Source organism: Sciurus vulgaris (genome assembly GCF_902686455.1).
Source record: "Sciurus vulgaris genome assembly, chromosome: 11".
Taxonomy (NCBI): Eukaryota; Metazoa; Chordata; class Mammalia; order Rodentia; family Sciuridae; genus Sciurus; species Sciurus vulgaris.
The window spans coordinates 282,830-404,725 of NC_136472.1; the positions used below are offsets into that span (position 1 = coordinate 282,830).

The 121,896-nt window shown below is 58.4% G+C and overlaps 5 protein-coding genes and 1 pseudogene across 11 annotated transcripts; 4 read left to right on the forward strand and 2 right to left on the reverse strand.

Annotated features, from left to right (window-relative positions):
- Positions 1-34,434: 34,434 nt before the first annotated feature.
- Positions 34,435-45,697, forward strand: B4GALNT4 (beta-1,4-N-acetyl-galactosaminyltransferase 4; the record flags this gene model as incomplete). 3 transcript variants are annotated; one of them, XM_079105341.1, is made up of 20 exons in its annotated part: positions 34,435-34,850; positions 37,466-37,569; positions 37,842-37,937; positions 38,005-38,100; positions 38,187-38,277; positions 38,348-38,448; positions 38,566-38,633; positions 38,821-38,899; positions 39,936-40,002; positions 40,491-40,625; positions 40,701-40,810; positions 40,892-40,992; positions 41,077-41,177; positions 41,254-42,148; positions 43,635-43,918; positions 44,072-44,225; positions 44,341-44,413; positions 44,512-44,665; positions 44,940-45,066; positions 45,295-45,697. In XM_079105341.1, exons 1-20 carry the CDS (start codon positions 34,700-34,702, stop codon positions 45,464-45,466), a joined length of 3,159 nt encoding a protein of 1,052 aa, XP_078961467.1. In that variant the 5' UTR covers positions 34,435-34,699. The 3 variants fall into 3 exon arrangements, with proteins under 3 accessions (XP_078961467.1, XP_078961468.1, XP_078961469.1); XM_079105342.1 differs by lacking the exon at positions 45,295-45,697 and having other exon boundaries at positions 40,488-40,625; positions 44,940-45,070; XM_079105343.1 differs by lacking the exons at positions 34,435-34,850; positions 37,466-37,569; positions 37,842-37,937 and having other exon boundaries at positions 38,042-38,100; positions 38,187-38,448; positions 40,488-40,625.
- A 4,089-nt stretch (positions 45,698-49,786) lies between these two features.
- Positions 49,787-59,290, forward strand: PKP3 (plakophilin 3). The gene is made up of 14 exons (XM_079104623.1): positions 49,787-50,349; positions 51,765-51,960; positions 54,091-54,170; positions 54,281-54,903; positions 54,995-55,118; positions 56,001-56,205; positions 56,516-56,690; positions 57,114-57,231; positions 57,299-57,469; positions 57,551-57,736; positions 58,036-58,189; positions 58,349-58,541; positions 58,623-58,710; positions 58,932-59,290. The coding sequence occupies exons 1-14, from the start codon at positions 50,269-50,271 to the stop codon at positions 58,965-58,967; spliced, it is 2,430 nt and encodes an 809-aa protein (XP_078960749.1). The 5' UTR covers positions 49,787-50,268; the 3' UTR covers positions 58,968-59,290.
- A 666-nt stretch (positions 59,291-59,956) lies between these two features.
- On the reverse strand, positions 59,957-65,846 carry SIGIRR (single Ig and TIR domain containing). 2 transcript variants are annotated; one of them, XM_079104643.1, is made up of 10 exons: positions 64,996-65,846; positions 63,583-63,729; positions 62,613-62,811; positions 62,012-62,145; positions 61,782-61,922; positions 61,287-61,430; positions 61,079-61,181; positions 60,859-61,009; positions 60,518-60,704; positions 59,957-60,252 (listed from the first exon to the last, which is right to left on the reverse strand). In XM_079104643.1, exons 2-10 carry the CDS (start codon positions 63,587-63,589, stop codon positions 60,089-60,091), a joined length of 1,230 nt encoding a protein of 409 aa, XP_078960769.1. In that variant the 5' UTR covers positions 63,590-63,729; positions 64,996-65,846; the 3' UTR covers positions 59,957-60,088. The 2 variants fall into 2 exon arrangements, with proteins under 2 accessions (XP_078960769.1, XP_078960770.1); XM_079104644.1 differs by lacking the exons at positions 63,583-63,729; positions 64,996-65,846 and adding an exon at positions 63,376-63,545.
- A 2,363-nt stretch (positions 65,847-68,209) lies between these two features.
- ANO9 (anoctamin 9) lies at positions 68,210-83,145 on the reverse strand. 2 transcript variants are annotated; one of them, XM_079102896.1, is made up of 24 exons: positions 82,995-83,145; positions 77,920-77,994; positions 77,709-77,819; positions 77,413-77,558; positions 76,326-76,372; positions 76,180-76,238; positions 76,033-76,106; positions 75,812-75,946; positions 75,552-75,648; positions 75,349-75,409; positions 75,175-75,257; positions 73,654-73,758; positions 73,421-73,579; positions 73,273-73,309; positions 73,027-73,138; positions 71,414-71,471; positions 71,228-71,325; positions 70,994-71,133; positions 70,779-70,931; positions 69,991-70,138; positions 69,286-69,387; positions 69,118-69,211; positions 68,903-69,015; positions 68,210-68,812 (listed from the first exon to the last, which is right to left on the reverse strand). In XM_079102896.1, exons 1-24 carry the CDS (start codon positions 82,998-83,000, stop codon positions 68,785-68,787), a joined length of 2,241 nt encoding a protein of 746 aa, XP_078959022.1. In that variant the 5' UTR covers positions 83,001-83,145; the 3' UTR covers positions 68,210-68,784. The 2 variants fall into 2 exon arrangements, with proteins under 2 accessions (XP_078959022.1, XP_078959023.1); XM_079102897.1 differs by lacking the exons at positions 77,413-77,558; positions 77,709-77,819; positions 77,920-77,994; positions 82,995-83,145 and adding an exon at positions 76,457-76,593.
- A 1,755-nt stretch (positions 83,146-84,900) lies between these two features.
- Positions 84,901-86,379, forward strand: LOC306638735 (transforming protein RhoA-like; annotated as a pseudogene). The gene has a single exon. The product of its transcript is annotated as a transforming protein RhoA-like (transcript).
- A 9,936-nt stretch (positions 86,380-96,315) lies between these two features.
- PTDSS2 (phosphatidylserine synthase 2) lies at positions 96,316-119,778 on the forward strand. 2 transcript variants are annotated; one of them, XM_079104640.1, is made up of 12 exons: positions 96,316-96,548; positions 101,495-101,596; positions 109,872-109,954; positions 112,870-112,937; positions 116,568-116,702; positions 116,878-116,928; positions 117,389-117,502; positions 117,687-117,805; positions 118,332-118,446; positions 118,517-118,662; positions 118,757-118,942; positions 119,255-119,778. In XM_079104640.1, the coding sequence occupies exons 1-12, from the start codon at positions 96,433-96,435 to the stop codon at positions 119,439-119,441; spliced, it is 1,422 nt and encodes a 473-aa protein (XP_078960766.1). In that variant the 5' UTR covers positions 96,316-96,432; the 3' UTR covers positions 119,442-119,778. The 2 variants fall into 2 exon arrangements, with proteins under 2 accessions (XP_078960766.1, XP_078960767.1); XM_079104641.1 differs by lacking the exon at positions 109,872-109,954 and having other exon boundaries at positions 96,531-96,548.
- The last annotated feature ends 2,118 nt before the right edge of the window (positions 119,779-121,896 follow it).

The following is a 121,896-nucleotide window of genomic DNA, read 5'->3' on the forward strand; positions in this document are numbered from 1 at the left end:
AACAGCATGTGGACTGTTCACTTGAACAGACAGCAGCTCAGCTGTGGGTGCTGCACCTCGAGAGGTGTGAGCTCCCTGGGGGGTGCAAGGGCGGTCATTTTTCATTAAAAGCAAGCTCTGCCATCCACATAGACCAAACAGGCTTGTGTCTTCCACAATGCCAGAATTTATTAAGTGACGATCAATTCACAGGTCACACCACTTTCTTGGGTGGCAGGCAGCTCACTGAACACTCCTGGCTCACCTGGTAAGCACAGGCAATCACAGGTTCTTTTATTCCAGTCTTGATGTCTCAAATTTGTAATGCTCATGTCACATGTCAAATTCACACAGACATATAAGTAAGTCACAGAAGACTAAGACAGTCACAGGGTTTCAGGATGCTGAGCCACAAGCACAGGCAGAGATGAACATGAGCACAGTCACTACAGTGATCAGGTAGGAATTTTAACTACACAGTTCCAGACTTGTCAAAGCAGATGATCCAGCTGAAGGCAGTATCAGTGTCACAGTCTCAGCTTGAGAGGTCAGCTTGGAATGGACCACGTATGGTAATAGAGGACAGAATCCAGGTTTGTCACTGTGGCAATTTTCCTAGGTGAGACTTGTGATGAGTGACCAAGGACACAGTCAGGGAACCACTATGTACAGTATCAGGAGCTTCGCTTTTACAGAGCTCAGATAAGGGTGTAGGTCTGGTGAACTTCCTGTGCTTCTTTGTCTGCTTTTCCTAAAATGATTCAGGAGGCCCACAAGTCCAAATATTCCTTAATCTGGTTTCATGGGTTGGAATGTATAAGTTACATTTTAATTGGTGCTTTGTGATTGTGCTGGGCACATGGTGATATCCTGTTTGTGAAAACAGGATATGTAGTCATTCTACCTTGGCATTTGTACTCAAACAAAGCCGCTAATGGGAAATTATTGCTTAAAAAAATGGGGTAACTCAGAGTACACAGCCTCAGAACTGCTGTTCTATACCATGGAGTCAGTAGGGCAGGCACAGCCGGAGAGCTGCTGTTCTGCACACCATGGAGTCACTAGGGCAGGCACAGCCTGAGAGCTGCTGTTCTGCACAGCATGGAGTCACTCAGGGCAGCCACAGCCTGAGAGCTGCTGTTCTACACACCATGGAGTCACTAGCGCAGGATCAGCCTGAGAGCTACTGTTCTACACCATGGAGTCCCCAGGGCAGGCACAGCCTGAGAGCTGCTGCTCTGCATACCGTGGAGTCACTCAGGGCAGGCTCAGCCTGAGAGCTGCTGTTCTATACACCATGGAGTCACTAGTGCAGGATCAGCCTGAGAGCTACTGTTCTACACCATGGAGTCACTAGGGCAGGAACAGCCTGAGAACTGCTGATCTGTACACCATGGAGTCACTAGGGCAGGCACAGCCTGAGAGCTGCTATTCTACACCATGGAGTCACTAGGGCAGGCACAGCCTGAGAGCTGCTGTTCTACACACCATGGAGTCACTAGGGCAGGAACAGCCTGAGAGCTGCTGCTCTGCACACCATGGAGTCACTAGGGCAGGCACAGCCTGAGAGCTGCTGTGCTACACACCATGGAGTCACTAGGGCAGGCACAGCCTGAGAGCTGCTGTTCTACACCATGGAGTCACTAGGGCAGGCACAGCCTGAGAGCTGCTGTTCTACACCATGGAGTCACTCAGGGCAGGCACAGCCTGAGAGCAGCTGTTCTACACACCATGGAGTCACTAGGGCAGGCACAGCCTGAGAGCTACTGTTCTACACACCATGGAGTCACTCAGGGCAGGCACAGCCTGAGAGCTGCTGTTCTACACACCATGGAGTCACTAGGGCAGGAACAGCCTGAGAGCTTCTGTGCTACACACCATGGAGTCACTAGGGCAGGAACAGCCTGAGAGCTTCTGTGCTACACACCATGGAGTCACTAGGGCAGGAACAGCCTGAGAGCTACTGTTCTACATCATGGAGTCACTAGGGCATGCACAGCCTGAGAACTGCTGATCTGTACACCATGGAGTCACTAGGGCAGGCACAGCCTGAGAGCTGCTGCTCTTCTACACCATGGAGTCACTAGGGCAGGCTCAGCCTGAGAGCTGCTGTTCTACACCATGGAGTCACTCAGGGCAGGCTCAGCCTGAGAGCTGCTGTTCTATACACCATGGAGTCACTAGGGCAGGAATAGCCTGAGAGCTGCTGTTCTATACCATGGAGTCACTAGGGCAGGCACAGCCTGAGAGCTGCTGTTCTACACCATGGAGTCACTAGGGCAGGCACAGCCTGAGAGCAGCTGTTCTACACACCATGGAGTCACTAGGGCAGGAACAGCCTGAGAGCTGCTGCTGTTCTACACCATGGAGTCCCCAGGGCAGGCACAGCCTGAGAGCTGCTGTTCTAAACCATGGAGTCACTCAGGGCAGGCACAGCCTGAGAGCTGCTGTTCTATACACCATGGAGTCACTAGGGCAGGCACAGCCTGAGAGCTGCTGTTCTACACACCATGGAGTCACTAGGGCAGGCACAGCCTGAGAGCTGCTGTTCTACACCATGGAGTCACTAGGGCAGGAACAGCCTGAGAGCTACTGTTCTACACACCATGGAGTCACTAGGGCAGGCACAGCCTGAGAGCTGCTGTTCTACACACCATGGAGTCACTAGGGCAGGCCCAGCCTGAGAGCTTCTGTGCTACACACCATGGAGTCACTAGGGCAGGCACAGCCTGAGAGCTGCTGTGCTACACACCATGGAGTCACTAGGGCAGGCTCAGCCTGAGAGCTGCTGTTCTACACCATGGAGTTACTAGGGCAGGACTCAACCTCTCCTCATTAATCCCTTCAACAGGAGTCCTGAGGAATCTAGTCTCACTTCAATTCCTGCTGTTTGTGGGATCTCTTCTTTCTCTGGAACTCTTTCTTTGACACTTCAGTTTCTCTCTGACTTTCGTTTAAGAGTTAGTCATTTCTTTTGTTTGGTCGACCTTTCCATTGCCTTTCTCTCGTGTCTTGCTCTTGGGTGGAATCTGTCCGCCTTGGTTGGGGAACCTGGCTGGGCAGTCTTCCTTACATCTCGTGACTCCCTGGCACTGGTGTCCTGGCCTCCAGGTCCTGGGCTGCCTCTGCCCGTCTCAGCTCTTGTCCACTTGTCCTCCTTCTTCCTCCTCGTCCCTCCCAGGGCAGTTCTTGATTGGTCAGCGATGCTGCAACTTCCCCTGGGTCAAGCGCCCCTGGTTGGTGCTGGTCCCCCTGGCTGACGGCAGCCAGCATCTTCAGGGCGCTTACTTCTCACCTGGCCCTGCTCTAAGTGCTTTCCCGTAATACCATATTTAGCCCTTGGAACAACCCTCAGGATTGGCTATCCTCCCCACTTTACAGAAGAGGAAAGGAGACACAGAGAGGTCACTTAAGTTGCCCAGCATTGTACAGCTGAAGGACAGCAGGCCTGGGTCTGCACCAGATCTACTGACCAGGGTTCACACTCTGAGCCACCCCACTGCCTTGCTTACTCCACCTGAGTGTACTTTCTTTCAAGGAGCCTAACGTTGACTTTTCCCCTAACCTTTCATTTTGAAACAATTGGAAACCTGTAGACTGGTCTCAGGAATGTAGAGAAAGTCTCTGTTCCTCCCTCCTGCGGTTTCCCTGATTGACAGCACACCTGCAGCACAGTTAGCAAAGCCAGAAAATCAAGCCAGCCAGTTGTTCCAAGTGAGCTCCTTCAGTGGGTCACTCCCAGACGGTTTTCCCTGCTGCTCTTCCTCCCCTACCCCACAAGAACCAGAATTCGGTTAAGGCAGTCCTCCCTTCTCCAGTTACGTTCAACCAAGTATCAGTGTGGGCTCAGGGATACTTCGCCTGGCTCCTAGCCTACGGCATCCTCTGATGCTGGTGAAGTCACAGCTCTGGCTCCTTAGGTTGGCTCCTGTTTTCTTTCAAACTCCATCTTCATGTATAGTTTGCTTCTTAAATTTTATTTTATTGTGGTGTCGGGATTGAAGCCCAGCCCCTGTGCATGCCCCAACGCCCAGCCCCTTGCTGTAACCGACAGGTCACGACTGTGCCAGCCTGGGCAGGGTGTGCTGTCTCAATACCTGTGTGCCTTGTGCAACAACCAGGTCCGGCCGCCCGCAGAGGCCTCACCTCACACACTGCTTCTTTGGGGGAACATCACGACCTGGCTGGAGATGTGGAAATGGCACCTCTGCTGCCAGGGTCCCCAGTGACCTCTGCTTTCCAGCAGCTCCTCTTCCTGCTGCCTCAGGAAGCTCCAGGCTCATCTCGGGCATTTTCTGCCTTGGTCCCAGTACCAGCAATTTCCCCACGGAGCCTGGAGGCCCTGGGCATGCAGGAACCCCTTGGGGCTGGGGTACCGCAGCCCCCTGGCCTTGTCCACAGAGCTGGGAAATGCTCTGTGCACACCAACCAGGCAAACACGCCTTGACAGGAAACCCTGAGCTCACAGGGACGCCTTGGCTCTCCACCCTGTGGCTTTCAGTGACGTCCCCTCTCCTAACTGCCACTGTGTCCTCTAAGAGGGAGGGACCCGACTCTTGTTGTCCCAGGAGATTCTCTTGCCTGTCAGTTCTCGCATACAGATAGGACAGTTTCGGGGCTCCCTGGCTATCCCAATGACATGTCCCCAGCCCCCTCAGAGCTCGCCACTGCCCACGGTGTGCTGAGCTCTTCTCTCCCTGCCCTTCCACCCTCCTCACTCACCTGCGGGGCAGTCGGACCCATCCACAGGTGCTACTCCCTTTGGGTGCCCTCCTCCTGGCAGGTTCAGTTGGCGTGTGTTTTCAGCACAGGAAGCATGACCTGGATTCCAACATTGCGTTCTTCTAGAACATTCTTCTAGAGAGGTCCACCCCGCTGCGCCGCATGCTCCCTCTCCCTCCCTCCTGGTCCGCCACAGGGCAACCCATCTTTACAGTCTCCAGACCATTCTTCCCACTTTCGTCTTGCACAAATGAGCAGATGCTGTGAGTCTCCTTACAGCTCCACTTCCGTGAAAGGAGCACACAGACAGTCTCTGAAGTCGGGTTCGGGAGCCTCCTTCTCCCCTTTCTTCCCTGCCAAGGGTCGCGGTGTGGGGTGTGCGTTGTGAAGCCACAGCTCCCCACGTGCAGACTCTGCCATCACAGAGTCGCGCCGACGGCTGTGCGCGTGAGTGCTCTCCAGTCACTCCCTGAGGCGGAGCGCCGGGTGCTCCACTGAACTGCACCCCCAGTGTCGGCACAAAAAGACCTGCCGGCCGCAAACTTCAAGGTCCGCTCAGCTTTCATTAATGAACTGGTGAAGGGACGGGCGCTGTGCCTCTGGCGGACCCACTCTCCTGGAGGAAATCGAGGCACTGGACAAAGGAGTCTGGGCTTAGGCAGGCCATACTGAGAGCTGACCTCATCAGTGACCGTGTCCGTTTGGGCGCTCAGGAAATTGGGCTTTTGGTTTTTAACTGGGCAGAGTGGAGGGCCTGGGGTCTGGGGCCTGCATCTGGGGAGGATTTACCTTGGGAGAGATCAATGCTCAAGTCTCTCCCCAGAGACCATCATCCTAGGTTCGAAGGTCGCCTTCTCCCGGGTCTCTCTGGGCGCTGAGAAGGAACGTGCTGGGAAAGGATCGATGTTACCCACTGTGGCTTTCTTTTCCACTCGCTGTTCACAGACCTCACTATTTTGGGCTTCCATTTTTCACATCCCACAATGGATCCGTTGGGGTTGTTGTCTTTTTTTTTTTAGACAAGGTCTCACTGACCGGCTCGGGCCGGCCTCCACCTTGGAACCCTGTGGTGAGCAATTCATAGACTGTTGCTCTGAACCATGTGAACCCTGGACAGTGAGACCCGCTTCTGGCATCGCACAGGGCGAGGGGCCAGGGGAGCACCCCCGTGTGCACACGACTCCGGTGACAGGAAGGTTCTGGCTGGTCCTGGAACTCCCTAGTTCAAAAGCCCTGATGGCAAATCCCAGCTGCCTGTCGCTGGAAGAGACAGGCATGACTGCTCAGCCCCACCACATGGTTCTAGCCTCATCGTATTCACCTCAAGGAGCTTTTCACACCGAGACCCTTTAGTGCCCACACCTAGGAAGTGACCGTGTGGTTTCATCCCTCTGTGAGACGGCCTCCCTCAGAGCCGGGGCATCCCAGCAGGCCCTGCTCCTCACTTTTTCCATGTCTTTGTCTTTATTTCTTAAATTTCTCTTACCTTTAGTATTTCTAATCCGACGCACCACCCTGGTTCTGGGAGACCGAGCAGCCATCACGCGGTCGTGATAGGATCTCCCTGCCTCAGGCTCCGGAGCTTCTGTTCTTGGTACGGTTTGATCTTGAGGAGCAGACTCCTGGGGTCAACTTGGGTCTGCATTTCTGTGATGGCAGAGACCTGGACGCTCTCCGCACAGCCGAGAGCATCTCTGTTCTGCAGACTGTCAATGGCAATCAGAGGAGAGTAGGGCATTCCCAACACAGAACTGTTGGCACTGCTCTATTCCTGTGACAGGGACTCGGAGGCTGCTTTTGCTGAGGCACTGGCTCTCCACTGGCCTGGAGGTGCCCTGAGGATCTGTTCTCATGCCTGTTCATGTTTTCTTCATTTTTTTCTATGCAACTTCTGGCCCTTTGTCCCTTGGTTTTTAAGATTTGATAATTTGTAATAATTGAAACCAAAGTGGTGGACTGGGGGTGTTACTCAGTGGTAGAGCATGTTCCTAGCATGTACAAGGTCCTGGGTTCAATCTCCAGCACTGTGAGTTAGAGAAAGTCCAATGGTCCATTTTCAGAATATAGTATTTAGCCTTAATTGAGATGTAAGATCCAATTGTAGCCATTTTTAACTACAGCCCTTCCCTTTGCCCATCCCAATTTTAAAATTAACTAATCATGCCAGGTGCAGTGGGGCAGGCCTGTAATCCCAGCAGCTCAGGAGGCTAAAGCAGGAAGATCTCGAGTTCAAAGCCAGCCTCAGCAAAAGTGAGGCACTAAGCCACTCAGTGAGACCCTGTCTCTACATAAATTACCAAAGAGGGCTGGGGATGTGATGTGGCTTGGTGGCCAAGTACCCCTGAGTTCTATCCCTGGTACCTGATCCCCGCCCCCTGTAGACTGTAACCACGCTCCTCCGGTCAGGGTAAGAGGGAGGACTGCATTAGAGATGAAAGCAGGTGGTGCCTGCCCAGGTGCACTTGCTGCCAGGCGTGGCAGCCCCTCCAGGCAGAAGTGAAGTTCACCTGCTTCTGAGCACATGTTGGATTTCTGTGCATCTGGGATTTCTAACACTTTTGGTGCCTGATATGGGGTTCCAAACATTGCCTAGAGATCCTGGATTCTCCTTCCTTAGAGGAGAAGCATCCCGCTGCCTTGTTGCAATGTCCTTGGAGTGTATGTGGGTTGGGGGACTGAGATCCCTGGGGCCAACAACAGACCAGCAATGCAAGGAAGGACTCAAGCAAGCATCATCACAGAGATCACTCCGTGCACTGACCAAGTAGGGAGACCTATTCTTGGGCTCAAGAGACCAGTACTTCCTCGGTGGTCAGGCATCCTGGAAGTTCCCTCAGTGTGACTGAGACTCTCTTCAGAAACACAAGACCACACCCAGGAAAGCAGGATGGGGGCCCAGGGCTACAGGAAACCTCCAGCAAGGTGGGGTCGAGTATGCAGGGGGTATAATCACAGGACCTAAAAAATGGGGAATAAAAATCCTAGGCCTAGGGACAGGGAACAGTGATGGAAAGACACCCAGTGGACAAGACTTCCTTCCCCTTCAAGAAACAGGCAGTGGTGAGGGAGTAAACCCACCCCCATGGGGGACGAGAGGCCCCCGACCTTGATTCCAGTGCCCACCATGGCTATGGAGTCTGCCCTAATGCTCCAGCTCAACGGCACTTTTCACGCCTGGGTCATACTGGGAAAACCTGTCAGGTTCTACATTAATTTCTAAAGGGTAGTAATGGGCCCCAATTAAGGTTTTTTCCAAATGTAAAGGCCGCTGCCAACCTTAACCATCCCAGTCAACTCCTTTGTCCCAGAGAGGCAGGGAAATGGAAGTGGGGTGGGCCCAGTGGAAGTCACAGAACAACTCACACCTAGACTCGAAGGGCACAGTCAACAAGGAAAGCATGGGCAAAGCCAAGAGGCCTGGCACCCTCCCGCTGCCCGCTCAACGCGGATTCCAACCACTTGCCCCAGTGCTTTTTAAATATTTGTTCAGCATGGACTCTGATCAATGCCTTTACCCAGAAACTTGCAGGGATTTAATATCTGGTGAAGAGCTACCAGATCTTTGTTTCCTGTCAGTCAGGCGCTCAGGTTTTTTGTTTTGTTCTGTTTCGTTGTACCAAACCCAGGGATGCTGAGCCACATCCCCAGCCCTTTTTTTTTCAACTATTTTGAGACAAGGTCTCATTAAGTTGGTAGGGCCTTGCTGAGTTGCTGCATCTGGCTTCACACTTGCAATCCTCCTGCCTCAGGCTCCTGAGGCACTGGGAAGACGGTTGTGCACCACCACAACCTGCTCCATCAGTTTTATGCGTACTTCTGCACAACTGTGTACTGTACGTCCGGTCTGTGTACATGCTGTCTACATCATGTACATGGTATCGCATTGGCTTTAGATAAGTGAGCACTCATAAATTTAATAGATCCAAATGCCTTTCAGTTCATGTGACTTAAATAAAACTTTAACACAAAGGGTTGATCTAAACTGGTAAGAGAGGAGATCCAAGACGGCAGAGGAGAGGGCCTTGTTCCTGGCTGCTCTGTGGAGTGAAACCAAGAAGCAGACAGGCAGCTTCTCCACAGGAGGATGAACAAAAACAGGGGGGTGGGACTTTACTGGAACCTAAGACTGGACATTCAAAGCAGACCAGGGACACAGGAGGTTGGATATAATAAGTAAGGAAAAATCCCCAGCCGCGCAGCTGCTGCCACAGCTGGGCCGGAAGCTCCAGCCAGAGGGGTCGCTCCAGGAGCACAGTGGAAGGTTAAGGGAATTAAAGGAACCCACATTTTTGGGAGGCCCAAGGCATGTCTAGGTGCAGTGTTTAGAGGCCAAGGACATCGCCCAAAACCTGAAGGACATGCCGCACGTGATCTGTGTGTGGGGAAAGAAGCCGGCATCTCTCCAGGTGGCGTGTGAAGGAAACATTTTGAGGCTGCGGCATAGGGGCCAGCAACAGAGGAAGCCAATTCCTGGCAAACCTGTGTTTGGCCCGAAATATGGTCTTGATAAACACAAACTTTATGACAGAGAGAGCGCTTAAGTGACCAGGGGAAAATCAAATGTGGGGAGAGGTTTACACAGGGGCCAAGTGGTCACAGAAACTTGCCCAGCCCTGCATGGCCCACTCCAGTCCAACTGCTTTTAGAGACAAATCCGGTCAGGAACTCAGAAGGGCAGGGATGGGAAAGATTGGAGACTGAACCCAAGACCAGGAGATATGGGGTCTGCCAGTGATGTAAGGGACCAAGAATTGGATCCCCACCACAGGAGTGGAACCCAGGGCAGATCCCTGGGGTACAGTCTTCAGCGTGGACCAGCAAGTGCTGGGTGCCAGAGATTCGCTGAATTAAAATCTCCAGACCAATAGGATGGGAGAGTGTGAAAAGGAAAAGACAGACCCATTTTAAAATAGCGGCAGTGGCCGAGCCCCAAGGGTCATATTCCAAGCGTAAAGTGGACCACTGTTATACACTTACATTATGGGTTTCTTTTTTTTCTTTTTTCTTTCTTGTTTTCTTTTTTTTTTTTTTTGGGGGGGGGGGGGGGGGGGGGTACCGGGGATTGGACTTGGGGTGCTTAACCATTGAGCTACATCCCCAGCCCTTTTTATTTTTATTTTCCCACATTTATGTTTATTAAACACTAACAAACAAAAAAACCTGTACAAAAAATATCCAAAGTCATGAGCAATCATGAGACTCATTGTGACCTTGGCCCCTCGTCCTCTTCCTTGGCTCCTTGTCCTCTTGTCACCTAGGCCACCGTCCTCTTCCTTGGCCCCAGCCTCTTCCTGCAGCAGCTTCTCTTTCCTTAGACCCCACCTTAGGTTCAACATCACAAGTGGTGTGTCCAGAGGTAAGCGGTCTGATCGAATGAAGTACGAACGTTAGTTCCCACATAGTCAACGTCTCCAGCTGTACAAGGTCTCTGTTCTTTAAAGCGTGTATTCATGCTGACATCTACACCTGTAATTGTTCTATGGGCCTAGCTTCCGATCTTCAATTCAATGGTTACAGTTTTGTGACTCAATTTCATCAAAACTGTCATGAGCTTCATCCCAGCAGCACCCGTTACCCTTTTGGTCCGATAGCACACAATACCAGACATCAAAGACCACCAACTAAGAGTTATGAATGGCAGAAACACCTACTCCAGCAGCTCCGGCCATCCCTTTCTATTTTTTATTTTGAGACAGGAGCATGCTAAGTTGCTGAGGCAGACTTTGAACTTGCAATCCTCCTGCCTCAGCCTCCCAAATCGCTGAGACTACAGGCACATTATGGGTGTCTTAAAACCCTTTGTTTTCTCTAATCCAAAAATACATCGTGTAAGTGAAGAGTTCTCTGTAAGCTTTAATCAAAAGGAGGACATTTTCATAAATGAGCAGACTTACAGTGACTCTAAGATTCATAGATTTCTCAGAAATCTAGTCTTAAAATACATCATGCAGGCAATTTCCATGAAGAGTATGTGGGTAAACCCAGTCAGCTCCAGGAAAGCTCAAGGCCCAGGCAGCACCATGGGAAGGACTCCACAGAACGTGCCTAGGAAGGCGCCCAGGGCGGCTGGCCACCTCCGCCTCCAGCCTCGTGGTGAGGATCAAAGCAGCGTGACCTTGGCTGTGAGGCAGAAGAATGTGCTCTGGAACCAGAGGAAGAAAACCCCATGCAGGGGCGAGCACCCTACCCCACGCACTGCCCTGCCTGTGGGCGCCTAGGAGTCTGAGTGGCAGCATGTGCAAGACCGCTGCCCAGTCCTGCCCGCGCTGTCTTTGGAATCAGTAAGCAGTGTGCTCCAGCGCTTGCAGCCCTGGGGTTGAACAGAGTGAGTTTACTGTGACTGTAAGATCTTAGATTTCTCAGAAATTTGGGAGTAACCAGCCTGGAGGAAAAACAGGTCTGGGGATTAAGTCTGATCATGGCTGCAGAGCCAGCCCTGGAGAATCCAGGAAGTCATGAGTCACAGCTTGCTGGGCGCTGTCACGAGGAGCAAGAAGCGGCGGAGGATGCCTTGCTTTTCCATGTTTGGAATGCTTCCCCTCCCAGTCCTCCTCGGAACTGACTTATGACTGCGCTCTGCTTCTTCAGGTTCAGCACTGAGGGAAAGGCTTCTTACACTGAAACTTCTTCCAGGCATACTGAGTATTGGGAAGGGGCTTATGTTGAAATTCAGGCGTTCTGAATTGCTGCTACCAGAGCGTACCATGCAGAGTTAATTTAATGAATGGGCTCTTTTGTGCTACCCCACACACTAGCAGACTGGGGGCGGCAGTTTGTGTGGGAGAAAGCTTGTGGAAGAATGTCCACTCTGAGGGCCCCATGTGAGCTGGCCTGTAGGCCTCTGCTTAGCACCAGGCCTAACTGTTAAGAGAACAAGAGGCTGGGCCTGGAGTGGGGAGCAGCATGCTCTCTCTCCTGCAGAAGACAGGGGGCTCTGTGTGGCAGTGTGAGGAGGCACAGACCTCTCCACACCCTTGGTCCCTCAGAGGCTCTTTGTTGGGTGTAGAACCCAATTAACTTTGGTCTTGTTTAACAAGAGAAGCGTAAAAGTTGTATTAAATGTGCAGGTACGTGGGGCTTTCACAGGAGAGGGAACTTTGAAGAGATGACCCAAGCACAAGGCTTGGACACTTTAGACAGACGACAAGAAGTATGTAAAGGAAAGGAGAGGCTGGTAAATTCTGGGAATGCTGCCAAGTGCCAAGTGTGGGATGCAGAAGCTAGCAAAATATTCGGGTACTCCCGAGTTTCACTCCGGTCCTCTGCAGCCCAGTCGCCCATCTCAAGAGAATGTTTATGGCATGCTGCCAGTAGGGAAATGGCCCTTTCTAAGGTTAGAGTCCTCAGAAGACTTCTGCCCAAATAACCAACAAACCAATTCCACTTTGTTTGTATTGGGCATTTAACCCAAGGGCACTCACCACTGAGCCACATCCCAGCCCTTTTTATGTTGAGACAGTGTATCACTAAATTGCTGAGGGCCTAAGTTGCTGAGGCTGGCCTCGAATGTGCAAACCTCCCACTTCAGCCTCCCTGGTGGCTGGGACTACAGGCTGGTGTCACCAGGCAGCTATCTCCTAAAATCTTGCTTGTGTGTGCCTCCCTAACTCTTTCAAGGGTGACAGACACTGCTACTCACAAGCTAAGAAGTGATCCTGCCAGTCCCCTGGGTCAGAGGCAAGGAACAGTAGTAGCCCAGAGTGCTGCCTCCTGAGCCCCAGTTCCTGCAAGGGTCTGCCCTGCAGATGCCTGCCCTCACGTGGGAGTCCTGGGCAGAGACTTCCGCCCGCATGGCCACTGCCCTGAAGGAATCCTCAAGTTTCTCCCTAAAATGCCGGGAACCGCTGAGCTGAGAAGCGTCTGCAGGAAACGACTCGCTCGTGCAAGGCCACACTGAACCGGACTGGGACCGCAAGCCGGCGCAGGGTCCGAGCAAGGGCCCCACCGACGTTTTCCCTCCCCTTGCGGAGCGCCTCGCTCTCAGTCTCACGCAAGGTCACGCTCTGCTCAGGACACAGACCCGCCACGCTCTGGATGGGTGACTACGCTTCTCTGCGCGGGCACTTTTATCTAGGGGTGTCTACCCCAGCTCAAAGCGACCTGGGGTCGATCCCCACCCACAAAGGGGCTGGCCGGCCCTCCCCCGCTCCGCCCACCCGCGGCTCCCGCCGCTCGGCCCCCTGCGAACCCGCCTCCCCCGGCCTCCCCCGGCCTCCCCCACCCGCCTCCACAGGCGTCACTTCGGGGAAGCGGGTCCCGGGAGGGTGGAGGCGTGGGAGAGAAAGGCTGCCAGGGTGCCCGACCCCCGCGGCACCGCCCAGCCCTGCCCGGCCGCTGCCACCCTCCGCCCCGCCGGCCCGCCCCCCACTCAGCCCCTCCTGCCCGCGCGCCTGCGTAGCCCCCGCCCTGCTGTCCCCCGTGCGCGGTCGGATCCCCGCCACCCCTTGCTCGGGCTGGGGACACCCGGCACTCAGGGCTCCCCGGGACCCTCCAAATACTGCGCGGCCCCCGAGGTCGCCCGCCAGACGCGGGCCCTGATCCCGGGCCGCCCTGCGCCGGCCCGCGGCGCCACCTAGCGACCCTCGGGCAAAATGCGACCACGGGGCGGAAGAGGTCCCGCCGCCAGCGCTGCCGGAGTGGGCCGCGCAGGACCCGGGGCCACCCACCTCACCACTGTGTGCTCTGGAATTTCTGTACATCTGTGGTCGGACCGAAGCCCGAGTGCAGACGCGCTTTAGCTGGAAGAGCTGGGCCTGTGTCAAGCTGCCATTGTTCACCCAGCGCCCAGGCGGAGGAGGGGTCTAGCCCGCTGGCCTAGCGTCTCGTAGCGGGGTGCAGAGAGCTGGGGGTCACACGGCAGTTTGGACAGCTGTCCCTGAGTCCACCCACCCAAGAGTTGAGGATACGAGGGGAGAAGAAAGGCAAGCCCCACCCTGGTGGAGGGATAGAGCAGCGGGGGAAACCAACCCTAGACTAATGAGTGGCCAGGGTGGTTTCCCAGTTGTGAGGACCAGGACAAAGGACGCCTGTGCTGCGTGGGAGGGGAGGGAAGAGGGGCCTGCTAACCTTCAAGGAGATGTTGGGTGAGAGCCACAAAGGAGGCCCCAAGGGGAGACCCAGGAGAGCATTCAGGCTAGAGGAGACAGCAGTGCAAAGTCCCTGGGACAGGGAGGGTCTGGGGGTCCTCTAGTGGAGGGGCCACCACAGGGAAGCGGTTGAAGAGAACAACTGGACAGGGGCCATGGTGACTAAGTGGCGTGGCCAGAATATGCTGGCCTGGCAGTAGATGTATCTGATTGCCTTCCCCTGCAGAGGGCCACCCGTCTAGAAACACCTGCAACTTCCTAGAGGGTGCCTGATGTCTACCTTTTACTAGAGAGCACCTGATATGTACTTCCACTACTCTACAGGAGATGGCCAGACTCAGACCACAGCACCAGGACCCTGCCCGAGGCCCAGAGTAGACACAAAGGGCCCAGATGGCAGTCATGCACACAGTGGGTTGCATCAGTGATGAGGATGTCACTGCAGATGACTCTTGGCTTCCTTTCTGAAGGGCCTGGGTGGCATTAACTCAAACATGGCAGGAGGTACCCTGGCTCTGCCAGGGGAGGCCCAGAATGTCTGCTGTCCATCTGGATGCCCAGCACCTGGCACACTGCCAACCTGGGGCTGTGCTGTCCCACCAAACTGATGGATGGGGTCCTGACCCATGTCCTGCTAGAGAGCCTGGAGCCAGGAGCCTGCCCCCTGGGACAACCCCATTGTCCTGGGACCCAACAGCAGACGTCAGTAATCACAGGTGATGTGACCAGCATATAGCCCCTAACCCCAATGAGAGCAGTAGGAGGCCCAGCTGTGCCACAAGCAAGCACAGGAAGGAGCTCAGCTGCAAAGGTGTGGCCTTCAGCTTTCCCAGCCCCTCAATTAGCATTCGCAGCCTAGACCACAAAAGCAGTTTAGCCCAAGGGCTCTTGGGCATCCCACAAAAAATACATCCCAAGAAAGTGGAAAACACTTTGAACTCAATGAAAACGAAAACCCTTCTTGACAAGATTCATGGGGTACAGTGAAACCGGAGCAGACAGGAAGATTTACAGCACCGGAAGCACTGGTGCCAAAAGCAAGACCTACAATCCATCACCTGGATCTCCACACAGGACACCAGGGAAGCCAGACCTTCACCCAGGATCACAGGGATGCCAGACCTTCATCCGGGACCCGAGGACAGCAGGACCTCCTCCACCCAGGACCCCAGGGCAGCAGGACCTCAACCCAGGACAACAGGGCAGCAGGACCTCCACCCAGGACCCCAGGACAGCAGGACCTCCTCCACCCAGGACCCCAGGGCAGCAGGACCTCCACCCAGGACCCCAGGACAGCAGGACCTCGTCCACCCAAGACCCAGGGCAGCAGGACCTCCACCCAGGACCCCAGGGCAGCTGGACCTCCACCAAGGACCCCAGGGCAGCACGACCTCCACCCAGGACCCCAGGAAGCGGGACCTTCACCCAGGACCCCAGAGCAGCAGGACCTCCTCCACTCAAGAACCCAGGGCAGCGGGACCTCCACCCAGGACCCCAGGACAGCAGGACCTCCTCCACCCACAAACCCAGGACAGCAGGACCTCCTCCACCCAGGACCCCAGGGCAGCAGGACCTCCTCCACCCAGGACCCCAGGGCAGCAGGACCTCCACCCAGGAGCCCAGGCCAGCTGGACCTCCACCAAGGACCCCAGGGCAGCACGACCTCCACCCAGGACGCCAGGGCAGCACGACCTCCACCCAGGACCCCAGGAAGCGGGACCTTCACCCAGGACCCCAGGGCAACAGGACTTCCACCCAGGACCCCAGGGCACCAGGACCTCCACCCAGGAACCCAGGACAGCAGGACCTCCACCCAGGACCCCGGACAGCAGGACCTCCTCCATCCAGGACCACAGGGCAGCTGGACCTCCGCCCAGGACCACAGGACAGCAGGACCTCTTCCACACAGGACCCCAGGACAGCAGGATCTCCTCCACCAAGGACCCCAGGACAGCAGGACCTCCTCCACACAGGACCCCAGGACAGCAGGACCTCCTCCACCCAGGAACCCAGGGCAACAGGACCTCCTCCACCCAGGACCCCAGGTTAGCAGGACCTCCACCCAGGACCCCAGGACAGCAGGACCTCCACCCAGGACCCCAGGACAGCAGGACCTCCTCCACACAGGACCCCAGGACAGCAGGATCTCCTCCACCCAGGAACCAAGGGCAGCAGGACTTCCACCCAGGACCCCAGGGCAGCTGGACCTCCACCCAGGACCCCAGGGCAGCTGGACCTCCACCCAGGACCCCAGGGCAGCAGGATTTCCACCCAGGACCCCAGGGCAGCCAGACCGTCACCCAGGAACCCAGGACAGCAGGACCTCTTCCACCCAGGACCCCAGGGCAGCCGGACCTCCACCCAGGACCCCAGGGCAGCAGGACTTCCACCCAGGACCCCAAGGCAGCGGGACCTCCACCCAGGACCCCGGGAAAGCGGGACCTTCACCCAGGACCCCAGGGCAGCAGGACCTCCTCCACCCACGAACCCAGGACAGCAGGACCTCCTCCACCCAGGACCCCAGGGCAGCTGGATCTCCACCCAGGACCCCAGGGCAGCACGACCTCCACCCAGGACCCCAGGACAGCGGGACCTTCACCCAGGACCCCAGGGCAGCAGGACCTCCTCCACCCAGGACCCCAGGACAGCGGGACCTCCACCCAGGACCCCAGGACAGCGGGACCTTCACCCAGGACCCCAGGACAGCAGGACCTCCTCCATCCAGGACCCCAGGGCAGCTGGACCTTCACCCAGGACCCCAGGGCAGCAGGACTTCCACCCAGGACCCCAGGGCAGCCAGACCTTCACCCAGGAACCCAGGGCAGCAGGACCTCCTCTACCCAGGAACCAAGGGCAGCAGGACCTCCTCCACCTGGGACCCCAGGACAGCCAGACCTTCACCCAAGACCCCAGGGCAGTTGAACTTTCACCCAGGACCCCAGAGCAGCAGGACCACCTCCACCCAGGACCGCAAGACAGCAGGACCTCCTCCACCCAGGACCCAAGGACAGCAATACCTCCTCCACTAGGACCCCAGGGCAGCAGGACCTCCACCCAGGACCCCAGGGCAGCGGGACCTCCACCCAGGACCCCAGGGCAGCGGGACCTCCACCCAGGACCCCAGGGCAGTGGGACCTTCACCTAAGACCCCAGGGCAGCAGGACCTCCTCCAACCAGGAACCCAGGACAGCAGGAACTCCTCCACCCAGGAACCCAGGGCAGCAGGACCACCTCCAACCAAGAACCCAGGACAGCAGGACCTCCTCCACCCGGGACCCCAGACACCAGACCTTCACCCACACCCCAGGGCAGTTGAACTTTCACCCAGGACCTCAGGACAGCAGAACCTCCTCCACCCAGGACCCCAGGGCAGCAGGACTTCCACCAAGGACCCAGGGCAGCCAGACCTTCACCCAGGAACCCAGGACAGCAGAACCTCCTCCACCCAGGACCCCAGAACAGCGGGACCTCCTCCCCACAGGACCCCAGGGCAGCTGGACTTCACCCAGGCCCCCAGGGTAGCTGGACGTCCTCAACCCAGGACCCCAGGACAGCAGGACCTTCACTAAGGCGCCCAGGGCAGCACGACCTCTACCCAGGACTCCAGGGAAGCTGGACTTCACCCAGGCCCCCAGGAGACCAGGACCTCCTCTACCCAGGACCCCAGGGCAGCGGGACCTCCACCCAGGACCCCAGGGCAGCGGGACCTCCACCCAGGACCCCAGGGCAGTGGGACCTTCACCTAAGACCCCAGGGCAGCAGGACCTCCTCCAACCAGGAACCCAGGACAGCAGGAACTCCTCCACCCAGGAACCCAGGGCAGCAGGACCTCCACCCAGGACCCCAAGACAGCGGGACCTTCACCCAGGACCCCAGAGCAGCAGGACCACCTCCAACCAAGAACCCAGGACAGCAGGACCTCCTCCACCCGGGACCCCAGACACCAGACCTTCACCCACACCCCAGGGCAGTTGAACTTTCACCCAGGACCCCAGGAAAGCAGAACCTCCTCCACCCAGGACCCCAGAACAGCGGGACCTCCTCCCCACAGGACCCCAGGGCAGCTGGACTTCACCCAGGCCCCCAGGGTAGCTGGATCTCCTCAACCCAGGACCCCAGGACAGCAGGACCTTCACTAAGGCGCCCAGGGCAGCACGACCTCTACCCAGGACTCCAGGGAAGCTGGACTTCACCCGGGCCCCCAGGAGACCAGGACCTCCTCTACCCAGGACCCCAGGGCAGCTGGACCTTCACCCAGGACCCCAGGGCCGCAGAATGTCCACACAGGACGCAGGGCAGCCAGACCTTCACCCAGGACCCCAGGACAGCAGGACCTCCTCCACCCAGGACCCCAGGGCAGCAGGACCTCCACCCAGGACCCCAGGGCTGCAGGACTGCCTCCCCCCAGGACCCCAGGGCAGCAAGACCTCCTCCACCCAGGACCCCAGGGCAGCAAGACCTCCTCCACCCAGGACCCCAGGGCAGCTGAATCTTCACCCGCCACCCCAGGACAGCAGGACCTCCACCCTGGACCCCAGGACAGCAGGACCTCCTCCACCCAGGACCCCAGGACAGCAGGACCTACTCCATCCAGGACCACAGGGCAGCTGGACCTCCGCCCAGGACCCCAGGACAGCAGGACCTCCTCCACACAGGACCCCAGGACAGCAGGATCTCCTCCACCCAGGAACCCAGGGCAGCAGGACCTCCACCCAGGACCCCAGGGCGGCAGGACCTCCACCCAGGAACCCAGGGAAGCTGGACTTCACCCAGGCCCCCAGGAGACCAGGACCTCCTCTACCCAGGACCCCAGGGCAGCTGGACCTTCACCCAGGACCCCAGGGCCGCAGAATGTCCACACAGGACGCAGGCCAGCCAGACCTTCACCCAGGACCCCAGGACAGCAGGACCTCCTCCACCCAGGACCCCAGGGCAGCTGAATCTTCACCCGCCACCCCAGGACAGCAGGACCTCCACCCAGGACCCCAGGACAGCAGGACCTCCTCCACCCAGGACCACAGGGCAACTGGACCTCCGCCCAGGACCCCAGGACAGCAGGACCTCCTCCACACAGGACCCCAGGACAGCAGGATCTCCTTCACCCAGGAACCCAGGGCAGCTGGACCTCCACCCAGGACCCCAGGGCAGCAGGACCTCCACCCAGGAACCCAGGACAGCAGGACCTCCACCCAGGACCCCGGACAGCAGGACCTCCTCCATCCAGGACCACAGGGCAGCTGGACCTCCTCCCAGGACCCCAGGACAGCAGGACCTCCTCCACACAGGACCCCAGGACAGCAGGATCTCCTCCACCCAGGACCCCAGGACAGCAGGACCTCCTCCACACAGGACCCCAGGGCAGCAGGACCTCCTCCACCCAGGAACCCAGGGCAGCAGGACCTCAACCCAGGACCACAGGGCAGCTGGACCTCTGCCCAGGACCCCAGGACAGCAGGATCTCCTCCACCAAGGAACCCAGGACAGCAGGACCTCCTCCACACAGGACCCGAGGGCAGCAGGACCTCCTCCACCCAGGAACCCAGGGCAGCAGGACCTCAACCCAGGACCACAGGGCAGCTGGACCTCTGCCCAGGACCCCAGGACAGCAGGAACTCCTCCACACAGGACCCCAGGACAGCAGGACCTCCTCGACCCAGGACCCCAGGGCAACAGAACCTCCTCCACCCAGGACCCCAGGTTAGCAGGACTTCCACCCAGGACCCCAGGACAGCAGGACCTCCACCCAGGACCCCAGGACAGCAGGACCTCCTCCACACAGGACCCCAGGACAGCAGGATCTCCTCCACCCAGGAACCAAGGGCAGTAGGACTTCCACCCAGGACCCCAGGGCAGCTGGACCTCCACCCAGGACCCCAGGGCAGCTGGACCTCCACCCAGGACCCCAGGGCAGCAGGACCTCCTCCATCCAGGACCACAGGGCAGCTGGACCTCCTCCACACAGGACCCCAGGACAGCAGGACCTCCTCCACACAGGACCCCAGGACAGCAGGATCTCGTCCACCAAGGACCCCAGGACAGCAGGACCTCCTCCACACAGGACCCCAGGACAGCAGGACCTCCTCCACACAGGACCCCAGGGCAGCAGGACCTCTGCCCAGGACCCCAGGACAGAAGGACCTCCTCCACACAGGACCCCAGGACAGCAGGACCTCCTCCACACAGGACCCCAGGACAGCAGGACCTCCTCGACCCAGGACCCCAGGGCAGCAGGACCTCTACCCAGGACCCCAGGACAGCAGGACCTCCTCCACACAGGACCCCAGGACAGCAGGATCTCCTCCACCCAGGAACCAAGGGCAGCAGGACTTCCACCCAGGACCCCAGGGCAGCTGGACCTCCACCCAGGACCCCAGGGCAGCTGGACCTCCTCCATCCAGGACCACAGGGCAGCTGGACCTCCTCCACACAGGACCCCAGGAGAGCAGGACCTCCTCCACCCAGGACCCCAGGGCAGCTGGATCTCCACCCAGGACCCCAGGGCAGCTGGACCTCCTCCATCCAGGACCACAGGGCAGCTGGACCTCCTCCATCCAGGACCCCAGGAGAGCAGGACCTCCTCCACCCAGGACCCCAGGAGAGCAGGACCTCCTCCACCCAGGACCCCAGGGCAGCTGGATCTCCACCCAGGACCCCAGGGCAGCAGGACCTACTCCATCCAGGACCACCGGGCAGCTGGACCTCCGCCCAGGACCGCAGGACAGCAGGACCTCCTCCACCCAGGACGCCAGGGCAGCAGGACCTCCACCCAGGAGCCCAGGCCAGCTGGACCTCCACCCAGGACCTCAGGGCAGCACGACCTCCACCCAGGACCCCAGGACAGCGGGACCTTCACCCAGGACCCCAGGGCAGCAGGACCTCCTACACCCAGGACCCCAGGACAGCGGGACCTCCAACCAGGACCCCAGGACAGCGGGACCTTCACCCAGGACCCCAGGAGAGCAGGACCTCCTCCACCAAGGACCCCAGCGCAGCTGGACCTTCACCCAGGACCCCAGGGCAGCAGGACTTCCACCCAGGACCCCAGGGCAGCCAGACCTTCACCCAGGAACCCAGGGCAGCAGGACCTCCTCCACCCAGGAACCCAGGACAGCCAGACCTTCACCCGGGACCCCAGGGCAGTTGAACTTTCACCCAGGACCCCCGGACAGCAGAACCTCCTCCACCCAGGACCGCAAGACAGCAGGACCTCCTCCACCCAGGACCCAAGGACAGCAGTCCCTCCTCCACTAGGACCCCAGGGCAGCAGGACCTCCACCCAGGACCCCAGGGCAGCGGGACCTCCACCCAGGACCCCAGGGCAGCGGGACCTCCACCCAGGACCCCAGGGCAGCGGGACCTTCACCTAAGACCCCAGGGCAGCAGGACCTCCTCCACCCAGGAACCCAGGACAGCAGGAACTCCTCCACCCAGGAACCCAGGGCAGCAGGACCTCCACCCAGGACCCCAAGACAGCGGGACCTTCACCCAGGACCCCAGAGCAGCAGGACCACCTCCAAACAGGAACCCAGGACAGCAGGACCTCCTCCACCCGGGACCCCAGACACCAGACCTTCACCCACACCCCAGGGCAGTTGAACTTTCACCCAGGACAGCAGAACCTCCTCCACCCAGGACCTCAGGGCAGCAGGACTTCCACCAAGGACCCAGGGCAGCCAGACCTTCACCCAGGACCCCAGGGCAGCAGGACCTACTCCACCCAGGACCCCAGGGCTGCAGGACTGCCTCCCCCCAGGACCCCAGGGCAGCAAGACCTCCTCCACCCAGGACCCCAGGGCAGCAAGACCTCCTCCATCCAGGACCCCAGGGCAGCTGAATCTTCACCCACCACCCCAGGACAGCAGGACCTCCACCCAGGACCCCAAGACAGCAGGACCTCCATCCAGGACCCCAGGGCAGCTGGACCTCCACCCAGGACCCCAGGGCAGCAGGACCTACTCCATCCAGGACCACAGGGCAGCTGGACCTCCGCCCAGGACCCCAGGACAGCAGGACCTCCTCCACACAGGACCCCAGGACAGCAGGATCTCCTCCACCCAGGAACCCAGGGCAACAGGACTTCCACCCAGGACCCCAGGGCACCAGGACCTCCACCCAGGAACCCAGGACAGCAGGACCTCCACCCAGGACCCCGGACAGCAGGACCTCCTCCATCCAGGACCACAGGGCAGCTGGACCTCCGCCCAGGACCCCAGGACAGCAGGACCTCCTCCACACAGGACCCCAGGACAGCAGGATCTCCTCCACCCAGGAACCCAGGGCAACAGGACTTCCACCCAGGACCCCAGGGCACCAGGACCTCCACCCAGGAACCCAGGACAGCAGGACCTCCACCCAGGACCCCGGACAGCAGGACCTCCTCCATCCAGGACCACAGGGCAGCTGGACCTCCGCCCAGGACCACAGGACAGCAGGACCTCTTCCACACAGGACCCCAGGACAGCAGGATCTCCTCCACCAAGGACCCCAGGACAGCAGGACCTCCTCCACACAGGACCCCGGACAGCAGGACCTCCTCCATCCAGGACCACAGGGCAGCTGGACCTCCGCCCAGGACCACAGGACAGCAGGACCTCTTCCACACAGGACCCCAGGACAGCAGGATCTCCTCCACCAAGGACCCCAGGACAGCAGGACCACCTCCAAACAGGAACCCAGGACAGCAGGACCTCCTCCACCCGGGACCCCAGACACCAGACCTTCACCCACACCCCAGGGCAGTTGAACTTTCACCCAGGACAGCAGAACCTCCTCCACCCAGGACCTCAGGGCAGCAGGACTTCCACCAAGGACCCAGGGCAGCCAGACCTTCACCCAGGACCCCAGGACAGCAGGACCTCCTCCACCCAGGACCCCAGAACAGCGGGACCTCCACCACCCAGGACACCAGGGCAGTAGGACCTCCTCCACCCAGGACCCCAGGGCAGCAGGACCTACTCCACCCAGGACCCCAGGGCTGCAGGACTGCCTCCCCCCAGGACCCCAGGGCAGCAAGACCTCCTCCACCCAGGACCCCAGGGCAGCAAGACCTCCTCCATCCAGGACCCCAGGGCAGCTGAATCTTCACCCACCACCCCAGGACAGCAGGACCTCCACCCAGGACCCCAAGACAGCAGGACCTCCATCCAGGACCCCAGGGCAGCTGGACCTCCACCCAGGACCCCAGGGCAGCAGGACCTACTCCATCCAGGACCACAGGGCAGCTGGACCTCCGCCCAGGACCCCAGGACAGCAGGACCTCCTCCACACAGGACCCCAGGACAGCAGGATCTCCTCCACCCAGGAACCCAGGGCAACAGGACTTCCACCCAGGACCCCAGGGCACCAGGACCTCCACCCAGGAACCCAGGACAGCAGGACCTCCACCCAGGACCCCGGACAGCAGGACCTCCTCCATCCAGGACCACAGGGCAGCTGGACCTCCGCCCAGGACCACAGGACAGCAGGACCTCTTCCACACAGGACCCCAGGACAGCAGGATCTCCTCCACCAAGGACCCCAGGACAGCAGGACCTCCTCCACACAGGACCCCAGGACAGCAGGACCTCCTCCACCCAGGAACCCAGGGCAACAGGACCTCCTCCACCCAGGACCCCAGGTTAGCAGGACCTCCACCCAGGACCCCAGGACAGCAGGACCTCCACCCAGGACCCCAGGACAGCAGGACCTCCTCCACACAGGACCCCAGGACAGCAGGATCTCCTCCACCCAGGAACCAAGGGCAGCAGGACTTCCACCCAGGACCCCAGGGCAGCTGGACCTCCACCCAGGACCCCAGGGCAGCTGGACCTCCACCCAGGACCCCAGGGCAGCAGGACCTCCTCCATCCAGGACCACAGGGCAGCTGGACCTCCTCCACACAGGACCCCAGGACAGCAGGACCTCCTCCACACAGGACCCCAGGACAGCAGGATCTCGTCCACCAAGGACCCCAGGACAGCAGGATCTCGTCCACCTAGGACCCCAGGACAGCAGGACCTCCTCCACACAGGACCCCAGGGCAGCAGGACCTCCTCCACCCAGGACCACAGGGCAGCTGGACCTCTGCCCTGGACCCCAGGGCAGCAGGACCTCCTCGACCCAGGACCCCAGGGCAGCTGGACCTTCACCCAGGACCCCAGGGCAGCCGGACCTTCACCCAGGACCCCAGGAGAGCAGGACCTCCTCCACCCAGGACGCCAGGGCCGCCGGACCTTCACCCAGGACCCCAGGACAGCAGGACCTCCTCCACACAGGACCCCAGGACAGCAGGATCTCATCCACCAACGACCCCAGGACAGCAGGACCTCCTCCACACAGGACCCCAGGGCAGCAGGACCTCCTCCACCCAGGACCACAGGGCAGCTGGACCTCTGCCCAGGACCCCAGGGCAGCAGGACCTCCTCCACCCAGTACTCCAGGGCAGCCGGACCTTCACCCAGGACCCCAGGAGAGCAGGACCTCCTCCACCCAGGACCCCAGGGCTGCCGGACCTTCACCCAGGACCCCAGGAGAGCAGGACCTCCTCCACCCAGGACCCCAGGATAGCAGGACCTCCTCCACCCAGGAACCAAGGGCAGCAGGACCTCCTCCACCCAGTACTCCAGGGCAGCCGGACCTTCACCCAGGATCCCAGGAAAGCAGGACCTCCTCCACCCAGGATCCCAGGGCTGCCGGACCTTCACCCAGGACCCCAGGACAGCAGGACCTCCTCCACCCAGGACCCCAGGATAGCAGGACCTCCTCCACCCAGGAACCAAGGGCAGCAGGACCTCCTCCACCCAGTACTCCAGGGGAGCCGGACCTTCACCCAGGACCCCAGGACAGCAGGACCTCCTCCACCCAGGAACCCAGGGCAGCCTGACTTTTACCCAGGACCCCAGGGAAGCAGGACCTCCTCCAAACAGTACTCTAGGGCAGCCGGACGTTCACCCAGGACCCCAGGACAGCACAACCTCCTCCATCCAGGACCCCAGGTAGCCGGACCTTTACCCAGGACCCCAACAGCAAGTCCTCTTCCACCCAGGACCCTAGGACACCAGGACCTCCTCCACCCAGGACGCAAGGGCAGCTGGACCTCCACCCAGGACCCCAGGACAGCAGGACCTCCTCCACCCAGGACCCCAGGACAGCAGGACCTTCACCCAGGACCCCAGGGCAGCTGGACCTCCTCCACCCAGGACCCCAGGGCAGCAGGACCTCCACCCAGGACCGCAGGACAGCAGGACCTCCACCCAGGACCCCAGGACAGCAGGACCTCCTCCACCCAGGACCCCAGGATAGCAGGACCTTCTCCACCCAGGACCCCAGGGCAGTAGGACCTCCTCCCCACAGGACCCCAGGGCAGCTGGACTTCACGAGGCACCCAGGGCAGCTGGACTTCACCCAGGCCCCCAGGAGAGCAGGACCTCCTCCACCCAGGACCCCAGGACAGCAGGACCTCCTCGACTCAGGACGCCAGGATAGCTGGACCTTCACCCAGGACCCCAGGGCAGCAGATCGTCCACCCAGGACGCAGGGCAGCCAGACCTTCACCCAGGACCCCAGGACAGCAGGACCTCCTCCACCCAGGAACCAAGGGCAGCAGGACCTCCTCCACCCAGGAACCAAGGGCAGCAGGACCTCCTCCACCCGGGACCCCAGGACAGCCAGACCTTCACCAAGGACCCCAGGGCAGTTGAAATTTCACCCAGGACCCCAGGACAGCAGGACCTCCTCCACCCAGGACCCCAGGACAGCAGGACCTCCTCCACCCAGGACCCCAGGGCAGCAGGACCTCCACCCAGTACCCCAGGGCAGCAGGACTGCCTCCCCACAGGACCCCAGGGCAGCAAGACCTCCTCCACCCAGGACCCCAGGGCAGCTAGACCTTCACCCAGGACCCCAGGGCAGCAGGACCTCCTCTACCCAGGACCCCAGGGCAGCTGGACCTTCACCCAGGACCCCAGGACAGCAGGACCTCCACCCAGGACCCCAAGACAGCAGGACCTCCTCCACCCAGGACCCCAGGGCAGCTGGACCTCCACCCAGGACCCCAGGGCAGCTGGACCTCCACCCAGGACCCCAGGACAGGAGGACCTCCTCCACACAGGACCCCAGGACAGCAGGACCTCCACCCAGGACCCCAGGGCAGCAGGACCTCCACCCAGGACCGCAGGACAGCAGGACCTCCACCCAGGACCCTAGGACAGCAGGCCCTTCTCCACCCAGGACCCCAGGGCAGTAGGACCTCCTCCCCACAGGACCCCAGGGCAGCTGGACTTCACCCAGGCACCCAGGGCAGCTGGACTTCACCCAGGCCCCCAGGAGAGCAGGACCTCCTCCACCCAGGACCCCAGGACAGCAGGACCTCCTCGACTCAGGACGCCAGGGCAGCTGGACCTTCACCCAGGACCCCAGGGCAGCAGATCGTCCACCCAGGATGCAGGGCAGCCAGACGTTCACCCAGGACCCCAGTACAGCAGGACCTCCTACACCCAGGACCCCAGGGCAGCGGGACCTTCACCCAGGACCCCAGGGCAGCAGGACCTCCTCCACCCAGGAACCAAGGGCAGCAGGACCTCCTCCACCCAGGACCCCCGGGCAGCCAGACCTCCACCCAGGACCCCAGGACAGCAGGACCTCCTCCACCCAGGACCCCAGGACAGCAGGACCTCCTCCACCCAGGACCCCAGGGCAGCAAGACCTCCTCCACCCAGAACCCCAGTGCAGCTGGACCTTCACCCAGGCCCCCAGGGCACCAGGACCTCCTCCACCCAGGACCCCCGGCCAGCCACACCTCCACCCAGGACCCCAGGACAGCAGGACCTCCTCCACCCAGGACCCCAGGGCAGCAGGACCTTCACCCAGGACCCCAGGGCAGCAGGACCTACACCCAGGACCCCAGGACAGCAGGACCTCATCCACACAGGATCCCTGGGCAGCCAGACCTCCACCCAGGACCCCAGGACAGCAGGACCTACTACACCCAGGACCCCAGGGCAGCGGGACCTCCACCCAGGACCCCAGGACAGCGGGACCTTCACCCAGGACCCCAGGGCAGTAGGATCTCCTCCACCCAGGAACCAAGGGCAGCAGGACCTCCTCCACCCGGGACCCCAGGACAGCCAGACCTTCACCAAGGACCACAGGGCAGTTGAACTTTCACCCAGGACCCCAGGACAGCAGGACCTCCTCCACCCAGGACCCCAGGACAGCAGGACCTCCTCCCCCCAGGACCCCAGGACAGCAGGACCTCCTCCACCCAGGACCCCAGGGCAACTGGACCTCCACCCAGGACCCCAGGACAGCAGGACCTTCACCCAGGACCCCAGGACAGCAGGACCTCCACCTAGGACCCCAGGACAGCAAGACCTCCTCCACCCAGGACTCCAGGACAGCAGGACCTCCACCCAGGACCCCAGGACAGCAGGACCTCCTCCACCCAGGACCCCAGGACAGCAAGACCTCCTCCACCCAGGACCCCAGGGCTGCTGGACCTCCTCCACCCAGGACCCCAGGACAGTAGGACCTCCACCCCGGACCCCAGGTCAGCAAGACGTCCTCCACCTAGGACCCCAGGACAGCAGGACCTCCTCCACCCAGGACCCCAGGACAGCAGGACCTCCTCCACCGAAGACCCCAAGGCAGCAGGACCTCCTCCACCCAGGACCCCAGGGCAGCAGGACCTCCTCCACTCAGGACCCCAGGGCAGCTAGACTTTCACCTAGGACCGCCCCCTCCCAGCAGCTGGACCTCCAACCTAGACACCAGGGTAGCTGAACCTCTCCCCAGCACCCCAGGGCAGCTGGACCTTCACCTGTGACCAAGAGTTGCACAATATACACCTAAATTAAGCGGAAGAAAAGAAAGAACACAGGATAGAGCTGAATTTGGAAAAAATTGAGATTAGGAAATTAAGAGAAAATAATGAACCAAAAGCTTATTCTTTGAAGAAATATTCAAAAATTTGATGAACCTCTTGCCAGGCTTCCCACAAATAAGAAGAGAAAATGAAAATCACTACAATGAGCAGTAAAAGGTCATCAGTGCTCATTCTAAAGACTGGGAAGGGTAACAGCCGAGTACTGGGCACCCTTCCATGCCTGCCAATGTGGTAACTTACACAGCTATCAAACTCATTCACAGAAATACGTACACTGAATAGACCTTTATCTATTAAATACATTGAAACAATAATTAATAATCTTCCAAACACGAAAACAGGCAGGCCAAATTGTTCCACTGGTGATTTTCTTTTCCTTTTGTATTTAGTGTTAAAATGTGAACCCAGCCCTTCACTACCAAACATTTCAGAGAGAAAGTTTAGCAGTTATCATTCATTTCTTCCAGAAAATAGTGGAGGAGGCACAAAATAGTGGAGTTGCCCCACTAAAACCAAGAGCAGACAAAAGCACAAGAAGAAAGGAAAACCACAGGCCAACATCCCTCCTGAGCACAGATGCAGAATCCTCAGCAAAATGTCATCAAAGCACATCTACCTGAAGGGTATATAAACAAATTTGACACCACAACCAGGCAGGACTCATTCCAGGTGCAAGGCTGTTCAGCCTTTGAAAGCTGTTAAGGTAGACACCATCCCTTCCGCAGCCGAGGAAGAGAAACAGGAACCAGAGAACACTTAACCAAATCCAACGCACACTCATGATTGAAACAAAAAGACTAGGAATGAAGGGGAATTTCATCAACTGGATAAGGAACGTCCCAAAATGTTCACTAACATCAGACTCGAGAGGGGAGAGACCAGGGGCCTCCCCCAAGGGTCTGGACAGGCAAGGGCATCTCCCCCGACCACTTACTCAACATTGCACCAGAAACCCAGGTTCACAAAATAGGCCCTGTGGGTCGTCGAGAGCCCACAGCAGACCTGCAGATCTTGACAGAAGAGCCAAGGTGGGTTAATGAAGGGCTGCGCATGTGGTGAATGTCGGTGTAACAATCAGATACCCGTGTAAAAAACATGAGTCTGAACATGGCCCTGGTACCCTTCACAAAAAAAAGACAAATTTGGTCACAGACCTAAACGTGACGTGCAAAACTAAAACTTAGAAGCTAATAGAGCTGGGTGCAGTGGCACACACTGTAGTCTCAGAGACTCTGGAGGCTGAGGCAGGAGAATGGCAAGTTCAAAGCAGCTTCAGCAACTTAGGCCCTAAGCAACTCAGTGGGACACTGTCTCAAAATAAAAAATAAAAAAGGGCTAGAGATATGGCTCAGTGGTTAAGTGCCTCTGGGTTCAATCCCTGGTACCGAAAAAAAAAAAAAACAGAAAAGTTAAAAAATAGAGGAGACAATCTGATTGAGGTTGGCTTTGGTGGTGATTGATGGGTTGATGGATGTGGTCCTGGGGACTGAATCAGGGACTTGCAGATGCCCAGCACATGCTCTACCACTGAGCTACATGCTTGGACCCAATGATACTTTGTTTAGATACTATATTTAAACACAATCCATGTGTTTCCTCCCATGAAAAAAAAAAATTGGTAAGTTGGACTTTATGAAAATCAAAACCCTGACGAAAGGATGGGGCACAGGCTGGGAGGGAGTGTGGACCCCAGGGCTCAAGGAGCTCTCAAGGCTCAGCAACAGCCCGGTTAAAGAATGGACCAAAAAGCTGGAAAGATGGCACACCAGAGAAGGCATATAAGTGGCAAATAAGTGCATGAGAAGATGCTCATTGTCCTAGTCATCAAGGCGTTGGTGAAAACGAGAGACCAGTCCGCACCTACTAGGATAGCTGAAGAACTGACACGCTCAGTGCCACAGGGATGTGGAGCCAGGGAGCTCCTGCTCACTGCTGAGGCCCTCTGACCCATGGAGTGCTTCCTGCGGGGTGGGAACGGCCACTCTGAGCACCAGAGCTGTCCCTCCTGGGCAATGGTGACACAGAAGCAACATATATCCCTGCAGAAGTCAGAGGTCAGCGCCCTCAGGGCTCAAGGACACAGGTGCTGTTCCCCACCACCCCACTCCCCTCACCTGCTGAGCCTGTGCAGGAAACAAATGGAAGGCCCTCCTCCTACACTGACGGGCACTGCAGTCGCCACGCCTGCTGTGGTTTCAGTGCTGCAGCAAACCTACGCCCCCTGGTGCCTGACCAGCTGCCCCTGAGAGGTGAAGGCTCTTTTCTCCAGCCCAAGAGGACCGCCAAGGCGAACGCTCCCAGGCACACCTGCCCAGCATTTCATCTGTTCCCAGGGACCCGTCACCGTCCCCAGCTCAGATCATCTCCTACGGTGGTCACATTGCGTTGATTGGACTGGATGGGTGGAGAGCAGCAACCAGCCTTGACACTGGTGGAACATCTGTGTGCTGAAGAGTGGAAGGTAAACTCCACAAAAGCCTGGGGCCCGCCACCTCCAGAATCCGGGCCCAGCAGGCAGTGTGTCTCGACAGTCCTTCCCAAATAGAAACAGGTGGCTGCACCCAGACCCCTGGGTGCAAAGACCTGCAGGAGCCCGACTGGCCCCTTGTCTAGGAGGGAGTTTTACCTGCCTCACTCGGACATGCTGCTGCAACCCCATGACTGAGTAACCCAAAGCAAGAGAAGGCTCTGGACAGGACCAGGCACCACACAAGCGGACCCTCGTCTGAGGAGCCTTGGCCTGCACCGTGCAGGCTCAGCAAGCACTGCCCAGTTGGAAGGGGATGACTCTGCCGGGCCCTGGTCCTGGGCCACCTTCATAACAGCCTGGCCACTGAGCCACAGCCTGGTGTGAGCAACAGCACCCCACAGTGGGGTGAGATGCATGTGATCGGCTCAGGTGGGTCCTGGAGCCCCAGGTGAGTGACTTGAGGACATGGGTCATGAACAAGCATGCTGTCACTCTGCCACAGCCCTCTGAAGTAGTGCACACCAGCGGCTTCTTGGGGAGCCAAAGAAAACTTAGTCCTGAGCACAGACAGTTCTGCATGGCATCCACCCAAAAGTGGGTGGCTGCAGCACAACCATCGTGGTGGGCAGGGGCAGGCAGAGCCCAGGTCTCTGGAGCGGGCAGGACAGTGTGCAGTGCACCTGGCTGCGCCTTCTGTCTGAAGGGGTGATGATGAGAGGCCTAGGTCTATGCTGTTTGGTGGACAGGACTGACCTTGGCTGGAGGGCCAGGAGGCTGGAAGGAGCATGTCATAGAATCAGTGACAAGGCCTGGGGCCCCTGGTCTTGTACATACACATACTTCCCTGCGTGTGCAGAGTGCAAAGAATCTGCATCCCAGGGCCGTTACTGGCCGAAGAGCCACTTCAGCAGATCTTGACAGTTGGCGGGTGGGGGCAGGATGGCCCACTTGTGGACAGCCTCCAGCCTCCTTCCCAGGGCTTCTTCCTTGGTCAGGGCTGAGCAGCAGGAATGGAGGCCGGTTATGGCCTCTCGACCTGCACTTGCTGAGCACCTGGGCTGATGGCAGAGACGCCCAGGCCCCTCCTGCACCCTGGAAGGCGCAAGCAGGCACTCTGGTTGTGGATGCACCTTCTCTGCCTGCCTCACTCCTGCCGTGCTCAGACGTGCAGAGTGCTCACCCACTGGTGGCATGGCACACAGCAGTCTCTCCAGGCTTGTGGCCCTTCAGGCTACCACAGAGTGGAGCAACGCCTCTGCAGGCTGGCTGCAGACACCAGCTGTATGGCAGGACAGCCTGGGGACACCCCCCAGGCATGCCAGATCCTCCCAGGCAGTGTCTGGTCCGGACTTCCCCAGGCAGGATTCCTGAGTCCAGGTCCAGGCGTTGTGGGGCAGAATGTTTTCTCAACTGTTGTCATCCCTCATGGCCTCCTGGTGACATTTTTGCTTCCTGTCCCTGAAACGTTTGGACTCCGCTGGTCTAGAGGCCTTAGGTGTCCAAGGGACCAACTCATCCTGGTCTTCCCAGGACTTTTCTGGGTTTAAGTGGAAGTTCCAGACCTGGAAATCCCTACAGTCCTGGGCAAATCCTGGACGTATCACATGGACTCAGACCTGGCCACCTGGCTGTCACACCTGGGGATTGACAGAGGGTCCCTGTGCAGGCCAGGGTGCTTGGTCCTGTCAAGGGGAACCCAGGGCTTTACCCCAGAGTGGGACGAAGAGACCCACGGCTGGCAGGAGCTCCTCAGGGACGATCGTGCCTGCCTGCCTCCAGCAGGAAGCCACCACAGGCAACACTGCCAACAGCAAAGGCCCTGCAGTGTGAAGACCTGGGTCACCGCCAAGCAAAGAGCCAGGCCAGCAGGGTGCTTGCTGCAGGTGAGGGAGCAGGTTGCCCACGGTGGCCGTGGCTGCACACGGGAGCACACCCCCCTGGCCCCCTGAGCTGCGTCACTTGTCCTGACCAGTTCTTTTTCTTCTTCCCCTCTCCATTCCCCTATCATCTAACGGAAAATGTTAACACTGGCTAACATTGCATCTCTGTGTTTGTGCTGTTTGACTCTCAAACCCTCTTAAGGAGTGCCACTTGGCCTGAGTATCAAAGGTAAACAGAAACCTGGGCTCCGCCCCCTGTGGAGAGGCAGCCTGTTGTATTAAGCAAAGGCATGAGTGTGCTGCTGTTGTTATTTGGAAGTTAAATGTGGTTTTTAAAAGAAGTGTGCATTCATGCCTATTTGTCAGAAGTGGTTGCTGCAGGTGGTTCTTTTGAAAACCTGGTTAGGCTAGAACCTTTCCCTCTGTAATTGGGGCTGGACAGATACGCTGACTGTCAATCTCTGAAAGGCTGTCCCAGCTAGACAGTGGCAGGTGGAACAGGTGTGCTGGCCCGGAGTCCCCGCTTGTCCTCCAGTGTTCTGCCTTTGGCCCTTCTTCCCCCTGCTGGTCTCCAGATACAAATTTTCCACATTCTGTCAGCATCCACCTTCCAACGCTGGCTTTCTAAAGATTCTAATTGCTGTCAAGTCAGACAGTGGCCCCCAAAGAGTGGCCGTGCTAGCTGAAGTAAGCCCCCTCCACTCTGTGCCATCTGTCTGCTTCTGCCTAGAAAAACTTAGACTCCATAAAGGAGGAACCCTGCCAGAAAGAGTGGCACACCTGTAGTCCCAGTGACTCAGGAGGCTGAGGCAGGAGAATGGTAAGGTCAAGACCAGTCTCAATAATTTGGCAGGACACTCACCAGCTTAGCAAGATTCTGTCTCAAAATAAAAAATAAAAAAGGCTGGGGATGTGACTCAGTGGTAGAGCATCTCCAGGTTCAATACCCACTATGAAGAAAAAGGAGGAGGAGGAAGAATGTAAGGAAGAAGGAAACCCCTCTGCCTGTGTGTTCACTACCACGTTCACTACCATGCCCTTGCTTGTCTGGCTGCTAAGGATACAAGGTAACATCTCTTGGCTGAATGTGAGGACAGGGAAAGTATTAGGTGTATCCACCATAATGTGTGAAATGTGAGAAGTGTGATATGTGAAAAGCGTGATATATAGAACACTATAATTAAAATAACATTTAAAATACAATTTGATATATAATTTTTAACAATAATTTTGTTGGTACCAGGAATTGAACCCAGAGGTTACTTTTTTATATTTTATATTATCTACGTTTTTTATATTTTGTTTAGAGACAGAGTCTCACGGAGTTGTTTAGGGCCTCAATAAATTGCTGAGGCTGGCTCTGAGCTCTCAATCCTCCTGCCTCAGCCTCCCAAGTTGCTGGGATGACAGGTACGTATAATTTTTTAATATGCAGACAACATGAACATGGAAAGTAGACTAAAGTAGGAAGGTGATGAGAACAATTGACAGGAAGGAAAGTTTTGAAAAGATACATACTTGCAGGACCGAGGACAGAATCACACAAACAGCAGAATGTGGCCAGCTGGGTTTTGAAGGCTGGTGGGGTAGTGTTACAACAAGAGGGTAAGCTCTTGAACAATTTTCCCAGCCCCAGGTGGGGAATATCTCCAGCTGGGCAGGGCATAGAGCCGTGCACCACTGCGTCCTCCCCACACGGTCCCCAAGTCAGAGTGAGGGCTGAGCTGAGCAACCCTCCTGCAGGCAAAACCTCTGCATCCTCAACCCATCCTCAAGAGCCGTCACCCCTTGACCCATCGCCTGTGGCTGGAGGCCTCTAACGACCTCCCTCTGCCACCCCTGCCACCAGCTGCCAGGCAGGTGGACCCTTGCCCTCCAGTAAGACACCTCGGAGACTCCTCACACCCTGAGGGTGAAGCCATGTGCTTTGGGGCCCTTCCCGGCCTGGCCTGCACCAAGTACCGCAGACACCTTCACTCCTCATCCCTCCACCCCGACGTGTCCTCCAGTTTCCCACTCCCTTCTCTCTTCCCCATTTTGTCTGAGATCCATTCTTTCGGGTCTTATTGAGTCCAGGTTTCCCCAAACTCCCAGACCAGGCGACACACATCTCCTGCATCTCCGGCCTCCCGGCATCTTGCCCAGGTTCCTAGAGTCCCCCAGCCCTCTGCTGCCTTCATCGCCCCAACCCACCCCTGCATCCCTCGACCCCCGCAAGTCCAGGTCCCCTCCCCGCGTCCCCGCGCGCGCCGGTGCGCGAAGCCCAGGTGGATGCGCGCGTCGCGTGGATGGAGACGGCGGCACACCCTAGCGCGCCGCCCCGCCTCCGCGAGCTGCGGATTGGCTCCCCGCGGGCTGGCCAGGGCCGATTGGCTCAGGCCGCGCGGCCGCCGGGCCCGTTTCACGGTGGGTAGCACCGCAGCGTGGATGCTGCTCGGTCCCGCCGCCGCCCCGGAGGAGCGTGGAGCGGGAGCGGCCGGGCGGGGCCGGCGGGAGCGCCGCGAGGAGCCGCTCCCGCCTCCCACCCGGGCCCGCGGCTGGGGCAGCCTGGGGGTCGCGGCCGCACTCGGGGGCCGCGGGTGGCGGACAAAGGGCCATGCGGGGCCGCGGACGCTGAGCGCGGCCGGGTGGGCCGGGGGATGCGGCGCGGAGCGGGTGGGACCGGGGGGCCACTGGGACGCCCCTGAGCGCGGCGGCCGCGATGCCGTGGTTCCCGGTGAAGAAGATCCGCAAGCAGATGAAGCTGCTGCTGCTGCTGCTGCTGCTCACCTGCGCCGCGTGGCTCACGTACGTGCACCTGAGCCTTGCGCGCCAGGGCCGCGCGCTGCGCCAGCGCCTGGGCTACGGGCGAGGTACGGGGGGCGCGTGGGGACGGGGGGCGTCCAGGGCCCAGAGGCGTGAGTCCGGGCCTCCAGCGGGCGGCGGGTCTGGCTGGGCCAAAGCGCCCGGAGACGCTGCTCGCCGGCTTCTCCCAGCTTGGAGATCTTGGAGGAGGGGGCACAGTTTGGCCCAGCGGGACGCCGGCTGATGTCAGCCATGACGCGTCGACCCTCTTGGGGTGCGCCCCGAGACCTGGGCGGAACCTAGGATCCGGCCTGGATCCGGTAGCGATGGGGTTAATGGTGGGATTTTGGGGCAAGTTCTCCGCCTCAGCCCAAGGGGCCTGTCAGGCCTGACCTCCACCACCTGCCTACTTAGCAGGATCTCAGTTTCTCCATCTGCTAGGGGGACACCCAGAGATCCCGACCCGAGGGTGGAGCCGCAGGAGTGACCCCTGTGTTTGGACTGTTTCCGGAGGGGCACCCTGAGTATATCTGGGGCTGGGGTTTGTGCTGCCTGGTGTAAACCCCCATATCTTGGTACTCACACACCAAGTGGGGCAGAGTGAGAACCCACAAAGCAGTTCAGGTCCTGGTCAGAGAAGGGCCTTTGAAGATGATGACCTTTGACATACATCCTGGGGAAGAGCTTAGCCTGGTGGGAAAAGAGGCTGGAGGAGAGTGCCCCCCAGGTGGGGGAGGGTGAAGAGGCAGGAGTAGGAGCCCCACCAGGGCAGGACAGACCCCCACCAGGCTGACCTCAACCCTTGTCAAGGATGTGGGGGCACGGAAGCAAGTTTCTCTCCTACCGAGGCTACAGCAGCGATACTGGCTCCATAGACCCAGGGCTGGGGCTGGTCTCACTCCCAAGAGGGTCTGTGGGTCGACCCAACCCATGCATCTCACAGCTGACACACTCCAGAGACGCCCAGCAGTCAGCAGACATTGCAGGAACCAGAGCTGACCCAGCAACACACAAAACCAGCCCCTGTCTGCTGCTTCTGTGGTTTTTCAGCAGCCACAGACCCCCAGTCTGATTTCCTGAGCAATCGAGGAGTCTGAACTCAACCAGGAGGGGGTGGAGGCATAGGAACCCCACTTCTGAAGATCAGACCCCTCTGTTCTCACTTGGACCTGCTGGGAAGCTGGTCAGTTGACCCTGTCTGCTCCTCGGTTGGTCCTGGAAGACCAAAGCTGCCAGTGGCACAGCCACGAGCACCAGCAGGCACCAACCCTGCACACTCAGCTCTGGGCTGAGGCCCATCTCCTGTCCAGCCACCTGGGCTCCACCAAGCCAGGGCTTGTGGAATGCTGAGCAGCAGACAAGACTGAGGCTTTCCTGACTGTCCAGTCAGTGAAGCAGCATTCAGGTGGTGCCTGGCAGCTGTGTAGTGCAGAGGCCTTTCTGGACACTTGCCAGGGCTCAGCCTCTGCAGGACAGTGGTGGCAGCCTGGGCTGGGACCTCACACAGAAGGTTCCCAATGCCCACAGGTGCCTGGACTTAGCTTGGCAGACCGTGGGCGCAGGGCCAGGCCATGGTGATTTGTCTAGGAGCTTCTTAGTTGCTCATCTCCCAGCTGATCAGGGAGTGATGAGCCAGGGAAGGACCTGGCATGAGGAGCAGGTGGGTAGGCACTGCAGCAGTCTCAACAGGCAGGAAACCGTGGCAACCCCTCTCCCCCAGTGAAATAGCCCAGACCAGTTTGGTCTTGGTCGTGCCCATAGGGAACTCTAGCTCCTGAGGTCTGGATGGAGGTGACAGGCATAGACACTGAAACCCAGGCTTGGCTCTGAAGCAGAGGGATCGCCTGGCTTCATTGGCTGTCCCTCAGCGGGCACACCAGGAGGGACAGAAACAAGGTCGAGTGAAGCTTCCCCCTCAGAGGCTCAGGTCCTGCAGCATGGGACCCTCGCCCAGGACACAGTGGGATGTTGAGGTCCACAGCTTAAGGAATGATGTCCCAGCAAGTGAAGCAGAGTCAGGGGAGAGGTGGTCTGCCCCAGGCCTGGGGAAGGGCAGACTGCAAAGGGTTGTCCTCCAGGACCATCTTGGCACCTGGCAGACAGGACAGTTGTATCCATCTCTCCTCTGACCAGGCCAGTCCCAGGGCTCCTGTGCTCGAAGACAGCGGGGACAGCACATGTACCATGGGCAGATGTGGCTTGGCCCAGGAAAGGCTTGTGCAGGCTTTCCTGACCACAGGCCCCACAGTGACCCTAAGCTCTCAGTTCTGAAGGGAGGGAGACTAAGCACTCCAGTGCAGGGACAGTGCCGAGGGTGCCAGGCCATCCTGAGCTCCTTCCAGGGCAGGACTGCTGGGTGAGCACAGCCAGGTGGGTGTGGGCGTGCAAGCACAGGAGACACAGCCTCGTCTGTGTTCTCTCACCCCAGCCAGGTGTAGTGCTTCTGCCCACCTAGCTGAGATGTCGATGTAGAAAGGCCTCAGGGCTCAGGTGAGAGGTGGGGCATCTGCTGAGTGAGCAGGCTCGGGGAGCATCTTCCCAGCAGAGACACCGCAGCCTTCCTGCCCTGCTTGGGCCATGTGGGACGGGTCCATGCCCCCAGCTGACCCCATCTGCTCTGGCCATGTGGTCTCTGGCCTTATGAGAGCCTGGGCCCTGGATGAGCTTCACCTACCACCCACAGATGGCGAGAAGCTGGCCAGTGTGACAGATGGCAGGGGTGTCCGGGCTGTGCCATCTACACAGAGGGCAGAGGACTCCAGCGAGAGTCGTGAGGAGGAGCAGGCAGTGAGTGGGGACCGTGGGAGGAGCCCGGGCATGGGAGGCCACACGTGAGGACTGGTGGGCGTGGACAGTCTGTCTCCGAGCTGCGGCGCCCTGAGCTGGAGGCCCATGTCTGGGTGGACATGGTGGTGTGCGTGTATCGAGTGTCCAGGCCCCACTGGGGCTGGAGTGTACACAGCTGTGTGAGTGCGTACTTAGTGAAGCTGTCCAGCTTGTGGTCCTGCGATCCTTCCCCACCCTTTGACCCCTGACCTGTCACCCTTCCTCTCGCACAGTCTGACAGCCGGGACCCAAACACACTGCTCCCCGGAGAGCCTGGGAGGCCACCTCCTCTGAACCTCACCCGTCAGGCGCCCCCCTGGCGGGAGGAGGTGAGCTCTGCCCACGATGGTCTGGGAGGCTTGGGGAGGGGGCTTTGCTAACCCGTCTTCTCCCCAGTACAAGGGGCAGGTGAACCTGCATGTGTTCGAGGACTGGTGTGGTGGCGCCGTGGGTCACCTGAGGAGGAACCTACACTTCCCACTCTTCCCTCATGTGAGTGCCCTGGAGAGGGAGGCCAGGTGGGCCTGCAGAGCCCAGCTGGTGGTGGCCCTCCACGTCAGCGGTCACTGCTCCCTCAGACTCGCACCACTGTGAAGAAGTTGGCCGTGTCCCCCAAGTGGAAGAACTACGGGCTCCGGATTTTCGGCTTCATCCACCCAGCCAGAGATGGTGCGCAGGTGGGGTGTGCTGGGGAGGGGTGTCGCGAGGGCCTCCCCTGAGCCCCTGTCCTGTGGACTAGGAGACGTCCAGTTTTCTGTGGCTTCTGACGACAACTCCGAGCTCTGGCTAAGTGTGGATGAGACCCCAGCGGCCGCCCAGCTCGTGGCCTTCGTGGGCAAGGTACCCCTGCCCTTCCCCTCCCAAGGTCCCCGCATCCACACCCCGTTTGTCTCCACTGGGCCTTCAACACCCTTTTTGGAGAACGTGAACCCCACAACCCTGCTGTGTCACCCCCAGACTGGCTCCGAGTGGACAGCGCCTGGAGAATTCACCAAGTTCAGCTCCCAGGTGTCCAAGCCCAGGCGGTGAGTGACGGGTGTGTCTGCACTGTGTTGGCGTGTGAGGGAAGCTGGTGGTTACTGCCTGTGTGCCCTGCACGCTGGAACCAGCACCAAACCACCGTCCTGAGGACCAGCCCAGAGGGGCATGGGAGCTCTCCAGCTGACAGGGTACTGGGCATGGAGAACCAGCCCTGACCTCTCCTGTCCACAGGCTCATGGCCTCCCGGAGGTACTACTTTGAACTGCTTCACAAGCAGGATGACCGGGGATCTGACCATGTGGAAGTGGGAGTGAGTTGCCGAGGCGCCTCCAGCTGCCCGTCCCCCCTCCTCTCCCTACTGTGCGACTGCAACGTGTCCCTATGCAGAAGGGGTTTCCAGGAGGTCAGGAGGGTCTGAGGCAGCTGCTGGGGAACAGGGGGCTTCTCTGAAGGGTGACCCCTCACCAGGGAGGCAGTGGGTGAGACAGCATGTGGGGTAGGAAGTGCAGTGTGTGGATTCCATACTTGAGAATGGACCCTGCCTCTTCAGAGACCCCAGTGGCTCTGGTGGCCAGGTCAGAGGTTGGGTGGGGCTGCCATGTTATGCTGGACAGCTCAGCCTATCCTCAGAGTGAGGCAACGGAATTTGCATTCAGGAAGAATCCCTGACAGGAGATCTGGGGGGCTGGGAGATAAACCAGGAAGATCCGGGGTGGGTGAAGGCGGGTGGAAGGGGGTTCACAGTAAGACAGAGGACTGGAGCCCTCCCTGCTGGGGTGGGGGGACTGCAACCAGGTGGGTAGGGGTTCTCAGCCCCAGCCCCATGTACTTCACATGTGGCCGGCCCGTGTGTGAGTGTCCCCGGCAGGCTGGAGACAAGGTTGGAGTGACTCTCGGGAGGCCGAGGGAGTCTGTGAGAGGGCCCAGGATCAGCCCCCAGGAGCCCCAACTTGGAAGGCAAGACAGGGATCACCTCTGCAGGAGAGCAGAAAGGGCAGCCTTGGGATGGGTACTGGGAGGGCAGCCTGGTAGGAGATGATGGTCCTGGCCCTTGGACAGCTGGCAGTGACCGCAGAGGGCAATAGTACAAAACCAGGCAGCACTTGGGATTTGAAGCCATAACCAGCAGGCCAGGAAGATCTAGGGTGGGTCTGGGTCTAGAGGGGTCCAAGGGGCCCCTCTTTTGCCAGTTGGCCGTGCTCCAAAAGGTAGGCTATCCCTCCCATCCTCCCTCCCAAGAGCTTGCTATATCCTTTGAGGGATTGCTCCCAGTGTCCTCCAGCCCCAAGCCAGGAAAGACCCCTCCTCTTCTCCCTGAACCCAGTCTTCCCTGTCTCTGCCCCCAGTGGCGAGCTTTCCTGCCTGGCCTGAAGTTCGAGGTCATCGGCTCTGCTCACATTTCCCTTTACACAGGTACGGGCTGGGCACCGCTTCACATTTCCCTATACACAGGTACCGGCTGGGTACCGCTTCACGTTTCCCTATACACAGGCACAGGCTGGGCACCGCTTCACATTTCCCTATACACAGGTACCGACTGGGTACCGCTTCACGTTTCCCTATGAACAGGTACCCGCTGGGCACCGCTTCACATTTCCCTGTACACAGGTACCGGCTGGGTACCGCTTCACGTTTCCCTATGAACAGGTACCGGCTGGGTACCGCTTCACATTTCCCTGTACACAGGTACCGGCTGGGTACCACTTCACGTTTCCCTATGAACAGGTACCGGCTGGGTACCGCTTCACATTTCCCTGTACACAGGTACCGGCTGGGTACCGCTTCACATTTCCCTGTACACAGGTATCGGCTGGGTACCGCTTCACAGCCTCTGGTGGGCGGGCTCTGGGTGTGGGTGGGGAGGGGCAAGGAGGAGCCCCTCCACCTCCTTCTGCCAGCAGATGAATCAACGCTGAAGATGGACCACGTGGCCCACGTCCCCCAGTCTCCAGCCAGCCACATAGGCGGACGCCTGCCGCAGGAGGAGCCCAGTGCCGACATGCTGCGGCCAGACCCCAGGGACACCTTTTTCCTCAGTGAGACGGGGCCCACAAGGGGCGAGGGCAGGGGCTGGGCCAGGCCAGGCCACGGTTTGACCGCGCCTCCCACAGCCCCTCGGATGGAACCTTCTAGCCTGGAGAATGTGCTGGAGCCCTGCGCCTACGCCCCTACCTACGTCCTCAAGGACTTTCCAATCGCCAGATACCAGGGACTGCAGTTCGTAAGTGCACCTGACAAGGCTTCGGGAGACTGGCCGCCAGCCTTCCCAGAGACCCCACCCTGACCTCGGCCCCGCTCCCAGGTGTACCTCTCCTTTGTGTACCCCAACGACTACACGCGCCTCACTCACATGGAGACTGACAACAAGTGCTTCTACCGGGAGTCGCCACTGTATCTGGAAAGGTGGGTGGGTGGTCCTTCTGGAAGCGAGGCGCAGCCTCGGCGGAGTGGCTATCTGATGTCCCCCCCCACCCCGCCCCACTCCAGGTTTGGGTTCTATAAATACATGAAGATGGACAAGGAAGAGGCGGAGGAAGATGAAGAGGAGGAGGTGCAGCGCCGCGCCTTCCTCTTCCTCAACCCTGAGGGTGAGTACTGTCGCCGGCATCCCAGCACCCGCAGCCCGCCTACCTGGGCGTGGCCTGCTGACCCGCTTCCCTGCAGACTTCCTGGCGGAGGAGGACGAGGGGGAGCTGCTGGACAGTCTGGAGCCCACTGAGATGTCCCTGACACAGGGCAGCCGCAGGTCTCCAGCCCCAGCGGCCCCCACGGAGACTGCAGTCACCCCTGTCCCCGCAACACCACCCAGCCCCCTGGACCAGCACATCCCCAGACACTCCCGGGCCCTGAGCTGGGCTGCCCAGGCTGCCCGCCCCCTGCCCCTCTTCTTGGGTCGAGCTCCACCTCCGCGTGCTGCTGAGAAGTCGTCCTCTAAGGTGTACGTGACCAGGGTTCGACCAAGACAGCGGGCCTCCCCAAGGGCGCCTCGCAGCCCACTTTGGCCTCCCTTCCCTGGTGTCTTCCTGCGCCCCAGGCCCCTGCCCAGAGTGCAGCTGCGGGCGCCCCCACACCCACCACGGTGGGGCCGGAGGACCGGAGGCCCCCAGACCAGAGAGCTGAGGCCCCCAACCCAGGCACAGGCCACCCAGGGGGATCAGGAGGGCCAGGCACTTGCGCCAGGACTGGCAGCGCTGTCCGCGGACTCGAACTCATCAGCTGAAGCGCAAAGGGTGACCTCCTTCCTGAGCTTGTCCCAGGTATCCAGGCCGCAGCTGCCTGGGGAGGGCGAGGAGGAGGAGGAAGGGGAGGATGATGGGACCCCAGGAGAGGAGGCCTCAGAGGACAGCGAGGAGGAGGCCACTCGGGCTCTGGGCCGCTGGCGTGAGGACGCCATCGACTGGCAGCGCACGTTCAGCGTGGGTGCCATAGACTTCGAGCTGCTGCGCTCAGACTGGAACGACCTTCGCTGCAACGTGTCAGGGAACCTGCAGCTGCCCGAGGCTGAGGCTGTGGACGTGGTGGCCCAGTACATGGAGCGGCTCAACGCGCGCCACAGTGGGTATGAGGCGCCTGGGAGAGGGAGTGCTGGTCTTGGACAATCTGGGAGCTCTGCAGTGTGCTGGTCTGGGAAGGGACACTCCACCCTGGGCTTTTATTTCCTTCCTTCTTTTTTTTTTTTTTTTTTTTTTTTTTTTTTTTTTGGTACTAGGGATTGAACCAGGGATACTTAACTATTGAGCCATATTCCCAGCCCTTTTTGGTTTTTATTTTGGGACAGTGTCTTGCTAAGTTGCTTAGGACCTCGCTGAGTTTCTGAGGCTGGCTTTGAACTTGTGGTCCTCCTGCCTCAGCCTCCTGAGTTGCTGGGATTACAGGCATATGCCACCTAGCCCAGCTGCACTCTACCCTAGGGAAGCCCCCAGGGCTCTTCTCCTTTGGCTCCTTACCACTTGGGGCCCTGGTCCAGGTTCAGGGCCTCCCTGGAGCCCCACCCAGAGCTGGCTCCATATACCTTTACCTCCAAACCCCACATCTGTCACTGTGTACCTGAACCCAAGGATGGATCCAAGTTGCAGGGGTTAGTGGTCAGTCTCAGCCAGATGCCAGACAAACAGCCACAGACACCAAGGGTCAAGCTCAAGACCCCTACTCCCCTCCTCTCCCTGCACAATGCTACAGGGTCTTTACCAGGGGTATAGTCTTTACTCCAAGGGAGCATGCAGGATTCCTGCCCTACTGCCTGCCACAGCCCCATCACCCAACTTATCTTCCCCCTACATGGGGCCCTGTTTTTCCTCTGGGGAGTTTTCAGAAGGCCATGCTGTGCCCGCCACGAAGGAGAGGTAGCATCTGCACTGAACAGCCATGCAGGCAAAGGCCTGTTGGGTCCAGGGTTGTATTCAGGTGTGCTGTTGCCTCAGGGATGGGTAGGGAGCCTGACAGGCCAGGTATAGGGCAGTGATGGACCCCCCCGCCACGACTGTGGCTGAGGGAGGCAGTTAAGTCCAGGTGGCTCAGAGGCCAAGCCTGCCCATGCTCTAGGCTTCCTGGAGCATCTCAGTCCCGTGAAGATGAGGGGACCATGCCATCAGATCGTGGCTGTAAACCCACCTTTGCCACTTGGGTGTGAAGGTGCAAGTTTCCACAGAGAGGTCAGAAGATTCCTGACTTGGGGAGAGTTATAGAGGGGGCAGGAATCTCGACCTCCAGAGGTCTTACTGGTGGGCTCCAGAGGCAAGGAGTACTGGCCTCCAAGGGAGGGTGGGAGGCCCTACCTGAGAGCAGCAAGCATCCAGACAGGATATACCACAGGCAGTGGAGAACCCCCGAGGAGAGGGCGCCCTGGGCTGTGAAGCTTCCCACTGCGGCTCCGGCTCCGGCTCCGGCTCCGTACTTTCTGCTCTGCCTGGGGACGGAAGGCACAAGCCGGCCTACCTCCTTTCTGGGAATCCCCGGGGGTTGGGGTGTGATGTGGTGGCTCGGAGGCCCCGCCCCTGGAGGAGTCCGGTGGAGGTGCAGCCCCGGTAACCCGCCCCGCCTCGCAGGCGCTTCGCACTCCTGCGCATAGTGAACGTGGAGAAGCGCCGCGACTCCGCGCGTGGAAGCCGCTTCCTGCTGGAGCTGGAGCTGCAGGAGCGCGGGGGCGGCCGCCTGCGCCTGTCGGAGTATGTCTTCCTGCGACTGCCGGGGGCCCGCGTGGGGGACGCAGACGGAGAGAGTCCCGAGCCCCCTCCCGCTGCCTCTGCTCGACCCGACGGCCGCCCGGAGCTCTGCCGACCGCTGCGCCTGGCCTGGCGCCAGGACGTCATGGTGCACTTCATCGTGCCAGGTGCTGGTGCGGTGGGGCCGCCAAGGCCCCGGGAAAGAATGGGGACACCTTCCTGATACAGCAGACGGGTGTGGGGTGGCTGGGAGGGGGTTCTCCCAGCCAGGGTCCAGCGGGGGTCCGGGGCAGTTGGCTCAGTGGCGCCCGCTCCGACAGTGAAGAACCAGGCACGCTGGGTGGCGCAGTTTTTAGCAGACATGACTGCTCTGCATGCTCGCACCGGTGACTCGCACTTCAGCGTCGTCCTGGTGGACTTTGAGAGCGATGACATGGACGTGGAGCGTGCCCTGCGTGTGGCACAGCTGCCCCGGTAATGGCATTCTGCTCACCACCACCTGGGGGGTGGCCACCTTTCCTCCGTGGGAAGTGTGTTTTCCTGCCTTGGCCACCTCTAGGATCAGCACCTGTGACTTCCCCTCCCACAGGTACCAGTACCTGAGGCGCACAGGAAACTTCGAGCGCTCTGCGGGGCTGCAGGCTGGAGTGGATGCCGTGGAGGTGAATGGGTCAGACAGGAAGGGTGACAAGACAGGGCTGCCCAGGGAGGAGTTTGGCTGTGGGAGGAGAGAGTGGAGCTCAGAACTCCTGACCTCCAGGACCCGAGCAGCATCGTTTTCCTCTGTGACCTGCACATCCATTTCCCGCCCAACATCCTGGATGGCATCCGCAAGCACTGCGTGGAGGGCTCACTGGCATTCGCACCTGTGGTCATGCGCCTGGGCTGCGGGAGCTCCCCTCGCAACCCACATGGTAATGCCCTGAACGACCAGTAATGCCAAGGTGAAGTCCAGGAGCCCAGGGGCCTCTCCCAACCACCACAGGTCTGGGATCCCACCAGTGCCCCTTGTAGTGCCCAGGACTCCAGAGCCCCCAGTCTTGTGGCAGATCCATAGGAACCTCCCCAGTGCCCCAGGCATGCACTGTGCTTCTGGTGATGGCCTGACACCAGGCAGGTGGCCCCTGAGAGCCCCAGAGTGATGGGACCCTCTGGGAGGGACCAGCCTTATGAAGGGTCTCCCCTCAGGTTACTGGGAGGTGAATGGCTTTGGCCTCTTCGGGATCTACAAATCTGACTTCGACCGTGTGGGAGGAATGAACACAGAGGAGTTCCGGGACCAGTGGGGGGGCGAGGACTGGGAGCTCCTGGACAGGTGACTGCCCCCCAAGACTGAGGAGAGTCCCCATCCTTGTATGGGAGGGTAGAATTACAGGGCCCAGGTGCCAACAAGACCCTGCCCTCCTCCCCATCTCCCAGGACGTCATGGGCCTGGGAACCCACCCCAGTCCCTGGGTCCCCTCCCACCCTCAGGGTCCTGCAAACACAGGCCACCTGACACCAGCTTCAGGACCAGCGGCTGATGCTGCCCCTCCCACCCCAGGGTCCTGCAGGCAGGGCTGGAGGTGGAGCGGCTTCGACTGCGGAACTTCTACCACCACTACCACTCTAAGCGGGGCATGTGGGGCACACGCAGCCGGAAGGGCCCCACACGGAGCGGGCTTGAGGGTGGGGCAGCCCGGCGTCCTGGGGCGGCAGTGAGGGCCGTGCCCTGAGCCCCAGCAGGCACCTCCGCCACCCCGCCGCCCCTCTGCCCCCACGGCTCCCGAGGCCCTCTCCTGAGAGGCAGCCTTCACAGCTGGTCGGGCCGAGCCGCACGGTCCCCACGGTCCACAATGATTTCTGTGAAATTCTCTGTAGCAACGACATTGTTTTCAAGATTTCCAAGAGTTCTGTCTGTCCCAGTTTTTATTCAGAAAGAAATGAAATATTTTTTTTAGTTCCGACTTGTCCTCTGTGGCTTGTGCTCTAGGGAGTCACTGCCTGCCCTCTGTGCCCCTCACTGACCCTACCTGCCCTGCCCCTTGCCCTTCACGCAGGCCCTGGGCGTTCCAATTTCTTCTGACACCCACCGTGCAGTCTTTGGCCACGAGAACAGACGGTGTGTGGCAAAGAGTAGTCTGTGCCCCTGCTCTCCCCTTCACTGTGCAAGCAGAATGTGGGGTGGGTGCTCCTCATCTTCCCCCAGGTGGAGGCCTGGCTCAGTGAGGACTCTGGGTTGCCAGGAACAGGAAACCCACTCCATGGGTAAGGCGCCATGGTAGAGAACACACAAGCATGAAGCCCCAGCTTCAATTCCAGCACCAGAAAAAGAACACAAACTGCTTAAACCATAGTGGCGTTGGGGGGTGTTGTTTGACAACTGCTGCCGCTGGGGGAACACCAAGGGGACACTGGCCAGAGGCTGGACAGTGCCACTGAGGGCCACTCTTCCCTCTCTGCTGTCTGCCCTCAGTGTCTCAGCCAGGTCCAGCAGGCAGGTGCCCTACCCGCAGCTGGGAGACTGAGTTCCCTACAGCTGTGTAGCAAATCAGCACAAAGGTGGTGGCTCAGAAGGACACTAATTCATCCCATGGTTCAGGAGGCCAGAAGTCCCAAAGTCATGGCTCAACAGGGCTGCTTCCTCTGGAGACCAGGCTGGTCTTTCCTCATCTTCTCCAGTTGGATTTCTGGGTCCTGCACTTTCATCTTCAAAGCCAGCAGCTGGGGGCCTGCGCGGGTTCACGTGCTCCCCCAGGCCCCTTGCCCCACCTGCAAGAACTCCATGATTACATGGGGGCCACCCAGGCAACTCAGGTCCCCTCCCCCTCGACATCCTTCATGCAGGCACATCTGCAAAGTTCCTTTGGCCATGAAGTTAGGGATAAGGGTTCTTCTGGGGCCATTGTTCTGTCTGCCTCCTCACTCACCCTGGGGGGGAAGGCAGCAGCTCATCCCGCATCTAGCCATCCCTCGGAATCCACCCAGGTTGAGCCGCAGATCAGGTCTCAGTACGCAGGGCATCCAGAAAGATGAAGCTGGAAGGACAGAGGCACCCACTCAGCCTGAGGTCCCAGAGGTAGCACTGCTGGAAGTCCTCAGGGGCAGCTGGCCACTGCCCAGCCTGCAGATGCTGGCAGATACCAAGTTTCCTGTGACTTGCTGTTCACAAGGCAGAGACTGGCCAGCCACAGACTCAGCTGGAACTCCAGAGGCCTGTACCGCCCTCTCCTCCCAAATATGTAGTTCAGAAAAGTCCCCTCTGGAAGATATTTCATATCTAAATTTAAGAGCACAAGTTACCAAGCATGGGTGGGACGAGGAAAGAAAAGAAAGGTAGGCAGGCAGGCAGGCGAGGCACACGGAAGAACCATCTTGGAGGCAGAAGAGATGTCCAGGCAAAAACTGCACATGATGTGAACTCTGCAGGCACCATGATTTGTTAATCCACTTGACTGCTGAGCACCCACTGTGTGTTAGACCCTGTCCCTGAAGGACAGCCACCCTAGCACAGGTCGGGGGGTGCTTCAGACAGCATGGTGTCTGGCTGGGCCGGAACAGCCTAAGGGGAGCATGAATGCTGGAGCAGGGGACTGGCTGGGGCGGCATCTCTAATAGGGTGGCCAGGAAGAGCAAGCCAAGCAAGTGTGCAGGAGCCCAGCCAGGAGGGCGGGGGGCACAGCCCGCAGGAGGCAACTTGAAGTCAGTGACCGAAACAATAGAAATGAGAGCTGTCTCAACACCTGGGAAGGAGAGAAAAATAAAACTTGCACAGAAATAAAAGCCACTCTAGCAAATTCTAAGAACAGCTGTTGTTGGGAACCTGGTGAGGAACCCAGGAGAAAACTCCAAGAAAAAGCACGCAGAAGGAACTGAAATAAAGCAGATGAAAGAGGCCGGGAGAAGAGGGAGAGTAAACCACCCTCGCAGGTGCCAAGAAGACAGGGGAAAGGAAACGTCCGAGGTCCACGGGAGCCAGAGCTCCCAGGACCATGTGCCGCCAGGTGCATGAGAAGCTGAGGCAGGAGGATGGCAAGTTTGAGTCCTGTCTGAGCAACTGTGCAAGACCCTATCTCACAATAAAAAAGGGCTGGGGTGTGGCTCAGCGCAGAGCTTTTGCCTGGCATGTACAAAAGGCCCTGGGTTTGGTCCCCAGCACCACAAAGAAAAAAAACACCATGCCAAAAAGTGAGCCCATGCATATGCAGATGAGAGAAGACCCTGTGGCCTCAGATAGGATGGTGGGTGGTTCTGCCACCGGGTTGGGGGAGGAATTCCGCCAGCTGTGGAACTCTGCAATATCTGAGGGGAAGAGCAGGCTCTGAGAGGGACCCAGCACTCACTCCGAGCCAACCAAGGGACGGAGAACAAAGAAGACAAAGGACTCCAAAGGGGCAGAGGAGGTAGGCAAGGAGGCCCAGGAGCAGCGCACCGTCCTCCAGCCAGACTGAAGCTAACTGCCGAGAGAAGGCACACAGCCATGGCAGCAAGGGCACTGGGAAGTGGCCCAGACCTGGCATGGGGCTCTGCAGAGACCCCCAAGTCCACCAGTCAGCACGGGTCCCCAGATCACGGCTACTCTGCTGCCACTCAGCGTCAGAAATTTCTCCAGACACCTGGCTTGCTTGCAACTTCTGGAAACTCGCTGGCCTTGCAGAACCTCAGTTTCTAGGCTGGTAAGGTGCAGGGAGGCAGAGCCCCACCTCCCAGTGCCCAGGGTGAGGACAGAATGCAAAAGCAGGACTGAGCGCCCTGCCAGCTCCTCCTATTTCTCCCAGAGCCTGTCCGCGCCTCTCCTGTGACAGCGTCGCACTGCTAGGTGGAGCCTCTTTCCAGCCCTACCCCCTGGGGGCCACTGCGGGGCCACTCCAGCCAGTCCTCCCTCCCTCGCCCTGACATTCCTGCTCCTCACAGAGGCTGGGACCCCCTCTCAAAACAAGCATCTGGAGGTTCCCGGGGCCACCTGCCCCCGCCGGCTCCTCCACTGGCTCAGCTGCACTGCACGCTTCGGATCCCTGACAGGCAGGGTTGCTGTGGACCGCTGTGTTGGTTCACGTCTGTGCCCACCAGACCTGCAGACCCCAGAGTTGCAGCCCAGGGTAGCCTAGAGCACAGAAGAGCTCAGAAGGGATCAGGGAACACCTGAACCAACAATGCACTGACTGGACAGGCAGAAGTGGGTCAGCACGTGCCCAGGAAGGTGCAGCCCTGGAGCCAACTGGGACCCGGTCTCCTCCACTGCTGCCATACCATCAGCCTGGACGCTGATAGAGGCCAGCTGACCTACTAGCAGTCCCAGGATCCAGGGCCAGGGGCCACACTGCCCACAGAGCAAGTCTTGCTAGGTTCTTTGGATGAAGAATCCTGAACTGGACTCTGCAGAGCCCAGACCATGGGATGTCGCTAGGCCTGCCAGTGTGGGCGACACCACCCATGGGTTTGTGGACCAGAAGTGCCTGCAGCACCACCAGTGCCTGCGGCGCCTGGAGCCTGGCAGCTGTACCCCATCCCACCAGCTGGACACCAGGGTTGCACCGACACTTCCTCCCACCCCAGCAGACGGAGTGACTCTTTGCCATCTCCTTAGCCTCTCTGTGAGCCTCCTGCTTCTGCTCCTGAGCAGGGCCGCCCCTTGCCTGCTCACCCTGTGGGCTCCCACGCCATGCAGGCTTGCCCTCCGTCCCTCCAGACTCCACAGCACAGGCCTGCAGCTCCGCCCTGCTGCCTGCTGTGGGAGCCCCACTAGATCTGGGCCTGGGAAGCTTCCCACTCCTCCCCTGCTCTAAGCCCTCTGCCCACCACTGCTCTCTGCAAGGTGACAGCCACCTGGGGGTCCAGGGCAAGCACCACTCTCACCTGTGCAGGTCCCGGGCTCCAGGTTCTTAGCCTGGCTGCACTGAGTTAGCTCCTGGGGAGGGCAGCCTGTTCTCTAAGCCCCCTGCAAAGCTCCCTCCATACTTCAGACCCACCTGCTCCGGGAAGCCTTGCCCCCCTATGCTGCCCTCCAGCCCTGCAGCCATGAGAGGAAGTACCCAGATTCCAGGCTTCCCTGGGACCCCAGGCTCCAGCTCAGGGTGGTCTGGGGCCTGGCGGGAGTACATCCTCCAAGGGGCTCTGCACCCACGGCCCCTTCTGCCAGGGCAGGGAAAGCCGCAGAACTGGCCTGGGGACCTGCGGGCGGCCCCTGGCCTCCTGTCCAGGCCCTCTCCAGGCTGCCTCTCCATGTCTGCTTTCCTCCTCCTGCTGAGGCCTCTACCTCGCCAAAGCCCCTTGCACCCAGGTGTGGTTCTGGCCCTCCACCCTGTGCCTCTCAGCCATCCACAGTGGGCCTGAGTGAAGGGCGGGCCCCTGGCTGCCGCCAGGCCTCTGCCTCCAGGCCGCTCAGCGCCGTACAAACTTGTCTCCCGGGATTTTTCCACACGAAACACATCTCCCAGGGAAGCAACCGGTCTGATGAGCTGGGCGTGCGCCGGTCGCCCCTCCCTCCTTGCCCCCACGGTGCCATCTCCAACAGGCTGCCCACAGCAGCAGGCCCCCGATGGAGCCCGGGACACCTCAGCGGGCAGCAGCGTCCTCCAGGATGAGCCTTGGGGCCAGCGCGACCCAGGCCTCCAGCAGGGTAGGCTCCCCAACCCACCGCGGAGCCCCGGCCCAGACCCGGCCCTGGGGGCACTTCACCTTTCTGGGGTCCGTCCCTCCCACTAGCCCCCACACCCTCCAGCCTCCTCCTCAGCACTGAACTCGCCCCTGATGATGCCCAGGACTCTGGCTCTCTCCTTGCCACAGGCCTCTGCCCCCAGCAGCTGCCCCCAGTAAGGCAAATGGCTTTAGGGAACCAGGACTCTGGCCCTCATGGGGGAGAGCCAGACGGAGCCCAGAGTCAGATCTTAGGGGAGGCAGAGGCCACCAGGATGGCAGCCAAGGGGCATCTCAGGAAGCCCTGGAGGGAGAAGGCGGCTGAGGCCCACTCTCCCACACCCCCACCCACATCAACAAGGGCCTGTCCTAGATGCCATCTGCCCAAGCATGCCACAGAGCCTGCTGGCCCAGCTGGCTGGTGCTCTGGGGAACCCTTCTGGGCACCAGCTCTGCAGCCCACCCAACACCAGCCTTCTCCCTCTCTGTCCAAGTCCCTGCCCCCAGTTCCAGCCGAGCCCGACAGGCGCTGACATGAGCCTAGGCCCCTCTGAGTCACCCCCTGGGGCAGCCCCGCCTGCTGCACCCTGACTCATGTGTTGGGAACGGGCCTCCCACCCCAGGCCTGGGGGGCAGGAGCCAGAAGAGATGCCAGAGCAGGCCCAGCAGCCCTTCTGAGGCCTCTGTCAGGTTGGTGGGCGCAGTTCCCAAGGCTACAGACCTCGGGGAGGGCCTGTCCATCCACAGACCTCCAGAGGTCTCACTGGGTTCCAAGGATGAGGGCAAGGTCCCCCACAGGGCCATTTTCAGCCCTGAAGCTCCAGCCCTCTGCCCTCCACCTGTACCCTCAGCACTGACCTGGTCCTAAGAGAATCTATTGCCTGCCCCTGCCTGGCCTCCCCAGCTGTGGGTGGGCTGTCTTGAAGGCTCCAGAGCCCCCAGCCTGGGACACCACTTCCTGTCAGGCTGGGGGCAGCAGCAATGGGCTCCCCAGATGGCTCTCCAACACTCAGGACACTGGCACCCCAAGGCCAGCTCTTGCCTTGGTAGGCTGAGAGCAAGTGGGGCTCAAACCCAGGGCCCTGTCTTGGGATGGGAGAAAAGGAAGCAAAGGCCAGACCAGGGCTTGGGTAGCACAGGGCCTGCTCTTCCGCCCAAATTCCACCTTAAGCAGACGCAGCCCCTCCCACCCACCTGGCCCAGGTGTCCCCGCCCCTAGCCGCACTAGGGCAGGGCGGGCAGGCGTCTGTCTCTAGGCTGGCTGTAGGTGCGCCAGTGGAAGGGACTTTGGGGACAGGGCCTAGAGAGACAAGACTGTGAAGAGGCCTGGGCCAGGCCGGCCGGCCCGGCACCCTGGCCGCCATGCAGGACAGCAACTTCCTGCTGTCGGCCCTGCAGCCCGAGGCCGGCGTGTGCTCGTTGGCGCTTCCCTCAGACCTGCAGCTGGACCGCAGAGGTGCTGAGGGGCCGGAGGCCGAGCGGCTGCGGGCAGCCCGCGTCCAGGAGCAGGTCCGGGCCCGACTCCTGCAGATGGGCCAGCAGCCAAGACACAACGGGGCAGTTGAGACCGAGGGGGTCACCGAGGCAGCCAGAGGTAGGCCATGGAGGGCAAGGTGGGCGATGGCAAGGTGGCCTCGGTGGGTGTGGCAGTGAAGGGCAGAGGCCTCTGCCGCCGCTGAGGCTCAGTCCTGACTCACCCAGGCCTGCTCTGAGTCACGGCCCCGCCCCAACGGGCGAGGGGCAGCCACAGGTGGGGTTCCAGCAGGGGCCCAGGGGCCTCCAAGGATGCAGCCTGGCAGGGCCCACCTGCCTCTGGGGCCTGGAGCCCTCCCTGTCCGGGCAGGCTCAGGCGGCAGGCCAGGCCAAGTGTGGCAAACCCGGAACACACGCACCTGGTCCTGGGGCGCAGGCAGCGAGCTCTCAGAGACCAGTCCTCCACACCCAGGGGAGAGAGACCCACAGGAACGTGGGGAGGGGGGTCTGGGAAACCCTGGACCAGAGCCAGGACCCATGTGGACCAGTAGCTCCCTGAGGAATTGTAGGGACGGGCCTGGCAGGGGTGACCCACATACTCCATGAGAGAGGGCAGGTGGGGGTACCTTCAGCCCACCCAGCCCACCCAGCCCACCAGGGTGTGTGTGTGTGTGTGTGTGTGTGTGTGTGTTTGTGTGTGTAGGGGTCGCACAGACATGGTAAGTTCAGGGCACTTGTTCTAGAAATGTCATTTTTCCCTTTCTGGGCTATAGCAACAAAGACAAAAGTTAGACAATAAGATGAACCTCTAGATAGAGGCTAAGACCCCAGGTTACAGGGTACATGTACCATTTAGAGGGTCCTCAGAATTGGCCTCCAGAGAGAGACAAGGGAAAGAGGGTCAGTCAGCAAGGGGGCTGGCAGGACCAGCTGGATTGCTGCCTGTGCCCTCTCTGGGCCCCAGGGGTCATGGGTGGGGGGTGCAGGGAGGGGTTAATTACCACCCTGGTTACGCTGCCAATTAGAGAGAGGAGGATTATAATTTGGGGGTGGGCGTAAGGTCCCAGGCTGGGGGTGTGCCCCCTGAGGCTGGGCCTCCCTAGCCTCAAAGGGTTAATAGGCCTGCTCAGAAGCCCCATTAACCAGGGTGGGTCTGGGGAGTGTACGGGTGGGGGGTCCCCCGACACCATCTGTCTGGGGCAGAGCTAGGGGAGGGCCAAGGCCCTCCTGCACCCACCCTGCCCCCTCGGCCAGTTGACTCTGCACAGGGAGCCCTTCCACAAGCCCAGGCCTGGGCAGAGGCAACCTCCTGCCCGCATCCCCTTGCGCCCCCAGGCCCCCACTGCACCCCCCTTGCTTGTAGGGATGGTCTGGTTGCACTCCTCCCCTGTGCCACCACATGCCCTTCTGGAGGCCCATTTGTGCTCACCAGCGAGACCCTCCCTCTCTGCGCTCCCTCCTGCTCAATCCTCCTATCCTTTTTTCCCTTTTTTCTCTTTAAATTGGGCCCTTAACCACTGAGCCACATCCCCGCTCTTTTTTATATTTTATTTTGAGACAGGGTCTCACTGAGTTGCTTAGGGCCTTGCTAAGTTTCTGAGGCTGGCTTTGAACTCATGATCCTCCTGCCTCAGCCTCCAGAGCTGCCAGGATGACAGGCGTGCACCACAGCATTCAGTGTCCACCTGTCCTTCTAAGGGTCCAACATCCCTCCATCCCCACCCACCCAGCGTTCTGTCCACTCACCTCGGAGCAGGGCTGACACTGCTTCCCTTGGCTTACGCGTGGCTGAATGGGGTGGGTGCGGTCCCTGCCTCACTCTACCAGGTGGAAGAGGCACTGCATCCTTGGCTGGAGGATGTTCACTACTCCCCTGTGAACACAGCACAGATGGGGTCTGGGCATAGGAGAAGTTCAAAGAGGTCATTGTGGGCCAGGGCAGGCTGGGCTGGCTTTCTGGAGGAGGGGGCCTGGCACTGTGCCCTGATGGGGATCAGGCAGGGGATGAAGAAGACCCTGGCACACTTCCTAGGCAGCAGGGAGGTCCGTGGGGTGAGTGGCCTGTCCTCCCTCAGACAGAGGAGGTACCACAGGGTACTGTGGGAGGGGGACAGATGAGAGGAGGGGCCAAGGCTCTGGCCTCCTCTCCTTGGGCCAAGGACCCCTCCAGGGTCACAAGGCTGTCTGGCAGACGGGAGGAAGGAGCCAGCACTCTGTCTGGCCAGGTCAGGTCTGACTGTCCTCATCACAGGCACCTCCAGGGGTCAGCGCCACATGCTGCAGACTGGCTTCAGCTCCTGCTCCCAGGGCCTGAGTGGGGACAAGACCTCGGTGAGTGGGGCTCTGCCCAAGCTGGGGCAGTCAACTGAGCAGGAGGCGCTGGGTGAGAGGGATGGGTGCCAGGTGATCCAACACCCCTCACCACCTCTTCCCACCCACAGACCTTCCGGCCCATCGCCAAGCCAGCCTACAGCCCAGCCTCCTGGTCTTCCCGCTCCGCCGTGGACCTGAGCTGCAGTCGGAGGCTGAGCTCTGCCCACAACGGGGGCAGCACTTTTGGGGTGGGGTATGCCCAGCCCACCCCACCCATGCCCACCCGACCCATGTCCTTCCATGAGCGGGGCGGAGTGGTCAGCCGGGCAGACTATGACACACTGTCCCTGCGCTCACTACGGCTGGGGTCTGGGGGCCTGGATGACCGCTACAGCGTGATGTCTGAACAGCTAGAGCCTGCAGCCACCCCCACCTACAGGGCCTTTGCCTATGAGCGCCAGGCCAGCTCCAGCTCCAGCCGGGCAGGAGGGCTGGACTGGCCAGAGGCCAGCGAGGGGCCCCCCAGCAGAACCATCCGTGCCCCTGCCATGCGGACCCTGCAGAGATTCCAGAGCAGCCACCGAAGTCGTGGGGGCACTGGGGCAGGGCCAGGGGCTGGCCTGGAGCCCGTCACCCGAGCTCCATCAGTGCGCAGCCTCAGCCTCAGCCTGGTGGACTCAGGCCACCTGCCCGACATGCGTGGGCTGGACAGCTATGTTGGCCACCGTACCCTGCAAAGGCTCAGCAGTGGGTGAGCCAGTGGGACCTGGGCAGGGAGGGGTCTTCTCCACACAGCCTGGTCCAAGCCCAAGGTCAACCTGACCCTGTTCCTGGCTCTGCAGCTTTGATGACATTGACCTGCCCTCAGCGGTCAAGTACCTCATGGCCTCAGACCCCAACCTGCAGGTGCTAGGAGCAGCCTACATTCAGCACAGGTGCTACAGTGACGCTGCAGCCAAGAAGCAGGTGACCACCCCACTGGCCACCCCTTACTGCCCTTTGGTGATTGTATTTCTTGCCCTGGGTGCCCCTGGTGACCACCCTCATTAGCTCCCACCTCTTCCTGAGCTCTAGTCTCTGACCACCCCTCACTGCTCTCCAACCTGACTGGGCAGACCCCAACCTACTTAGAACCTTCTCAGCAGGGGTGGTAGGGATGTGCCATTTGTGTATGTCTGCATACACCTGCATCTGCATGAACCTGTCACCTGCATACACCTGCACACACCTGCATCATCTGAGCAAACCTGTCACCTGCATACACCTGCACCTGCACAAACCTGTCACCTGCATACACCTGCACACACCTGCATCTGCACAAACCTGTCACCTGCATACACCTGCACACACCTGCATCATCTGCACAAACCTGTCACCTGCATACACCTGCACATACCTGCATCTGCATGAACCTGTCACCTGTACATACCTGCATCTGCACAAACCTGTCACCTACATACTCCTGCACATACCTGCATCTGCATGAACCTGTCACCTGCATACACCTGCACATATCTGCATCTGCACAAACTTGTCACCTGCATACACCTGCACACACCTACATCATCTGAGCAAACCTGTCACCTGCATACTCCTGCACATACCTGCATCTGCACAAACCTGTCACCTGCATACACCTGCACATACCTGCATCTGCACAAACCTGTCACCTGCATACGCCTGTGTCACTTGCATACACTGCATCATCTGCATATACCTACACACACTTTCTCCTGCATATACCTGGATTGCCTGCATACACCTACACTCATTCCCACGCACCTGGATGTGTCTGCATGTAGCTGCACAGTGCACACATCCACACGCATCTGCATACATGTGTCACAGGCCCGCAGCCTTCAGGCCGTGCCTAGGCTGGTGAAGCTCTTCAACCACGCCAACCAGGAGGTGCAGCGCCATGCCACAGGCGCCATGCGCAACCTCATCTATGACAACGCAGACAACAAGCTGGCCCTGGTGGAGGAGAGTGGCATCTTTGAGCTGCTGCGCACCCTGCGAGAGCAGGACGATGAGCTGCGCAAGAATGTCACAGGTGTCCCGCATCCCACCTGCCTCTGCACTGTCACCTCGCCAGCACGGTCCCCTGTGACACCTGTCCCCCCGTAGTGTCCCGAGGCACCTGTCTCCCACACTCTCCCCTCCCCTCCCCTGCCCCGCGTCCCTCTCCTTCCCTCGTCCTCTCCTGCTCAGCCCCAGACCCGTCACTCCAACAGTCACATGAGGGCCTCCCCAGCGGGACAAAACACCCTGAAGAAGTAGGGAGTGTCCTCTGCCCATCCTCAGAAGTGCCAGATGGGGAGCAGGCCACCAATCCTGACCACGGCCTCTGACCACCTCCCCAGGCATCCTGTGGAACCTGTCATCCAGCGACCACCTGAAGGACCGCCTGGCCCGGGACACTCTGGAGCAGCTCACAGACCTGGTGCTGAGCCCCCTGTCAGGGGCAGGGGGCCCGCCCCTCACCCAGCAAAATGCCTCTGAGGCCGAGATCTTCTACAATGCCACGGGCTTCCTCAGGTGTGTGGGCAGGTGACTGGGAGAGGCATGGCAGGCCAGGTGCTGTGGAGGGGTGGAGCGCGTCTGGAGCAGCCTTGTCATTTGAGGCCCGAATGACAAGCTGGAGCTGGCCAGGGGCTGGGAGAAAGTGGACAACTGGGTAAGGCTCTGGTCAGGTGTGGCCACTAGGCGTGGGTGTCAGCAGCCCTGGCTGCAGACTCAGGTTTCATTAAGTTAGGTTCCTGATCCACATTCCTCCTCTTCCCAAACTGCAAGGAGGGGCTGGGCCTGGCATGAAGAGGGACAGGGCCAGCAATGTCCCTGGGGACTAGGACTAGTAGGTACCCAAAAGCCAGCCCAGCTCTGGATGGGAAAGGTATTAGTGCCTCAGGATTCCACTCGGAGGGCAGTGGCTTGGTTGCTCTGAGCTGTCTCCTTCCCCAGGAACCTCAGCTCAGCCTCACAGGCCACACGCCAGAAGATGCGGGAGTGCCATGGACTAGTGGACGCGCTGGTGACCTACATCAACCATGCCCTGGACGTGGGAAAGTGCGAGGACAAGGTAAGGGACGGCCGGGCCCAGGGGGCCAAGGCCGCAGCCCACTCTGATGCCCTTCTGCCCTCTGCAGAGCGTGGAGAACGCCGTGTGTGTGCTGAGGAACTTGTCCTACCGCCTATACGATGAGATGCCTCCCTCAGCCCTGCAGCGGCTGGAGGGCCGGGGCCGCAGGGACCCGGGCGGGGCCCCACCGGGCGAGGTGGTAGGCTGCTTCACTCCACAGAGCCGGCGGCTGCGTGAGGTGGGCACAGGCCTGGGTGCTCGGGGGGCAGGGAGTCCAGCCTGACGCTCCAGCCCCGCCTGACCACACCCTCTCACCCAGCTGCCTCTCGCGGCCGACGCGCTCACGTTCGCAGAGGTGTCCAAGGACCCCAAGGGCCTCGAGTGGCTGTGGAGCCCCCAGATCGTGGGCCTCTACAACCGGCTGCTGCAGCGCTGTGAGCTGAACCGGCACACGACGGAGGCAGCTGCCGGGGCTCTGCAGAACATCACCGCCGGGGACCGCAGGGTCAGTGGGCCTGCGTCCCCAAGACCGTCTGCCCGCAGCATGCTGGGCTCAGGACAGGAGCTACTCCTCAGGAATCCAAGCCCTGCTGGGGGAGGGACACAGCGGCAGCCATGGCCAGGCTCACAGAGGGACAAGGCTCTGGGAGGCCTGAGCAGAGGGGATGCCTGGCCAGGCCCTGGCTGGGGCGAAGGCAGGGCAGGTGGGGAGGGCAGCAGGAGGTAGAGAAGCAGCTGTCTTTCCCTGGACAGGGCCAGCTGGTGCCACCCTCATGGCCTTTCCCATCCTGTCCTTCCCTGCAGTGGGCAGGTGTGCTGAGCCGTCTGGCCCTGGAGCAGGAGCGCATCCTGAACCCACTTCTGGACCGAGTGCGGACTGCTGACCACCACCAGCTGCGCTCACTGACCGGCCTCATTCGAAACCTGTCTCGGAATGCCAGGAACAAGGACGAGATGTGTGAGTGGGGCCACCTCAGCCTAGGTTCTGCCCACACCCTGCAGCCTGCATCATGGCATCTCTGGTGGCTTCTAACCAGCAGGTCTGCTCCCTGGGGGGCAGGCAGCCAGGGTGTGGGCAGCTGGGGCAGGACACCAACCAGTCTGTGGCCTCCCACAGCCACCAAGGTGGTAAGCCATCTGATTGAGAAGCTCCCTGGCAGTGTGGGCGAGAAGTCCCCCCCAGCGGAGGTGCTAGTCAACATCATAGCTGTGCTCAATAACCTGGTGGTGGCCAGTCCCATCGCTGCCCGAGACCTGCTCTACTTTGATGGGCTCCGGAAGCTGGTCTTCATCAAGAAGAAGCGAGACAGGTGAGACCAATCTGACCCTGAGCAGCCTGGCCGGGGCACCCAGTCACCCTGCCTCCTGACCCTGACCCTCTGATACCCCAGCCCTGACAGTGAGAAGTCCTCCCGGGCAGCCTCCAGCCTCCTGGCCAACCTATGGCAGTACAGCAAGCTCCACCGTGACTTCCGGGCGGTATGTTCTGCCAAGTGTGGCAGCAGGGTCACAGGGCACAGTCCAAGTGCAGGGTATGGGATGTTGCGGGGAGAAACGCAGGAGCCCACATGGAGTAGGAGACCTGGGACCCAGAGATCAGGGGTCCAGACCATGCCCAGAACACTGTGGGGAGGCAGTGGTCTTGGGGACAGCAGGGCAAGCAGATGTGTGCCCTGACCCAGACCCCCTTTCCACTGCAGAAGGGCTATCGGAAGGAGGACTTCCTGGGTCCATAGGCGAGGCCTCCTGGAGGAGAAGGTGGTGAGGACCAGCCTCCAAAGAACAGGCTCAGCTCTAGCCACTTGCCATCCAGCCTGGAGGAGGAGGCTGCTGGCTCAGGGGCGTCTCCACAGAACCCCACATGCACCTTCAAGGGACCTGGGCCACCAGGAGGGGAAGGGCTTGCTGATGGGATTTGGCTTCTGCGGGGCAGGGGATCGGGCAGGGGTTGAGGTTGCTCTGGTATGTGGGTGGTGACCTGGTCACAATGGCAGAGATGGGGCTGGCCATGGCCTGGCAGCACCTGGCAGCACTGGGAATAAAGGTGGCCATGAACACAGCCAGAGCCCATGAGTTTCCATGGGTGGCCGCCAACCCAGGACCGGTAGTGTTCCCAAACACACCCACCTGCCCCTGAGGACTCTAACCCCTGGGCTCACACACAGATCTTCCAAGGTCAGAGGCAACAGAGGAGTGGACTCTGTGCCACCTGAGGTACACATGCAGCAGGAGCAAAGGAGAGACCAGAGTGGAAGGCAGTACTCACACAGCAAACATCCATCACCCTCCACCCAGTCCAGGCTGGTGGGGGGTGGGTGGCTAAGCCCTGCCCGCAGGCCTGGGGATACCCCAACCAGGGGTTCTCACATTGGCCGTTCAAGGCTGGAGTCCAGGAGGCGAAGGACTCCCACCCATCTGACCCAGAGCCCGCCTGGTCCCGAAGGCACTGTCAATAATTGCACAATGAAAAGCACCCCCAAGGCCCAGAACGAAGGACCCTAAGGGGACTGTCCCTTCCAGAATCTGTCCAAATCAGGAGGTCTGGGACAGCTGCACCTCCAGCCAGCGATCAGGCAGGGAGACTGCGGTTACTGAGCTGGCCCAGGATGGGGAAGCTGGAGAGAATGGATGGCCAGATTGCAGACAGGGTGTTGGGGAGGATCAAAGGGAGGGGTGGAGAGCTTGGAGAGCCTGCAATGGAAGTAAGAAAACACCAGCCACGAGGTGAACAGGGCCCAGGCAAAAGCCAAAGGACTTTATTGAGAGGCCCAGGGCTATATATAGGCTGGGGTAGTGGTCCTGCCTAGCAGAAACCTGCCTGCCCCGATCCCAGCTGTGCTCCAGGCTGGGGCAAGTGCTACACATCGTCCTCAGACACCAGGCAGTAGAAGTCTGTGCGGGCACTATAGTTTCGGGAGCCGAGGTCCGAGACATCCACCTCATTGCCGTGGCCCTCTCCCAGTGAGATGCCACCTGCACGCATTGGAGCTGGTGGCTCCACAAAGACAGGTCCTTGTACACCTGCCGGGCACCACAAGGCATGAGGTTGGGCTATCTACAACCTGCTTTCCACCAGGACCCCCAGGCATGATGGCACCAGAGACCCAGGGAGGCCTTGGGCTAGAGTAACTTCCAGGAGAGGCAGTGAGAAACTTCTGGGGTTGGGGTGGAGGGATCAAACCTCCATGGGTTGCAGGAGCCCTCCACCCCTGGGTCTTTTCCAGGCCTCTGCCCCTTCACCCCAGGCTGAGTGCCTCAGGTCAGGAGTTGGGATGGATGAGCATACCCAGGTCTCCCTCAGGGTCAGGGTCCAGCTCAGGCTCCAGGGTCCGGCCCTCCACAGGGCCTCGCACAATCAGCATGGGATCCTTATCCTCCTGCAGCTGGGTCTGAGGGTCTCCCTCCACGGGCCTGTACCGCACCTTCCGCGGCAGCGCAAGCTGTAGCTCTTTCCAAAAATCAGAGGAAGGTGTCTGGGGGCCAGGTGGAGGGTCAGCGTGAATACACGCATGCAAACCAGAAGCCCTGGCCACCCTGGTTCCAAAGAACAATGCCAGCGCTGACCCCAGACGTCCCATTCAAGACCCCACCCGACGCTTCCCACACCTCCTGCCCACCAGCGCGCACCACAGAGCCTGGCCTCCAGAGCAGCAGGGTCACCAGGTGGCGGTGCTGCCGCAGCAGATGTAGCGCGGGGTGCGCGGGGTCGCGCCTCTGGCCCTCGAAGGTGATGAAGATGGGTCTGCGCGTGAGCTCCAGCAGTCGGCACAGGCCCTCCCTGCGGGAGCGGGAGCGGGACCGTCAAGCGAGGCGCGGCGCAGGCCCCCCCAGCCCCCGCGGGACGCACCGGAAGCTGTGGCTGCACCAGGCCCGGCCCAGGAAAGCGTCTGAAAGTACCACGATGAGGCGGCGGCAGCGGCTCAGGTTCACCAGGAGGTCTGCGGAGGGCTCTGCGAACCCGGCAGAGGGCGGGGGGGGGGGGGGGGGGGGCGAGTGAGGGGCGGGGCCCTCCGGACTTGGGGCGGGGCCAGAGGTGGGCGGGGCCGGGGCGCTACCCGCGTGCGGCAGGAGGTCGCGGTCGTCCAGGAAGATCTTGTAGCCGCCACGCCGCTCCAGCTGTGGCTTCAGGATGAAGTTCACGAACTTGCGATCCTCAGGGCAGTCGCTGTAGGAGACGTAGGCGTCGTAGAGCTTCCCGTCTGCGGACGGCGGCCAGTCAGCCGCGGCCACTTCCAAGACCTAGGGTCTTGCCCTCCCCACCCCCAGGGTCCCCCTGGCGAGGCGCCTCTGCCCACACACACACCAGGCCCTGGACTTTTCCCCCTTCTTTCTACCCAAGCGCTGTGTCTGCTCTCCAGGGCCACACGGAGTCACATGCCCCTTCCGGGCTTGCGCACCCCAGGCCCTCCAGGACTACCGCCTCCCTGCCCCTACCTGCAGGAACTTCCTCCACCCAGTGCTGAGCTTGCGGACCCTCCTTCCCTGTCCACGTGGAACCCAGCGCACACACGGCCCCTGGGCACCATTCACCTCCACCTCCCTGTACTCACCGTTCACCTCCACCTCCCCGTAATTGTCTTGGTACCAAAGCAGCACATTAAGGCGACACTTAATATAGAGCAGCACCGCCAACAGCAGAGCCAGAAGGACTAGGAGGGAGGCCAGTACTGCAGCCACGTGGCCTGCGGGGCCTGCAGATAGTGTGGGCCTGAATAGCTGCCCCTCCAAACTCAAGGTCCCTAGGTACCCTCTATCGCCCACCCCCATGTACCCTCCTCACCAACTCTCCGGAGAGTGAAGGAGAAGGAGCTGACATTCCGGACAGAGCAGGTGAAGGCCCCATAGTCCTCAGCACTGGTCAAGTTGACCCCCAGGACACTGGACACAAGCATCTTTGAGAAGTTCGCCTTGACCCTGGGGAAACCAAGCTCAACCCTTGGGGCCTGAGACCATCGCTGGATGCCCCAGGGACCCTTCTCCCTGGGACTCATCCAGGAAGGCTGCAGATTTGGGCCTCCTGAGCAGTTCTTGGGCCATAAGCTAAGAGAATTGGCCAGAACCTGGAAGTGGCTATTTGAGGACAGTCATCCTAAAACTGGGTCTGGGTCCTGGGAGGGTCCTCTGATCTCAGGTTTGATTGAATGATCAATGCCTCATTCAAGCCCTAGGGCTCTGCTGGTCTCCACAGCCCTGGGCAGTCTACAAGCTGAATGTTACAGGATCATGAATATGCCAGGGTCTGTCCCTGTGGTCACCGACCTCCCTCTGGATCCACAGGGGCACTCTGCCCATGTCAGACTGGCCCGCCAGCACCAGCCCACATCCAGGTGGTTACAGACCAGGGTGTAGTTGCTTTGACCCTGGACACCCCAGTCTCTTACCAGAAGTCCTGCTGGAGACTGTAGTCACTTCCATTGCCCAATGGAAGCCCATCTTTTAGCCACTGAACTTTAGGCTGTGGGCAAGAAGGCCCAGAGACCACCCAAGCTGTGCAGTTCAGAGTGACTGTACTGCCCAGGACAGGCCCTAGAAGCTGGTCTTCAGATGGGGAGAGGAAGTTAGGGGCCTCGTCACAGACTCCTGTAGCGAGAGGACACAGTGGGTCAGTCCATCCACAGGAAGGCTGTGGTCTAGGAAGACAAGGTGGCAGATGAGGGGTATATTCCATGCTCCTATCACGTCCATCCATGAGTCTCATGGGGACAGGGCCTAGCACGTGCCACTCTTCCCCCAACAGTGGCCTGTGTTCTGCCTACCCTGGATGTGATCACCCTCTGCTTGGAGGGGATGCTAGAAGGGAGGGCAGTAACACAGGACCCATCGGGCTGCTTGTTCACGCAGACATGAATCCAACCCCATTGCCCACCCTAGAGGAGGGCCCAGACACTGCACCTCTCACCTGGCCTGCCCCTGCTGGAGGAGGCAGGGAGTGTGTACGCCAGTGGGGAGGGGGACAGGGAACCTGCCTGCCTCCCTAAGGCCTGGACCCTCTCAGGGTCTGAATCAGGATAATGAGCTCTGGCAGGAGGTCAGAAGAGCAGACTCCATCAGCTCAGTAGTGTGGTGTCCCACCAGCCCTCATCCACCACTCCACGTTGGATATTCCTGGGCTTTACTGTCCTCCATGCACCTGCCCCTATGCACCTGGCCTGTGGCCTTGATCAGAAGAGGGCTTCAGGCTCAACCTTACTACCTGTCCTGTCAGGGGCCAGGGTGCAGGGAGGGGAGAGCAGAGGCCTTTGTACCCCTGGTGTGCAGCCCAGTAGAGAGAGAAGGGCATGGCCTGGAGCCAGGCTGAGGGCAGGAGGTGGGCATAAAGACTCAATGCCTGTCCCTCTCTGACTCACCTACCTGCCATAGTTCTGGCCTGGGTCTCTTCAGGGTAGGCTGGCTCCACAGGGCTTCTTAACCAAGCAAACAGGTCCACTGAGGGCTAAGCAGGACCCCTCTCTGTCCTTGTGACCAGTCGGACAGAGTTCCTGGACAGGTCAGAGGCTGCTGCCATCCCAGGGAACAAGTTAAACAGGAATGAGATGAGTTAACCAGTAACTGTCAGCCACAGGCTCACTGGCCCTGTACCAGGCAGCTGCCCTGCCACCATGGTCAGCCTCACAGGGGCCACACCTGTGGAGGCTCAGCAGGGTCAGACTGGGATGAAGACACTGAAAGGCCTCCTGGCCCCCAGCATGCTCTCCCATGCAGAGTCCTGGACTCTTCTCAGCCCACGGCAGCCCACACACCTCGTGACTCAAAAGGCTCTGGGTGGGACCCAAAACCATCCTCAGCATCCCAGGGCCTAGGGGTCCCTTCTCCCTGGGTGCCCCAGTTTCACCCTATTTGTCCAGAAGACATTTATTGAGCACCTGCTTCTTCCCAGCTGAGTGGCCGGATGGGCAGCAGGGGGTAGGGTCAAGACCAAGACCTGCACCCAGATCCCTCAGGATGTCTCCTCTACCTGTAAGGCCCTGGAGGCTTCGGTAAGGACAAGCCTCTTAGCCTGTCCATTCCTTCTGCGTGGGATGATGCGCAGCCTGAAACCCCAGGCTGCTCTGGGCGGCAGTTTCCCTGGGGAAGTGGTGCAGCATGAGCACATGCCTGTCAGCCTGACAAGGCGTCTTTCCATAGGCACTTGGGAATGGACGTCAGTCCTAGGAAAGCCCTTGAAACCAAAGAGCTGCCCACTGTGGGTCTGCAGAAGACATGCCCTCTCATGCAGCAGGTTGTACCCTGAGGTCAGAGATGGTGCCCTCAGCCCAGCAGGTCCCAGGGCACCTCCTTTCATGGCCTCTTGACCCCCCAAGTTCAGAAGACCTCGAACCCCTGCAAAGGCAGTCTCAGACCCTCCTAGAAGTCAAGGCCAAACCACCAGCATATGACATAGCAAGGCAGCAGGCAGCAACCCCCCACACACCTCTTACCCTGCTCCCCCCCACACTCCTCTGGCCCCCACACACCTCCACTGCTCACCTTGGCTGGCATGCACACATGCATCCTCCACACAGCATGCTTCCTACCACACACACCTCCCGCCATTGCACAGGGCTCCCACATGCACCTCCCCCACCTCTGGGGCACACACCTGCCACACTCCCACGAACTCAGGACCAGTGGCACCCCACAGCACACATAGCACCTCCTGCTGCGCACCCCCACACACATACACACATGCACCCCAAGCACTGTGGGCCTCCTTTAGCCAGACCCAGCTCCAAGAACAGGCCCCAAAGCCACAGGCTCACTTAAAGCAGCAGGGAGGCCAGTCACCTGGTTCTGGCTCTTTCCTCCCAGGGGGAGTCAGTCACTGAGGTCACTGATGTGCTCCCAGAGCACACTCTCCCTCAGCTGGGTCCCAGGAAACGTCCACAGTACTGCCACTGCCCAGGATGCATCACCAAGCTTAGTGAGGACCTGGCTTTTGTTGATGTGTATTTTAATCAGAACTTTCCCCGTAGTTTCCTGGCCTTGCAGTCACATCCTCTCCTAACCCTAAACCCCACCCAGGCACCCACCCCTTCCCCGGGGCGGGCAATTGGTGGCTCTTGCCCCGCCTGCCTGGCTCTTCCTGTAACTCTGAGTCAGACAGCCCCTTCCTTTGGGGCCTGCCCCAGCCCCCCAGGCACTGCACAGAGGGCCTGTGCAGAGTGTATGTGGGGTTCTCAGAGAGCAGGGGCTTGGGGTTCTGACAAGGAGATGCCCATCCAGAACCGTCGCACACACACAGGAGGGCCAGTGTGGCAGGACGGCCTGTCTCCTGACCACCCTGTGATGCCGCATTCAGGAGCAGAGGGTTGTCTCTTGAACACCCAGGCATCTCAGGGTGATATTCCCGGGTGAGGGATCCTTCAGAAACTCTGAACCAATAACGGGCCTAGAAGAGGCTCTCTGGTCCTCTCCCTGACCACCTCCCAGCACAGCAAAGGGTCGTGGCATCTCCAGGACCTTAGCTTCAGGCAGGTCAGGGAGCACCCCCAGTTTTCCAAGTAAGGAGGCAAAAACAGGAGGCCACAGGCTCTTGGCTGTGAGCATATGCGGGGGCAACTGCTATCTCCTGCTGGACCACTGACTCTCCCAGACTGACCTGGGCTTTGGGGCCAGTGACAGGTGGCTGGCATTGCCATGGACTTGGAAGGGGTCTTCTCCCTGCCTGGCCCTGCCCTTACCTGCAGAGGAGCAGTGCCTCATCCTGGAGGGCACCATCTCAGTCCCTAGCTGGGCACACCAGGGCAGCTCCTCGGTACAGGGCAGTACCCAGCCCTGCCCAAACCCAGGTGGCGTGGTACATAAGACCCTCAGGTGACTCAGGTGCATCCTGGGCTCTGGGCTGGAAGAGCTGCAGGGAGCAGATGCCCTTCCAGTCTTGGTTTCCTCAGTGTTTTGTATTGTTTTGTTTTGGGTACCAGGGATAAAACCCAGGGGCTTAACTACTGAGCCACATCCTCAACCCTCAACCCTTTTTATTTTTTATTTTGAGACAGGGTCTCACTAAGTTGCTTAGGGCCTCACTAAGTTTCTGAGGTGGGTTTGAACTTGCAATTCTCCTGCCTCAGCCTCCCCAGGCACTGGGATCACAGGAGAGCTGCACCACCACACATACCCAGCTCCTCAGTGCTCCTGAGCTGGTATTTGCAGGTGCCTAAGGGCCCTTGTAAGCATCAAATACATGGTAACTGGTTGGCCCCTCATGGAGGTGGTGCTGTGCTCCCCACACTGCAAGTCAGGAAACCAAGGCACAAGGACACTGAGGAGCACTCTGGTCAGAAGCAAAGAGGGGGGCCCTCCAGCACTGAAGCCCATGCCCCAGCCAGCCTCACCACATCTGGAAGCACCTGCCAGACTTTGAGGCTCTGCACCTTGTCTCTGTCCCCACCTCTTCAAAGCCACCTGCTATGTCCGTGAGGGACACCGCTCTACTTCCCTTCCTCTGCTAAGGTCCGCCTCCACCCCACCCCCACCACACACCTCCAAATCAACCCTGCTGATTGAGCATAAAAACCATCTCACATGCTCACCCCTACAGCCTTTCTGAGGTGCCCCAGGGCACCAGAATCTAAATCCGAGCCTGGCCCCTCACACTGCAGCGCGTGGAAAGCGCTGGCTCCTCTCCTGCTCATACCAGATCCCCGAGCCCTACCCGCCCTGCTTCTTGGCGCGCGCGCTGCGCGCCCTGGGGCTGCAGCTCCCAGCCTGAGGCGGCCTGCCCCCACTGGTCAGGGACGGCTGCTCCACCCGCCCCGTCTGGCTTGCTGCTCAGCACCCGAGTCTAGGAGTGGCTCCTGCTCATCTCCGAGGCGCCGCTCTGCTCCTACCTACGGCGTAGAGACCCCAGAAGTCTTTCCTGAGGAAAGGAAGGCGTGTAAAAGGCCCCTCCCCGGGCCCACGATACTCAGCTCTCCCCGACCACGCCTCAGTGCGCTTGGCCTTCCGGAGAGGCCTTTGAACCCGCCACCCTCTAAGGTGCGGTGAGCAGGCCCATCCGGGACGCGCACCGAAAGCGGGGGCGCGTCTGAGGCCCGCAGCGCGCAGGTGGCGGACGCTCTGCCAGGGACCCCGCGAGCCCCGGGCCCCAGCCAGTTTACCAGTCCGCCCCCGGGCCCTTAGGAAGTCTCAGGTTTGGGATCCAGGCTTGGGACAGGTGCGGGGTCCTCGGCTCCTGGCCCCACTCGGCTCTCTTGCACTGAGGGTAATGAGGAAGCCACTGACCACGCCAGGCAAAGCGGAAAAAGCAGCCCCCCACCCGCAAGGCCTCGAAGGGGCCGGGACGCGGGCGCGCTCCGGCTTCCGGGCGACGCGGGAAGCCGGCCTGGCTCAGAGCCACTTCCTGCGGCACTGCGCCCGCCCTGGCCCGGAGACTCTTCTGAGCCAGGAGCGCCCTGGACCCCCAACTCTAGGCCTGGAACAACCCCGGAGGACGGCGACCTACACTCACCTCCGCGGGTCTGAGTTGTGCCACTCACCTGCTGCCCGAACTGGGGCTTGCGCGGGGGCGGGGCAGCTCACCTGGCCCAGGTGCGCAGCAGCGACAGCCCTGGCGGCGGCGGCGGCAGGTGCAGCCCCACCTCGCGGCCAGGGCGAGGGCGGACCTAAGTATTCCGCTTTACACCTGAGGCAGGCTCTGGAGACTGTCCTGGGCTCAGCCCTGGGGCCGGCAGCCCAGGTATAGGAACAGGGGTCAAACCAGCCCAACCAACCCGCGGAGAGGCTCAGAGCCCCGGGGAATCCTTGGAGATTCTTTGTGGTCTTTTCACTACTCCTGCATTTACCTTTCCTCCAGGAAGACTGTCTTAACCCCCATCACACCTGCAATTGACCCTGATGTCATTCTTGCTGCCCCAAGACCCCAAGTGCTGGGAGGGGAGGACCCCAAACCAGAGGAAGGCCAGGCAGCCTGAGACCACTGCATACCTGACCTTCCACACTCTGGGCTGCCCAGGGCAGTCATAATCCACCAGAGACCTGATCGCTACACAACTCAGAAATCAACACTGCATGTTTAATTTTATTATAGAAAGTTCCACTGGCTGAGGGGAACCAGTTCCCTCCAGGGAGGAGCCAGAACAGTGATGGGGCTTCCCATCCTCCAGATGGGGTGGAGCAGGATCTGGGGCCCAGATGTCAGAGGAAGGCCCAAGAAACTTGGGCCAACTTTCATGCATTGGGGCTGCATGAGAAGTCCTCCCAATTCTATGGATGCCAGGATCACCCAGGATTCAGGTCAGGGCTGTACCAAGTTGAGCCCTAACAGAGATGGAGCAGGCCCCACAGGCACACCTGTACTGTTCAGAGATAACCCCCACATACCCAAGGGCCTACCAAGACAGTACATGCATATACAGCTTCCTCAGATATCCCACATATAGCCACATATACATCATGAACATGGACCCCGAAGATACCCACATATTACAGATCTCCCAGGACTCCACACATACAAGGCCTTCTTAGAGCACCTCCACACACACACACACAGCCATGGGCAGGGCCAGGACATGGAGATGGAGACAGCTGCAAGACGGGGCCTCTGGCGCCAGCACCTCTCCGCCCGCTCCAGGTCGCCTACACATCTGTGCTCTTGGAGCTGGAGCTGGAGGCAGGGTGGGGTCAGTGAGGACCAGAGGCCAGGTGTTCCTCCAGGCCTTGGCCTGCCCCCACCAGCCAGCTTCTGCCGCCCTACCGCATCTTATCACACAATATCCGGTACTTCTCCTCCAGAACCTTGTTCTTCACTGACTGGGGGACGTCAGGCACGAACCACGCGGCAATGAGCTTGATGCACAAGGCTACGTGCTGGGGGAAGGGATGGGAGCACAGAGACCCAGCAGGGTCAGGGGCTACCCAGGGCCTTGAGGATTGCAGTCAGGGAGGAGGGCCCTCCCCAGTGCTCCGTACCTCAAAGAGGATAACGAAAGCCAGGCGGATGGCCAGGAGGAACCAGAACTGCTCTGAGAGGTTGTAGTCATGTGCGTTGCGGTAGTCCCGGTACCTGGGGTAGGGAAGTCCCCAAGGTCAGGGATCAGGAGTTCAGAGGGCATCCGTGGGTGGTGGGAAGCTTCAAACCTGCACTCGGTCACATTTTCAAAGCCCTCTATCTCAACAGGGTCCTGGAAGTCCTTGGTGTAGAAGACGGACAGGCTGTGGTTGACATAGCCCTTGAGGCAGCTGGGGAGGAGAGGAGAGGGACATGGGGCCAGGGTGGGGCCAAGTAGCCTCTCACACCCCAAGGGCGCTTCCCAGGGGCTGCCCTGTGTCTGGTGGTGGGGCGTGGGGTGGGGGTACACCACCACAGCCTCTTCCACTTCCCTGTGTGGGAGGAGGCCCACTGTCCATGCCTAGGAGTCCAGGGGAGGTGGAGGGGACTCAGAAATGCCATCAGTTGCCTTCTCTGCCCGAGGCTGCCCCAGGAGGCCCAGTCTGCTGGTACAAGGGCCTCTTGAGGGCCAGAGGAACTGGATGTGGCCCCGTTCTGCCTTCCTATGCTGGAAGCAGGACATGGGGGACCTAACTTCGGGAGAGGGCCATTCTGATAGTGCCTGCTCAGAAAACATCTGGACCGGAACAACCCCCAGTAGGGCCCAGTCAATTATTCCTGGGCTCCAGCAGGGTATGCAGGCTGATGTGTGAAGGCAGGGCTCAGCCTCACCAGAGCCCTAGGTGGCATTGACAGCATCCAACCATTCCCTGGAGAGAGGGCCTGGGCCCCCCCGGGGCTTAGCAGTGACAGGGCCATTTTCTCGGGGGTGTCTAGATGATCTGCAGCCTTACTCTTCCGCAGGCTGGTTCCCCTGTCGACACGGGCCATAGCGGTACTTGTAGACCACTCGGGGGATGAACTCAGAGGTGAAGGCGATGACCATCCCGTTGGCAATGACCGCCAGAACACCAATGGTCTCCAGCACATGCAGCCAGGTTCCTGAGCCAGAGCAAAGGGGTGAGGTGGCCTGGTTCCTAAGCTCTGTGCTGCTGGCACCTCCACCAGCGGCGGGGGCCTGAGTGCCATGGGGGCTTGCCATGGCTCTGCCCAGGGAGCCTCCTGCAGTCACAGGAGCCAAGGTGTTCACTCAGGAAACCCCAGCCAAGAATGCAGCCTGACTCTCCTGCACCCCACTGATGGGAGGCCTCCGCTGTTCCCCTCCATCTTCCTGCTGAGTCCCTCAGGCACCCCCAGGCTGCTCCAACCCTGGGTCCATCCCCACCCAGGCAGGACCTCCACACCTGAGCCCAAGGCTGGGGTTCTCCTGAACACCTCTCTCTTCCCCACTTCCAGTCCCCCAGCCCCTCCAACACCATCCATTTCACTGTCCTGGGCCCCCAGCATCCTGTGAGTCCTTCAGCCAGATGCTGGGATCCAGGGAGGCACCTGCAAGGTGTACCCTCCCTGCCTTTTCCTGAGCCCACCAGGCTCAACCCATCCTTGGCAGACCCCTAAGAAGGGCTGGGGGCTAGGTGAGATTGTTTCAAGGTGGCCTGGTATGGGTCAATGGATGGTCCACGAAGCTGCCCCTCCCCACACCCCAGCCACCCCTTCAGCTGCCCACTCCACCAGCCCTGACCAATGTCCTTGGCTTTGCGTGGCACCAGGCGCCTCTGCAGCCGGACCATCTTGATGGCATCCAGGCGGATCTCCACGAGGTTGCTGAAAAGTGCCAGCAGTGGTGCCAGGGGGAAGGCAGCCACAAAGATGGTGGTGAAGCCATACTGGATCACTGCGGGGTAGAGGTGTCACCTGGTGGCCGGGCAGCACCCACCCCGCCCTGCCCCCACATACTCATCTCCATGAACTCGTCGAACAGGCTGAAGGTGGTGACCGGGTTCAAGAGGTAGTTTCGCTGCCATTCCTGGAGCTGGGGGTCGGGCCGGCGGCCGCCTGTGCAGGCTGTCATCAAGCGGAACTTGTGGGTCAGCCACCTGTGGGCAGAGAGCAGGTGTGGGATGGACGGGTGGCCCTGGGGGCTGAGGGCACGGGGACAGGTGCTGGGGAGGCGGGCGGGCCAGTCCTCACGGGCACAGGTACTCTATACAGTTGCTCAGTGTTTGCTTCAGACCCATGATGATGGCCATCTGCACAAACAGGTCCATCATGCAGCCGCTGAGATGGCACTGTGGGGTCAGGCAGCAGGTCAGGGAGGGCCAAGTTCAGGGGAGGAAGAGCACAGGGTCAGAGCTCCAGGGCTCAGGGCAAACAGACCTCCTCCAGCTTCCACAGACCAGCCAGGCGAGTGGACTTCCCGGGGTGACCATTGATCCTAGGGAGCAGAGTGATCCTGTGGGTGTGGGGACAGTGCCCTGCCTCTGATGGGGTGGGCTGCAGTCACCATGGGGGAGGGGGACAGGAGAGAAGTGGGCGGGGCAGTGACACACACCCAGGTGCACAGGCCTGCGGGGGCCCCCACCAACCCAGATGCTCATTCTGGGAAAGGTCTGCTGGGCCTGGCCTCAGTTTCTCCCCGACGCAAACTGCACACCATGTTAAGCTATCTTATACCAAAGGGGCTTGGGCCCATGTTACACTTGGGAAGGATCCCATTATAGTCCACGGAGCGATCACTAGACCTCCCGCTGGAGTTTCTTGCAAATGGGCAAGAAAGCACTAAGTGTAACTAGTATGAATCTGCAAGGAAATGTGATCATATGCCTGGAACGTCAAAATAAACCACTGAAAGACTGAGTGGCAAATCAACTGATGGGCACCCAGAAAGGATGCACATGGGGTCAAGCTGCCCTGGCCTTCCTGTGCGCAGCACAAGCCTGGGAAAGGGGGCTGGAGAAAAACTCAGTCACACACCAGCAAGAACTGTGAAGTTCACAGAAAGCTGAGGGACCTCCATGAAGAGGATGGAGACTCCTAGAGAGCGCAAAGGAAAGCAGAGGAGCCTCGTTCTTCAACAGGAGGCTGAGGTCTGTGTTTGGGCATGCAGGATAATGGTCCCCAAAGACAGCCTGTGGCTATGCTGCCCAACCTGTCCTGGCAGATGGCCTTGCGGGAGATTCTCCCGGGCAAGCTGGCTGTGACCACGGGCCTCTGAGCAGGTGAGATGTACTGACAGTCATCTCACCAAAAGACCAGGTCCCAGGGCTGCCCTGGGCACCGACAAGCCACCTGTAAAGCACTAACTCAGATGTGCAAGTACCAGCCGTGGTGAGGGGCCCCACCCACCTGCCAGGAAAACCAGGAAAATCTGTGTTCCTCCACAGAAGTGCAGAGCCTGGGATGTTCAGGCCCAGAGGGAGACCAGGTAAGGGGGAGAGGGTGGTGGATGGAAATGGATCATTAGAAAGCCAGAGATTACTAGGAGTTGATGAGAATTTAAGGGGGAAAGGAACCAGATGATACCTTCAGGAAAATACACTGCCTAGGGCTGAGGTGCAGCACAAAGGAGAGAGAAAACAAAGAGGAAGACCTCTTGGAAACTAAGCCTCCACTTGTTAAAGTTAAAAAAAAAAAACTGAGGGGCAAAAGACAGAGGGAGTAAGTCTCCCCGGGAGGACAGGCGAGGTGGAGGCCCCTGTCCATGGGGTCCCCACAAGTGTGCGAGGAATTGGCAGTGAGCACATACCTCGCAAGATCTAAGCAAACACAACACAGGGCAGAGCTAGTTCCTTCAGAGGAGGCAGACAGGAGAGAATCGACTGAACTGAGAGGGCTCATTTGAAAACCAGGAAGACGAGGAGAAGAGCTGCCCAGGCAGCTGGAATGAAGCTCAGCCTCCACTGAGGCCCTGGATGCCTCCAATTGAGAGCCTCAGAGGGGAGCAGGAGCTCCCTGAGTCTGTACCAGCAGGGGCAGCAGTGGGCACCCACCTGCCCAGGATGAAGGCGATGTACACCAGGGAAGAGAAGTGGGCGAAGAACTGCAGGGTGAACAACCTGATGGTGAACTTCCTCTCCCGCTCCAAGAAGGTCCTGGGCTTCTCTGCAATGAAACGGCTGCCTGCTCCCTGCCCTGCTCCCAGCCCCGCTCCGGGCCCTGCTCCCGCTGGGCTTCCATCACCCGAGCCCCGCCCTGAATCCTCCCCCAGGCCCAGAGAGGGCAGGGCCTCCACTCACCAAAGTCACACAGCTTCAAAGCCACGTGCTTGTTGACCTGGAGGAGGAGGGTGCCTGAGGTTCCCCTGTGGCCTCCCTGAGCCCACCCCACACCTCGCTGTGACCTCACACCCTGCCATCCAACCCCCGACTCCCCACCGTCCCCCACCTTGGTCATGATGACGATGATCACGTAGTGCACCAGGGCCCCTGTCACCACCACAGCTGTGGTCACCTGCTTCTCCAGGAAGGGCAACGTGCCCAAGAGGGCAGCGGCCAGCACACGGTAGACCACCAGTAAGTGGGCCATGCCGATCATGAAGCAGATCTGCAGAGGCGCAGGGGCGGTGGGCCGGTGCTCAGAGGGGCCAGGGTCTCCACCCACAGGACTCCCAGGAGTACCATGAACACAGACAGGACCAGGATGATGGTGCTGCGCAGGTAGGAGTGCTGATGAGGCTGGAGCTGGTAGTCAGGGCAGTTGATGAGCTGCAGCGCCATCTCCTCCTGGGGAGGAGCCAGATACACCCTCAGACACGGGACACGCCCCAGACACGGGACACGCCCCCACAGGGACCAGCTCAGACATGGGACACGCCCCAGACACGGGACACGCCCCCACAGGGACCAGCTCAGACACGGGACACGCCCCCACAGGGACCAGCTCAGACACGGGACACGCCCCCACAGGGACCAGCTCAGACACGGGACACGCCCCCACAGGGACCAGCTCAGACACGGGACACGCCCCCACAGGGACCAGCTCAGACACGGGACACGCCCCCACAGGGACCAGCTCAGACATGGGACACGCCCCAGACACGGGACACGCCCCCACAGGGACCAGCTCAGACACGGGACACGCCCCAACAGGGGACCAGCTCAGACACGGGACATGCCCCCACAGGGACCAGCTCAGACATGGGACATGCCCTAACAGGGGACCAGTTCAGACATGGGACATGCCCCAACAGGGGACCAGCTCAGACACGGGACACGCCCCAACAGGGGACCAGCTCAGACACGGGACACGCCCCCACAGGGACCAGCTCAGACACGGGACATGCCCCAACAGGGGACCAGCTCAGACACGGGACACGCCCCAGACACGGGACACGCCCCCACAGGGACCAGCTCAGACACGGGACACGCCCCAACAGGGGACCAGCTCAGACACGGGACACGCCCCCACAGGGACCAGCTCAGACACGGGACATGCCCCCACAGGGACCAGCTCAGACACGGGACACGCCCCCACAGGGACCAGCTCAGACACGGGACACGCCCCAGACATGGGACACGCCCCAGACACGGGACACGCCCCCACAGGGACCAGCTCAGACATGGGACACGCCCCCACAGGGACCAGCTCAGACACGGGACATGCCCCCACAGGGACCAGCTCAGACACGGGACACGCCCCAACAGGGGACCAGCTCAGACATGGGACATGCCCCAACAGGGGACCAGCTCAGACACGGGACACACCCCAACAGGGGACCATGCCCCCACAGGGACCAGCTCAGACACGGGACATGCCCCAACAGGGGACCAGCTCAGACACGGGACACGCCCCCGACATGGGACACGCCCCCACAGGGACCAGCTCAGACACGGGACACGCCCCCACAGGGACCAGCTCAGATATGGGACACGCCCCAACAGGGGACCAGCTCAGACACGGACACGCCTCAGACAGGGGACACTCCTCAGAAAAGGAACACTCAGACACAGGACACGCCCCCAACAGGGGACACAGCTCAGACACAGGACACGCTGCAGACACGGGACACTCCTCAGATACGTGTCGTGATTCAGACTTGGGGTCCCAAGCCTCACAAGGGGGCTGTGCCTCAGACATGAACACATCTCAGACACAGACCAGGCATGGGCGACACAGGCCCTGGCCACCGGCTGCCTCACCTGGTCCTCGTCCCACCCATACAGATCCCAGTGTAGGACCACCTCGGCTCGCTTCCGCTTCCAGAGCTCCAGGAACACGGTGGCTGTGGTAGGTTGGGGAGGGCGATATGGTCACCCTCGGGGCAGCATAGGGGGGCCGTCCCCAGGCCCCTGGTCCACCCTGCAGCCACTCACCCCACAGAGCCATGAAGATGGCGAACAGCACGGTACCCTCGTTGTCGAAGAGGTGGGTGAGCTGAGGAGAGGGGCCGGTGAGCTTGGCTGGCCCCCATCAGCGTCCCAGGGAAGGGAGAGCCTGCGCCCCAGGGCCCCACGCTCTGCTCCCGCCCTGGATGGACAGCCGTGCCCCGGCAGCCCTGGTGCCCACAGTGGCAAACCTTGGCGAATGTGCAGGTGCTGGAGAGCGGCTGGAAGCTGCGACTTTGGTGGCCCAGAGGACACAGGAGGACGTCCCGGGCCTCACAGATCTCCTTGCTGGGCGCAGGGACAGGGCTGGCACCTGCTCCCGCCCCAGCCCCGGCCCGCCGGGCCACACCCCGCCCGGCCCCGCCCCAGCCCCGCCCCGTCAGGCCCCGCCCCGCCCCAGCCACGGCAGGCCCAGCCACGCCTCGCCACGCCCAGCCCCTCCTCGGCCCACCTGATCTGGCTGGCATCGAACAGGGCAAACCCGCTCAGAAAGACAAGGAGGCCCACCAACGCGGCGGGCACCAGCATGTAGGTGTACCAGCCCAGCCAGGCGAAGTACAGAGCCACCTTCTCCCCGAAGTAGTTCCTGCAGGCAAGTCGAGTCAGGCGCGGTGCCCGGCGTCAGGCTGCTGGGCACCAGCGTCTCCCGGAGCCGTCCCTGGGCAGCGCTACCTGATGTCGTCAATCGGCTGCCTGCGCACCAGGTTTCTCCACCGGGCCCATGTCTTCTCCAGTTCCTCCTCCCCCTGCCCGCGAGACAGGCATGAGTGCCTCTGGCCGGGGTCCTGCCCTGGGACCCCTGGGCAGACCACCCCTCACCTTGTGCAGTGGGAATGTGGTCTCAAAGACCCCGTCCTTCTTCAAATCCTCAAAGGTGTCTGGGGTCATGGGGAGCCTCAATCAGGGCGGGACTAGGAAGGCCCTCCCACCCAGGGCCCTCCCACCACCTGCCCAAGCCGCCTCACCTCCAGCTACCTTCATGTGGTTCAGGACAAAGTTCACGATTCTGATTCTGAAACCCAAGAGCGGGGCCAGGACAGCCCCAGGAGACCTCAGTGGACCCAGCCCTCCAGAGATGAGTTGGGATCCATCCCACCTTCCTAAAAGTCCTCCAGGATGGATCTGCTGGGGTCCCTCTCCTCCACACACCCCTGTGCTCAGCCTAGCACAGTACTTTCCATGAGCTGCACGTGTCCCCTGCCTTTATGTGCAGAAACCCTCTTTACATCCCTAGGATCCATTTTGCCTATACAGAAACAGAGGCTCAGAGAGGCTGTGTAACTTGCCTGAGATCACACAGCTAGGCATTTGACTGCAGAGGCAGAGTCGGGCACAGCCCCTCCCTGAGACATGACCCCTCCCATGAATGCATGCCCCCAGGTCAGCTCCTCTCAGCCCACCCAGTTGCTGCTAGTCCTCCAACTTCCCCTCACTTCTCCTGGAGACTGGCCAGCTCTGTGTTCACAGATGCCCCTCCATTGCCTCGTAACCAAATTCCAAGAGACTCCGTTGCCGGTGTCAACTGAACAGGTATCAGCTGAACAGGCCAACCAAGCTCTGGTGGCCTGGTCAGGGCTGAGGGGTGTGGGTAAGGGAGAGGGAGGGTGAGCAATGTACTTGAAGAAGCAGGCTCCTGGGGACGGGGAGGAGCTTCCTGCTGGGTCTTTGGGTCTACATGTCCAGCGAGTGGCCCCCAAGCTGGACAGAAGAGCCAGAACATGATGCCCTCACCATGAGGGGCAGCTGGGGGGCTCTGGGCCTCCACCCTTCACAGCCAGCTCTGACTCTGCACCCCAGGAGCCAGTCACATGTGCCTAGTCACAGGAGCTGGTCACATGCTCCAAGGAGTGGGAACTGTCACCTCCCCTTGGCACATGCATGGAACTGAGGCACAGCTATGGGGTTTGACCCACTGTGCCCTGTGCTGAGACCACGAGGTTCCAGGTCGCCCTGCCTCGTGTGGCTGGCCAGAGCCTTGAGGGCCTCTGTTCTGCCTGAACCAGGCACAGGGTAGACAGGGTCCTCTGGTCTGCTGCTGTGCACCGCCCTCACCTCGTGGTGTCTGGGACAGAGGCTGGCGGGGCTGACTCCACTCCGGGGGCAGGGCCTTGCGGCTCCATGAGGAGGGTGCGGTATAGTTCAAAGATCTTGTCTTCCGCTCGGATCCCAAAGAACACCCGTTTCTGGCCCTGGCTCTCCTGGGGGAACAGCCAACAGACCCTCTCTTCCTCCTGGAGCCCTCCCTTCGCCACAGCCACAAACCTGTCCCTGCGCCTGGGCACAGGCCTTGGTCTCGTCCCCAGGACTCTCCTGGCCCGAGACCCCTGCCCTCGCCAGACCCAGCCCACCTTCCACTCGAAGCCCTTTCTCCTGAGCTCCTCCAGGAACCGCTGCCTCTGCTCCTGGTTCCTCTGGGTGTGGTCAGCAGCCACGAGCACAAAGTCCCACTGCTCAGAGGCCTGGAGAAGAAGGCATGGCAGCGGCGCGAAGGGCCAGGGACTGAGCAGGCGCCGGGCACGGGAGAGGACGAGGGCAGCCTGGCAGGCCACGCAGACTCACCTCACAAGTGCTCCTCTCCTCCAAAGGGAGGCTGCCCCCTTCCGTCCCCACCAGGATCCGGAGGCTCTCTTCCCCCTGGGGGCAAGCAGAGGGATGGCAGGTGCCAGCAGGAGGTAGCCAGGCGCGTGCTGGCTCCTTCCTGCGGTCTCTGAGCCCCAGCACCTTGGAGGCAAAACCCCATACACCCAAAACCGGGGACAAGAGGCCAGAGACAGGTGGTTTCCAGTGGAGGTGAGGCTGAGGATGCAGCCGGCAGCGTCTGGTGAGAGGTGAGGGCTGCAGCCAGGTGACCAGCCAGGACCTCGAGGAGATGCAGAAGCAGCCGCGGGGCATGAGGAGACGCGGTGCACACCGGAGCCCCAGGGGCCAGGGACAGAAGAGGGATGGAAGCCTCAAGGCAGGGAACGCAGGTTGGCGGGAGCAGGTGGTGGCCCCAGGGTCCGCCGCAGACCCGCCTGAGTGCTTCTGGGTGTTTGCATGGGTGCAGGAAGTTGGGGGGCATTTTGCACTCTGACTTGAGCACCCCTGGACCCCCAGCCTGGCCATCTGCCCTCAAGGCAGACGGGGTGGTGTGGTGGCGGTAGGGTGGCTTTGGCTCAGCACTTCTGAAGGATAGAGGTGCTGGAGTCAGCGCGAGCCTGGATGGCAGTGGCTGCTGCCATCTCAGATACGCTAAAAAAAAGGCCTCAGGTGTGCGAGGGCATTTGTTCCCGGCACCACATGCACACCAAAGAAAGCCCTGGGCGCCGACTTGCAGCACGGGACCCTCCTGCCCCAGTGAAAAGCAGCTAATGAATACGGCCCTGCTTCTGGGACATTTCCAGATGGCAAGACGCTGTGCCACAATGCGGCAGGTGGAGAGCAGGCAGGGTGCTGTGCTGAGTCCAAGTGAGGCTGGCATCTGGGTGCTGGGTGCTGGGCTCCTGGGACTCATTCATTCCCAACTAGCAAGACGGCACCTGAGACTGAAGCTGAATGCTGCAGGGGTCCTTCGTGGGGTGGTGGGGGAGAGTTGGGGCCAGTGGGGAGGAGGAGCAATCAAGGTGGTCAGAGCAGTTTCCAGCCTGCCAGACTTACTGGTGGGCCAAGAGGGTGGTCCTGGGCAGAGGTGCTGGCTTAGGAGACAGGGCCCAGCTGACACCAGAGCTCTCTGTGACACAGGATTCAAACTAAGTCCCAGCGGGCAGCTTCTGGGCAGGCATGGGCCCTGCAGCATCGCTGTCCAAGGGGCAGGGGCCCTGAGGGTGTCCTTCCAAGCACCACGCACCTTCTAGCTCAGTGACAGTGTGGCTTAAGGCGAAACTGCATCCCACCAAGCCTGGCTCACTGGCCTCCTGCCCACCCCTCTGCCCGAGCCGCAGGGTGCCCTCCACAGTCCCTTGCTGATAGCCCTTGCACCTGCCGACCCCTACCTGCACGCCCTCCCCTTCCCCAGCACATTCTTGTCACCTCCTCCAGAAATCCCATCTGACTGCTCCAGCCGCGGCCCTCACAAGCTGCCAGGGAAGATACAGGCCACCCAGTCTCATTCAAAGCTCAGATAAACAACAGATGCTATTTAGTATCAGTATACCCCAGTGATCGCCTGGGAGGTACTTATACTAGAAAAACATTCTTCTCTGAAATTCAGTGTAACACGGTGTCTGCTTTTGATTTGGTCTGGCTGCATCTGTAACCCCACCCCAACCCCACACACTGCACACACCAGGAGCGTGGCCAGGACAGGGCTGAATCTTCCTGGCTCTCTCCCCGCTGCCCCCGCACAAAAGACAGGAAATGCCTCCAACCCAACTGCAGTCCTCAGGGGTCAGGGCTGAGGCAGACATCCTCTCAGGCCCCACCACCACCTCCCCGCCCCAGTGCCCCACTCCAGCGTCCTGGACACACCCTGCCCTCTGCCAACAGCCCACAACAACCATGCCCAGGTGTGGCGAGTGGTGACTGGACTTCTCCCCATCCTGGGTCACAGGAGGAACCTGCATTCCCAGGACTACAGGGCGGGGCAGGCGCCTGCACCTCGGCCCAGGGAAGAGGGTGTGGCCCAACCCCAGGGGACAGGTTGCCAGGGGACACTGGTCACTGGCATCCAGCTCTACGGTGCCATGTGGGACAAGAGTGAAATGAATCCTCACGCACTTGACCTCAGGCCTTGAGGAGGTCCCTGCCCTGTCCCAGTGTGTCCAAGACCCCTGACACCAGCATGGGCCCAAAGCTGCAGAACAAGTGAGACAAGCAACGGGGGGCAGTGGCACATGCCTACCTATAATCCCAGCCACTCGGCAGGCTGAGGCAGGAGGATCAAGAGTTCAAAGCCAGCCTCATCAACTGAGCAAGGCCCTAAGCAACTCAGCAAGACCCTGTCTCTAAGTAAAAAATATTAAAAGGTTCAGTGGTTAAACACCTCTGGGGTCAAACCCAGTACCAAAAAAAAAAAAAAAAAACTGAGACAAGCAAGGCAGGGGCTACTGGGACTCCAGACCAGGAGGCGCCTGGGAAGAGGGCCCACCACAGGGCGCCCTCAAAGGTCAGGGTGAGAGGCTGTCCTTAGCCCCAGAAACGAGGCACAGCACCCTTCCCCCACCAAAGACTGCGCAGGGGAGAGGGCTGCCAGAGCGGCCACGGCACCAGGTCCCTGGACCCGGAGGCCCCAAGGGTGCAGCACAACCAGCCCTGGCTGCCCTCGGCCACCACCTCGGCTTTGGACAGCAGCCACTCCATCAGCCAGGTCAGACAACCCACCAGGCCTGGCCCAGCACCCCCCACCCCACACTGAGGCGCCAGGTCCCGATACCCTGCTGCCTGTGCGCTGGGCTCACAGCTCCACCCCAGGGCCACAGCCCTGGCCTCCAGGATCAGGCACCCCCTCTGTCCTTCTGTCCTCCAGGGTGCAGGTCAGACACCCATGGCTTCTCAGCGTGACCACTGGGCCTTCATGAGTGGAAGCCAGGCCTGCCTGAGGCTGCCCTACTTCCAGCCCAGCAGACTACTCAGGACATACACTGAGATGCCTAGGACCTGTGTCCCCCTCAGCTGGACTCCCTCCAGAAGACCAAGAGGCCCGGGCTCCAGGTCCCAGGGCAGGGATGGGGCTGTTCCCAAAGCTCCTTTGGGACCCCTGTGGACGACGGCCCACTGGTTCCCATGAGGAAACCTGACAGCCTCCATCCCCAGCGCCTGGAATGCAGCGAGTCACAGGGGAGCCCTCTCCCAGCTGTGGCCTCCTTTCAGCCTGCAGGCCAGGGTGACCAGAGGAGGCAGCTGTGCAGATATTGCCACTGCCTAGCTCCAGACAGGCCTGCCTGGCGGGCCAGATAGTGCACACATGTGACGTCACCCTTGCTGCACAGGGAGGGCCGTGGGCCTGGCCTCCCTCCCCGAGACCCACCTGGCTGAGGGTGACCAGAGGCCCTGATCAAGGTGCAGCTGCACCATCCCCTGAGGATACCTCCTGCCCCCACCATTTCACAGAAGCACAGAGGCCACCCTCGCTGCCCAGGGCTCCACCTGCGCCAGTCAATGCCTATGGACCTCCCTCCCTAGAGAACCTGCCTGGCTCTGCCTCCTCTGAGCCACTGAAGTCATTTGTCTGCACCCCCATCCCTTCCTGCATCTGCCCACCCACCCATCTCCAAAATACTGATGTGGCAGCTGCTCTGTCAGCTGGCCTTGAGGGCAGTGCATGGTGTGAGTGGACGCTGGGGCTGGAGTGGCAGGGGTCCACTTGGAAGGGAGGTGGCCCAGAGTCTGGCCTCACAGGGCAAGAGGTTGTCGGGAGGCAAAAAATTGGGGCAGCATTCCTGAGAGAGAGAAATGTGCATGGGCCACCCCAGAGGGGTAGGGTACAATTGGTGTCTGGGACTCCATCCTCAGTACCTCTACAGACTTGGTAATTAATACTCAAAGGGACTCTGTTCTTAGCACCTCTGAGGACAAGGTAATTAGTACTCCTGGCAATTCACTAAAGAATTGGTAGTTACTAAACCCAAGGACTCAGTCCTCAGCACCTCTGGGGACTTTGTAGTTACTACTCCTGGTGAATCAGTCCTTAGTACTTCAGCTTTGCAGAAGCATAAAGGGCAAGAAGGGAGCCACCAGGAGGTAAGCCCTCCCTGGGGCTTGAGGACAGCACAACCTGGATCAGGGAAAGCTACTCAGGCAGCTGGGAGCTGGGACTTCAGCAGCAGCATGAAGCCATGGAAGGAATCTGAGCAGGGGAGGGCATGCTCAGACCTTGGCTGGGTCCACCAAGTCCTCTGAGTTTCTGAGGACTGATTCACTCACCTCAGCCAACAGGGGCTGCTCCCCCCCCCATCCCTACCCAGCCCAATCACACCACCCCCAACTTGGGGCTGACATGGGAGGAAGGGCAGGCAGGGGGAGCCTGGGACCAGGCCAAGGGGCATCCACATTCTTGCCTGGGCAGCCAGATGGAGGGAAGGACCAGTAAGAGCCCTGGGTAGAGGGGGTGGGAGCGGCTGCCGATCTACCCACACCTGGAGGCCTGGGGCCCGAGTGGGAGGCTGGTTTCACTCTCCACCTCCACTGAGACCTCCGCCGTGGGGCCGCCCAGAGGCTGGCTCCAGCCCAGGTGACACCATGGCCGGCAGGGAGAAAGGATGTCTTCCTGGAGGTCTGTATCCCACTCTGTTTTGCCCCAGAATCAGGGTCTGACAGCTACAGTGGGCTTCTGCCTTGCCAGGACCCTCCCGGAGCACAGCCACATGCTCCCAGGCCCTGGGCCTCCCAACCAGGGCCACCCAGCTTGAGCCCCTCCCCCAGGTACCACCTGCAGGGCAAAGCTGTAGATTTGGAGTGCACACCAGCACCCCAGGCACCTGGAGGACCCTGGCAGCGAGGTCGGGGTCCCACGTGCGCCAAGAGCCCAGGCTGGGGAAAGAAAGTTGCCCATGTGGGCCCCACCCACCCTGTCCCAGGGGTCCTGCAGCTGACTGCCTGGCCCAGGTCACCCACACCCTGCCTGGCAGACTGCTGGGCCTCTCTACAGTCACCTTCCTGGGGAGGGTGGTGGCGACCACAGGGGACGCGGCTGCAGACCTGCAGAGCACCGGGCTCACCTGCATGCTGGCTGTGCACCCTGTCCTGGCTCGTTGGGGCTCCTGGTCACAGTGTGAGCAGGAGAGTGGCTGCCAGGCGGCAGGCCGGCCTCCCCAACTTCCGTGTGGGATGCACCCTCCCTCTCTCCTCTGCTGCTGCGCCCAGGTGCGCTGGGGAGGAGCCAGTGGCCTCCTCCAGGAAAGCTCCTCCCAGCCCGCAGGAGCCTTGGACATCTTCCTGGGATGGGTGGGGATCGGGGTGGGAGAAGCAGGAGGGGAACCTCAGGTCAGAACTCTCGTCTGGACCCCTGATGGCTTCTTCCCCTGCAGAAGGCTTGAGATGGGACCACCTGCCACCCGCTTCTGGGGGAAGCAGGGTGGGCACAGAGGTCCTTCCAGCCTTGAGCACCAGTTCAATAACCAGACCCCAGGACACATTGTCCCCATGCTCCCTCCACAGTCCAACGCTGGACCCCCCAAATCTGGGCTTTGTTCCCCTAGAAGGGAAACTGGGCAAGAGGGAGATACCCCCAAAGCAAACAGCCTCTCCCACCAGAGCCTCTGCTCTGGACCCCAAGGTTGGGGGCAGATGCTTGGGGTCTTGGGGGTGGCAAAGAGGGAAGGATCTGCCTTTGCCACATCCTGAGCTCATGAGCTTGTTTTGTACAGCTTGGCTGAGAGCAGAAGCTGGAGAGGTTCTCGGTGGCCTGACTGACCAGTCTGGGGCAGTGGCCGGGGTTCACAGAGGTGGGGAGAGAGTGCACTGCCCCACGAGGGAGCTGGGCAGAGGCCGGTGCTGCAGAGGATGAGCACTACCACAGCCACCACGAGGCCATTACAGGGTGTGCGGAATCACAAAGCACCACGCACACTGAGCACACTGAGGCGAAGTGAAAGGGAAAAAAGGTCCTTCAACACGCATGTCAGGCAAGCGCTGGGAGCAGGCTAGCCCCTCAAAGAACTCCCAGCACTCAATTTTGGAAGTTCAGAGTTTATAAAGGCAAAACCACGAAAACCAAAAGAGCAATTGAGGCACGCGTAGGTCACAAAGACCCTGTTGAGACAGATACTTTGATGACATCAGAGAATGGTTTTGATCACACATTTCAGAGTCATTTTGTTATCTATGCATCAGGGCCACAGTCAGGGTTGCGGGAAGGTCCACTGCACTGTCAACACAGATACAGCTCCCAGGAGGCTGAAAAGACAACATACGCAGGCATGCGAACAAAATGGTGTTACTTTGGTTCTTCTCCATTTCAAGGCCCTTTCTGAAAGCAGCAGTGAGGCTGAGCACACAGGCCTGAGAGTGGGAGCGGGTCACAGGAAGCAGCCAGCAGCCAGGAACACTGGGGGAGGGGGGCCCCTGATGGGGACGACCCACAGTGTCATGGGTCAGCACCATGAGGCCTCACAACCCTCTCCTTTGGTTCAGGCCTTGGGTTGTGTGTCTGGATTTCCCAGAGGAGTACTGTTACTGAAAGTTCCATCCTTGTACCCAATGGCCAAGCCAATAACAAGGGCGCGGTTTTGAGAAAAAGGAAAAAGAAGTCTTATTGCTAGCAAAGGAGAAGCACAGGGACTCCCGTCCCAGAGGCTGTGATTCTGCCCATCAGCAGGAACAGGGACGTTTTAAAGGGGTGACTCAAAGGCTGCATTCTTCGTGTTCTCTGCTGGAGTCGCCATGCACTTGTTCATTTGGGAGATGGTCATTGCCGAGATCTTCTGGTGCCATCCCCAAGTCTGGATACTTCTTTCCTGTGGTGGGTGTGTGCTCAGGACAGATCGCTCTGCCTAGGATGGGGAGGAAAGCAATCCTGTTTCCCCTGAGACTAGGGAGGGGAGAGATTAGGGAGGGGCAGGGAAGAGAAATGTGTCCTTTTAAAATTAAGTTGCAGGGCCGCCCGCCACCTTCCATCGGTTCTTTCGGTTCTTTCGTTAGTCCGCGGTCGCCTCTGGAGCTACCCGCCCTTGTCTCCAAGCTTGCGACTCACGGACCGGCATTCTCTGCTCAAAGAGGCCAGACTCGGGAGTCGTCGTCTGAGCTTTTCACCTGGGAAGTTCAAGTTACTTTGTAGAACTTCTGTCACACAGGCCGTGCATTTTGCAGCACATTTGTAAGCTATGGCTGCCATCAGGAAGAAATTGGTGATTGTTGGTGATGGAGCATGTGGCAAGACATGCTTGCTCATAGTTTTCAGCAAGGACCAGTTCCCAGAAGTATATGTTCCCACAGTGTTTGAGAACTATGTGGCAGATATTGAGGTGGATGGAAAGCAGGTAGAGTTGGCTCTGTGGGACACAGCTGGGCAGGAAGATTATGATCGCCTGAGGCCCCTCTCCTACCCAGACACTGATGTTATACTGATGTGTTTCTCCATCGACAGCCCTGATAGTTTAGAAAACATCCCAGAAAAATGGACCCCAGAAGTCAAGCATTTCTGTCCCAACGTACCCATCATCCTGGTTGGGAATAAGAAGGATCTTCGTAATGATGAGCACACAAGGCGGGAGTTAGCCAAGATGAAGCAGGAGCCAGTAAAACCTGAAGAAGGCAGAGATATGGCAAACAGGATTGGTGCCTTTGGGTACATGGAGTGTTCAGCAAAGACCAAAGATGGAGTGAGGGAGGTTTTTGAAATGGCACGAGAGCTGCTCTTCAAGCCAGACGTGGGAAGAAAAAATCTGGGTGCCTTGTGTTGTGAAAACTTGCTGCAAGCACAGCCCTCATGCGGTTAATTTTGAAGTGCTGTTTATTAATCTTAGTGTATGATTACTGGCCTTTTTCATTTATCTATAATTTACCTAAGATTACAAATCAGAAGTCATCTTGCTACCAGTATTTAGAAGCCAACCATGATTATTAATAATGTCCAACCCGTCTGATCTGCCAGGGTCCTTCTGACACTGCTCTAACAGCCCTCTCTGCACTCCACCTGACACACCAGGCGCTAATTCAAGGAATTTCTTAACTTCTTGCTTCTTTCTAGAAAGAGAAATGGTAACTTTTGTGAATTAGGCTGTAACTACTTTATAACTAACATGTCCTGCCTATTATCTGTCAGCTGCAAGGAACTCTGGTGAGTCATCACTTTGGAGCTTTACTCCTCAGCAGATTTCATTTCCATAGCTCTGGAGTGAGCATCCAGTTTTTTGAAATGTACTCAGCCAGAAAGGCCCAAGTCCATGCAGCTGTGGCAGAGTTACAGTTCTGTGGTTTCATGTTAGTTACCTTATAGTTACTGTGTAATTAGTGCCACTTAATGTATGTTACCAAAAAATAAATATATCTATTCCAGACTAGATGTAGTATTTTTTGTATAATTGGATTTCCTAATACTGATATTTGTCATCCCACAGAAAAGTGTATTGGTTTTTTTAAAAAGAAAGTGTATTTGGAAATAAAGTCAGATGGAAAATTCAAAAAACAAAAAAATAAAAAATAAAAAAAATAAAATTAAGTTGCAGGGCTGGGGTTGTGGCTCAGTGGTGGAGCACTTGCCTAGCACATGTGAGGCACTGGGTTCAATTCTCAGCACCACATAAATAAAATAAAGGTATTGTGTCCATCAACAACTAAAAATATTTTTTAAAAATAAAATATAATTAAGTTGCAGGGGCAGAGCAGCAAGGGCTATTCAAAGCATTAAGTGGACCACTGTTACAGTGCCAGATCCCCCGTTGGTGTTTTGGCCACCCCATGTCAGGGTTGAGAGTAGAAAGAAGCAGGACAGAACCGTGAGGGGTGTTTACCTTCCAGTTCATGCGTCTTCTGGCTGTGTTCCTCCTCCGTAGCTTCACCGGGCATTCCCAGTTTTATTGCTGCAGAACTCTGCTGCTTCCCCTTCCCACTTGCCAAGGGTATCACCAGAGGGAAGGTGAGTCACCTCCAGAGCCTGCTGGGGACCCAAGTGTGTGTTTTCAGTCCCAGGGGACGTGCAATCCGGGGGTTCAGATGCAGGCCTCCGCAGGGTGGAGGCTGGCCCACACTCCTGGGGTCAGAGCAAACCTCCCCTGGGGAGAAACCAGCACAGCCCTTCCCATGGGATTCAGCAAGGAGCAGCCAAAGCCGACATCATGGACCTTTTATTCCATCACCCTCACCTTCTGTAAATCGTCCTAAGGGAAAAAACTCAAAATGATGAAGATATATAAAAGTAATGTCCTTTGCATCCAAAATTGTAAACCACCTAGATGTTCAACAATAGGAAAATGTCTATATTCCAGTCATTAATCGTTGAATTTCAGGCTGGGGTCGTGGCTCAATGGTAGAGTACTTGCCTAGCATGTGTGAGGCACTGGGTTCAGGCCCCAGCTTCATATAAAAATACATAAAATAAAGGCATTGTGTCCATCTACAACTAAAAAAAATATATTAAAAAAAGTTATAGGCTGGGGTTGTGGTTCAGGGGTAGAGCACTTGCCTAGCACATGTGAAGCACTGGGTTCAATCCTCAGCACCACATAAAAATAAATAAATAAACTAAATAAAGGTGTATGTCCATCTACAACTAAAAAAATCTTTTTTTAAATATTTTTTTAGATGTCGATGGACATTTATCCTATTCATTTATTTATATGTGGTGCTGAGAATCGAACCCAGTGTCTCACACATGCCAGGCAAGCACTCTACCACTGAGCTGCAACCCCAGCCCTAAAAAAATGTTTTAAAAAAGTTACATTTCAGCCAGGCACAGTGGTGCTCACCTGTAATCCCAGCAACTCAGGAGGCTAAGGCAGGAGGATCCCAAATTCAAAGCCAACCTCAGCAAAACTGAGGTGCTTGGCTCCAAGCCATTTATTATAATTATTGTACAGTATTCCACTGTACGAATAAACCAGTTTGTTAGTCCCTGGAGGAGGGCAAAAAAGAAAAAAAAAAAAAAAACTGAGGTGCTAAGGAACTCATTGAGAAACTGTCTCTAAATAAAATATAAAATAGGGCTGGGGATGTGGCTCAGTGGTTAAGTGTCCCTAAGTTCAATCTCCAGTACCCACAAAAAAGAAAAAAATAAAATAAAATAAAAGTTACGTTTTAGGTCTGGTGCCGTGGTACAACCTTTAATCCCAGCTACTTGGGAGGCTGAAGCAGGAGGATTAAAAGTTTGAGACCAGCCTCAGCAACTTAGCAAGATGTTTCAATATTTTGAAAAAAGAACTTGGGATGTAGCTCAATAGTAAAGTGCCTTTGGGTTCATTCCCCAGTACCAAAAAAAAAAAAGGCAAGGGTAGATTTGGGAAGATAAGAAGATAAGGCAGAAGGATCATAGATTTAGGGCCAGACTGGGCAACTCAGCAAGACCCTATCTCAAAACAAAAAGGCTGGGATGCAGCTCAGGGGTAGAGCACCCCTGGGTTCAATTCCCAGCACTGCAAAAAAAAAAAAAGAAAAACTACAAAACAAAGAGTTTATATTTCTGTAAGCACAGAAAGATGTTTACAGTATACTCTAGGTTACAACCGTGTGATTTTTTTTTTTTTTTCATTTCAACTAAGTTAAAATGCATTAAAGTCCTGGACAGCAGGCTCCTGTTTGATGTACTTGCTAACCATATGAACTATGACTGCTGGGTTATGATTTTCTTCCCCATGTCTGCTCCTTTCAAATTTCTACTGCTAACATGTTTATCACTGTTATAAAATTCATTTTAAAATTACTTTATTATCATATTACAGTCTGCCATTATAAACCTTATTTCCCCCAAACTGGGCCTGTGTCTGGACTGCCCCTGGGGCAAAGGGGACAGCACTGTGGCCGCCTGCCCTGCCTTCTTGGCAAAGAACTTTGGTCCAGGTCACATGGACTCTGTGGACCCTGGACCCTGCCACCATCTTCTTCTTCCTCCTGCGTCCAGACAGAGAGCCTTGCCCCCTTGTCTTCTTCCCCACAAGGGCCAAAGTGCAGCTAGAGGCAGCTCCCATTCCTGCTGTCCATCTAGTTGGCGGCCCCGGGGCCACTGTGAGGTCAAGGAGAGCCAGGGTGCCCAGGCGAGGTCTGCAAAGAGGAGGGAGCCCCTGTCACCTTACCCCTGGCCCTATCCTCCGAGCCCCAGGAGTCTGCCTCACCAACCCAGATGGCCTTGGCTGTGGCTGAAGATACTCGAGGCCTTGCCCTTTCTCCTCAGAGGCAGCTCCTGGGAGCGGGTTGAGTCAGTGCCTCTGGAGAACCTGCTTCCTGTCCTCTCCCTAGGCTGGTTCTCTCCAGGCCCCCTGACCCTCTGGTGGGTCTGGGTCTGGTCTTGTTCCCCCTTCCTGTCCTAGGAAGCAGAACTCCTTGCTGAGCTCACAGCCCTGCTGTGCAGGCTCCCTGAGAAAATATCCAGGCAGCAGGGATGCCTAGGCAGGTGAGTCTTCAGGATTCAGTCACCTTTACAGAGTTACTACAGAAGTGAAAACAAGTCTTTCTTCTTTTACAAATTCACTGGCTTTCTCTCCTTTCTGTGCAAGGCTATTTTTAGAAAGCATTTCCTCAAGGTTCCCACTGTTTACCACTGAGATGTGAGTGTCCTCAGCTCAAGGGAACCTGGCTCCGAGGCCAGGCCACGCCCACAATGAGTTTTGGCCTGGACTGTCCCCGGGTGAAGCCGGAATTGGCCATTTCCTTTAAACCCAGCCTTGTTCTAGCACCATGGGCTCTAGTGGGCGGTCACGCATCTGAGGAAAGGTGCTGTCCTGGTGTCCCCTTCCCCAGATGGCCCCCGGGGCCTGCAGCCTCTGCTTACTTGCCACAGAGTTGAGTCACAAATCGCTGGCCCCACATGCCCAGGGGAGAGGCAGCAAGTCGCAGGATCAGGGTGGAGGCGAGATGCCTCCACCTGCGCAGATGTCGCAGATGTCGGGCTGCAGGGGCAAAGCCAGGTGGAGGGCTCCTGCAGAGGGAGGGTGCAAAGGAAAGACTCCGGACCCCAGCGAGGGAAGCAGTTGGGCTCCGCGATCACCCACCTTCCTGTGCCTCGGTTACGGAGGTACAAAACTATAACTCAAGGAGCAGCGAACACCACAGCAACCCGAGTTTTTATTAGCAGGCGGCCTGCCTCCGCAGCGAGCGTTCACTAGCAGGTGGGCAGCTCGCAGGGGGCTGCGCAGGCTAGGCCTCCCCGCCCTCCCAGGCCCGGCCCCGCCCCGCCCGGCCGGCCCGCGGCGCCTTGCGCTTGGACCCAGGCGCTCTGCGGACCGCAAGTGCAGGTGCCTTCGCGCCCGCCCTCCGCTCTCGGAAGGATGGTGGTGGCCCGGTCTGCCTCGGGAGGAGTGCTCAGGCGCATTTTAGTAAAAGGCTAAAGATTTATACGATCTGAAGAAAACCAGAGTATCAGGATAGCGGGAGAGCCGTCCACACCGTGGACGATCCGCGCCCCACCGACGGTGCGCTCGGGATGTGAGCGCGCCTGCAGGGCGGAGAGGGAAAGGCGGGGTGGCCGCTGCAGGGTGGCGAGCAGGGAACCCCACCTGTGGGACGTTACCGCAAGGTTGCGGTGGGCGGGAGCTGGCCTACTGGGTTCTTCCTCCCGCAGTCCAGCGTCAGGTGCCCGCACAAAGCAGCGGGGATGCTGCCCGCCCCAACGCGCCCTCTGGCTTCAGCGCTCCTGCAGGATGGAGACCGAGGCCCAGCCTGATCCTCCGCTTCAGTCCTATCTCTGTTAGGGGACAGATAGGTGCGAACGGTGGGAACACAAGGTTAAGAGAATAATTCTATAAAATGGGCCCACTGTGCTGACCCCCTATTGCTTCCTTTGTCAAAAAGCAATACGCTGGCAGTCCTGCCTCGCCTGGGTGACAGGATATGTCGCATTGCCCAACAAACTGAGGCAGGGGCAAAGGTCAGGCAGTCAGTTTGATGATGGAGTTTGCTACCGCAGCCTCCTCGGAAATTGTTCCCCTGGGCACTCTGGGTTGCTCTGGGCATTCTGGGTTGCTAACAATTAATTTCCGAGGTGCTCCTGCCTTTGATCACCTATATGGGGAAGAAAAAGAAGACAATAATTAAAGAGAAGGATTCTGGGGCCTATATAAAAAGCTAGTCGCACCCTCTCCCACTGGCCTTCAGCTTAGAGTTCCCTTCTCTTTGGAGAATCCTCTGTCACTTTCTTAAATTAAACTTGCTCTCTATGCGTGCCTCAGTATCTCTTGGTGTTTCGTCTTCAACAACCGGGAACAAGAACCCATTCCCCACCTGCAGTGGGGAATCGTCTCCACCCACATGCACTCCCACCCCAGTGCAACTGTCTGCCCAGACCACCCAGGCCCCTGCTTGATGCCTGGGCCTGAGGCAGGGAGCTGGCTGAGGGTAGCTGCGCGGCCTGGGAAGGCCCAGCAGGGCGCCTTTAGGGCAGGCAGTCTCTGGACTACAGATGCCTACAGTAGCAGGAGCCCACAGGCAAGTCTACTTGCATGGCAGTCAGAACACCAACTTTATTGAGAAAGTGTTCTACCATGCAATTGACCCATTCTCATTTAGATTTTGTGGGTTTTGGTATATTCACAGATATGTGTGTTCATTGCTAGAACCAAAATGAAATCACTCTCTATCAAAGTCCTAACCCAAGGGACTGGTGGTGATGAAGCCCTCCCCTAGTGCATTCCTGGAATACCTTCACGTTCCTTGGTTTTAGGGGCATATCAAAGGGCCCCCTTGGAAATGCAGTTTTCAGATACACTTTCTCCACCAGTGAACAAAACTGGCCCTCAGCAGCCACCAGTTCTGGAGTAGTGCTCTTTCAAAGCTGTTTGCCTGGATCCTCCCTCTTCAAAATCACCCTTATTTCAGTTTGTCATTATAGCAGCATATCCTAGATATAGTTCCTTTTCCATTCCCATAATAAGACCTTAGTTGTAGAAAACTTGTCTCTGAGTTTCATTTCTTTTTCAGATCAACTGGCCCTTTGTTTATAAAACCTTAACGTCCTCAGTTTGCAGAAATCCACCATGATGTGTGAATGGCTCTTGCCATTTAAATCCTAGGGTGGGGAGCATATTTTCAAGACTGCCAGAACGTGTTTGCCATGATTGCAATCCTAATTAGTCTGAGATGAATGTCTTGTTGTCAGAGGGTGAAAAGTCAGTTGTAGGATGGTATATGGTTTTTGTTTTGTTTTGGTAAAATTTTATCCAAAAAACAGGATGCATATTTTTTTTAATAATGTATTTTTTTTATTGTAAACAAATGGGATACATGTTGTCTCTCTGTACATGGCGTAAAGGCATACCATTTGTGTAATCATAAATTTACATACAGTAATTTTGTTTGATTCATTCTGTTAATTTTTCCCTTCCCCCCACCCCTCCCACCCCTCTTTTCCCTCTATACAGTCCTTCCTTCCTCCATACTTGCCCCCCTCCCTAACCCTAACTCTAACCCTAACACTAACCCTACCTTCCCCCCATTATATGTCATCATCCACTTATTAGCGATATCATCCGTCCTTTGGCTTTTTGAGATTGGCTTATCTCACTTAGCATGATATTCTCCAATTTCATCCATTTGCCTGCAAATGCCATAATTTTATCATTCTTTATGGCTGAGTAATATTTCATTGTATATATATACCACAGTTTCTTTATCCATTCATCAATTGAAGGGCATCTAGGTTGGTTCCACAGTCTGGCTATTGTGAATTGAGCAGCTATGAACATTGATGTGGCTGTATCTCTGTAGTATGCTGATTTTAAGTCCTTTGGGTATAGGCCAAGGAGTGGGATAGCTGGGTCAAATGGTGCAGGATGCATATTGTAAGGTCTTTAGGCCAAAGAAACTCCATTTTGAAAAACAGCACCTGACCATCCAGGCATAACTGTCCCAGTAGGCCCACCCTGAAAGAGTCCCTAATTAACAAAACCACAGCAAAGACATCAAGTAACAGTCACAGGGCCAGATGGGTTATTTTATAACTACTCCATTGTACATGACTATACAGTTGAGAAGCTTTTCCTGCAGGCTGCTGCTCCTTGCAGAGGGGCAGCCTGGCAGACTCTGTCAATAAACCTTTGCATGAACTCAGAGCTGTGTCTCGTGGACATTTGTGCCAGTTTATCCTAACACACATACATTTTTAAAACATGAACCATTGGTTTCAGTTTTGATGGCTCCTATTTTTTTTTTTTTTCTCAACTCCGTAAAGACTGTAGCAGAATAAAGGGATAGCTGGCTCTCAGTCTATTTGAGATTGTAAGTGATAAAATAGAAAAAGAAAACCCACACCCTCAAGCCAGGTCAGCTAACCCATTGCCCACTATCCCCCAAAGCAAAAATGAGTACTTTTGTAGGAGTGGTCCCTTTATGCTTTGAATGCAGCCCTGGCTGCTCTGCCACTGCCATTTATTTTTTAAAAAGGACATGTTTCTTTCTCTTTCTTCTCTCCTCCTCCCTATTCTCTCAGGGGAAACTGGATTACCTTTCTTGCTCATCCTAGGCAGAGTTATCTGTTCTTCAGCAGGACCAGAGGAAGGAAGTCATCCAGACTTTGGGGATGGCATCAGAACATCTCAGGAATGACCATCTCCCAAATTAACAAGTGAATTACAACTCCAACAGAGAACATGTGGAAAGTAGCCGTTGAGTTGCCTTTTTAACCCCTCTCCTTCTCCCTGGTGGGCAGAATCACCGATTCTGAGATTCTCCTTTGCTAGCCAAGTAATAAAACTTCTTTTTCCTTTTTCTCAAAATTGTCTAGTTATTGATTGACATCAGGGACAAGGACCAAGCTTTCATTAACACTTTTAACAATTCAGAATTAACTGTTTCTCCTACTTGCCTTGCCAGAAGTTTAAGGTAGCAACTTTTTAAACATTAATACTTGTGTATACAGACATACAAACTCAGATGACGGTTTGTGTTTTTGTATGGTTGATGTTGGCGATCAAACACAGGGCCTCTTGCATACTAGGCAAGTGCTCCACCACCTAGCTGTACCCCAGCCTCAAACTCATGGATTCAAGTGATCCTCCTGCCTCAGCTTCCTAAGTAACTAGGACTAAGACATGCACTGCCATGCCTGGCTTCGATTTTTAATGAAAACGGTTCTGATTTTTTTTTGTTTGCTTTCGTTTTGTTTTGTTTTTTAATTGTTCAACTTGCTATCATGTAGGAAAAAGCAAAGTGTTTATCTCAAATCTTATTGCTTTGCAACTGTGGTATACCTTCCAAAGAAAATATTGAGGCAGGAAATCCAGTGACTGAGCTGATATGGCTTTTATGGTGGGCAGGGAGGGTAGCAAAGACCAATCTACCCAAATTTTTTTAAACCTTGAATATATGTTTTCCAGAGAGAGAACTTTTTCTTCAATAATCAAGAAAAAAACACTTAAAATCCCTGAGTCAAGCCATAGCCAAAACCATGTCTTGTTCTTGTTTTTGGCACCAGCAATTGAACCCAAGGGTGCTCAACCATGAGTCACATCCCAACCCTTTTTTTTTTTTTTGAGACAAGAGTCTCACTAAGTTGCTCACAGTTTCTCTAAGTTTCTGAGGCTGGCTTTGAACTTGTCATCCTCCTGTCTCAGCCTCCTGAGCCACTGGTATTACGGGCATATGGTACCAGGCCTGGCTCAAAACCATGTTATTAAGGTTTTTTTTATTTCACTTTTTTCTTAATGAAATCTTTCCAAACTGTCATCGGATTTAATGGGTTTGCCTCTAGGTGGGAACTGAATCAGAACAGAGCAGTGGGAATAACTGTCACACAGTGAAATTTATTTGCTGCAAATAAGGTCTGGGAGAATCACAAAGCTGTGACTCTCTGATGCCAGGGCCAGCTGCAGGTCATTTGGGAAGGGAGTGCAGACCCAGGAGGGGAAAGGCCTTCTCACAGGCTCAGTTGGGAATGATCCTGGACAGTCTAACAGCATGCTCCTGTGTATTTCCCATGGAAATGAGGCTTCAGTTTGTCTCTGGGTGCAAATTTGATATTAAAATGAAGTAAATTTCACCAGCATTTGACGGTGAAAGTTAATTTGTGGAACGTATTTCTGACAATCTTATTTTAGGGCTCAGGGTACAGAATGGGAGACAGTCTGCGTCCTGCCTTCCCCTGGCTGCTGGAAGGAAGAAGCCTGCATCCTGCTTTCTCAGTCTGACCCTCTGCTAACGAATTCATCATTACTTCTAACCCTCCTCAGGCATTTTTGTGTGGTGGGGGGGCGCTGGCAGGTATCTTCTTTGGGACATGGCGTCCTTTCCTTGGAGTCCCCCGCCACTCTCCTGCCCCTGACTCTGGGCTGGCCCGTTCCTCTTCTCTCTGACCTGAACTTCCTGACCATCTCTTTGTTTTCCTTTTTGGAAAGGAAGTCGCTTTCCTGGTCATCTTCCATCGGAAGTGTTTTCCTGGCTGATGTCATTTTCTCCTCCGCCGCACGGACCACGTGCTCCGCGAGCATCCCTTGCTGATGCACATTTTTATCCCCTTCTTTTCACCTTCACTGCCCTCAGAATTGCCCTTCTTGGACTTTACATCTTTTCTCTCTGAATCCTATCTTCCTGGGAATTCCTGCCAGATCTTATTTTTAACTCCTGGAGAAAGGATCCAATTTTCTTAGGAGGACTGGGGATGTGGCTCGGTGCCTTTGCTTAGCATGCAGGAAGGCCGGGGTTCCATTCCCAGCCTAGAAAAATAAATAAAAGCAACGAAATTCTTTGCAGGAGGGCCCAATCGCTTCCAGTCTTCACCGCCTTGTCAGACGACTGATGCTGAATTACCAGCAACCCTGGCCCCCGCACCCCACGGAACCTGAGCTGCACCTTCTTCATGCCGCTCCTCGGCTGAGAGCCAGGATCAGACGAGCCCCATCCCACTCTCTTCAAAATGGACTTGCGTCACTTTCAAGTTGACCTGTCCAGATCGGGCGCAGAGGGCACACCTGTGATCCCAGAGACTCGGGAGGCTGGGCAGAGGCTCGCAAGGTGGCACCTTAGCGAGACGCGCCTTAAAAATAAAGACGGGGGCGCTTGGCTCCGCGGCAAAGCGCCCAGGGCCCATCCTCAGAATAGTGATGACGGTAACAATCATAATGCGAAGCCGGGCGTGAGCCGCGGCCGCCGGGAGCTGGAGCGCTTCCAGCGCCCTGAAAGAACCGAGGCCCAGCGGCAGCGCCGGCGACCCGCGCGGTGGGCACCCTCGGCCCGCGGCCTCCGGCCAGGCGCCGGGCTCGCGCGCGCCGTCGCGGGCGCACCTCCTCCGGGCGGGCTCCGGCCGTTCCCGCGTCCGCGTGAACAGCGCAGTGGACCAAAGCCCGCGCGTCGGCGCCGCGGGGACCCCGCCGCACCCAGCCCCGCGCGCGCGGCCGGCTCCGTCGCCTAGCAACCCGCGGCGTCCTCCCAGCAGGCCCTGCGCCCGGCGCCCAGCAGGCCCCGCGGCCCCGCGCGCACTACGCGTCCCACAATGCCCCGCGGTCCCGCCCCGCTCCGCGGAGACCCCGCCGGGCGGAGCCGCGACCCCTACCCGGCGCCCGCGGCCTGGACTGCTCCGCCATGCGGAGGGCGGAGCGCAGGGGCGCCGGGGGCTCGCGGCCCGGCTCCCCGCTGCCCGAGGGCCGCCGTAGCACCGAGTCCGAGGTCTACGACGACGGCACCAACACCTTCTTCTGGTGAGGGTCGGGGCCGGGGCTGGGGCTGGGTGCACCCTGCCGCGGTCGGCCGGGGTCGGGGTCGGTGGCCGGTGGGAGGGGAGGGTGCACCCTGCCCGGGTCGGCCGGGGTCGGGGTCGGTGCCGTGTTGCAGGGGAGGGTGCATCCTTTCCTTGGTTAGCCCGGGTCGGGGTCAGCGGAGAGGGTGCACTCCCGCTGGGTTTGAGATTGGTGGCTGGATTGGTGGGGTGAGTGCACTCCTTGTGGGTCGAGACTTGAGACAGGGGCGAGGTTGGGATTGAGGTTGTGGGACCACGGGCCAGGGTGGAGGCACTCTTGCCTAGACAGGTCATAGGTGAGAGGACCCCACCCGGTGGATACAGATAAGGTGAGATGGGGTCTGAAACTGTCAGAACTGGCAAAGGCTTCCCAGATTCCCTGCCTGCTCCAAGCCAGCTCAGAGAGACTTTTCCCTGGCCTTGAATTCAGTTCACACATACACACCTCTGTCATTTCCACTCTGCTGGGCAGGCTTGGAGGTCCTAGTCAGTGGCAAGAGTGACCCTGCCTCTCCCTGTGGCAGCAGTGTGTACTGGCTTACGGGGCATGGCACGTCTCTGTGTGCCACGGTTTCTCAACTCTGGAGCAAAGGCTGTGGTGCTCGCTTCAGTGCCCCTGCTGGTAAAGCAAGGGCCAAGCCAAGACTTGGGAGTAGGCTGTGCCCTGGGTCTTTACTGTGGTGGGGGCCCAGGTATAGTTGGAGCTACCCATGCTCCGTGGCAGGGCTGAGAATGCAGCCCTGACTGACAGGTACCAGGCATGATTCCATGACCTTGGGCTAACCCTTCTTTCCTCATTTGTGAGAAATACAGATTCATAGACCAGAGTGTATGTTCATGAGAGCAAGTGTGTGGCTTCTCTGCTGCAGTAGAAGAGGGAGTCTGGGGTGGGCCCTGGACAAGCCCACAGAGAGACAGATGCGTGGCCCTTTGGAAAGGGCACTGTATATAGGCAGCTCCAGGAGAACTGAGCTGGGCCTTGCTGGAGAGCACATCCGACCAGGGAGTCAAAGGAGCCTGGTGGGGGAGTGCCTGGACCTCTCAGGGTCGGCGTCACTACCAAGTGGGACCTCCGAGGGCCCTGTGCTGTGCTGCAAGTGGGCATGGTAGCTGAGAGATAGCCTTCAAAATTGGCGGAAGAAGGGTTGGGGTAGGGGAGTGGCCTTGCATCTGGATCTTATGTTAGTATCTTTCCTGGGTGTGGATAGCTTCTGCAGGGGGGTTGGCCCAACCCTGCTTTTGAGAATGGTATGGTCTGGTGACCATGACCCATCTGGGGGAAGAGAAGTGTGGGGTTGCCTTAAGTCCTTAGGGGTGTGGCCCTAGAGCTAGTGCCACATGGACTGCTTCACCCTCCAAGCCCGTTAGACATCAAGGCCTTTATGTTGCTTCCTTTGTGCCCCTGGCCAGGAGGGAGGCACTATCCGCCCACCACACTGCTGGCAATGGCTCTGACCATGGAGTCCTGGAGGAGATGGGGGTGTGCTCTCCTTGTTCTACACTCGCGTTCATTTGGCTGTTTGTCCAGCACATATTTTGGGGATCCCTGCTGGTGCCGTTACTGTTGTAGGGAATACAGCAGAGAACTACACATGAGCTTAGCTTCTAGCACAGTCCTGGAACTTGAGAAGGCACAGAGGTACTGGCCAGAGGAATACTGAGTGTGCAGGATCAGCAGAAGCCTGAGCATACCCTTCTCCAATGCCACAGCAACTGTAGCAGCTCCCAGAAAGGCAGGTGCTGGCCTCTTTGGAAGCACAGAGGCACTTGGGACTTTGGCTGCAGGGGTGTTTGGGATGCAAGTAAGTACCTAGCAGAAGCAGAGCTCACCTGTGAGGAGACCGGGGATCAGAAAGCTTTACAAAGGTGATGCAGAGGACCTGGGAGATAGCTCAGTCGGTAGAGTGCTTGTGTTGCAAGCACAAGTCCCTGGGTTCAATCCCCAGCACCACAAAAAAAAAAAAAAACAAAAAACAAAAAGGCAATGCAGGGCTGGCTGGCTTCAGATACCACATGCATCAGTGTCCTGGACAGTGTTCTCTTGCCCCCCAACCCTGTGTGCACTCAGAGGAGTGTGGGGCAGGTTCTTGCTAAACCATGGTGGGGAGGGACTTCTTGTTTCCTCATGAAGTTGACCGGTGCCTGATGAGGATTATTGATGCTGCCTGCAGGGTCATGCCATAAGCTCCTCTGAGTCTTCCTCACTGATGGTGTGCTAGGGTTTTAAAAACTCAACGTGCATTGTTGTGTAATGTTTTATAGTGGGGATTGAGTCCAGGGTACTTTACCACTGAGCTACATCTTCAGTCCTTTTTAGTTTTTATTTTGAGACAAGTTCTCACTAAGTTGCTGAGGATCTTTCTAAGTTTCCCAGGCTGTCATTGAACTTGATATCCTCCTGCCTTAGCCTCCCAGGTCTCTGGGATAATAGGTGTGGGCCACTGCACCTGGCTGACTTTATCCTTTAGAGAATATTTATTTCTTTTTGCATTGCTGGGATTGAACCCAAGGCCTCTCCATGCTAGGCAAATGCTATATCCCTAGACCGTGTTTTAGAAAATTTTAATAATGAATGCCACAAAAAGTTGACATAGATAAAGTTTAATCTAAAAAGCATATATTTGTAGAATGAGTTTAGGTTCCAAAATTACCAAAAAGAACTTCTTATTTTCAGGGTTTTTATTTTCAAAGACATTTGGACTTCTCTGGGGCCAGCAATGGCTGCCATGTGCAAAGGTTTGGGTCTTGGTGACTACTCAGGAACCACAGAGCCTGCAGTTTGGGTCCAAGGTATCAAGGGCACTGCCTCCTCTGCCATGCATGGTTCCCTCCAAAAGGGAACTTCTAGGGGAACATTGAGGGCCGCACTGCAGACTCACTGTGTGAAGGTGGGTCAGCTTATGTCTGAGAATTAGAAGGCTTGCAGACCACCATCTGAAACAGCTCCTGTGAGCTTTGCCACCTTACACTGATGGTGAAGCCCCACTGGAGTTCTGCCCCTCCTGACCAGTTCCCACCAGGGAGGAGGTCTGCAACTTTTTGAAAATTTTTATTACATGCGTGTATCTTAGAACTCAGGGCCTCTAGTAAACCTCCTCTGTGACTCAGATCCACACATCTTAAGCAGCCTTTAAACCTTCAACTTCTAGAGCATGTGGCTGATCTTAGATGCCTCTCAGTCATGCTGGATAGGGCTTTCCCAGCGTCGCCCATATCTGGGAAGTGTGACTGGCCAGTTGATGCCTTTTTGGTCCTGCTGGCCAGGAGGGCAGTGTCACAGCCTGGGAGCCTTGCAGAGGCCACGGTGGCCCCAGCCCTTTCTTGGCAATACCTCATGTTCTCCGGTTTTTTTTGTTGTTGTTGTTGTTGTTGTTTTTCTTTTTTTTGCAGTGCTGGGGATTGAACCCAGGGCCCTGTGCTTGCAAAGCACAGCACTTTACCAACTGAGCTATCTCCCCAGCCCCCCATGTTCTCCTGATTGGTCTTGGAAGCCTGCCTTCCTAGCCATTCACATAACAAGCATGCTGAATGGCAGCTGGGCATTTTCTACTCGTGGCAGGGAGTCAGCTGTCCCCATGCCCTCCCCCTTGGGGGGTGTGACAGAAATCCTAGGATTTGTGGCAGCTCTTGTCTTGTGCCCGGACCACAGGACCCAGAGCTTCCCCTGTTTGCCCTGGCACCACGTAGGGAAGGTGGTGGGAGGCACCACTGTGCAGACCCGGTGTCCTGGGAGGGCAGGGAGGCCTGCCTCTGGAGTCTTACCTCCATGTATTTGTGGACGCACATATTCTGTGTGCAAGACTGGGAACAAAAAGATGGGTCTTATATTTATCCTGAAGAGTTAAAGTCAGCATACTCCAGTGATATATGAGTACTCATGCTTATAGAAGCATAATTCACAACAACCAAAGTGTGGAACCAGCCTAAGTGTCTATCAAGAGATGAATGGATAAAGACCATGAGGTGTATATACACAATGAAGTTTTATTCAGCCATAAAGAAGAATGAAATCATGGCATTTTTGGGGAAATGGATAAAACTTGAGAACACTGTGTTAGGAGAAACTCATGTCTAGGGTTCAGTGTTTTCTCTCATATGCAGAAGTTAGAGAGGGAAAAAAGAAGGGTGGGGCAGATCTCATGGAAATCAAAGAGAAATGGGTAAAAGAGAGGGACCGAAGGGAGACGGAGGGAGGGAAAGTGCTGGGGAGTGATATTACCAGATTCATATCGTTACATCACGTGCATGTTGGAATATGCAACAACAAATCCCTTACTGTGTACAAAAGTAGTGCAGCAGTTAAAAACATGGTAGCGGAGGGAGAAGAGAAGGGTCTCATTCTCCAGCAGCCTTGGCTTCAGCAGTTCTGAAGTCTCTTCAGTCCTGTGGCTGATGCCCTTCCTCCCGTCCCTGACCCTCCTTCCTGCCTTGCACAGGACAGAGATGAGTCCTCCTCATTCCTGCTCCTTCTCCCCCAAGGCCAAGGGGGAGGTGCTTGAAAGATAATGTGGCCACCTACCTCAAGGGGCAAAGGGTCACATTTTTCAGGTGACCTTTGTATCTTCGGGAGAATGGGAAGATAGTGCTCCCTGTGGAGCCTGATAAACAGGTTGCCTTGGGCTGACATCCCTTAAGGACCACAGGAAGATCGTTGGGTTAGTGGAAAGTCGTGGTAAAAAACCAGAGGCTGACGTCACTTTAAGACGTGGGGAAACAGCTTCCAGGTTTTAATTTTAACTTGAGTTAGTAACGTGACCACATGTCTGTGCACTTCAGCACTCAGCAGGTGTGGGGCCAGCATGCACAGAGTGCTCTGGTGCCAGCCAGCTGGTCGTGAAGGCCAAGCCTTCTCCCTGCAAGACGCTTGGTGCAGGCCTTGCTCTGACACTGCCTGTGTTTGGGTTTCAGGCGAGCCCACACCTTGACTGTGCTGTTCATCCTTACCTGTGCACTGGGCTATGTGACTCTCCTGGAGGAAACGCCTCAGGACACAGCCTACAACACCAAGAGGTAGGGTGTGTGCATGGAGGGCATGGTGTCCTTGCCATTCTGGGACTGGGGCTCCCAACCTCCCCTCAAGCATGTCTGTGTCACCCTGTTGCTCTTTGAGCTCTATGGCGTTTCTTGCCTAGAGGCTGGCCCCCAGGATCCCAGGGTACATAACATATCCTAAGTTACCTGCAGCTTATACTACAACAGCCTCCAGGGTAGGCTGCCTAGCTGGCAGTCCCCCTGGCTGGCGGTCCCCTTGGCTGGTGGTCCCCCTGGCTGGCCCAGTTCTCCAGTAGTGTTGATACTAACACTTTTTAAATGTTTAAATGACTTTGATACACCAGGTAGATACCCAGTGGCCACCTGTGACCTCACTCCTGAGGACTCTCCAAGGCAGACTAGTCACAAGGCTGTCCTTGCCTCCAGTGCATGCACTCTGAGACTGCCTTGGTCTCAGCGCATGGGGATGAGCTGGCCTCAGAGAGCATTCACTGGTGTCCACTCTTTGCACTGGGTGTACTCCTCTCTCTTGCTCCTGGAAGCCTCGGGCCTAATGCAAACTGCCGCTCTCTTCAAGGTCCAGGCCCCACTTCTGCAGTATGACAACCAGAGGAAGCCAGATGGGTCTGATGGGGACAGAGGCAGAGGGAGGTGCTTGTGGCTGGTTGAGCCAGAGCCATGAGTTACCCCAGTTGGTGGGCCCTGGGCTTGTGGGGTCTCATGGTCACAGTTCTTGGCCAGTGCTTTGTTGTTTTTGAGAAATGAGGGTGTTAGAGTCTGCCATGAGAAAGGGTGAGGGGTGGTATGGTAAGCCCCAGTACTGCCAGCCCACTAGGATGACCATGTCCACACTAAGCTGCTCACCATGAGTGTGGGAGGCTCTAAGAATACCTGGGCACTTGGCCTGTCTGTCCAGGACACTGGAGCTACCCACAGTGGACCTATAATGGAGCGGATGTCCTTGGATGCAGCCAGGCATTCTGGCAAGAAGTTGCTTTCAGGCTGCTAGACCTGGGAGCAGCCCGCCCCAGGGCCCCTGGCCTCTCCTGCCTGGAGTCCTGCCTACTCCTGCCCCACGCCCTGGGTTTTCCTTCCAGTCAGCTTGGCTGGCTCTGCCTCTGTTCTCCAAACCTTAAGTGCCAGCTTCCTCCCAGGCCCACCAGCCTCTCTGGTCCCTCTGGCCCCTCTGTCTGCCTTGCTGGAGCCTCTCTTTCCTCATCTGCAGGCCCACCTGGACCTCTGCTTTCTCAGGCAGAACCCCTGCCCCATTTGTAGGCAGAGCCTGCAGGCTTGTGTGCCCTGGGAAGTTGGAGGCAGCAGCAGGTAGAGAGCCCAGGAGTCTCTGGGCTGGGCCTGGCTCTGCTTTGGTGCCTGGGGAGGTGCTGCCTGTGGGTGCTGGACCTGTGTCTGTGAGGCTGTTGGCAGGAGCCTGCAGCTGCCCAGAGGGAATTTTCAGGTGGAACTGGGTCTTTTCTGTGGGTTCATCTGTCAGTGCCTGGGCATGGTGGGTCTGTGCTGTCTGCTGTCTGCTGTCTGCTGTAGTGGGAAGGGAGCCTCAGGAAGCAGGACTTGACTACACCTCAAGAGGTGCTCCCCGGGGGCGAAGAGCTCAGAGCCCCGTTCATTCTCCAGCACTAAGAAAACAGAAGGGGTTTCTCTATGTATAAAGTAAAATTAACCAGAGATGAGCAGTCCTGATGGCACTGGGCAAGCATTGTCACAGGGAGGTGTGCGCCCCTTCCCGAGAAGCGTAGGCCTGTGTCACCAGATACCTGCCAGGTGAGTCACAGAGCTGCACTGCCCCCAGGCTCTGCCCAACAGTGCCTGGTTCCTGCTGTGAAAACCGGGCAACCCAGGCTCAGAGAGCCCCATAGCTCAGACCTGCAAACTCCAGGGGCTTCTTCACCTAGTGCTTGTCCCTTCCCCGGTAGAGCCCTGTGTAGTTTACGGAGAGAGAGGGCAGACCATGTGCATTCCAGGGACTCCCGGGTGCTTCTTCTCTGAAGGTCTGTGTTGGGGAACACTGGACAGCTGTCACACTCTGTCCCCTTCTCCCTCTCAGGCACCAAGGGACTGCCCCTCCTGGCCCATAATTTGGCAGGTGTTGCCTGGACCTGCTCTTGGCTCCTGCCTGGTACACGCCAGGCTCCCAGTCGCCTTTGTTGTCTGTGGCTCTGTGGCCGCCTCCAGCGAGGCTGCTGTGGGTGCACCTGTCCTGGTCCACTCATACCACCCTCTCTGGACCCCCATGCTTCACACCAGGAGCCCCTTGTCCTCCAGACTGGTGCAGCCTTGCTGCCCAGGCCCTTCAGGGCCTCCTAGAGGCTGCTAGGAATCACTTGTTTTAGTTATATGGGAGTTGTTTCTTGTTTTTGTTTTTTTTGGGGACCCAGGATTAAACTCAGGAGCACTATACCACTGAGCCACATCCTTAGTCCTCTTTATTTTTTATTTTGAGACAGTATTTCTCTGAATCCCAACTCAGTCACTGGGATTACAGCCATGTGTCATCGCACATGGCACCTGTGCATTTTTTGATGACTTCAAATACACCTTCACATGTACTGTACTGGGGATGGAACCCAGGGACATTTTACCACTGAACCATATCCCCAGCCCTTTTCTTACATTTTGTTTTGAGACAGGGTCTTGCTAAATTGCCAAGGCTGGCCTCAAACTTAGGGTACTCCTGCCTCACCTCCTGAATAGCGGGCCACTGTGCCCAGCTTGGAGTTTTGTTTTTGTTACCATTTTCGCTTGTGATACCTGAACTCTTGATCCTCCAGCCTCAGCTCCCTGAGCCAATGGGATCCTGCCTCTGGCTCCCCACCCCTTTTTAGATTTGATTTTGAGACAGGGTTGCACTAAGTTGCCCAGGCTGGGCTTGAACCTGTGATCCTCCTACCACTGGACCTGGCTCACATTGTTTTGTTGGTGGTTGGGTTTTGGTGTTTTGTTTTTGGGGTGGTGTCTCACTGTGCTCTCTAGGCTGGTCTCCAGCTCCTGGGCTCCGTCCTCCTCCCATATCTCCTGAGCAGCTGGTAGTGCAGTTGAACACAGCTGTCGGTCTTCTTAGATTGACTTTACTAACGCATAATTGAATGACAGCCAATGAGTTTGGTTCTGGGCACTTCACTGCGTGCCCTTTGCCACTGGAGACGTGGAACTCTTCCTCCGCTCAGTGGCCTCTGACCCTGCAGCAGGGCACTGCACTCGGCACAGGCGGCCTGGTCTCTCACTGTGTTCTGGTTTGGTAAAAATGGAGTTGCTTCATGTACTCCTGTGTCTTCTTCCCGAGGACGATGGCGTGTGACAGTGTGTGGTCGTGTCTGTGGCTCAGTCATTCATGGGCTTTGGCCCACTTACCTGGGGACTACGGGCAGATTCCAAGTTTTCTCACCCTCACATTTAATTAATTTTCTACAGATTCAGTAAGTTAAACTTCTTTATACGTTTTAACTGTTCAAAGTGCATATAAACAGCAGGTACATAAATAAGCACATTGGAAGTGTACGTTGTTTTTCACGTGTGCAGCTCATAAACACAGCACCTCACAGCACTGAGGGCAGCAGAGCCAGGCACTGACGCGGCTCTCGCACCGCTGCTCAGCCAGCGGCGGATCGAGACAGGGCAGAGCTGGGAGAGTGGACACAGGTCCCTGGACAGCAGAGGGCTCAGCAGCAGACCCACACAGAGGCAGTGCACACAGAGGATGGTCTCACTCGGTGGTGCTACACAGGTGACGTCCACTGAAGAGGACAGCATAGATGCTGACCAGCACTCTTTACAGACATTTTCAGTTTGGGTTACAGGTCAGCCCAGTGTAAGATGCACAGCTATGAGACATTGTAAGGAGACAGGGCCTCTGGGTCCACAGGACATCCTCGGGAGACAGCGACCCCTGGGTCCACGGGGCGTCCTCGGGAGACAGCGACCCCTGGGTCCACGGGGCGTCCTCGGGAGACAGCGACCCCTGGGTCCACAGGGCGTCCTCGGGAGACAGCGACCCCTGGGTCCACGGGGCGTCCTCGGGAGGCAGCGACCCCTGGGTCCACGGGGTGTCCTCAGGAGGCAGCAAGCACCCTGACTCTCTTGGTCCGTAGGACACCTTAGGGAGGCTTGCCCTTAGGTCTGGAGATGCCTGTGTAGATAGGCCACCAGTCGACCTCAGTTAGTGTCCTTGGACATCAGTAAGCATCATGATTACCAGTGGATGTTGGTGGACCCCAGTACACACCAGTGGACATCAGTGGCCATGGTGGACATCAGTAGCCATCAGTGGACTGTTGGTGAAAGATGTGGTGATAGGTTGGACTCCATTAAAGTGAAACATCAGCGTTTGCCAGGACAGCGTTTGAGTGAGCAGGGAGGCAGACTGTTACAAAGTCGTCAAAGCACGCTCCTGACAGAGCACTTGTATTCAGTGCAGGCAGGAGACTCCCAAAACAGACTGATAAGAACAGAAGCAGTGCAGCTGGACATGGGGCCAGCCAGGCGTGTGCCCACACCTGTAGTCCTCGCTGCTCTGGAGGCTGTGGCAGGATTGTTTGAGCCCATGATTTTGCAGCCAGCCTGGGCAACATAGTGAAACCCCTATTTCAAAATAAAATATAAAAGCCGGGCAAAATACCAAACAGAGGCCTCACCAAGGCAGTCACATGTGAGGCACCTACATGTGCACAATGGCCTGCAGCGCCCGCCACAGGGCATCAAGTCGTCGATGACGAGACAGCCCAGCACTGTGCCATCAGTAGGGCTGGACGTACCTGACCACAGCACGTGCTGGCAAGGCCTGGGCGTCGCGAGCCTCTGCCCAGTAGGGCAGCCGACAGCTGGGCAGTCTCCAAAGAACTCAGCCAACAGTCACCCTCCTGTTTGTCCAATTCATCCGAAAACTCACATCCACACAGAAACCTGCGTGCGAATATTTATGGCATTGTTACTTATATTTCCAAAAACTGGAAGTGACCACGATGCCCTTCAGTAGTGAGTGGAGGAGTAAGCATGAGCACTCGATAGCACCCTGCTCTCTGCAGCCGGGAGGCAGCTGTCGGCTGGGAAAGCAGGTTTCAGCCCTCCCTGAGTGAGAAGCCTGCAGGAGGAGTGAAAGAGCGGTGCTTCTCAGGACTGGCCGAGCACAGGGCATTTTCCTTTTTAGAGGAACCTTGGGCTAACCTAGCTAAGCCCTGTCAGCCACGTTGAAATCACGTGTGGCTTTATTGTCACCTTTTTCAGTGCTGGGGATGAACCCAAGGTTCAGGAGATGCTAGGCAAGCACTAGGCCACACCCACAGGGCACTTCTACGTCAGCGAGACTCCTCTGGTTTTGTCCTGGCAGACGTGTGCTGTGACGTGACGTGTCTGTCAGACCTGTAGAACAAAGGGTGAACTCTAATTGTACAAATTAAAAATTAACTTAAGCCACCAGGGAAGGCAGGCAGACTGTGGCAAGATAATCTTAGTCTCAGATGCATGGAGACTTTCCTGGAGGACTGAGCAGGTGCCGAGAGGCCCGGATGCAGAGTGCTGAGGTGGAGGCAGACACCTGCGCGGGTGGGTGCATGGCCATGAAGCAGTCAATGGGACCCCACCGCCCAGGGGGGATGTGCCGAGGGTGCTAAAGCCAGGGCAGCTTCCCTGGCAGGGGAGTAGGAGGAGCTCAGGGTTAACTTGACACAGGGACAATAGTTACACTTAGAAATAGGAATGATATTTTGGTCGGTGGGTTCCATATCTGAGGTTTCAACCAGCCCTTGACTGAAAGTGCTTGGGGAAAGCTGGCATCTGTTCTGAACATGCAGACTTTTCCTACCTCTGGATGATACAGTGTAGCAGCTGTTTACACAGCTCTCTGTAGGCCCACTCAGATGATTCCAATGCACCAGAGGATTGTCTGGGTTCTGCGTACGCCGTGCCCTTTTACATGAGGGACTTCAGTGTCCATGGAGTCACACTGCCCCCAACCAGGATGACTGTTTGTACAGACACAGGTGCATCCTGGCGAGTGTGTGGCTGTGAGCTGAGGACTGGAGCCAGCCTCCCCTGGCAGAGCAAGCACGCTGTGCCTCTCAGCTTCTGGCACCCTCCAGTAAAGGACCAGGCTCCGGAGAGTGCCCGAGATGCTCCCAGAACTTCCCATAGTGCCAGGAAGCAGAAGCACAGAAGAAAGTGAAACCCCAGCGGAGGGTCCTGTGGAAGTCACACAAGAACCTGGCAAAAAGGACCCATGTGCAAAAACAGGAACAATTTGAGCAAAAACTCAGCAGTGTTGGAAAGTAATCTAACACATGAAATAAATGTCTATGGTCCATGCTGATGTATGATTAAATAAATCAATAAGCCCCCAGGTGTAATGGCCACGTCTGTCATCCCAGCCACCCAGGAGGCTGAAACAGGAGGATGGCAAGTTCAAGGCCAGCCTAGGCAATACAGCAAGATCCTGTCTCAAAGTAGAAAGTGAAAAGGACCGGGGATATAACTCAGTGGTGGAGCACCCCTGGGTCCTGAGACCTGAATGAATGATGTTGGAGGGGGACAAATGTCCCACAGCGGGGTCCCCGGTGAGTAGTATCTGGCCTCCTCCTGAGAGCGGGCGGTAGGGGAAGGAGGTGCTGCACAGGGAGCCCTGGCTGCATCGCCTCAGGCCAGCGCACAGGGCCGCCACCAGTCACACCCATGCTGACGGTGGGGCCCTCCCCACTGGGGTCTCCCCATGCCTTGCAGCCCCCATCTACTGTGAGGAAACAGCAGACAGATCTGCAAACACCTGCCTGGTCCTCAAAGATGTGGATCATCATAAATAAGGGGAAGGTGGGACATTCACAGCTGGGAGAGCCTCCAGAGATGTGAGTCTAGGCATCACTGGGGACCTGGATGGGAGCCTAGGCAGGAAAGGACAGTGGGGAAACCAAGGAAACATAATCAGAGTATGCACTTCATTTGGTTAAAAATTTATCTGACAGTGGCACACCTGTAATCCCAGCGACTCGGGAGGCTGAGGCTGGAGGGTTTCAAGTTCAAGGCCAACCTCCGCAACTTAGCAAGGCCCTAAGCAATTTAGCGAGACCCTGTCTCTAATAAAATATGAGGGGCTGAAGATGTGATTTGGTGGTTAAGCGCCCCTGGGTTCAACCTCTTGTACCAAAAAAAAAGAATTATTTGAAAAATGTAGAATATTTATTTTCCTTTTAGATTACTTCCTTTGCCCACTGACGGACTCCCAGAGCACTTAAGTACTCCTGCAGAAGAACCTTGCAAAGTCCTCCTCACACATGTGGCCTGAGTGGAGTCTCCACGTAGAGACTCCCTATGTGGTACCCCTGGCTCTGGGTAGATGCCACGGGCTTGTCTGGGGTGCCCTTCAGCAGTCTCCCTTGGTCAGGGTTCCTCTCCCCAGCCGTACCTGTTGGGGTTGACCCTTCCAGGTGTCCCTGCAAGGTCTCTGCACATCCCCACCCTGCCTGAGACTCCTGTCCTGGCAGCAGTGGTGTGGGAGCAGGGTTGGCGTGGGGATGTCCAGGAATTCATATGTGCCCTGGGGGCCTCCGATGGCCTGCCAAGGCCAGGACCCTCAAACATAAGTCGAAAGCTGCTTCTGTCCCTGAGCAGCCAGGAGGGGTCCTGTCTGTCAAACAGGCAGCGGGTAACCTGTGTGAAAGCCTCGGTCTTTCCAGACCTGTACTGGCCACTCAGACAGGGCTTGATCTCATGACCCCATGTCAGGTGAGATGGAGTGGGGGGGACACTTGGTCAGGGCAGGCCTGATGGGGAGCAGATGGGCCGTCTGCACATCCTCTGGCCTGGGCCAGTTGGCAGGCAGGGGCAGTGGGCCTCAGCTGGGACCTGTCCCAGAGAGCCTTGCTGAGGTGGGCACCGTCCTGAGGCCCCTGGCTCCTCCGTGGGCTGTGCCACCATCATGCACCTGTGCTTAGAGTTGGATGCAGTCACAGGTGTGGCACTTCCATGGGCAGCTGGTGAGTCCTGTGGTGTTGAAGGAGGCACCCCCAATGGGCAAGAGCTGGGCCTCTGGCCAGCGGCCCCAGCCTCTGCCTCCTAGGAGCACCAGTGAGCCCTGATCCTGGTGTGTGGAGTTGGGACTCCTTGTGCAGCGTGCACGGTGGTGGCACAGCGCCTGAGGCACAGTGTCCCAGAGAGGGCTGCAGAGGCAGCGGCTGGAGGGGACATAGTGCAGCCCCAGCCCAGCCCTGTGGGTATCCCTGGGTCCTGGCCACCTTCCACCTGCACCTGGGAGAAGTCTGCACACACTGAGGGGCTGTTTGTTCTTTGTTTGCAGAGGTATTGTGGCCAGTATTTTGGTTTTCTTATGTTTTGGAGTCACACAAGCCAAAGACGGGCCATTTTCCAGACCTCATCCAGGTAACTGCCATTTCTTTCTCCGTGTGTGCACATGGCACTCCTGTCCTGAGCAGCCTGTGTCTGTGCTGCTGGGTGTGAATGTTCTGTCCTCTCCTCTGCCTGGTTCCACCCTGTAGCCACTGCTCTCTCTGCCAGGAGAGGCCTGGGGCTCAGAGTCCACCTCCTTCCTCCTCTTTAGCCTGCAGACCTTCCTGGCCTCTCACTCTGCTCGGCTCTCCCATCCCCTTCCTACAGATGGTGGAGCGCCCAGGGTTGCAGGGAAGGCCTGTGGCTCAGGCGAGGGACCTGGCGTGGTTGCTGGGGGCTCACTGCCTCCCTCATCCTCCACCCTGAGTTCTAACAAGTTCCTGGACCATGTGCCCCCAGCCCCAGATGAGAGCTAGAGGGCAGTCATGACTCTGCCCCCCTGCCTGGGGAGGCCAGCTCAGCGCTCAGGGGTGGCGAATTCCCTCAAGGCTCACAACTTAGTAATTGGACACATGATTCTGCCTTAACAGGGGTGTGAGTTGTGGAAAATACACAAATATTTTTAAGTGTTCCTAAAAATAGCCACAATTAAACTTTGACGTGTTTGTGTATGTAGTAGCCTCAGACCTAGGAACCATACTATATGTGGAGTTTTTGTTTTGTTTTGATGATCAGTTCTGTCTTTGAGATGGGGTCTCCCTGGGTTGCCCAGACGATTCTCAAACCCCAGGCTCAAGAGATCCTCCTGCCTCAGCCTCTCAAGTGGATGGGACTGTAGCTGCGCCTCCATGCTGGCTGGTTTCTAGCTTAGTGGTGGATTTTGCGTGTGCCTGTGTGTGCCTACCGGACTGTTCCTCAATAGACATCATGGGGGTGGAGCTGCAGGGCTAGCGGATGGACACGTGTCCTCCAAAAGGGTCAGCGAGTCCTGAGGGTGCCACCAGGCTGGGGGAGGCTGGGAAGGCTGCCCCAGGTCTGCTGGGCTCCCCCAGCGCAGCTGTCTGACCTACCCAGTCTTCCTCAGAAGGCACTTCTGACCAGAGCCATGGAGTGCCAGATAATGGCCCCACAGCTACTGGGCGGCGATGAGAAACAGGGTGGCCAAGGGCCTGCCGGCCAGCATGCAAAACTGCAAGAGGCCCGTGTGCTCGCCCTCCGCAGGCAGGCCGCAGCACCTCGCAGCGAGGCAGCACCCTGCCCGCGTGTGGCCCTGGCACCCGGAGCAACTCAGCCAGGGCATCAGCTTCTGCCACCCACCAGGTGCAGGTCACCTGTCTGCAGGTTCTGAAGTTCCCTCAGGCAGCGAGTGGGCCGCCCCCACACTGGGCTGTTTGCCTTCCGGCTCTCACAGGGGCCGCGCTTGGTTGAGTTTTTGTTCTGAGCCATGTTGCCCCCTTCTAAACTCCATGTTCCTTTGTTGGTCTTTGCTTTGTTCACACGGGAGGCCTGCCCTGGAACCACCGTCCTCCCCAGGTCTTACTGATGGTGGATGGACCCCTCCTGCCTGTCACAGTGCTTGTAAAGCGGATGAGAGTCCCGGGAGCCGCGTGGGGGGAGCCGCGTGGGAGGACCCGCGGGAAGTCTTTCAGCTGCCAGGAGGTGCTCCCTGTGGTGCTCTGCCTGTCCTCCACCAGGCTTGGTGCAGGGACACCTGGTCAGGCCTCTGCCTCTGTGTCCCTTAGCAACCTGGCCTTATTAGAGCAGCAGAACGAGGTTCCAACTCACCCATCTGGGGAGCTGCTTTATTTGGAAACTTTAACTGACTGCAGTTCCAAGTGAGGCCCTTTGAGGCAGGTCGTGGCCCATTGGAGAAGCCACCCCACTTCTTGGGTGGTGGTTTCTGTGGTGCTATAGTAGGACCTGGGGCCTCGTGCGTGCTGAGCATCTCTGCCCGAGCTGCTTGCAGCCCCTCCTGGCTGCTGCATTCCCCCGTGGCTCCTCCTGAAGCTGGGGTGCTCAGATGCCTCCAGGCCCCTGCTCTTCCTTAGTGGGCACCCCAGGAGGCGGGGACAGGGACCCACCGACACCAGGAGTCATTCCAGGAGAGAGAAGTGGGTGCGGAAAGGCTGCTGAGTGTTTAGGTGCAGATTTAAAGGTGGACTCAAAGGTGTCAGGGACAGTCAGACTTGTGACTTGGACCTTCCTGAGAAGGGAGAAATGGATAATCGGAGACACAGTGGCAGAGGAGGTTGCCTGGTGACATAAGGCACCTTCTGGTGTGTGGCCTTAAGGGTCAGGCCTCTCGGGTGAGTCCCTGGCACCAGCTCTGAGGGTGTGGTCCTCCTGGGCCTTCAGGGCTGGGTGCTGGCACCCCAATCCCCCTAGCAGCTCCGCAGCCCAGCGCTCCTCCACCTACCAGGCCCGAGATCTTGCAGCCCATCTCCTGTCGCAGGACCACAGGCTATTTCCAGGAGCTTCGTCCTCCTCGGCCCTCAGATGGCCTGCATCCACCTGGTGCTTCTTCCTGTGCAGGGCCATCTGTTTGGCCCAGTAGGTTGTGGCACGTGTCCCACAGCAGGGCAGTTGTAGGCTGGACCTACAACCTTGTGGGTGTGCCTCGCCTGAGCTGCCCAGCACCGTGGCAGATTTGACACTAGAACATGTTGAACGACGAGCCCCCTTAAATGCAAAATAAAAGTTTACGTTCACAAGTAAACAGCCTGTTGGAATTAAAAGATGTTTTTAGTAGGTGTGCCTCAGAACCTGCTGCAGACTGAGTATGCAGGCAGAAGTGTCCCGCAGTTGCAGGACAAGCAGCTGCAGGCGGGCCTGCTGTGACATCTGCTGAGACCAGGGGAGGCAGACAGTGAGGGAAGGAAGTGCCACACTGCAGAGAAACGGTGTGCTTGGCCCGGGCTGGACCCTGCTTCATGAAGCCCTGCAGGGAAGACCCTGCTCACAGACCCTGTGGGCCGGGCCCTGACAGGCCTGCTGTCTTGCCTCCGCAGCCTACTGGCGGTTCTGGCTCTGCGTCAGTGTGGTCTATGAGCTGTTTCTCATCTTCATCCTCTTCCAGGTAAGTGGCTCTTCTTGTCCACTAAGCTATGGGGACCGATGACAGAGGAGGCTCTGCCCCCCAAAGCACTGGCAAGCAGGTAGGTGACTCAACAGAATGGACACAGGCTTCAGGGGACATCCAGAGGGACACAGTGTGGCACGGCCTTGGGCTCAAGGGGAGGACAGCACCTCTGGTTCCGAGGCTGGGTGGTGGCGGGTGGTCGGCCACGCCTGCTCCAGGCCTCTGCTCAGCGTCATGGGACAAGCTCGTGTTTGGTGGCAGTCTTCCCTCTGCAGAGCACTTCCCGCCGGCAGGGTCAGGACTCCACCCACGTGTGGCCAGGGTGTCCTTCTGCAGCAGGACTATGGCACCGTGAGTTTTAGCTGTCAGGTTGTGCACCTCGGGACAGGAGGCAGTCCTGTGTCCCCCAAGTCCCCTTTAGGCCCCTGTGACAGTCTCCCCACTGTGCCCCGTCCACGCCTGTGAGGTCCACCGGTGTCGGCAGCACTGCCCGTCCATGGCCGAGGCATGCCTCCACACAAGTGGGCGCAGCCTGTCCACTGGTGCACACGAAGGGGCTCAGGCCCGGGCTGCTCCTCACGGGTCCAGGCCTCGTGGAGATGCAGGTTCCCGTCTCCAGAGACACGCAGCAGGGCACCTGCTGGTCGCAGGCTGGCCCGTGGTTTGGCATTTTGGGGCGTGCCAGCTGCCCTCCAGCGCACAGTGCCATCTTGCATGCTGCCAGTTTCACATCCTGTGGGCAGAGTGGAGCTGCAGGGTTGTGCAGCCACTAGCTGGCGTGCGGTGGTATCTCACTGGATACGACTCTGGGCCACCTCGTCCAGTTTCCCGTGTTTTCTTCTAATGTCTGCTCCAGGCCCCAGTCAGGACACCGTGGCTCACAGGTGGCAACCCCATCCTCTCAGACTTGCCCGCTTCTCAGGACCTGGCGGCTCTGAGAAGGGGGCCGAGCATCAGCAGGTGCTCAGCAGGGGCTTGGGGACGGGCGCCACCCCTCCCTCCCAGGGCCAGGACCACCTCTCCAGTTCTGTAGGGCAGACGAGACCCAGTCCAGAGCCTCAGCCATGCCAGGCAGGCACTGAGCCTCACCCCTGCCCCGGCAGGTGGGACATGGCCAGGGAGTGCATTGGAGCCACACGGTTGCAGAATATTATCAGCTTAGCATTGTTGATCTTTCGATTCACAAATATGGGCTATCTTTCCATTTATTTGGGTCATTTAATGTCTTTCAACCGTGTTTGTAATTTTCAGATTGTAAATTTTGTGGTCTTTGTTAAATATATTCCCAGGTCAAGTGCAGTGCTGTAATCCCAGCGGCGCAGGAGGATTGCAAGTTCACAGCCAGCCTCAGCAATTTAACGAGGCCCTAAGCAACTTAGCGAGACCCGGTCTCAAAATAAAAAATAAAAAATGGTCTGGGAATGTGGCTCAATGGTTAAGTGCTACTGGGTTCGATCCATAGTGCCATTGGGGAAAAAATTGCAGGGTTCGAGTTGTAGCTTAATGACAAAGTGCTTACGATAGAGTGCTTGCAAAGCATGTGTGAGTCCCTGGTTCAATCCCCAGCATTGAAAATAATAATAATACATTTTTTAAAATAGAAATTTTTTAAAAATGTATTCCCAGGTATTTTGTTCATTTCGATGCCACGTTAAGCAGACTCACTTCCTCGGTTTCACATTGGATTGCTCAGGACGAGTGTTGACCTGCTGGGGCTGTCAGCTCCAGCAGTTCCTCGGATTCTCTGTCTTCCAAACACAGATGGCCTCCTTTTTCTTTGGGTTGGTGCCTTAGACTCCTGTTCCTTGCCAACTGCCCTGGCTGGAGCCCCCTGCGGAAGGTGGCCTTTGCCTTGTTCCTGGCCCGGGAGCCCGGCCCTCTGGTGAAGTGTGGCCTGTGCTCCCACTCCTCCTGGCTGCCCGCCGGGCAGCTCCATGTCAGGTGTTCTCCATCAAGCGAGCTTGTGGTGTGGGGCGCTCCCATTACTGACACGAGCATATCATGCCGTCTTATTTCTGACCTGTCTTGCGTTCTGGGCACAGACCCACCTGGCTGAGGTGTGTGACCCTGTCTCTGTGCCTGGACTCGGTCTTCCCCTGTTGGATCAAGGTTTTGCTCCCACGCTTGCAGGAGGAGCTGGGCTGCACTTTCCTGGAGCACCTTCTGACCTTACGTCTGGGCTCCTGGGCATCTGATCATTCCCTCAGGACAGGCTGCCTGACCACTAGGAGGCAGCACTGCAGGATTCCCACTGGGCGGCGGCTCTTCTCCCTCCCCTGGCCATACTGCCCCATCTGGAGGGAAGTGGGGACCTGGCTCCTCTCAGTCAGAGGAGCTCTGCGTGGGGAGGCTTGTCCCTTCTCCACCCTGTGTTGACTCTTCAGTCACTTATGTCAGCATGAGCTGAAGGGAGCTTGCTGTGGACTCAGGGTTGCGTTCAACACTACTTTGTTTTGTCGTGCACACTCCAGACAACCAGCCGCTCTGACGTGATTTCTCTGTTGCTCGACACCCATCCTTAAGGGTTCATGGGTTTTGGCTTTGCTTTTCGGAGCACGTTCTCGTCACTGCAGAGACTCTGGGTGAACGCCTGGTGCACCTGGGTGCACCCTCAGTGCCCCTGGAGTTGTCAGGGCTCTAGTGTGCCGGTCACGGTCCGGCCCTCTGCTGCAGAGAACAAATGCACGTGCAGCTCTGTGTCTGCACACACACCTGTGAGTACAGCCTGCAGCCCGCCAGCCGCCCTGCCTGCCACCCCTGCCCTTCCAGGGCGGGCCGTGGAGTCAGAGGTCTCTGACCTCTGCAGGAGTGCAGTGCCTGGGACCTGCCTTCAGCCTCTCAGAGCGGCGCCTGTCAGTCCAGACTGACCTGGCTTGGAGCTGTCTTCCTCAAGCCAGGGCTCTGGCTGGAGGACAGCCCCGGGGCTGGTCTCAGGAATCCCCACCTCAGCACGTCAGATGCTGCTGGTTCCAGGGCATGTGACCATGGCTGTGCACGGTGTCTCTTAGACAGCACAGGGACACGTGGCCCTGAGCAGGGGCAGGGGACCCCACTGCAGGATGAGGCCAGCAGAGCTGTGCCAGCACCGCTGGCCTCTGTCACAGCAGGCTGCCAGAGTGCTGTGTTGCCTGCCGCACGAGCTCACGGCCAGACGGCCGCCTCCGGGTACATCTGTCACTGTGCACCAGTGTGTTCTCACTTCTGCACCCTCCCTTGGGCTTCGTGTTGGCCTTTGGTCTCAGGCCTTACCGCCTCTTTGTCCTTGGCTGGCGGCCTGCGCCAGGGCCTGCTCTGTTGGGGTCTGGTCCCCGAGCACGCTTTGTCTCAAGGCGCGCTTTGTATCTGGCTCACATCGGCTCTGTGTCTGGGAAGGCTGTTGTTCGTGCTGCATGAGGAGAGAACGTCCCAGCCAGGGTGGCTTCTGCAGGGGTGTGGCCCTGGGCAGGGTGGGGGAGCTGCCCGCAGTGTTGCCTTTGTCACGCCAGGCCTGGGAGTGAGGTGCAGAGAGGGAGCCCCTAGACGGGCAGCCACACTGGTGCCGGAGGGCCGCTGGGACAGACCGCTCTTCTCCTAGCAAGCTGACCGAGTCGTGGGTCGCATGCCATAAACTCCCCATTGGCCTTGCAGACAGTCCAGGATGGCCGGCAATTTCTGAAGTATGTTGACCCCAGGCTGGGGGTGCCCCTGCCAGAGAGGGACTACGGGGGGAACTGCCTCATCTACGACCCCGACAACAAGACCGACCCCTTCCACAACGTCTGGGTAGGGCGTCCCCCCAGGTCTGGGCTCCACCAGCCGGGCTGTGTCGCATGCAGGCACCCACAGCAGCACCTGTGGCAGGCCTGGTCTTGTGCCCTGGGGCCGGGTGGGGGCTGGCCCCAGGCCACAGCCTGCCGCTCTTGGGGTCTGTGCTGACAACTGCCCATGTCGCCCACAGGACAAGCTGGATGGCTTCGTTCCTGCCCACTTTATTGGCTGGTACCTGAAGGTGGGTGACCTCCTGTCAGACCCCATACTCTGGCTTCCAGGCCTGCACTGTGCTCAGGCAGCCTCTAGCCACAGGTGGACCACTGGGGTGTGGTGGGTGGGCGAGCCCTGGCTACAGAGTATCAGAGGGGTCTGCAAAACACCTGGGAGCCTTGGCCTGTGCCTGGGTCCACTCTGTGGCCAGCATTGTGGGGCCAGCTGGGGAAGAGAGACAGCAAAAGCCAGAAGCCCCACCTAGGCTGGCTCCAAGGCAGGGCCTGCTCTGCCTGCAGCCTGGAGAGTGCCAGCTGCGCCTGCCGGTGGGGACCAGCCTTCCCTGCGGCTGGGAGCCTCCCTGTGGGCTAGAACTCTTCAGGCCGAGGCTGCCCAGGGAGCCGCCCAGCAGCCACGCCCACTGGGCCTGGAGCGGGCTGTGGGCCGTCACCGTCACTGTGCTGACCAGCGCAGGCCCCCTCCCCCAGACCCTCATGATCCGCGACTGGTGGATGTGCATGATCATCAGCGTGATGTTCGAGTTCCTGGAGTACAGCCTGGAGCACCAGCTGCCCAACTTCAGCGAGTGCTGGTGGGACCACGTAGGTGCGGGGGCCCCGGTGGGCAGGTGGACCACAGAGGTGGGGGGCCAGGTGGGGCCTGTACCGGGGTGGGCGGTGGACCAGGAGGTGTGGGGGCCAGGGTGGGGCCTGTCCCGGGGTGGGGCCAGGTTGCTTTGGCTCATCTGGACGAGTCTGGACCACCTCTCTCCTGGTTCCTGCCCAGTGGATCATGGATGTGCTTGTCTGTAACGGGCTGGGCATCTACTGCGGTATGAAGACCCTTGAGTGGCTGTCCCTGAAGACATACAAGTGGCAGGGCCTCTGGAACATTCCAACCTATAAGTACATCTCGGGAACCACAGAGGGGCTGGGGGTCAGTGGGCCTGAGTACCAGGCCTGTCTGCATGCATCTCAGGAGTGGGGAGGTGGTGTCCACCCCTGGGTGCCAAGGGGCTGGGCTGCACCTCTGGCTAGAAGGTCAGCCACTCTCCCTGTCCAGCGGCCTGCTGCTGTCCTCAGGAGGCAGTTGCTATGCTCTGTCATTTTTACTTTGAGGTTTACAAAAAGAAACAGAGCAGGTGTGGGGGTGAACCTGAAGCCCCAGCCCCAGGCGGCTGAGGTGAGGACCCCTGGAGCCCAGTCACCAGCCTGGGCGACACAACCCGACTCCAGACACAGAAAGGGAACAGCTTCCTGGGGCAGCAGGGTGTGGAGGCCCCCCTGCAGCCTGCGTGCCTGGCGTGGTGGACAGCCCCTCTGGGAGCAGGGTTGGGCAGAGAGGGCATGCAGCCGCTCTGGGCGCAGAGCCAGCTGCCTGGGGTGGCAGTGGCCTGGAACATGTCCTCAGGCGGGCCACTCTGGTCCCTAGGGGCAAAATGAAGAGGATTGCCTTCCAGTTCACACCCTACAGCTGGGTCCGCTTCGAGTGGAAGCCTGCCTCCAGCCTGCGCCGCTGGCTGGCCGTGTGCGGCATCATCCTGGTGGTAAGGCTGGACTGCCTGCAGGGCACGCGCCATGGACGTCCTGCGCAGGCTGACCCTCTCTGTCCCCCAGTTCCTGTTGGCAGAGCTGAACACCTTCTACTTGAAGTTTGTGCTGTGGCTGCCCCCTGAGCACTACCTGGTCCTGCTGCGGCTGGTCTTCTTCGTGAACGTGGGTGGCGTGGCCATGCGTGAGATCTACGACTTCATGGATGACCTGTGAGGCACCTGCCTGCCGGGCAGGACCCTGGGCACCCGGGTGGGGGAGGCCCGAGGCGAGGACAGGCCTGGCCAGCTGCCTCCTCCTCCACAGGAAGCCCCATAAGAAGCTGGGCCAGCAGGCCTGGCTGGCAGCGGCCATCACGGCCACCGAGCTGCTCATCGTGGTGAAGTACGACCCGCACACCCTCACCCTGTCCCTGCCCTTCTACATCTCCCAGTGCTGGACGCTCGGTTCCGTGCTGGTGCTCACCTGGACTGTCTGGCGCTTCTTCTTGCGGTGAGCGGAGGCGGGGGCTGTCTGCCGCGCTCCACGGCTACAGGGTTGCTCTGGGTGGTGTCCATCACCTGGTCTGTGGAGGGTGGCCAGGGCCTGTGCCTGCCCATCCCTGCAGCCACCTGGAGCAAAGGGCTGTGGGCAGGCTCCTCGGCCCCCTCCCCGTGATCCATCGCCGCTCCTGAGGCTGCACCCACTCCTCCAAGAGCCACGTCCATGTGGCTTCCTCCTGGCGGAGGCTGCCCAGGACTCTCTGGGCCTGCGCTGGGTGCTGGTGTGTGAGCAGGTGGTGACCTGGCCTCTGCTGTCCCTTAGGGACATCACCTTGAGGTACAAGGAGACCCGGCGACAGAAGCAGCAGAACGACCAAGGCAGGGCTGTTGGCAACGGGGACGGGCACCCAGGGACCGACGAGGACCTGCCTGGGTCAGGATCTGCCAAGGAGGGGGCCGCCGAGCAGGGGCTGCTGGCTGGGAAGGGGGCTGCCTCGGCCACCTCCTGAGCCCCCCGCCTGCCCACAGGCCGTGCCCCCCAGGGAAGGCGGGGTGAAGGGCCCACCCATTCCCCAGGGTCCTCCAAGGTTTGCTCTGGGCAGAGCCCCGCCCTTCCTCCGCTGCCTGTCAGCAAGTGCTCTGGGCCCAGGTGCACTTGTGCCCAGCAGCATAACCAAGGACAGGCCACTTGGGGACCTGTGTCCATTCACCAAATATGGGCAGGACTCCTGGCAGCCCAGGGGATAAAGGATCCACCTACACCGGACAACTGAGCGACAGAGGGGCAGCAGCACCGAGCGCTTCCTGACTCTCAGCTGGACGTGACAGAGTCAGGGGTCGTGGGACTGGCCCCTCAGGTGTCCCGTGCCACTCGGGCTCCATGGCCCCAGGCGCTTGCAGGGTGTTGTCTCCTGAGCAGCCAGAACAAATAAAGTGACATGGAGGTGACAGCCCCTGCCTCCTCCTTGCCCACCTGAGGGGACAGGGTCTGCAGGCACGGGCACAGCCCTCCTGGGGCTCCAGAGAGTCCAGTGGCCACATGCACGTGGCGGGGCCAGGGCTGGTGCCCGCTGGAGCGTGGCTGCAGGAGATGGGGCAGGCATCTCAGGCTGGCATCTGACTTCAAAGCCGTGTTGCTGTGTTGGGGCCGGAACCAGGTGGGGACCCAGAACCTCACTCCCTGCACCAAGCGCTCCGCCCAAACCCTGCCGCCCCCCAGTCCTCCACAGGACACGGTGGGCACTGGAAAGAGCCAGCAGCCACCCTCCAGGAGGCACCAGCTGTGCACACGCCACCCAGGGGCCTGGCTTTGAGGCCTTTTGAGTCTTTTTCTCATTGTTTTGGGAGAAATTTCAACCCTCCAGCCCTCCAGAAGCTGTGAGGCAGAATGGTGTGCACACAGGCCCCACCCTGGACACGGGCGCTCCAGGCAGCACCCTGGCCCTTGTGCGTCCTCAGGCATGCCCAGCCACGTCCTAGGGACACCACCATGCCACCTTCTGCTCGATCAGGTTGTTTGCGGCCCCCTAAGGGCTGTCACCTCTCCCCCTCCCCTGCAAGGACCCCCACTGGGGTCCCTGGGGAGCCCTATGTGCTGTAGACCAAAGCCCCATCCCATGGGGACCTGTGCTCAGCCTCCACTCCGTGCCCCCTGCCCAGTGTTGGCGGCTGCCCTGGACACCCCCATGCTCCGCAGCTCTTCACCGATGGCACTGCTGGCGGCTCGGGCCACATTTCCCCAGGAGCCCTGAGGCCGGAGTGGGGAGTCACACAGATCCTGGGCTCCTTACACGGTTTTAGAGCAATAATCCCAAATCGCTTCCCTGTCAAGTGCCCCACAGACCACCTGAGCACCCTCCCTGTCTCAGCAGGGTCAGGGCAGGTCACTTGTGGTCAGCCACCTTGGCCAGCTGCAGGACAGGCTAGCTAGAATTGGGTGGCCCCCACTGTCCTCCCTGGGAGGCAGCAGCAAGAACTGGCAGCCTGGGCACCAGGTCAAGCAGGGCCAGCAGTGCCAAGGCCTCCAGCTGCAGGACTGGCCAGGCCCGGGGCGGCCCCCTGCAGGCATCCTGCAAGGGCTCCCAGCCCACACAGGGCTTGTCAGGCAACAGCCAAGTGGACCCCCAGCATCTGAGGGCAGACTTGGGCCATAATCCTGAAGAGCACAGTCCCAAATGTTGAAATCCCAAAAGATCAAAATCCTGAAGATATCATTCCAGAAAAATCATCTTAAAAAAATTCTGTAAAATACTTTTTCCCCCCCGAGTACTAGGGATTTAACCCAAGTACACTCTACCACTGAGCTACATCCCCAGCCCTTTATATTCTCATTTTAAGACAGGGTCTCACTAAGTTGCTGAGGCTGGCCTCCAATTTGAGATTCTCCTGCCTCTGGGTTGCAGTTGCTGGGATTACAGGCATACACCACCACACCTAGTCTTTGTTTACATTTTAAAGGGGATTTTTTTTTTCTTCCTTTTTTTGGTACTGGAACTTAAACCCAGGGTCTTGCACACATGTGAATGCTCTACCACTGAGGTACACTGCAGCTTTTGAAAATTATTTCATGTTTTGAAAATTAGATGCAGGTTCTTGCTAAATTGCTGAGGCTTGGCCTCAAATTTACCATCCTCCTGCTTCAGCCTCCTGTTGACCTGATAATTCGCAAACCATAGTGGAAATCCACTGTACATGCAGTGGCCCAAAGAGCCTAGAAGTTGACCTTTCACAAATGCAGATGTACAGAAAGGACGTCTTCACTTTTATTGTGGCAACACAATGCTCACGAAGTTAGATTGTGGAAATGGATTTTCATGGAGTTGAACCCCCTAACCATCTGCACCGCTTATGCCTGTGTCGAAGTGATGCGAGGGTGAACCACCACACCAAGTTGTGGACCATGCTGAGGGTTTAAAATGGTGGGGAAAAACTAAAGAAACCAGCACACTGAAAAAGTGTGTTACA

Coding starts and splice junctions, on each gene's coding strand:
- PKP3 (XM_079104623.1), top strand. CDS start 50,269: ATGGAGCCCGGGACACCTCAGCGGGCAGCAGCGTCCTCCAGGATGAGC. Junction 51,961..54,090: donor GGTCACCGAGGCAGCCAGAG/GTAGGCCATGGA, acceptor TCCTCATCACAG/GCACCTCCAGGGGTCAGCGC. Junction 57,232..57,298: donor TGGGAAAGTGCGAGGACAAG/GTAAGGGACGGC, acceptor TGCCCTCTGCAG/AGCGTGGAGAACGCCGTGTG.
- SIGIRR (XM_079104644.1), bottom strand. CDS start 63,511: ATGCCCTTCTCTCTCTACTGGGCTGCACACCAGGGGTACAAAGGCCTC. Junction 61,431..61,781: donor CGGGGAGGTGGAGGTGAACG/GTGAGTACAGGG, acceptor CGCCGTCCGCAG/ACGGGAAGCTCTACGACGCC. Junction 61,182..61,286: donor CGACCTCCTGCCGCACGCGG/GTAGCGCCCCGG, acceptor CCGGGTTCGCAG/AGCCCTCCGCAGACCTCCTG.
- ANO9 (XM_079102896.1), bottom strand. Junction 75,649..75,811: donor TTCGATGCCAGCCAGATCAG/GTGGGCCGAGGA, acceptor CCCTGCGCCCAG/CAAGGAGATCTGTGAGGCCC. Junction 73,759..75,174: donor ATGGGTGGGACGAGGACCAG/GTGAGGCAGCCG, acceptor GCTCCTCCCCAG/GAGGAGATGGCGCTGCAGCT.
- PTDSS2 (XM_079104640.1), top strand. CDS start 96,433: ATGCGGAGGGCGGAGCGCAGGGGCGCCGGGGGCTCGCGGCCCGGCTCC. Junction 117,806..118,331: donor TGGAACATTCCAACCTATAA/GTACATCTCGGG, acceptor TCTGGTCCCTAG/GGGCAAAATGAAGAGGATTG. Junction 118,663..118,756: donor TACGACTTCATGGATGACCT/GTGAGGCACCTG, acceptor CCTCCTCCACAG/GAAGCCCCATAAGAAGCTGG.